Source organism: Sorex araneus, chromosome 3, assembly GCF_027595985.1.
Source record: "Sorex araneus isolate mSorAra2 chromosome 3, mSorAra2.pri, whole genome shotgun sequence".
Lineage (NCBI taxonomy): Eukaryota > Metazoa > Chordata > Mammalia > Eulipotyphla > Soricidae > Sorex > Sorex araneus.
In genome coordinates, this window is record NC_073304.1 from 39,115,583 (window position 1) to 39,259,761 (window position 144,179).

At 38.0% G+C, this 144,179-nt stretch overlaps 3 protein-coding genes and 1 non-coding gene across 4 annotated transcripts in view; 1 reads left to right on the forward strand and 3 right to left on the reverse strand.

The window, feature by feature from the left end:
- Window positions 1–202: 202 nt before the first annotated feature.
- SLC38A6 (solute carrier family 38 member 6) lies at window positions 203–72,076 on the reverse strand. Its single transcript, XM_004612378.2, has 16 exons — window positions 71,880–72,076; window positions 70,707–70,837; window positions 68,414–68,487; window positions 50,916–50,968; window positions 49,157–49,196; window positions 31,292–31,370; window positions 23,716–23,798; window positions 23,121–23,179; window positions 15,369–15,434; window positions 15,085–15,138; window positions 13,384–13,463; window positions 12,895–12,995; window positions 4,970–5,094; window positions 2,169–2,313; window positions 1,969–2,063; window positions 203–1,607 (listed from the first exon to the last, which is right to left on the reverse strand). The coding sequence occupies exons 1-16, from the start codon at window positions 71,982–71,984 to the stop codon at window positions 1,527–1,529; spliced, it is 1,371 nt and encodes a 456-aa protein (XP_004612435.2). The 5' UTR covers window positions 71,985–72,076; the 3' UTR covers window positions 203–1,526.
- Window positions 37,066–37,193, reverse strand: LOC129404019 (small Cajal body-specific RNA 24). The gene has a single exon (XR_008629630.1). It is a non-coding gene; the product is annotated as a small Cajal body-specific RNA 24 (non-coding RNA).
- An 85-nt stretch (window positions 72,077–72,161) lies between the features above and the next one.
- TRMT5 (tRNA methyltransferase 5) lies at window positions 72,162–83,386 on the forward strand. The gene is made up of 5 exons (XM_004612379.2): window positions 72,162–72,228; window positions 73,544–74,199; window positions 76,742–76,866; window positions 79,991–80,645; window positions 81,017–83,386. Exons 1-5 carry the CDS (start codon window positions 72,224–72,226, stop codon window positions 81,103–81,105), a joined length of 1,530 nt encoding a protein of 509 aa, XP_004612436.2. The 5' UTR covers window positions 72,162–72,223; the 3' UTR covers window positions 81,106–83,386.
- A 6,424-nt stretch (window positions 83,387–89,810) lies between these two features.
- Window positions 89,811–144,179, reverse strand: part of MNAT1 (MNAT1 component of CDK activating kinase) — a 199,286-nt gene continuing 144,917 nt past the window's right edge. The window contains exon 8 of the mRNA XM_004612381.3: window positions 89,811–90,261. Coding sequence (XP_004612438.1) covers window positions 90,141–90,261 — 121 coding nt within the window. The 3' untranslated portion in view covers window positions 89,811–90,140. The remainder of the gene's footprint in view (window positions 90,262–144,179) is intronic.

Sequence of the window (144,179 nt, forward strand, 5' to 3'; positions counted from 1 at the left end):
TTGTAAAAGAATAAGGCAGGCCACAGACCAGAGTGGAGAAAATAATTGCAAAATACATATGCAATTAAAAAGAACATCCAAAATATGAAAAGAATGCTTAAAACTCAATATCGAGAAATCAATCCAATCCAGAAATGTTTGCAGGATCTGAACTTCACAAAGAGAACAGAGGCAAATACTCACATGAAAGGCTTCTTTAAAAAAAAAAAAAAGCAACACCAGATATCATTAGGAAATTATAAATTAAACAATGAGCTATGGAAATCCAATGCTAACAAGAAATACACAATCAAGGACTGAGAAAGACAAGAAACCTGAGGACACACTGCTGTGGGGAGGGTATGGGGGTGGGAAGTCACCGTCTCTGGTGACTGCTACTCCTGGCCCCCTGCTCTGCACATGGCGCCCACCCATCCCTGGGGGAGGTGAGGGCACACAAGTCCGAGGGGGCTCCTGCAACACGCAAACAACGAAGCCTCGCCCTCTACTCGGGATTCCGATGTCCTGTCTCGAGCCTCACAGAAAAACACTGCAGGAGAAGGCCAACAGTGAAGCAAAATAGCTTTATTTTAAGAATAAAAGTGGAAGAACGCATATTCCTTGATGAACGTGGGTTTCTCCACACATGGAGAAGTTATACTCCCCTCGCTGAGATGCAGACGACTCCCAGGAAGAGAGTGCACCCCGTAAGATGAAAGGAAAGAACACTGTACACTGGAAGCTGTTAGGAGTGGATGAGTCCGAGGCGAGATTGCAGAGAGGGGCACACCAGCTTGTTTCTTCAAAGCTGCTCAGACGAATTTATCAAGTTGTCTTGCTTTAGGGTTGGTTGCTAGGGTGTGTCACGCGGGGATTCGTTGCTTTGTTCCTTGATGGGTCTCTGAGGAATACTTGATGAGCTTTGAGCTGGTTTGGGCTTTACTTATACACCTGAATTCACTCAAAGCCCTGCTGTCCCCTATTTCACTAAGTCACAGAACCTGTCTGAAAGGTCGGCATATTATGATTCAATTATACAGTATGTAGGACAAGGTTCACAGTTTTTAGAGACCCTAAAAAGTTCCAAAATTACCAATGCTTCTATCAAGGGAACCCTATTGTAAACTACAAATTTTAGTTAATAATAACAAATCACTATTACCCTATGAAATACAACAAATGTACTACACAAATGCAAGATGTTAATGATATGGGGACCTAGGGGTGTGTTGGGGTGAATACTATGGGAACTCTGACTCTTCTGTTCCATATTTCTGTAAACATTAAAACTACCCTAAAATAGTAGGGTACTAATTTTTTAAAAAAACCACACAGATGAAATATTTACCTAATATATTTAAAAACATGTGAGTTTATTTTGATTAAAACTGCTATGTCCACTTTCCCCCAGCCACTCTCATTTTCTAAATGTGTCCAAATATGTTCATCCACACAAAGGATTCATCTAACATGCCTTCCAGAATTGTTCCAGAATTAATTTGCACATGGAGGTATATTATTCTTCACAGGACATGATAAAATATATTTCATTTATTAATCCAATTAAAAATGATGAGTGCTAAGCTCAGACTCCCAACCAAAATTCCAAAGACGAGCAAAACAAAAGCCTGTAGAAATAAGGGAAAAGATAAAGAATAATTGAAGGTACCTTTAAACCTCTAGACTCTCATTTAAAAAGATATTAATTTAAAATAAATAAACCATTGGGCAGGAGTGATGTATAATGGGTAGGGTGCCTGCTTTGCACATGGCCTACCCAGGTTTTCCCGGGCATTCCATATTGTTGCCAGAAATAATTCCTGAGTGCAAAGCCAGGAATAACTCCTGAGCATTGCTGGGTGTGGCCCCCAAACAAACAAAAATAACATAAGTGAACTGTCTTGATGAAGATAAAATTATAAAATGACAAATTATTTCTTAAAAGAAACAAACAAAATACAGCCTGCCCCAAATTAAACACCAACCTACCCCAAGTTTCTTCCATGATAGAAAATCTTCTGTGCTAAGTTTAAGATAGAATAGTCCTGGGAATACAAAGATCAAGCAGGTTGATGTACTAGAACCTATAAGTGGGAAGGGGAAATAAAAGGAATTATTGTTAGATTTAGGTGTGAGACTAAATTTCATCTATTTTATTATTTGTATTTTATCGAAATAGAAAAACTTACCAACTACCCCAAATACATTCCTAATATCAGGAACATATATTGCAAGTAAAACAATGATGATATTGAGTGCTAGAGTAACCAAAGAATGATGAATCCATGAAAATGGAAAATTGGAGAAAAACATCATCATTAAGGCTTTCCTTGCCTAAAAGAAAAAGAAACAGATTTAATCAAAATGAATTTTTTTTAGGGTCAAAGTGATGGCTCAAAGAACTGCAGTGCATGTTTTGCATACTGAGGCCCAGAACTGCATGGTCCCCCAACTGTGGTGTGCCCCTCTCTAGCCAAATACCAAAACCAAATCAGAAGAGGGAGACTGTCAAAGCCAAAATACTGGCATAGAGACACATGCTCCAAAACCAGAGCATAACCTATTATAAAGTATTTATTACTCATAAACACACACACATATATACCTTTCTATATGGAATTTGTGGAAATTAATTTAATCTGGGCCAGAAAAATAAAGCCCATGCCCTGCACATGAAGGACTCTGGTTAAATTCCAGGCATCCCATATAGCCCTCAAATCGACACCAGGTGGGATCTCTTAACAGAGTCAGGAGTAAGCCTTGATAATGCTGGTTAAACCCTTTCCTCAAATATTTTATTCTAGAAAAACTCTGTAAATAGTTTTTAGGTTAAAAGGCTTTCAAAATTATCAATAACAACTTGTGATAACATTTTAGAAAACTGTTTTCATTAAATTCAACAGGTGAAAGAACAAAAGGCTTAAAATGGAAAAAGAAATTGTGCCATTTACTATTTTATTTGCTATTATCTTTTCATGCAATGAAAATGACAGTTCATGACCCAGTTCATGACACCTCCCACGCTAACGTGGGCAGCAAGCAGAGCCACAGATGTTTACTTGCCCCTACTGCACTCCTGCCACTGCACATAGGGAGGCAAAAACATCTTTTTTTTTATAAGAATTTTTTTAAATTTATTTTTTAATAAGTGAATCACCGTGAGGGTACAGTTACAGATTTATACATTTTTGTGCTCATGTTTCCCTCATACAAAGTTCGAGAACCCATCCCTTCACCAGTGCCCATTCTCCACCACAAATAAATCCAGCATCCCTCCAACCCTCCCCAATCCCATCTCCCCCCACCCCACCCTGCCACTGTGGCAGGATATTCCCTTTTGTTCTCTCTAATTAGGTGTTGTGGTTTGCAATAAAGATGTTGAGTGGCCATTGTGTTCAGTCTCTAGTCTACATTAAGCATGCTCACCCCCCCCCTCGCATGTCTTCCAACCACATTTTACTTGGTGTTCCCTTCTCTATCTGAGTTGCTTTCCCGCCAGAATGTGGGGCCAGCTTCCAAGCCATGGAGTCAACCTCCTGGTACTTATTTCTACTATTCTTGGGCTTTAGTCTCCTACTCTGTTATTCTATATTCCACAGATGAGTGCAATCTTTCTATGTCTGTCTCTCTCTTTCTGACTCATTTCACTTAGCATGAGACTTTCCATGCTGATCCACTTATATGCAAACTTCATGACCTCATTTTTTCTAACAGCTGCATAGTATTCCATTGTATAGATGTACCAAAGTTTCTTCAACCAGTCGTCTGTTCTAGGGCATTCAGTTTTTTTCCAGATTCTGGCTATTGTAAACAGTGCTGCAATGAACATATAAGTGCAGATGTCATTTCGACTATACTTTTTTGCTTCTCTGGGATATATTCCTAGCAGTGGTATTGCTGGGTCAAATGGGAACTCAATTTCTAATTTTTTGAGAATCGTCCATATTATGTTCCAAAAGGGCTGAACCAGTCAGCATTCCCACCAGCAGTGTAGAAGGGTCCCTTTCTCCCCACATCCTCTCCAACAGTGGTTGCTTTTGTTCTTTTGGATGTGTACTAGTCTCTGTGGTGTGAGCTGGTATTTCATGGTTGTTTTGATCTGCATCTCCCTGATGATTAGTGATGTAGAACACTTTTTCATGTGCCTTTTGGCCATTCGTATCTCTTCCTTGGGAAAGTTTCTGTTCAATTCTTCGCCCTATTTTCTAATGGGGTTGGCTGTTTTCTTCTTGTAGAGTTCAACCAGTGCTTTATATACTCTTGATATCAACCCCTTATCTGATGAGTATTGTGTAAATATCCTTTCCCATTCTGCAGATTGTCTTTGTATTCTGGTCATTGTATCTTTGGGAGGCAAAAAAATTTTAAAGGTTCAATTTTAAAGAAATGCACTGGTTAGAGATTCAAGGCACCCACACAGAAGCGTTAAACCCAAAGCTTTTGTTTCCATCTCAGAAATCCTTAAGATCTGTATATACAGCAATTAAACGCATAACAAAAATCGATTCTGTGCCTTAAATTAAAATTCTAGAGCAAATAAAATATTTTGACTACGATTAAACTAGGCCATTCCTGTGAAAATAAATTTACAATACACCCAAATAAGCTGTATTTACAATACAACTTGCTTTTGCTGACCTGACTTTTTTCCTCTTCATGCACATTCTTTTGAAAACAGAATACAGAATCGAAGGGGGGAAAAACATCCAAAACTTTAGAAGAACCATAGTCTCTAAATTGGAAACAATGCTCTGGAAGAGCGTAAATCTAAACGAAATCTCCAAAAGCACAAATTAGCTTAGTGGCTCACTGTTATTTTTGTGCTTTCATGGGGCCATATGCAAGTATGAGGGGCCTTTGATCAATTACTTGACAAATGAATACGATATACAAGATGAGATGTGATTCAAACATTCTAGTCTGCAAAGAATTAGCCTTGCCATATTAGGGAGCCACGATACCAACCAACAAAACCTTTAAGAGTACTTACAGGGAAGTGGATTAGAGGGACTGTCAAAAGCACAGCAAACAGTATGCATAACTTCACAGTCATAACAACAACATCATGTGGCAAGTATTTACTGTAGCCTTGTAGTAATTCTGATGCCACTCTGTCTATAAATTTTTAAAAAATAATAAAGATTACGTTAAATTACTAAGATGAATTGCAAATTTATTTTTCTTTGCACAAAGGATTTTAACAGATTTTGGAATCCCTGTACCAAATCTACCTCTGGTCTTTTGTTTCTATCTGACAGAAGTAGATTACTTCTGTAACTATCTTCTTGAAACCCAAGGTCCTTTTTTTGCAATGAAACCAGAAACCAGTAGAGGCAGCATCTCTACAATTATAAAGATATAAAGAACTTTCTCATAATCTGAAGGTTTTGAATAGTATTTATGCTGTTTTGTTAAAAAGTTCCACATGTACCACTGAATTTGGTCCTAAAAACACAAAACAGGTTGAAAAGTATTATCTGATTTGTCCCAGACCAAAGTACACTAGATGCAGAGCTGACAAAGCCACACTGTCAAATTTCGTTGGCCAAAGTCAGTCACTTCTCCTCAGTGGTATTTTTTGAGAAGCTTGGAGAGTTTTGGTCCATGTTAACTGCTTCTTCTATATTTCCTCTTGTGGATTCATCTTTCATACAAAAAGAATGATTTCTCAGGAAAATGGCTTCCTTGGCAACCTCATATGGTATTAGTGGCAGAGACTGTACATGCTCCAGAGTGTTCTTCCAATCTTACAATGTCTTTACCCCAAGTCAGACAACTGTATGAAGAGGATTCACAAGAATAATCCATTATAGCTGCTCTCCGTCCAGATGAGACCACGAGAGGCCCCACATGAACGGCTACCCCACTCCTGAACAACCTTATCCCAGAGGCCCGCTAACTAATTTCAGAATCCAGTGGCTTCTGGCAGAAATGTCTCTAGACTGTGAACTAAGCTATGGCTTTGTGCTGCCCCAGGAAGGGAAAGATTTTTGTCCCTTGGCCTTTCCTTTTGGTGGTGGCGGTGTGGCGACTGCCATCTTTTAGAGCCCACTAGACCGAGGTACGAGCTTGCAGTGACGTGACTTCTAGCAGAAATTTCTCTGGACTTTATAACTAAAATACCAGAAATCCAAAACCGCGTGGCCGCAATTGCGGCTGCGCAAACTCATATGCTCTTCATTCTCAGCAATGAAAAACAAATTATCAAATGATGCCTATTTGGCAGGTCTGATTGTTGGGGGACAATTCCAAATAATAATAGTGAGTTTTCTGTCGAAATATTTAATGTAATAAAAGTAAAGAGAGAGTAAAGTGAAAATCATCAGCCACACAGGCGGGGCGGGGGAGATGGGAGTATGGGAGGGATGGGTTCTTGGTCGTGAAACAAATGCACTAGTGAAGGGATGAGTGTTTGATCATTGTATGACTCAGACTTAAACCTGAAAGCTTTGTAACTTTTCTCATGGTGATTCAATTGAAAAAAAAAAACATTATAGAAAGGTCAGGTTGTACTTAAAAGAGAAAGTTTTTTTCTTTTCTGTGTGTGTGTGTGTGTGTGTGTGTGTGTGTGTGTGTTTTCCCCGTAAAGACTGCAAATGTGCTCTGGGGTGAATAAAAAACAAAGAAACAAAAAACACCAAATACATCTCTCTTTTTTTTCTTTTTGGGTCACACCCAGCGATACTCAGAGGTTACTCCTGGCTCTACACTCAGGAATTACTCCTGGTGGTACTCAAGGGACCATATAGGATGCTGGGAATCAACCCAGGTAGGCTGTGTGCAAGGCAAATGCCCTACCCTCTGTGCTATCGCTTTAGCCCCCCCATCTTTTCTTTTTAAGGATCTTAAACTTTAAAGGGGGGATAAGATAAATACTTGTACATAAAAGAGTATGTGTATATTGCCAGTTCTGACCAGGGAAAAACAATGATGGGTTTGGGTCTACAAGGAGGACATACAGGTAGTCTTAGGGAGAATCATCATGATATAGTGAGCAGCAGAATGGCAGAAGGGCTTAAATTCTAGGACCACACAGATCTATGTTCAAATTTCGGTACCTACTAGAAATTCTCTAAGACTTCTGTCTTACATCTATAAAGTGGAGAAAATAATATAAAGACCTATAGAGTTATTGAGAGCATTGACAGTTCATGTTTGTGAGCTGAAATTTGAAGATGTGGGAGAAGAGGTTCTTTTAGGAGCAAGAACTAGGAAAAGCAGATCCAATGAAGAAGCAAAGGGAATGCGCATTTGAGAAAATTATTCAGTAATACCACAGAGGTTCAAACAACATGTAGAGCAAAGACAGCACTAGGCAGTAAGAATGCAATTAAAACTTAGTAATAAAGTTCTTCATAGGATTAGACTCAATCTGGTAAGCCAAACAGATGCAATCAATGATTGAAGAAAAAAGAATATAATAATTTGAACTACTCAGGAAGACAGACTGGAAGAAAAAGAGATTCTATAGAAAAGTTAGTAGTTAGAAAGCTCTTCTAACTATGAAGGGATGATAAGAATCTGAACTAGGACATTTGTGCAGCCGCTTTGCTGCTGATCGACCAGGATCCAGAGGCCAGCTAGACTACTTTTGGTACCAGCAGCTGCTTGCAGCAATGTCTCTAGACTATGAACTGAGCCATAGCCCCACGCCAGCCAAGGAGGGGAAAGGTCTTCCTTTCTTGGTTTTTCTTCCCTTTTCGGGGAAAGATGGTGTGGCGTCTGCCATTCTATAAGGACCATTAAGGACATACGAACTTGGTGGTGTGGGAAGGAAAAAAAAAAATTTATGAACTTGCAACAGCGGGACGCGTGGGTGATCTCAGGCTGGGGGTGATACTGGTGTGCGCTCCGCTGAGATGTGACTTGGGTGGCCACTTTGTGCAGCCGCTCTGCTACTGATCAACCAGGATCCGGAGGCCAGCTAGACTACTTTTGGTACCAGCAGCTGCTTGCAGCAATGTCTCTAGACTGTGAACTAAGCCATAGCCCCATGCTGTCCCAGGAAGGGAAATGATGCAATTTCTAACATAAATTTCCCTCGACTTAGTTACTAAAATACTAAAATCCAGAACTCCCAAACCGCGTGGCTGCTATTGCTATTCGGTCACGTGACTTCATATCTCTTCATTCTCAGCAATGGAAAACTAATTATCAAATGCTTCCTTGTCAGCAGGGCTTTCTTTGGGAGGGAAACTCCAACAATAGTGAGTTTTGTTTTTAAATATGGAATGTAATCAAGGTAAAGAGAAAGTGAAATGAAATTTATCAGCTACGCAGGTGGGGGAGGGGGTGGGAGGTATATTGGGATTTTTGGTGGTGGAATATGTGCACTGGTGAAGGGACGGGTGTTCAAGCATTGTATAACTGAGACATAAGCCTTAAAGCTTTGTAACTCTCCACATGGTGATTCAATAAAATAAATAAATTATAAAAAAAAAATCTGAACTAGAGTAATATTAATGAATGATGATGATAATTAAAATAGGAAAGAAACCAGTGGAGAAGGTATCAAAGACAATTTTACACAATGTGGCACTAGTAGATTATGAAATTAAAGAAATCCAAGAAATCTGTATTCCATTTTTTTGATTGGTTTTTGGGTCACACTCAGGCAATGCTCAGGACTTATTCCTGGTTCTGTGCTTAGGGATCACTCCTGGTGGGGCCCGGGAGACTATATGTGATGCTGGGGAATCAAACCTGAATTGGCCGTGTGCAAGGCAAGTGCCTTACTCACTGTACTATTGTTCAGGCCCCAAAATCTGTATTCTATTTCCAAATCTGTGAGATACTTTTGAGTTTGGAGAAATATGGCAAAGCATTTTATTTTCATTTTATGAATCATAAAAATGAGCTATTAACACTTACTACTTAACAACTTTGTAGGCTTTTTAATATGTACCATTTAGTTAGGCTTTGCCTGGCTCACCCGAGGGACACTTTTCCTTACTACCTTGTAATACTTAAACTTCTGTAGCCAGAGCCAATATTACTAATCTAGGTATGTACTTATAGGTCCCTTCAATCTGACAAAGTTTAGATATTAACTAAATTTTGTAAAAATCCTGGATAAAAAGATGTGAAGTAGTTCTACAAGCCTGGACAACTAGACTTCTCACGAATTCCAAATACATTAAATGTCCACTTTATACTCTTCAATAATGAAACCTTTCTTCTAAACCAATTCTGTTTTTATTTGAGCTTTAATCTATGTAAGGAATAGAGAGAGTATGTTTCTCTGAATTTAGAGAGATCTCTATAAATCTTATGAACTTAAAAAAATCTTATGGTGAACTATATATACATATATTTATATCATATATATATATATATATATATATATATATATATATGAAGCCTGGAGGTTATCCTGTTAAGATCACATTGTCAAACAAGGTAGGAGGGTTATAAAGATTACACAGAGTAGCAGAAAGATCGCTGGGTTATTGAGGACACCTGTCATATTATGTGAGAGCATGCTTCATAATGCTGGATTTTAGTTGCTCGGTTTTAATCTGTAAATTAAAAGCTAGACTTAACTCACGCCCAGTGTTTCATCAATCATAATCTTGAGATCAATGACCAATTTCCTTCTATGATCAAGAACTACTAAAAGCTGACAGACATACACTGAAAGTCCTTAGTTATGATTCCGAACAACCCTAAAAAGAACCAGTGTAACAATGGAATACTATGCTGCAAGGAAGGATGAAATCATGCAATTTGCTTAAACCTGGTTGGAACTGGATGATAGCATGTTGAATGAAGTAAGCCAGAAGAAGAAAGACAAACACAGGATGATCTCATTCATCTGTGGAATACAGAATAGAGGATGAGGAAATGTATTGTAGTAAAATAGGGATGCTTAGATCATCCTTGACCCAGTGTTTAGAGAGGAAACAGACAGAGAAGGAAAGAAATTCTTCCTGATAACAAAGAACCAGGTCTTCAGTTATATTGGTGACATGAGTGAGGGGTATAGTCTTATACCCAAAACACAGGTTCAGCAGAACTGAAAACATGAGATTCAGCGGCAATCACTGAAACCTTATAATGTGTCTGCCAAATTGACAGGCAGAGGTGGCGTGGAGGTTGGGTGGAGAGGATATCTGGGGACACTGGTGGAGGGAAGTTGACACTGGTGGAACCAGGGATTGGTGTTGCATTATTGTACGCCTAAAACACAACTATCAATAACTTTGTAAATCATGTCTCTTTAATAATTTTTTTAAAAAAAGAAGCAGTGTGAACAAAAATTAATACCTAAATCTGGCTTTTGAGAAGGGTTACTTTTCTACTCATCATTCTATCACCTGCCTACCTATCCAGTATGCAATTTTTCTTAGTTATGTATTTCTCCAGATACGATGAAGAATTTGCTTTGGTGAAGGATTAAGTCAGAAACAATATAATAGCTATCATAAAAACCTAGGAAAATTTCTTCTAGGAAACATTTCATCTGCATAACAAAAATAATTAAACTCTGTGTTCAAGAAGAGACAGGTAGGGAAATAAATGAATGGATTTACAGACATGCTTGGAGCTTAAATGAGCCAAGTTTTTCCAAAGGCACACTTTGCCAACAACTTGGAATGAAGTAAATTATGCTTTTGGGAAACAGCATAATTGGAGAAAAGGCAGAAGAGCAACAGAAGCACTGATTTGGAGACAGATTTGGACTCAAACCCCAACTTTATTTACTAGTTGTGATTTTCTAGTCAAATGACTCAATCTACAGGAACTTACACCCACCCTGCAGGGCTATAATAAGTAGGTTAGGCAATGTGTGTAAAATACATGGCGCTTATAAATAAATGCTAGCTCCATAAATGTTATTATATCCATCCCTTGTGTTTTAAGCTCACCTATAATTTATTAAGTTCAGGTCTGCAGAAAAACAGTGCTAAAAATATTAGCACGAGAAATATAAAATAAATAATGGTAGTTATAACAACAATACACCACCAGAAGTAGCTCTCATTCATGAAAGACAAAACAGATATTATGACTAAGATTTTACCAGAACTAATATCCTCCTTAAATTTTTGTATTTAATCCCATGATACAGATTAGAAGATGAAATATTGCAAAGTGAAGTATTCTTTTCAAGGTTACAAATCTAATTTCAATAGAAAGCTATTTGAACCACATTTATGGGAATTCAAAAATCTTTCTACCAGGTTTTGGAAAGCTACACAAGTAAATCTGTCCCACTTGAAAGCACTCTGAGAGATAAGTAAAACACCATTAAAAGCTATCACCATTAAAAGTTTTAGGCAAAACCCAAAACATGTGCATAAAGATATTAACCATGAAATCAGAGTCAGAACAACATAACACCCAAGTTATAGCAGCCCTTCACTCGGAGAGTTGCTATAAAAGCACTAATAAAATGAAAAGTACATTCAATAATTTGACAAATTGAGAACAATATGTTATAACGTGTTTGCAAATTATATGATAGTTTATAATATTTTTCTTCTAATTTTTTTGGGGGGTGTGCTCCCAAGCAATGCTGAGGCTGGGAACCACTCCAACTAAGCCAGATGATTCAGTGATCCGGCCCAGCAGTGCTGTGGGCCAGAATGGCATCTCCATGGTGCTTAGGGGCCACTGGGGCCACAGAATGCCAAGAATCAAACTCATGCAGCAAGGCATGTGCTCTATCCTTTTGACCTCTCTCTGCAGTCCTTGTTTGAGACTTTGAATGGTTTTCTTTAAGGGGATTCGCATCAGGAGAAAGAACACCACATACCAAGCCCAAAATTTTTCAAGAACAAATCAAGAATACATGAAAGAACAAATTTATTTTAGGAATTTAAAAGAAAACTTTGAGCAGTTGAGAGGTCACAGTGCACCACAGAATACACATCTGTTGTATTATGTGAATTTCACCCCCCTTTTTATTGAGGTAGCACGATTTATAGTACTGCTAATGAGTTTTCATGCATACATCCTTCCAATACCATACCCACCACCAGAGTGTCTACTTCCCTCCACCAATGTCCCAAAGACCTCTCCCATCTCTACTCTCCCCCAGGTAAGTTCAGTTCTATAGACCAATGCCAGTTCTGTTGTCTTTTACCACTCACTGATCTCTTATTATCATGGGAATTAAGTTTGATGGCAGAGCTATCTGATGTCTAAATGTATGCCATAGTCCAGTTTTTGTTTTTGTTTTTTTTGCAGAAGGCCATACCTGGAGGTGCTCAGGGCTTACTCCTGGCCTTGCTCTCAGGGATCACTCTAGTGGGTTGGGAACCATACGGAGTTCTGAAGATCAAACCCAGTTCAGTCACATGCAAGGCAAAAGCCTTATCCTCTGTACTATTGCTTCAGCCCCTATAAAACTCCTTGTTTCTCAACTAGTTATTTTGCAAAAAAGATGACTGGTGTTCCCAACCATACAAACTTCTGACCTAGTATATCAAATTATCAATGAAAAAACAAAATCATAATCACACATAATTTTCTTATAGAAAGACATCAATACCCCAAATACTATATTTGGCAATACAGTACAATACTCTAAGTTTGAGGTTTTAAGAAAATGTTTATACTGTTTCTAATATTAAACTTTAAAGGAAAAAGAAATTTGGTTTGGGATTTACTCCTGGCTCTGTGCACAGGGATCATTCCTGGCTATGAGGATGGGGGGCCCTGTGTGGTACTGGGGACCAAACTTGGGGTAGCCACATATAAGGCAAGCATCTTACTCACTATACTGTCTCTCTGGTCCCATAAAATCAATTCTTTCTTTATCTGGAGAGTTGACACAGTATTACAATGAATTCTAGGTACCTACCTAAGCAAAGCAAATTTACTGAATTCAGAAACAAGAGTTGAATTTCAGGTGTGAGATCTATAACAGAATAATTTATTTTGACATATATATTTAGAAAAAATACTTACCATAAAAAGTGAGGTACCCAAAAAGTGCAGATATAAAATAAATGAGAAAACTTAAAGCAATTGCTGTATTGGCTACATTCTGCATTCTTTTCTTTGAAGGCCTAATAAAAGTAGAAAATGACAAAAATAAAGGATCATTTTTATCATCTAAATAACTCTATCTAAAGCAACAAAAACTCCTTAAGCTAAGAAAGAGGTAACTGAATAATTAATACCTAGAGCTTTAAAAAATAAATTAAAAAGACCTGATACTTTAATAACTATGTATTGGAATTTATGATTTGAAATTATTTCACAAAGATTACAACTGTAGAAAATGTTCTTAACTTGACAGAACTAATTCTTGGTTGTTTCATATTAAAATAACAACACTCAGGACCCAGTGATGGGAAAAAATTATTAATAAAAGAAAATGTCATTCATTCAGAAAGTTCCAGAAGTAGGAAGACATATTAAATACATTTAAATTACTCTGGGACTCTATAATACCTTTGGAGTTCACAGTATATGGGCAATATTGATGTATGGCAGAGAAATGAAAAAGCCATGGTTGGAATAGCATAAGCACTCTGAAAGAAATGTGAAAAGATAAAATTATTAAATGCTGCTTGAAAATACTACATTTGGCAATACAGTAATTCTTTATAAAAAATTTGGTAAAACTTATTTCATATTTCTTCAACATATCTTTAAAGATATTTGTATTATCTTTTTAAAAATCATAACATTCTAGAAATGATCTTGCTGTATGAAATTCTCAGTATTTCCTAGTGTATATATATATTATTAATGTAAGCAGCATAATAATACTTTGAACCTGCTTTCAACTCACTTAAGATGGAAAATAATTACCTTTCAGGAATTATCAACATTTTTGACTACTGAATCTCTTTCAGTGGGGCTGAACATAATTTATTATAGACTGACAAAATTTTAGAGAACCACAGAAATGTTAGCATACATTGTTTTCTTTTCTTTTTGTCCCTTTCTGTAAGAATACTTAAGAGAAAGAGGAAGTTACAAAGCAAAAAAAAGTTGCCATCTAAGTGAAAACTCTCTCTACAAAATGAATGGTGATGATTTAACTTTCTCTTTCCTACTCTTGGAAAAAAAGTTCCCCTTAATCATTAGACTCTTTAGCAAAAGAAGTTCCAGATGACCGGAGACCTATCTTGGGATATAATGCCTCCTGAAATATTTGTGAGGGGCAACAGTGTTTCCTGATGCTGGATTAGGGGAATGAGAGTTTAAATCACAAATTCTCCTTCATATATTGCTTAATTTCCTGACTTGTCAATTACCCTACTAAGATCTTAAGGCACACGGACGGCTCTGCCATGTAAAAGATACGGTACTTCCTGCAGGGCCAGAGAATGATTTCTCATCTAAAATATGAGAATGAAAACAGATAATTCTGCATAAAGAAGTTACCACACATAACATACTGCACTGACAGAGTTAACTGTACATGAGCAGAGGGGATTCTATTATCTGGGGCTTGCACTTGCACAGAATTTTAAAAGTATAGATGAAGAGATTTGCAGCAACAGGGAAGATTTTGAGCTCTTCTAGAATGGCAAAGTAGAAATTATTCAGGTCACAGCTCCTGTCTCCTCTGCGGCTGCTTAAAGTCTCCTGTAGGCATTTCTAGGATATTAGAGATGGATCCTAAGGTTCTAAGAGAAGGCAAGGAGACTTGGCCTTTGAGTTTCTGCCCCAGGCATCATAAACTTCACCTTTGGAATGTTGGCAAAGAGATGTATTGGCAGCACTCAATTGTTGGACCAATGATGAGGCTGTTGAGCTACAGACTACGGTTCTACTCACAGGGGAGGAGTTTTGATATAATTGGCTATTTAGCTTAACAAGTCCAGAGGGCAGCAGGAAGTCTGTATCCACAGAGGACCTTATTGGCCAGACCAGACATTCGGTAAATCTGTTCTTTTAGGCAGTGGCCCATTTAAAACAGGCTCCATTTAAAAGCATGCCAGAAAAAAAAAAGTGGCTGTTTCATAATGGGCCACCCTGTGTTAAATAATATTACTCTTCTGGTAGGCAACCCTATACTTAGCACTTTCATGAAAATTAATTAGGTACAGGTACAAAGACCTAAGAGACTCTATTACACAAATCTCTTAAAACTTGAAATGTGAAAAATCGACCAAAAGTATCTGTTAATAACTTACACACCTCTTTGGAAAAATGAAAGAGCTTTGGTTTACAATCATCTGTAGCATTTGAAATCTGTTTAAGAGGATTGAAGGGAAAGAGAGAAACCAACAGTCATTAAAAGTCAAACTACATCAACAAAAATAATGAACTTATTACTACTAGGCTTTCAAATAAAAATATTTCAAAACAAAGTTCCAAAATACAACACAGCGGTACTTTTATTCATTAGAAAAAAAATGTCACTCATCTTTTATTTTTCTTTTTAACTTAAAAAGGAAGAAATTGAGAATGTAAATAATTACCTGAAAGTATTGCTCTGTGAAATTTAATGCCAGAGGACAAGGGATGGACCACTTTTTAATTATTATCTGTAAAAATAAGTAAATAAGCATTCAAATTATTTTTACATATTTATAAACTGGAGCAATAGCACAGCTGGCAGGGCATTTACCTTGCACTTGGCCAACCTGGGTTTGATTCCTCCGTCCCTCTTGGAGAGCCCGGCAAGCTACTGAGAGTATCCTGCCTGCACGGCAGAGCCTGGCAAGCTACCCATGGCGTATTCGATATGCCAAAAATAGTAACAATAAATCTCACAGTGCAGACGTTACTTGGTGCCCGTTCGAGCAAATCAATGAACAATGGGATGACAGTGCTACAGTGCAGTGCTATGACAAAATCAATTTTAAATACTTCAATAAATCTACCACCACACCAAATAAGATGCTAGCAAACAGAAAGTTTTTTGAGCATATGCGTTTCCTAGTTAGAGTGGGGTCATCATTTAAAGGGATCACCACTGGGGCTGGAGCAATAGCACAGCAGGTAGGGCATTTGTCTTGCACACAGCGACCCGGGTTCGATCCCCGGCATCCCATATGGTCCCCCAAGTACTGCCAGGAGTAATTCCTGAGTGCAAAGCCAGGAGTAACCCCTGAGCATCGCTGGGTGTGACCAAAAAAAAGCAAAAATAAATAAACAAACAAACAAACAAATAAATAAAGGGATCATCATTTAACATGGTCAGTTATGGCCAGGGTTGTGGATAGGAAAGATATAGAAATGCTGCAATCCTGTTTCAGGGACTGCCTCATTAAAGTCTACGAATATGCTTGTATCAACTCTCAAAACTCTTTTGAGTATCAATGCATTAAAATAAAAAAGTGCAACTCAAAATGGGAACACAGTGGTTTTAGTGACAATGGAACACGAATACAGTTATTTGTGGACCTGGCACCAGTAACAAACAGTAAAATATTAATAGCGGTTTTGGAAACAGCTATTGGAGCCTTCATGCAAAGGGGAAGCTAAAGGATTTCTGTTGCAGAATGCTGGCCCTCTTAGCTTTTTTCAGACATGTATTGCTTTTGGTAAATGTGAATAAAGCTGGTTAGAAACAGGAGAAAAATTGAATTTTAAAAAACATTATAAGAAATCCAGAGCAATGCTAATTCACAGAACAATCAATGAAAACATTTCAGGATTTCACTCTTCCTTATTTTTTTGTGGTCTCCTGTTCCTAGACCTAGGGAGTTACTGTGTTAGCATTACCATGGGCACAGTTGTTTTAGGCACATAATCACTCTGTAAATGTTTGCTCTGGGCTGAAACCCAGCACACAGGGCAAGGGATAATAAAGGAAACATTTGTCCTTTGCAGGAGACCAATAAGTAAACAGTATTCCTATTCGGTACTTATCTAGTTTTGAATTTTAACTATGTCATTCAAAATTTTATGTACCGATCAAACAAATCTAAGGAAAATAAATACTTTTAGGACTAAATTAAGGTGTGAACTAAAGAATTACCATTAATTAAAACACTTACCTCCCCCACCCCTGAATTGCCGCCCTCCTCCCAATAATTCTAAATTAAAGAAGTTGCTTTGATATTTCTAGCTACTTTGACAATATAGAATAAAATGGCCAATTCATGAGAAAAAAAAAATCAATATTATCACTGCCCTTTTTCCTCTGCTAGTTTTTTAACTCAAGGTGGGTAGAAGCTAGAGAATCGAGGCTATTAGTTATATCTCTTTCTTTCCTGCCAAATGGAGTTTCTCTCACCTTCCCTCCTTCCAGTCCAAGTGGTCGCAGCCTTAACCACTTAGGAAGTCCTTGATTGGCACCATGTGCTTTGATCAACTCTATGGGCGTTACCTCATTTATTTAATCAACTATTCTTATTAGACTGCAAAAATATAAATAAAAAAAAAACTTTCAATCTGAACACTAAGCCTGCATGGTAGAATAGGATGAATAGAGACAATGTCCTAGGAAGCAAAAACCAGAGAACAGAAATGGATATATAAAATAACAAAGAATAACAGAGTCTCAGGTTGAAGGCAGACATAGTAAGAAGATAATTCCAGGTCAGAGAAAGAAACGGAGAAATGGAATATACATATTAAAAACATCTGCTCAACAACAACAACAACAACAAAATTAAAAGAAAAAAAAACCCTGCTGGTGGGTTAGAGATAGTACAGAGGTAAAGCTCCTATCTTGCATGTGGATTTGATCCCCAGCAATACGGTCTACTGAGCACTTCCAGGAATGACTTTAGGACTACCATGTGTGGTTTATCCCTAACCCTCCAACCCCTGCGTCTTAAATAACTGCTTAGGCTTAGGGAGATAACTCAAAGGGATGGGGAGCATTCAAAAAGTCCAGGTTCAATCCTGGGCATAGCATGATCTCCTAATTATCACTGGGTGAAGCCCCCAAACCAAATAATAATAGTGATGGACTGAAGCAATAGCACAATGGGTAGGGTATTCGTCTTGCATGTGGCTGACCCGGTTTCGATTCCTCCGTTCCTCTTGGAGAGCCTGGCAAGCTACCGAGCGTATCCTGCCCGCAAGGCAGAGCCTGGCAAGTTACCTGTGGCATATTTGATATGCCAAGAACAGTAACAACAAGTCTCACAATGGAGACGTTACTGGTGCCCGCTCGAGCAAATTGATGAGCAACAGGACGACAGTGCTACAGTGCTAATATTTAATTAAAAAGATTATGGGGCCAAGTGATAGTACAGTGGGTAGGGCATTTGCTTTGCAAGCAGCCAACCTGGGATCAATTCTCCAGCAACCTCTATGGTCCCCTGAGCCCTGCTGGAAATGATCCCTGAGCACTGCTGGTTATGAACCTCCGAAAAACAAACAAACACATAAACGAAACATTAAAATATCTCTTCACTTGCACAAAAAGCTCTTTCCTGTCTGTTCCATGTCTTACCAAGTTCCTAACACTCAGTTCAAGTTTCGCATTCTTTCTTTGACATCTTTCTTTTCTCTAGTTGCAGTGATACTTCTTTTCTCTCAAGTCTTACAATTCTTATTCTAAAGCAAACACTAATTTTTTTTTCCCAATTACATATTGCCTGTACTGTTATTTTCTGTAATACAGTTAGTTTGTTTCCCATAACAGACTGACAGATCCCTAAGCAGACCAAGGAGATGGCTCAAAGAGCTCACACTTGGCATCCAAAAGTCTGATTCCTTGCACAATACATGGTCCTCTGCGCACTGCGTAGGAGGAGGATTGCCAAGTACAGCACCCGAACTGAAACGGAGTAAGATACAGATGAAATTCCCCAAACCCTATAATGCCTAACAGTGCTCAGCAGAAGAAAAGCATCTGATTAAAAGCCACTGAAATAATTCTCTATTTTGATTACTGATTTATTTATATATTACTAATTTGTAATCATGACAGAATATATGGAAATGATGACAATAAATACATTTGTATTCCATAACAAACTCCCCCAAAGTTAAATTTACCAAATTAGGGAAAGCCATGTTATTGCTGTCATTCTGAGCCACTGTTAAGTAAAATTTAATGGGAAATTTTAGATATTTCAGAGAGGACATGTGCGCTAAATTTTTTTCTCAAAGAAAGTGTCTAGGTCAATAAATGACTGTAAATTTTTATTTGTATAATTTGAAGATTTTAGGTAAATAAAATTTTCATGGACCAATTTTTATTTATTTTTTAGTTTTGGGTCCACAACCAGCAGTGTTCAGGGCTTACTCTATGCTCAGGGATCACTTTAGCAGGGCTCAGGGGACGAAACAGGGTTCTGGGGATCAAACCTGGGTCAGCCTCCTCCAAGGCAATTTTTAAATATTTATGTATGTTATAGAAATATTAATTGACTTACAAAAACATACCAACAGAAACAGTCATGCACAAAGTCAGCAACCTTCAAAAATAATCTGTGTTAACAGGTATTATTTCCTTTCCTAAGCATTCACTACATTATGCATTTAAAAGTCTAATATTTAGATGGTATAAAATGTAAAGAAGCATTAAAAAATTTGTATAGTTTTCATTGTCCCATTAGAGTACATAGAGATGCTGTCCTCAGTTGAGCAAATTTAAACTGTGCTCACAGGAAAATCCCACAGGTGTTGTAAAGCATTGACAATCACTGTCACCGTAATCACTGTCATTCCGTTGCTCATCGATTCTGCTCTAGCGGGCACCAGTAACGTCTCCATTGTGAGACTTGTTGCTATTGTTTTTTTTTTTTTGTCTGTTTGTTTGTTTTTGGGTCACACCCAGCGATGCACAGGGGTTACTCCTGGCTCTGCACTCAGGAACTACCCCTGGCGGTGCTCAGGGGACCATATGGGATGCTGGGATTTGAATCTGGGTCGGCCGTGTGCAAGGCAAACGCCCTACCCGCTGTGCTATAGCTCCAGCCCCTTGTTACTGTTTTTGGCATATCAAATATGCCATGGGGAGCTTGCCAAGCTCTGCTGTGTGGCAAGATACTCTCGGTAGCTTGCCGGGCTCTCCGAGAGGATCAGAGGAGGAGGAATCGAACCCAGGTCAGCCTCGTGCAAGGCAAAAGCCCTGCCCGCTATGCTATCACTCCAATACATGCAGAATAGGAGTACTGTTTGCAAATGACTTTCACACTTAAAACCTGCAGTAAGGAGGCTGGGAGAGAGGACAGAGGAAAATCTGGCTGATTCTAGGCACCACATGGTCCCCCAGCAAAGCAGGCCCTGAGAACCACCAGGTGTGACCTTGGAGGTCTCATCACAGCAGGGTGGCCTGGGTGACCCTGGCACTGCAGGGTCAGAACAGAATTGCTGGTGAGACCCCTTGATCTCCTGAGCATCACTTGGAACCCCTCCCCCCATCAAAACAAACAAGAAACCTGCATTAGAGAGTAAAAAGTATCTGCTGTGATAGAAATGAGCACTATTACAACCACAATCAAGGGACATATCAATATATCAGCTTCAAGCTATCAGCAGTAAACATCTTTTTTTTTTCATTTTCTCTTGCTTTTTTTCAGTGAAACAGATAGTTTTTCATTGAACAAAACCTACTTTTGAAGGATGTGAAGGGATAAGAAAAGATGAGGATGTGTTCAAGAGGAAAAAACAGGCAGGCTTTTCCAGAGAGGAAAAGCAAAGAGACAGAGAGATAACCAAGTGAGACAGGTGCTCAAGGGAGAACACAGTCTTGAAGAGCAAACCAAACATCAAATTATTTCTACCTATGCAATGTCTGACCCCTGGGACATAGAAGTAACAAATGGAGATGTTGCTGGCGCCCACTCAAGCAAATCGATGAACAACGGGATGACAGTGATACAGTGATTCAATGTCTGGACTGCCATCATTTCTGAGAAAAAAAAATCAATGTTACCTGTACTGATTTTCTTTAATATACAAATGGCCAACTGCATATGGATGATACTCGACCACCATGCAGATGTTTCTCAACAGTACGATTATGATGAAAATATCTGCTATATTTCTCTCTTGAACACGGAGCCTAAAAAGTGGAGCCAGACTGATGATAGTACAGCTTGTAGGTTGCTTTCCTTGCATGTACCCACCTGAGTTTGGACCCTGGCATCCAATATGGTCCCCCAAACACTACCAGGAGTAATTTGTGAATGCAGAGCCAAGAGGAAACCCCTGAGTATTGCCAGGTGTGACCCAAAACCCAAAAAACAAAAACCAGGGACTAGAGACATGGCACTAGGGATTAAGATATATGCCCTGTTGGGGCTGGAGAGATAGCACAGCAGGTAAGGCGTTTGCCTTGCACGCGGCCGACCCGGGTTCAAATCCCAGCGTCCCATATGGTCCCCTGAGCATGACCAGGGGTAATTCCTGAGTGCAAAGCCAGGAGTAACCCCTGTGCATTGCCAGGTGTGACCCAAAAAGAAAAAAAAAAAGATATATGCCCTGTAAGCAGCCAACCCAGGTACCACATGCCCCCCACTAGGATCTCTGGGTGTGGCCCTGGAGGCTCCTGGGCATTGCTTGGGAGGTTCTGCCAAAAGAATGGAATTCAGAGCTGGAGAGATAGTGCAGGAGTTAAGGTGCTTGCCTAACATGTGGCTAACTCTGGTTCCATCCCTGGCACCACATATAGTCCCCAGCATGGTGGAATTCAGATTCTCTTTCTCTTTATATTGTGTTACTTTACAAATATCAAAACAATGATGGTGAAGGAGGAGAACTTTGTTCATCAAACCTATAAAAGACAAATAAAAAGACCCCTGAAAATAATCTAAGGTCCTATTAATTTATGGGTGGATAAAGATATGATACCATGTCCATAGTAGTCCAGTGTCCACTACAGAATATTATTCAGCTATTTTTTTAAAAGACAAAGCCCTGCAATTAATAAGAATAAACCTAGAGGACATAGTGTTTAATAAAGAGTCAACTTGAAAGACAAACACTGTATGATTTTCACACATTTATGCAATATAGAGAAAATGTACAGATAAAGTTATATAAAGCCCAAAATAACTTTTGTTGTATTTGGCCAATTAGGGTTATCAGAAAGAAAGGGGGAAGTAGATAAATTGGGATAAAGGGGACAAATATATAATCAAGGGAAGAATAAGACTTTAATTGGTGAATTTAATATAGTACATATACACATGGTACTTTTCAACAATGAACATCTGAAAATGTTATAATGCTATAGTCAATGCTTCTTTGGCCAAAAGGCGATGTAAAATAGAACTATGTTGCTTCAATAAATTGTATTTAATATTAAAAAATGTATCAATGTATCAAAATTAACTCCCGTAAGTTTTCTGAGAAATATTTTTCCTGTTACAAAAAAAGAGCTAATTTTGGGCCGGAGCGATAGCACAGCGGGTAGGGCGTTTGCCTTGCACGCGGCCGACCCGGGTTCAATCCCCGGCACCCCATATGGTCCCTCAAGCACCGCCAGGGGTAATTCCTGAGTGTAAAGCCAGGAGTAACCCCTGAGCATCGCTGGGTTGTGACCCAAAGAGCAAAAAAAAAAAAAAAAGAGCTAATTTTAAAAGTAAAAAATATCAGGGCTGGAGAGATAGCACAGTGGGTAGGGCATTTGCCTTGCATGCAGCTGTCTCGGGTTTGATTCCCAGCATCTCATATGGTCCCTTGAGCACCACCAGGAGTGATTCCTGAGTGCAAAGCCAGGAGTAACCCCTGAGCATCGCCGGGTGTGACCCTCCAAAAAAAAATCTCATATGTAAAAGAATTATTTCTTTTTAGTAACAATTTTGTAAGAACTTATTTATGCTAAATAAACTAAACCAGAGTGAATTCAGGCATCTAATTCTTACTAGAGCTCCTTCACAGTTAAAACCCAGAAACTCTGGATTCATTAATAAGACCAAGTTTCAAAATTGCAATTAGCATGAAATTGATTTTATAGATTAGAACCAGCCTGATTCTCATCCTTGAGTAACCACACACACATACAATATTGTAAACGTCAACAGCAACAACAAAACATGATACACACACCTACACAAATAATTATTTTCTAAGGTTTTACATGAGTTAGTCTACTCTACTCCCTAGTAAAGGACAAGAAATAATGCATTTGAAATGCTGCTGCAGCTGAGTATTCAAAGTAGATAAAAAGGAAATAGGTTTGTGGGACAAAAGTGCTTTGAATAACATGTTGAAATAAACTGGTATTCCCAATAACAACAAAAATGAATTAAAGAACATTATTATAATGAGTTCAATTTTAGTGAAGAGATAAGCAATATACTGTATTTTAAACTTACCACAAGAGCAAAGAACAGCATAAAGAAAAATGATAAGCTACTCGTGTAGCCAAGAAAGCCTGTAAAATAACAGTAAAATAAAAAGCAATTTATAAGGAAAGTGATCCTAATGTACAGCTAAAGCTATCCATCTTGGGCATGTTTTCTATTACAATGCTTTAGTATCTGGGGCTTAGGGCTGAGAATAACAACATTCCAACTATCTGTCACAGATCATTTATGTAGTTCTGCACAGCAGAATTGGAACTGGCTTACCACTAATGGTACACTGTAAGGAAAGGCTGCTCTTTAATGTTCTGCTGTAAAGATTTTATTTTAGTGGGGCAGACAAAATACTACTGCAAACCAAGTAATAGGTTAACTAGGCAGGGCTGAAGGCTGAACAACCTAAAATAAGACCAAATTAAAGTTATTCACAACCACCGCCCTTCAATACCATGAAGTTTAAAAGCCCCTAAATGCTATTTTCTTGTCATTCATTTGCAGCCCCCACCCCCTCCATACACACACACAAACAAACACACACACATACACACACAAACACACACACACTTTCTTCTAAACAAATAATGTTGTCTTCTGGAAAAACACTTACCTATTTTAGGAAGAAGTGCTAGAGGGAACACAATGCCAATACAAATGATAATCAGAAGTGTTTGTCCATCAAGATACCAAGACCTATGGGGGAAAATGATGTCCCGTTTTAGTCCTATTTTAGACACAAAACTCCAGAGTTTGCATACACACACACACACACACACACACACACACAGAGTCACTCATTACAACCATTCATTAGGGAAAATATATTTCTGTCTGTTAAAAAGTATTCTTTTAGGATTCTATTATTCTTATTTATGCATTTATATTAAAGAAATATATCCATACCATGAGCTATCATTTTTCAACCACTAGGTTTGCAAATATATTAATATTAAACAGAAAAGGTAATAGACAATGTTGATAAAGAATAAGGTGTCCAAAAACTGATGAATACATAAATGGTTTATATTATTTTTCTGGAAAAAAACTTGGCAATCGATATTATATGTTTTAACACTTAAAAATGACTTAAATATAGGAAACAGTGAGTAATAAGAACAAAAAAATCTTTAAAAAGATCTATTTATTTTTTTTTTAAGTGAGTATTTTTTTTATTTTTTTATTTTTTTATAATTTATTTATATTTAATTAGAGAATCACCGTGAGGGTACAGTTACAGATTTATACACTTTTGTGCTTATACTTCCCTTATACAAAGTTCGGGAACCCATCCCTTCACCAGTGCCCATTCTCCACCACCCGTAAACCCGGCGTCCCTCCCACCCTCCCCAATCCCATCTCCCCCCCACCCCACCCTGCCACTGTGGCAGGGCATTCCCTTCTGTTCTCTCTCTCTAATTAGCTGTTGTGGTTTGCAATAAAGGTGTTCAGTGGCCGCTGTGCTCAGTCTCTAGCCCTCATTCAGCCCGCAACTCCCTTCCCCCACATGGCCTTCAACTACAATGTAGTTGGTGATCGCTTCTCTGAGTTGCCCTTTCCCCGGAACGTGAGGCCAGCCGCGAAGCCATGGGGTCAACCTCCTGGTACTTATTTCTACAGTTCTTGGGTATTAGTCTCCCACTCTGATATTCTATACTGGCTCTGCACTCAGAGATTACTCCTGGCATTGCTTGGAGGGCTATATAGGGTGCTAAGATTGAACCCAGGTGGGCCGCACACAAGGCAAAAGACCTATGTGCTGTACTACTGCTCCAGCCTCTACGTGAAAAAAAATTTTTACCACAAAAAGATACTGATGTCACACTAACACCCAAAAGTAGTAGAGATAAGAATCAGGAGATCTGCCCTACAGCTTGGAAAATGGCCTCAAATGCTGGGGGAAAAGGCAGCAGAGACAGAGAAGGGTACATCTAGTAGAGAATGTTGGGAGGACCCACTCGGGTTGAAAGCTTCGTACCAAAAGTAGACTATAGACCGAACAGGATGACCACTCAATACCTCTATTGCAAACTACAACATCCAACAGGAGAGAGAACAAAAGGGAATGCCCTGCCACAGAGGTAGGATGGGGTGGTGGGGGCTGGGACGGGGGTGGTGGGAGGGATACTGGAATCATTGGTGAGGAGAATGGGCACTGGTGGAGGGATGTAAACTAAATACAAACATGAAAGTTCATAAGTTTCTAACTGTACCCCACGGTGATTCACTAATAAAAATTAAAAAAAAAAGATACTGATGTCACTTGATGGAGGTGTTTTCAAACATTATGGTGATAGTCATATTGCAACATTAAAGCATCTAACTCAACACTGTACACCTTCAACTTCTACAATGATATCTTTTGAATATATTTCAATTTTAAAAAAAAGGTACATCAATTTCAAGTCCTGGCTTCTAATATGAACTTCCTAGTTCATCGTACCTTTTTGTTTCCTTAGAGGGAAATGGATACCTGGCAAAGGCTCACTGCTTAGAGAGGTTGTTTCTGGGGCTACTCGAGGCTCTACTGGGTGCATGGGATTGAACCTGGGACTCTGCTACACACGAAGCATATACTCAGTGCAGTAAATGATCTCTCCAGAGAGGACTATGTCTTTTACACCTTGGGCTGTGAGGAAGTTCTATCGAAATTACCATTTTTGTTTGTCTTTGTTTTTGGCATAGTGCTTCGGGGTTGCTTGCGGGACCATGCGCTGCTTGGGGATGGAATCCAGACTCCAGCATGCTAAGCGCACACTCCAGCCCTTGAAGCTTTCTCCTAGCCCCTCTAATGCATTTTTAATGAGTACTGCTGGGTGCTGACAACTTCTTTAACAGAACAAGAGAAGGAGCAGCATCAGAAAAAGCAACACGATCACATTTCTCTCTCCTCCACCCTAATTCACGTCTTTACATAGCACCTGGGGCTGGAGCGATAGCACAACAGGTAGGGCGTTTGCCTTGCACATGGCCAACCTGGGTTTGATTCCTCTGTCCCTCTCGGAGAGCCCGGCAAGCTACCGAGAGTATCCCGCCTCCACGGCAGAGCCTGGCAAGCTACCCGTGGTGCATTCGTTATGCCAAAAACAGTAACAACAAGTCTCACGATGGAGACGCTACTGGTGCCCACTCGAGCAAATCGATGAACAACAGGACGACAGTGACAGTGCTACAGTGCTACATAGTACATGGACCAGACACTAAAACATTTTGCACCTATTGTATTTGATTTTTATCAAACCTATTTCTAGCTGTCATGAATCTGGATCTGTGTACTCTACATGTCTTTTAATTGTTAGCAAGCAGAAACTTCAAAGAAAATACATATGTTAAAAAAAGCAAAAAGATACTTAGCATATTCAACTAATAAGAAGCAAAATGAGAATTAAAAAAATATATATTCCCTCATCAAGGAGCACCTGGCAACTAAATTTCTTAAGTTGGCAAAGAGCCCAGGGCTCCATGCCTGAAATCTCCTTCCTTCTGGGATCCAATATCAGATCCAACAGTTGCAGTGCCAGGAGAAAAAATGCCCAAAGGAGCGCCAAAGCAGATTCCATCTGTTAGTTCTGCCGTCCCGGCTGTCCGGAAGGTGGAATTGTGCAAAGTGAGCAGATTAATCCTCAGGACCAGACACTCTTTCCTCTTGCATTAGAATAAAGGAAATTTCCCAGTTCTGATCTTAACTTATATTCTTATATCTTGTAACTTTATACTAGTTCAGATCACCATTCATGTCCCTGGAACACAGTGGCCAATACAATGAGCTGGGGAGTGTCTAAAGATAAATCCCACTGCCCCCTCCCCTCTGAGCACTAACTCAGATGCAGAGTAATGTAATGTTAGCCCTACAGGAACCATGCTGTAAAGATCATATGAGCCAACAATTTCTTTTTATTAGCCTATAAAATCAACAAAAGGAAGAAGATCTTAAGTGATAAAAACAATAGAAATTATTTCCTACTCCTGAAACTTCACTGGGTTATTTTTGGGTTTTTTTGTTTGTTTGTTTTAGAAATTAGAAAAGTTTTTGGAAAGCAGTAAAGAAAGGAAAAGGAACTCCCTTTTTGGGGAAGGAATTCAGTCTAAGTTAGTCAATGTGAGTTTATGATATTTTTCAAACATTGCCTTGTTTATTTCAAGATGGTGCTTTCTTTACACACTCCTTCAAGGATTGAACTTTAAATTCTTAATATAAAAAAAAAACCTTGCTGCAAATATAACTTCTCCATCCCTAGCAGTGGTGCTGGCTAATATCATTATTAAGCTATGCTAATAAAACCAATTGTAATTAAAATGCTTTCCTTTGCTAGTCATCAACATTAAAGGCAATGCAGTAATAATAATAAAGTTAAGAACTTTATGAAAATAAAGTTGGTTGAACTTCATGTACACATCACAGTCAACTGAACTGTGTTTGGAAATAGACATTTTACAAAGAACAGAAAGGATTAAACTTACAAAATAAAACCAGCAAGAGAAAAAAAAGAGGGGGGAGCAAGCACCACTAAATATAAATAATAACAAAAATCAAGATATTAGAATGTACTAACCTTAAATTTTTTCCTAAGCAGGGGGTAAAAAAGAATTATCTAATAGAATCCCTATTTTCCTACTGTGATCTAAGTATACAATTGTCTTTAAGCCAAATAATTAAAGTAAAAAGTTTTATACTTCCTAGAAAACTTGTTTGATCTGTGAATTTAATCCTATATGATAAAAATGTTCCCAGTATGAAATATGGAGCATAAATCCTTAGCTGTATTGCAAATGCTTTGGCATGCAGATGTTTTTTTCCATATTCTAATGAAAACCAGATTTATTTATAAGTTGCTTTAATTTCATTCTCGAATGGAATGGAACAAGAGTATCATATGTTCTGAATTAGGATCTTACTCACATCCCATATCAATTATGTAACTCAAATGCAAGACAACTTAATTGTGTCAATCATATTCCCCTGACAAGATCATTAAATGTTAACAGAGAGCTTCCAACTTTAACAGTCACAGATTTTTAAAATATAAATTATTCTATAAGAAATATCGATATCTCACAAAAGTCCTTTATAAGTACTATAGCTGACTTCCAATAATACGTTAAAAATTAGAATAGTTTCAACAAAAAACCTCTTTATAACAGTTTACAAAGGTTTATATTTTAAAAAGATATATCAAAGTTTTCAGGTAACACAGAAAATAAGCACACCTAAAAGATCTTAACTATAAAATACTGTAAATCAACTCCAAAATAAAAGCATTTCAATATCACTGACTCCACAGAAAAAATATTGCTATGTAACCCTAGAACCAAAATGCCTAGATAGTTAAGTCAATAATCATAACATTTATTTCCTAATTATTTTATAACATTCATCTTTAAAACCTAATGACTTACCTGTATTCTAAGCAACTAATATAGTGACTTATTGTTTTTCAAAACTTTGAAATCCAACTGAAGCAAATACACATAAAATTTATAACAACGTGAGTCTAATAAAATGTATAATTTAAACATATCTTAACAGAGAGATGCAAGCTGGCTAAAGTATTTTGAAATATTTCGTTTTGAAAATCCATTTCTGACATGTGAAAGTAAGATTTTTATCAATTTTTAACTAACTTGAATGAGATGGGAGTTCATTTTGTTTTCATTTTAAAAACATAGAAAAAATGATGTAAATGGCAACTATTTTTTAAAAAACTATGATAAAATACTTTTAGAGAATAAGACCTAAGTTTAATTGAACTTTACCACAGATTACCTTAATCATTTCTAAGAGCTCATGAATATTTTTATTCCTCTTTACACAAATTCATATGACAATCAAAAATTGTAAAATAAAGTCACCAAATTTAGGACCAGTTAAAAGAAAAACACGTATGACAATTATTAAAATAAATAAAATTTATTCAACGCACTCAAATTTGACTGACTTTCTTGATAGGGAGTCAAAGCAAAAAAGAAAAAAAGCAACTTTAACAGTCATTATAATTGGAATTTCACAATTTTGCAATCTTAATACTAAGCTCCATGTTTATAAAAGCTCATATATTTTATTTAATCATACTAACAACTGGTTAAGAAAGCATTAATGGTATCTCCATTATATCATTCAGGTGAAGAAACCTGAGCTGAAAACTAAGTTCCATAGGTCAGGGAGTTCATTTAAGGGACTGGAGCTCATGCTTTCATTTAGGGGGCCCAGGCTGGATCTCTAGCACCACGTGGAACCCTCTGAGCTACTGAGAGTGACCCCAAGTAGCTCCTGAGTACCATTGCTAGGTGTATACAATAAACAAAAACAAAATTATCAAGACTTTAAAGCCAAAAGATAGTTTCCTTAGCTGACTGAATGTAAACGTATAGACCATAAGTCTAATGTATACTTTCTTAGTTAACACTATATATGTGTGTAGATATACACATATATAAACATATAAACATACACACATATATACATACACATACATACATATATATAAAATGATGGGGTTTACTGAGCAGTTCTCAGGGGACCTGAGGGACTACCCATCCCATGATTCTTGGCCAATCAGGCCAATAGTTCAATGCTAGGGCTTAAGGGCATAGGTGCTGCTAGAGTGCTATGTTGCTGGTGACCTACCAAGGCCACCCAACATACTCGGGGACTTGAGGGCTATACTCAGTGGTGCTGAGGGGACCCTGTGGTACCAGGGATTGAACAGGGGTCAGAAGAATGCAAGACAAGTGCCTTAACCCCTCTACGGTCTCTCTAGCACTAGTCTAAAACTCTTTCATTGCCTTGAGTTCATAGTTGTAAATTACAAAAAAAAAACTATCACATAAGATTTTCTGAGTAACAGAACTTGTTCTCAAGGTGTTTGTACAAATACTAAAGTAAGTTTTACATAGCATTCATCAAATTAAAAGCATAAAATTTGCCTTGTAATCCCAAACAAGTTCAGATACTTGAGCACAAAAGGAAAAAAAAAGTCTACAAGTTTGACAGTTTTTTGGTGCTCTGGTTAGGAAATTATGTGAAATACTTGAAGAAAAAGATAAACTGATTTCTTCTGTCTATTCAAGTTTTTCCCAAAATTTTGGGCTGGAGCAATAGTATAGCCTTTATTGTACATGCCTGCCTTACATGCAACTGGCCAGGGTTCCATTCCAGCTCCCCATATGGTCCCACAAGCACCATGAGGAGTGATTTCTGAGTGCAGAGCCAGGAGTAACCTCTGAGCATCATTAGGTATAGGCAACTTAACCCCAACCCACCACCAATTTTTTTTAAATAAAAATTTCTTGTCATACATGCTGAAAGGAAAAGTATAATTTTCCCCTTAAAAACAAATATTAATAGCTTTTAGAAAGCAGTACTTTCGAGAAGTATTTCTTTACCTTTTTAAAAAATTGAGATAACATAATAATTTAGTATTTTTGAATAAGAGGAAAAATAAGGAATTTTGTAATTAAGTACTGTTATCTATATTGTCTAAAAACAGGAATAAAACTATTAGTCCCTACAAATTATTATTTTTTTTTGGAAGGAGGGGTTTGGGCCACACCCAGAAAGCAGTATTCAGGGTTTACTCCTAGCTCTGTGCTCAGGGATCATACCTGGCAGTGCTCAGGGGACCATATAGGATGCTGGGGAACAAACCCATGATGGCTGCATGCAAGGCAAGTGTCCTACTCCTGTACTATCTCTCTGGCCCCCAAATGACTTATTTTTAAAAATCATGCTTGGTAATAGGAACTGTCACACAAGTACAGTTGTAACTTTATCCCTCTGGCCTTATCTTTATCACTCCGGTTTACTGAGAAGGGACAGCAGAATCAACCATTCTCTTCTATTTCTTGTCAGTGGTATTCAGTTTTACCCAGTCTTCCTTTCAATCTTTCATATCCCAAAAATGTCACCTTCACTCTTTTCCAAGTGGTAGCTCATGTTCACCTGCCCTACCTTATCATCCTCCCACAAAAAGCAAAAATTACACTTGGTCCATAAGATGATTCACAACACAGTTCTTTGTACATAACGGACCACCAATAAGTACCTGAGGACTGTTTTCTTCCCCAAGACTACTATGCGCTATATCAAATTTCTAAGTCTCTTGAGGTCAAGGACTACATTTGTTTTAGTTCCCATTACAGCGTCATAAATATTGAGTTCAAAATTGACACAATAAAATATTTTTTCTTACCCACTATGGTCCCCAGACAAAAATTCTGAAATAGCAGCTGGAAGTTCCGTTTTAATAATGAAAAGATAAGATGACATAGCTGCAAAAGGGAAAGAAGAGCTTTTATCAGAATTCCCCAACTTTTAACATTTAAGGAATAATTTACTCAGAAACCCAGGTGTCCATTAGGGCTATGATAACACATGGAAAGTTAACTCACACTGCACTGTCCTTATAGATGTTTATACATCAGGACTGAAGACAAATAACTCTGTAAATTCATTAAGTTGTCTTTGTTTACATTCTAAGTCCAAAGCAAGCTGCTAGGTTAAGGAAAGTGATTGTGATTATAGGTCATTCAGAAAAAAACATTTTGTTTAAAGGTATGCAGAATCCCTTTTGTTATCAATCAACTTTGTTCAAGGCATCAGAGGTTAATTCAGCAACAACTGATACAAATAGTTTAATAAATACAGCTGATATCTTTTCTTTGTAACTAGAAAGAAAAGTCCCCATAGAAGTCTCTCTCTTCTCAATTCTTCCATGTGCTTCCCTTTCCCAACATTACAGCCATGTTATTAAAAAAAAAAAAAACCCTGAATGCAGAATAAATTGTATTTAAAACTGCTCTCTTAAATAGACTAGAAAAGATTTCATGGAAGCCATTCAATGTATTAAAGGGGCAAAATTGTAACCCTTATTCTATTAACAGTGTATTATGCAATCAAAGCCTAAAGCTAATTATTATAACATTTTATCTAATAAGACCCAAGAAATAACTATTTTATGGCATTTCCATAATGATTCTATTTCCAATAAGGCATTAAAAACATTATAAGCCTATCATCATATACTGAAAAGTGTTTTAATATGGCTACAAAAAAAGAGAAATTGCCTATACATACAGAAGTACTGAAGTTTAAAAAAACTCAGATGGTTTGGAATCAGAACTTCGGTTTAATGGAGTAATAATCTCTCTTTACGCTAGAGAGTAGGCATGTATATAAAAAAGAGTCAACAAGAATATGTCCCTAAAGAATACAGAGTGTGCTCTATGTGCATGTTAATTTTATTATTTATATTTCAGGAAACATTTCACTTTCTCATTGGACCTACAAAAACTAAGAACACAAATGAATGCCAAGTCTGAATAGCAAACATCGGGGAAATTTATTAAAAGGCTCAAATGACTTAAGAAGAAAAACATGTATTTCTCAGTTAACATATCTAAAAGTAGTCAAATTCTTCCAAATTACTGTATAGTGTAGTGTGACTACATAACCCTCGTGAAAGAGAGAAGGACACATACTAGTTTATGTATAAATGAACACATACAATTCACATGCAAATATTTTTAGTAAAATAACGTATCTATATCAAAGTAAAAATTTAAAGTTATTTTACTGTTTAATTGTACTGTTTAAGTTATTTTACTATGACATTTTAGTTACTTCTTGGTAACTAGAATATACATATGTACATTTCCCACTTCATGACTTCTTAGCAGAGTATAGTTGTTGAGTGAGCTCAGCTTTCCCCCAGCATAAGTCACAGTGCATTTCTGCAAACTCTCTTTTTGTAATATGACATTACAATTGATATTATATGAAAAGATGTTGTACATTGTTCACATTCTCATAAAGAAAAATGCTATCACTTTGGCACAGAGCAGAAAGAAGGTTTAGATTAACCTCCTCTATTCAAAGATCTGAGGCCTCTGTTTATACTGCTTTATCTTTTCCAAAGAATCATACACATATGGTATGATGATGAAAATCATTAACTGAATTTTCTGCAACTAGTCTCAAACTTCTTAAATATATCCTGCAGGGGAAAATAAGACAAAAGTACCTTGAAAACAAGGAATGCAGAATTCCTACACAATGAAACTTATTATCTGCCCATCAGTCTTTCTTGCTTGAATTAACCCAACACCACATGCATTTCTTAAGTTTCAGACATTCATCTCTTTCAGTAATTTTCTATTATTACTTTTAGATCTTTAGTTGTAAAAAGCTTCAATGAATGAGATCATATTTCTTTCTAATATACAATCTGTCATTCTTCCCAGAATTTCTATTAGCCTCTGGCTAATCATTTGATCACTTTTATCCTCTGTTGTAGCCTTAACTCTTTGGTTTTTAAATGGGAGTCCTATTTCATTAGACTCCAGTCTGAAGAATCATGTATATTTTAAGAAATAAGAACTCACCAAACATATGTTTCTGTCCCAAAAAAAGATTCCAGCACACAGATATAAATATAATAAAACATACACAATACTGTTTCTTTCCTGGGAGAATGCTGGTATTTGTTTTAAAGATCTACAAAACCACAGTGTTCATGATATGGAAAAACCCCACTGATTAAGCAAGTAAAACAAAGACATTATCCTTACTCACTGTCTACATTTTTCCTTAACCACAAACATATTATGATGCAAGGAACAGTACCTTAATATACTGTGTTATATATGATAGAGATGAAGCCAACAAAAGTGACCAAAAATACTTTAAATTAGGAAACATGTCTTAATTGGCTTCATATTAAAAACAAAAAAACAATCAACTCAATAAAATAAATGAAATATTTTAAAACTGTCATCAACAGGAAAGCTCATACAGCCATTGCTTCCAACCCTCCTATTCACTAGCTCAAAGAGCTGCCTGCACACCTTCCATCTCATGTCTTCTACTAATGCATATGGAAGTGTTTAAATACTTATCTTAGAGACAGATCATAGCAAGAATTTGTAAATGATTTTTGCTGACATCCATACATGGGATAGATTTCCCAATAAAAGACATACCATGCTGTACTCTGAATGTATAATCATAAGAGCCAAGTTTGTAGTTAGGTGGCTCTGGTCTCTACACCATTAAAGCCAGAACCAGTGCTAGAAGACCTACCTTGATGACAAGTATTTGGCCATTACAAATCATTTAGTTTCACCACATTAACTAAATACATATTCTTTTCTTCTTTATTTTAAACACAACTAATAGAACTCATTTAATAGAAACTGCCCTGAGAAAGAAATGTAAAAAATCTGTCAACCTAATCAAAACACAGAAGTTAAAGAGTATTCCTTAAAAACCACTGTTCTTCAGTGGAAAAGTCACTACTGTTGTATTAAGACATAACTAAACGAGGGTAATATCTCATTAGGCAATAGCAAGCAGTAAGGTCCGATACTGGTTGACTGAATCATATAAAGAAACACATGAGCTGAATGAAAAGTAAGAATCGGAGAAAAGGAGAAAGGGCTCAAGGAAGCACTGTGAGATGGGCTGGCACTGTCGGCTTCTGGATGCCCATCTATGTGCCAGAGATTCCCAAACTGGCCTGGCCTCTCAGTGCCTCGTCAGAAAAAAAAATTAACTTACCTGGAAATCTATCTTCTGTAAGAGAACAAAGAATAAGCAACCCCCCGCCCCCACAATTGCACCTGAGGCTACTAACCTCTCATTTTAACCTTCATTACAAACCAGGAAAGTAGATACTTATTTCACAAATGAAATGGGCACAAAGAAGTAACTTACCCAAGCTATAGACTCCAGAAACAACCAGACTGGCTTAAGTAAGTTGTACTACAGAGTATTAATGCTATGGGAAAGAGAAAGAGCAAAGTAAAGAAGAAATCCTCACAGCAAAGAAAAATAAGAAAAATCAAGCAAGGGTACCATTTTTCAGAATTCCCCCGCTTTTTATCAGCATTTTTAAAGGTGGAAGGAGAGCATATGTGGTGGTTTTCAGGGATGCTGGGGGTCAAACTGGGGAAGGCCACATGCATGGCAGCCCCTAATCCCCTGGACTGTCTCTCCAGCTCCTTGTTAGCATTTATGCAAACTAATTCTGAATGCTGAGTTTAACTGCTGAGTTCAAAGAAAACTAAGAATCTCTACAACACAGAATACTAGTTAAATGTCCTCAAAACCCTTTTAATATTCATTTTTACATTAAGATGTGTTTCCCCCTAGGATTATAGCTGGTGTAGACAAGCTAAAGCAATTAATGATCAAACTTGGGGCTGGAACGATAGCACAGTGAATAGGGTGTTTGCCTTGCATGCGGCCGACCCGGGTTCGATTCCCAACATCCCATATGGTCCCCCAGGCATCGCCAGGAGTAATTTCTTAGTGCATGAGCCAGGACTAACCCCTGTGCAATGCCAGTGTGACCTAAAAAGCAAAGTAACGATCAAACTATTTAACCTACTACCTATGACTCTACTAGACCTATGCCTTTGTATATCAGGAACAGAGAGATAGGACAGAGCTTATTAAGGAATTTGCCTTGCATGCACCCAATCTGGGGAATATGGTACTAAATATGGTCCTTTGAGCACCACCAGGGGTGATCCCAGAGCATAGAGCCAGGAGAAATACCTGAGCACTGCTGGTTGTGTCCCCATGGTCCTTCCCTTACCCTCCAAATAAATAACAAACAGCTATTACTGCATTTTAAAGGAGTTTCCTATTCTCAAATATTTGAGGTATTAACACTACACTAAAATTCATAAATAAAAAGAGGGGCAGAAAGATAGTATAGTGGGCAAGGCACTTCCCTTACATATTGCTGGCCTCGGTTTCAACGTTTCAGTGGTGATCTCTGAGCAGAGCCAGGAGTACTGCTGGGTGTGCCCCCCACCCCCGCCCCAACAAAAGCCAACCCAAACAAAACCCAATAGCTCTTCCTATTCCTCTAATATTTTTAATGGACTATTTAGTTAAAATACCTTTTAAAAAAGAAAAAACACCTCAGCTAGAGTTTGGGCCTAAAACATCATTAGTTCACAAAATACAATTACCCTTTTTATGAACATCAAAACTACCAAATTTAAGATAAGACTACATGCAGCTAGTGTAGTAACTAGCTGGATGTATAACAACTAGCTGGAGCGATAGCACAGCGGGTAGGACATTTTCCTTGTGCACGGTCGACCCGGGTTCAATTCTTCCATCCCTCTCGGAGAGCCCAGCAGGCTACCAAGAGTAACCCGCCCGCACGGCAGAGCCCGGCAAGCAAGCTGTGGTGTATTCTATATGCCAAAAACAGTAACAAGTCTCACAATGGAGACGTTACTGGTGCCCCCTCGAGCAAATGGAAGAACAATGGGACGACAGTGCTACAGATAACAACAGCTAAGTATTCAGCAGTTGGGGGATTTTCTGCAACTTACAAAGGGTTAATTAGATATCCCTAGAGCAGGAACAAGTAAGTTTGCCTCTCCATTAAGAAACAATCACCTTTTTTGTTTTGGGGCCACACCTGGCGGTGGTTGGGGCTCACTCCTCGCTTTGTGCTCAGAGATCACTATCTCTCTGGCCTAAAGATTTGCCTTCTATTTCAAACATGTTTTAGTCACGGATAGCAACTCATTTATTCTATTCAGTGGACTTACTAACTTGCTGTTCCTACTAAATGTCCAAATGCCACATAGTCTATTCCCTCTCAAGTACATAACATGATCTCTCTTTTCATAGGATTTTCCCTCCAACGTCCTGAAAAAATGTCATTTCCCTAGTATTTGCACAAATGGAAATAAAATATGCGGGGGAGATCCCCCACTAAGAAGTTATGTTTGTTTCAATCATTTACCAAGATATTACATTTGACTAAAGTGACCAGGATATTTGCTATTCTGAAATCTCATAATTCAACTTCAATTTTAAAAATGACTTTATTTTCAAACCGTTTAAAAATGACATTTTACCAGTAAATGTTCTCAAGTGAAGTGTTTGGGGGACACACTCTTGCTCTAAATTTCCTATACCTTTCCTATTCTTTTTTGCAAATGTCAGTAGTGGAACGATGTATCCATTTTTACTTGTAAAGGATACACAGAGATCTACTATATTTCTCTAGGACATTTTAAAAAAGTTGTCTTCACTGTAAGAAGAAACTTTAAAATAAATGTCCATTGGATGTGAGAAATGAACACTGGCGAGGGGATGGGTATTTCGAACACTGTATGACTGGAAACAAACCCAATCATAAACAAAATTTATGGCAAACACTGTTCAGGCTCAAAAAAGCTGCTGTTTTACTACAGATAGTATGACCAGCAGATGGCGCTGTAACAGCATGCCCAATCCCAGTTTCCAAGGAAAGCGGAAACAAAGATTTCAAAACTTCACCACACCCCATCCCACCCTGCACAATATATAAAGAAAAAAGTACAAACAAAAATTCTAACTTATCTAATATTAAATTAAGCGTGAAAAATACTAAGAATTAAAAATTGTTATAGTTCACAACTGAAAATGATCTAATTTATACCTTTCTGTTCATGAGATTCAGAAACTATTTTTTTTTTCTTTTTGGGTCACATCTGGCAATGCACAGGGGTCACTCCTGGCTCTGCACTCAGGAATTACCCCTGGCGGTGCTCGGGGGACCATATGGGATGCTGGGAATCGAACCCGGGTCGGCCACGTGCAAGGCAAACGCCCTATCTGCTTTACCTCTCCAGCCCCCAGAAACTATTTTTTTGATGGTTGTTGAGTCCTACTAAAACTTCTATTCTAAAGCTGACCTATTAATCAAAAATACAGTAATGCATGTGTTACCTGTGACATACTGGACTATCTGGGCTATTCTACAATTTCAGAGGGTGCAGTAAGACTATTAATATTTGGGTTTCATCTTTCCTAGAATGTGGTAGTGATTTGATCTCCAATCTCCTTAAAAGAATTGTGGCTTTATGTAGACCAATGGAACAGGGTTGAATATCCCTACACACAACCCCAAATGTATGATCATCTAATCTTTGATAAGGGAGCAAGAGATGTGAAGTGGAGCAAGGAAAGCCTCTTTAACAAATGGTGCTGGCACAACTGGACAACCACATGCAAAAAAATGGGTTTAGACCTTGACCTGACACCATGCACAAAAGTCAGATCAAAATGGATTAAAGACCTCAACATTCGACCACAAACCATAAGGTACATTGAAGACAAGGTCGGCAAAACCCTCCACGATATTAAAGATAAAGGTATCTTCAAAGGTGACACGGAACTAAGCAATCTAGTAAAAACAGAGATCAACAAATGGGACTACATTAAACTAAAAAGCTTCTGCACCGCAAAAGATACAGTGACCAGAATACAAAGACTATCCACAGAATGGGAAAGGATATTTACACAATACCCATCAGATAAGGGGTTGATATCAATGGTATATAAAGCACTGGTTGAACTCTACAAGAAGAAAACATCCAACCCCATCAAAAAATGGGGCGAAGAAATGAACAGAAACTTTACCAAGGAAGAAATACGAATGGCCAAAAGGCACATGAAAAAGTGCTGTACATCACTAATCATCAGAGAGATGCAGATCAAAACAACCATGAGATACCACCTCACACCACAGAGACTAGCACATATCCAAAAGAACAAAAGCAACCGCTGTTGGAGAGGATGTGGGGAGAAAGGGACCCTTCTTCACTGCTGGTGGGAATGCCCACTGGTTCAGCCCTTCTGGAAAACAATTTGGACGATTCTCAAAAAATTAGATATTGAATTCCCATTTGACCCAGCAATACCACTGCTGGGAATATATCCCAGAGAGGCAAAAAAGTACAATCGAAACAACATCTGCACATGTATGTTTATCGCAGCACTGTTTACAATAGCCAGAATCTGGAAAAAACCCGAATGCCCCAGAACGGATGACTGGTTGAGGAAACTTTGGTACATCTATACAATGGAATACTATGCAGCTGTTAGAAAAAAGGAGGTCAAGAATTTTGTAGTTAAGTGGATGGGCATGAAAAGTTTCATGCTGAGTGAAATGAGTCAGAAAGAGAGAGACAGACATAGAAAGATTGCACTCATCTATGGTATATAAATAACAGAGTGGGAGACTAACACCCAAGAACTGTAGAAATAAGTACCAGGAGGTTGACTCCATGGCTTCGAGGCTGGCCTCACGTTCCGGGGAAAGGGCAACTCAGAGAAGCGATGATCACCAACTACATTGTAGTCGAAGGCCATGTGGGGGAAGGGAGTTGCGGGCTGAATGAGGGCTAAAGACTGAGCACAGTGGCCACTCAACACCTTTATTGCAAACCACAACAGCTAATTAGAGAGAGAGAACAGAAGGGAATGCCCTGCCACAGTGGCAGGGTGGGGTGGGGGGGAGATGGGATTGGGGAGGGTGGGAGGGACGCTGGGTTTACGGGTGGTGGAGAATGGGCACTGGTGAAGGGATGGGTTCCCAAACTTTGTATGAGGGAAGTATAAGCACAAAAGTGTATAAATCTGTAACTGTACCCTCACGGTGATTCTCTAATTAAAAATAAATAAATTAAAAATAAATTAATTAATTAAAAAAAAACAAAAATAAGTATCAAATTGAAAATATAACATGTGAAATTTTAAATTCTCTAAATTTAAAAGCATGCCATACTAAGGGATAATATTAAAACTAAGGAATTCCCATTAGTATTCTCTCTCTCACACACATTTTCTGTGTGGTTTTATTTTTGGTATTTATAACTTTTCAATATCATTAACAAATAAAAATAAATTTGTTTGAAAATGTGAAAAAAAAAAAAGAATTGTGGCTTTAATAAACCAGGGAAGAGGAATGTTATCTTAGTGGTACTTCACGAGTTTTAAGAGCAAAGTAAGAATTCAGTACTCTGGGAAAGGACAACGTAGTGGGTAGGGTGTGTGCCTCGCACATGGCTGACCCAGGTTCTAGCCCCCGCCTCCCTATTGGTTCCCAGAACACTGCCAAGAACAATTCCTGAGTGCAGAGCCAGGAGCACCACCAAGTGTGATCCAAAAAACAAAAGAAAAAAGAATTTCACATACTCTAAGGAGTTTGCTCAGTTTGAGGTGAGTGGCCAAGAAATGACATGAATTTAATCTCTTACTCGTAAGAGATAATATTACCAGGACGTTCTCTGATGAGTAAAAATGATTTGGGGTTTGGTGTATAATTTCTTGGAGTATTTTTAGCCCACTTAATGATATATAACAGAAGCTGAAGTGAATGAGAAAGCAATTACCTACCTATCTTGGATTTTAGGAAAGGAATTTTAGAATGCAATACAGTGAAAGGAACCATGTGGAAGTCACTTATACTTACCTGCTATTATTGTTATTTTTGGGGCAGGTGTTGGGTCATACCTGAGAGTGCTTGGAGGACCATGCAGTGCCAGGAATCAAACCGGGGTGGACCACTTGTTAGGCAAGCACCTTAACTGCTATGTTATCTCTCTGCCTCTGTAAATTTAATCCTTTTACAAATTAGCCCACTAAAAATAAGCTCTCAAATCCAGGTTCTCTTGCCAGAAACAGCAGTAAATATTCAAACTTCCAGATGCCTCTTTTCTAACTGTCTCAGCAACAGGAACTACCTGTCAAATACCCTTCAGCACCCAGGGAAATGGGCAGCTAGAGATTATCCTGGTTCCAGACTATTAATTCACACCCCTAATTCATTAGTGTTGTCAGGTCTTACTCTGATAAAGTATCTGACTACATGCAAAATACATGGCTTTGCATTTTCCAGAGGCAATGGTTTTCATAAATTTAGAAAAAGAGTAAAAATTTATTGAGTTGACTTTTTTTGCAATTATAAAGCTTACAGATTATTCAGCACTGTAGCACTGTCCTCCCGTTGTTCATCAATTTGCTCGAGCAAGCACCAGTAATATTTTCATCGTGAGACTTGTTACTGTTTTTGGCATATCGAATACGCCACGAGTAGCTTTGCTCAGAAAGGAGACTTTCCAATCAGTTTTTTAATCAGTATGTTATGATTAATCCTTGGTGCTTGATTGACCTTGGGAGGAAAACTATTTTGGTATGACTGAAGATTCTTTCCTAAAGAGAGCCATTTTGCATGCATTTATAAACTTTCATAAGGCTGAAATTCCTAGGCTCTAATCTCAGAGGCTCAGAGGCTGTCCTGAAGGGTGATTCCAATAACTCAAATTCTCTATTTATTACAATGAATAGTATCTATTAATGTACTGACAAAGGAAATAAAGACAAAAATAAATAAATGTGATACAGGCTTGAGAGATAGTACAGTGGGGAGACAGTGGGGATACAACATACAGCACGTGTCTTGCATGCAGCCAACCCAGATTCAATCTCTGGCATCCTTTATAGCTCCCTGACCACCACCAGGAGTGATTTATGAGTGCAGAGCTAGAAGTAACCCCTCTGCTTCTCGGGATGTGGCCCCAAACAGAACAAAACCAAAATGGGACATCAAATTTAAAAGCTCCTGCACAATAAAAGAAAGTCAAGCTATAATAAAAAGATACATACTTAATGGGAGAAATATTTGAACATAATAATCATATAAAGAGGCTGATATTCAATAGCCATAGAGCTTCACCAAACTCAACACAGAAAGTCCAATGAACCCTGCTCACAAATGGCAAGAGAAACACTTTCCCAAAGAGGACATACAGATGGCCACTAGGCATATGAAGAAGTGCTCATCATGATTAAAGAAATGCAAATGCAAACACTGAGACATCATTTTACATCAGTGAGAATAGCATATAACAAGAAGTCTGTAAATAGCCAGTGTTGGCAAAATTATGTTCAGAAAGGAACTCTGATCCACTGTTTGTGGAATGTTGTCCGGTTTGGCCTTTATGAAAACTGATATGCCGTTCTCTCCAGAAAAAGAAGAAAGAAAAGAACAGAACTACCATATGCATGACCCAGTAATACTACTTCTTGATCTATCTCCAAACACAAAAACAATAATTTGAAAGGATATATGCACACCATATTCTCTGCCTCACTTAGTACAATAGCCAAGATATATGCACACCATATTCTCTGCCTTACTTAGTACAACAGCCAAGATATAAATGCCCAACTATGGATGAATGGATCAGGAAGTTGTGGTACACACACACACACACACACACACACACACACACAATGGAAGACAAAGAGCAAAGTCATGCAATTTTTCACAACATGGATGAAACCAGAGAATATCAAGCGGAGTGAAGTCATTCAGGAGAAAAGGGATAGACACAGAATGATCTTTCTCATATGTCAGACTTAAAGATCCACAGGAAGGGAGCAAAAAAGGGTAAAAGGCAACAGAATGGGAGACCCGATCCACACAAATGATTTGGGCTCAGGGTTCAGGGCTCATGCTTGGCAGTATGCAAGCACCATATAAGGGATGGTCTGGGGAGGTGGGGAGATGATGGCTTGAAAGGGAGAAGTGCTGGGGTCCTTGGAAGGAGGAGGTGGGTATAATGGAGCTGCATGTGATGCTGGAGTTATGTGTACAGGGAACCATCATTAACAGTATTGTAAGTCAAAGGCCCTCAATCATGAACATTTTTTAAAAAATTTTAAAAAAGAAAGCAGAACAGCATACATTGCAGTTTTTAGGGCAATAGTCTCTAATTTGTTAAAGATACCTGCGATAAGACTTAAATCATCTTTTGAACAAAGTAAATCATACTATTAAATTTCCTTTGAACTTTCTTAAAATAATATTCTTAATTAACATGCTTCCTAATATGCTATGTTAAAATTTCATTTTGGTAGTAAGAAGGAGCCTTAAGGTTCCCTGCTTCCCTTCCTTCAGTAACTTCAGAGGAAACTGAAGGCCAGAGAGTGAGGGAGGAATTCCCAAGACACACTGCTACTCAAGAGCAAGAACTGAAGGGCAGTTCAACCCAGTGCTCTGCTCCTAAGATCAAACCACCAATATTTACTGTAATAGAGCGATGATTTATTATTACTGGATTCTATATAAACTGTTGGCATTTAAAAACATCATGAGATTAAACTAGACACTTAACATGCATTACTCTTCAGAGTTTGAGGAACATTACAAATTGCCATGACAGCTCCAAAGTTACCTGTATTGTCTTGCTTTTGGCTCTCCCAAGTGCTCAGGAGCAACAGACACCTGGCAGTTCTGTGTAAGGGCATGAAGGTGTGGTGATGTTGGGGCCCTGTGGTGCCAGAGATTACCCAGATAACCTTGGCAGTGTTTGGGGGTTTCCAGGGCAACACCCAGCAATACTCAGGGGACCATGTGATGTCAGAGGTCAAAGTGGATTGGCTGCACACAACGCATGCACCATAATTGCTGGGTTATATCTCTGGTCCCTAAATTACCTTTTAATTTTATTTCTGGCTCAGGTGTTACTCCTGGCCTAGAGTTTGGGAGACCATGTGGAACCCAGGATCAAACTCAGGCCTCCCACATGTAAAGCATGTGCTCAGGCCACTGAGCTATCTCTCTGGTCCTAACTTACTTTTTAAATGATCCTAAAACAAACAAGCAAATAAATCAACAAGCTTGAAAGTCAGGATAACTCATAACACTGCCACATGTAGCAATTATTTCTACAATATTCTGGCAACTGCCCAATCCCTCTCTGAATGTTTTCAGAGAAATACATTTTGAATTACATTAAAAAGAATGTACCACTGTCATAATCACATAACTTAGTTACAAAGGTATTCCACATGAATTCAAAACAGCTTCACGACAGACTTTAACCAGTTTTGCTCTCTGGAACAATACGGAATTAATCCACTATCTTATTTGTATTTCATATTGAACAATTCAAATATTTGAAGATAGTGAACAATGTAGCAGTTCCCTTACTCTTCTTTTTTTCTGGAAAGAAGGGAGCACACAGCTGGCTGTATTAAGGTTTACTCCTGGTTCTGGGCTCAGGGATCACTCCTGGCAGTGCTTCAGGACCATATGTAGTGCTAGGGTTAGCTGCAAGCAAGGAAAGAACTTTTACCCCTATACTATCTCTTTTGCCACAGACATCTCTATTTCTGATAAACATATAAATGAACATGAAATAGTACTTGGAAATAGCACTGCAGCACTGTTGTCCTGTTGTTCATCGATTTGCTCGAGCGGGCACCAGAAACATCTCCATTGTGAGACTTGTTGTCACTGTTTTGGTATATCGAATACGCCATGGATAGCTTGCCAGGCTCTGCCCTGCGGGCGGGATACTCTCGGTAGCTTGCTCTCCAAGAGAGACAGAGGAATCGAACCTGGGTTGGCCGAGTGCAAGGCAAACGCCCGACCAGCTGTGCTATCGCTCCAGTCCAGTACTTGGAAATAACTCAGTAAATTCATCATCATTCAATTTCCAGGTATTTATGATGGGTTTTGAGAGTAGAAAGATAAATGCAGACACAATCCTTGCTCTGGAGAGGCTTACAACACAGGAGAGAAAGACGTATTAAAAAATATCTTCAGATGAGATCGGGTGCGTTCGGGGTGGTATGGCCGTAGACTGTAGGTAAGATAGAGAAGAGACCAGTATGACAATAATAGGTGGGAATGACCATAATGGACAAGATATGAGGGTTAAAAATAGGTAATGGGATATTCTTGATAACCTTTCAGTATCAATATTGTAAACCACAATGCCCAAAAGGGGGGAAGGGAGGGAGGCAGAGGGAGGGAGGGGGAGGAAAAGGGGGGGAGAGAGAGAGAGGAAGGGAGAGAGAGAGAAACACCTGCCATATTGAGGTAGGCAGGGGGTAAGGCGTGATGGGAGGGAACCTGGGGACCCTGCTGCTGGTAAATGCACACTGGTGGAGAGATGGATGTTGGAACACTGTATGACTGAAATCCAATCATGAACAGCTTTGCAAGGATATATCTCACAGTGATTCAATATAAAAATTTTTAAAAATAAATAAAGACAATGCTGTACTAAAAAAAATCTTCAGCTTAATAACAACAAATGCTGAAATAGGTACATATAAGATTGAATAAGGAATTAGGGTGAAGGATATAGAAAATACAATAACTGGCATTTATGCCAGGTTCACACATTTGGCTCCAAATGCCTAGATAGAAAATACTACACAAAATACTAAGCAAAAATATTAAAGACTTAATCTGATCTAGACAAAATGCAACAACCCTTAGTACTTATATAGAAAGAATGATGAAGGTTTGAAAATATCAGAACATATACTGATATTGGAGACATTACTAATACAGACATTACTAGTACTAGCTAAAATTATAAATAAATTATTTTAAAGTACATCATAAAATCAATGGTATTATATAGAGTCAAAAGGAAGAGGGGCCAGAGTGATAGTACAGTGGGTACACTATTGCTTGCCTTACATGTGACCGACCAGGGTTCTATCCCTGGCATCCCAGTTGGTTCCCTGAGCATTGCCAGGAGTGATTCCTGAGTGCAGAGCCAGAAGTAACCCCTGAACATCATCAGGTGTGGTCCAAAAACAAAAACAAAAGAAAGGAAGAAACTTTTTCCTGACATCTTTTAAGAGTAAGGTATGTAAGAAGGAAATTATTGGGTATGCATCCAAGGAAGAATTTTGCTCATTCACCAATATTTTAATGAAAATTAAAATAATTAAAACATTAATGTTTAGAATTTTTAAAACAATGAGAAGTACAATTTATTGTTGGAATGTTAATTCTTTTCTTGACCAATAAAGCAATTACAGATGGAATTTGGTTGACGAATACTTAAAAGAGAAGTTACCCAAACCGCCTGAACGTCAGAGTTGAGTTTTACTAAAGCTGTCATTTTTAAATTATTCTGAATTGATGTAAAAAATAATTGATGTAAGAAATATGACCAAATTTTCCTCTAACAATATAATCTTATGTCAAATCCAAAGTTTATGTCAATCACCTCTATTTTTTCCTTTAAGCTACTGAAGCCATGTGGGTATGTCCCCACACCCTCCCCTCCCCAACACAGCACTTAGTCTTCAAGACAAGTTAATCAGGAGTACTGTTTTGTTCTGTGGATGCGCCAGGCCATACCTGGGGCTTACTCCTGTGCTCAGGGATCACTCCTGGTGGTGCTTGGGGAACCATATGTGGTGCCAGTGAAATGGAGGCAGCTGCAATGCAAGGCAAGCGACTTATCCCTGTGCTATCACTGCTTCCCAATCAGGATGTTTAACTATAAAATCTCTCCTCCCAGCAAGGCAGGGGGAAAATTCCTAGCCCTGACCCTGCAGTATCATAGTAAGCAACCTGCCCTTCCTGGGGTGACAGTAATGAGCAGGCCCACCACTTGTAAGGCAATGTGACATTCACTGATCCCCACTGGGCAAGTGCTGCCTGAAGCCCAGGTGCCAATCTTTGCTTGCCTGTGCAGTAAATCCTAATCGGGCACACGCAGACCGGCAGGCCATGAGCAGTTCCTGTCGTCAAATATAATGTCTCCTGGCAACAGACAAGGGGAGATACAAACAAGGGAGTTGCAGGATTGGAAAGATGCTTTCAAACGTTGCCAGGGAGGGCTTTAAACTCCTGATCAGGCTCTCTGCAGCGCCAACTATGACACTGCCCTGTACCGCCTCCCTTGTGCTCAGACACAAGCCCCCTTCTTCCATTCTTTCAGAAGCCTCTTACCCTATTCAACTCTGGGAAAATTACTTCTGGCCTCTGAAGAGCTTCTATGTTTTGGGGAGTCAAAGAACCTAGGTTTCCGTTGCAGCTCTACCCCCAGCTAAAGGGGCTGCATCCCAGGAGCGAGTGGAGCTCTCATAAAGGAACTGCATTAGTCCAGAGGCTGTGTTCCAATATGGCGCCTGTCAAGGCTGTTTACAGCAAACCAAGATGGTTCCCCAGGAGTCTCTGACATTTAAATTGCCTGGCTCCCCAGCAAATGCTGTAGGTGTGGTATCTGTGGTGAGACAGCATTACTGTTTTTTGTTCCCAGGGCAGGGGAATCTATCTGCTCGTGATTTCATCAGGAATCTTACTCAGTCCTTGGCTTTCTGCATCCTTTTCTTTGGACTCTCTCAGTGTATAAAGTTCCAAGGACTAGTTTCTGCTATGATGGACTGTAAAATTGGGGTGTGTGGTATAAAACACAACCACCCCCCTGAGAAAAATTCTGCTCCTTAGTGACAAGGAGGTAAGGGTGACATAGCATTGCTTCTTCCTGCTGAGAGTAAATGGTATCTCTTCTATTCACCCTGCTAAAGAACTTCTATTCATCAAGATTTGGGGTTTGCTTCAATATAGATTAACCCTTATTTTGATGCAGATTTACTGTGACTGTGGAAGGAGGTAAATTGAGAGTCTTAACTTAGACCAGGGCTGAAGCGATAGCACAGTGGGAAGGGCGTTTGCCTTGCATGCATCTGACTCGGGTTCGAATACTCCATCCCTCTCTGAGAGCTCAGCAAGCTACCGAGAATATCCCGCCTGCAAGGCAGAGCCTGGCAAGCTACCCATGGTATATTCAATATGCCAAAAACAGTAACAAGTCTCACAGTGGAGACGTTACTGATGCCTACTCAAGCAAATCGATGAACAACAGGACGACAGTGCTACAGTGCTACTTAGGCCAGCTTAAAGTCAAGGATTTGAGAAAGTTCTTACTGGCCGCTGCCTTATCTTCTTAAAATTACTTGATTATTTTAAATTTGCTACAAGGGTATACTGCCTGTTCCCAACTAAACTGTTCAAAGTTGAAGGAACACTACTTACTCCTATTAAAGGAGTATAATCCACCAATGGGGGTGATTAGAGCAAAAGGAGAGGGGAAGGAATTTAGAATCAAACGAAAAAAATCTCACTCTGAACACTGGAAAACTGTACCTACCAAAAATTTGGTGAACACTAACATTATTGTAACCATGTTACCTTAACGATTAAAAAAAAAAAAACTGTTAAAGACTAAAAATGAATGAAGTCAATCAGAAAAAAAGGAACAGATCATAATAATCTCTCTCACATATGGAACTTAAAGATACATAGCAAGGTAGCAAAAGGTCCAAAGGCAACAAAATGGGAGAACTGATCCATATAGTTGAGTTGAGGTGGGTGAATGAGAGGGTGGGAGCTGAAGTCCTTGGGGGAAGAAGGTGGGTACACTGGTGATGGGTGTGATGCTGTAATTATATCTATGAGAATCCATTTTAATAGTACTGTAAACTAAAACAATTAAATTTTAAAAAATCATAAATATTTTAGGAATCTAAGATAATTATAATTATTATAAAATATCTAACTATATAATAAATATCATGAAAATAATTAAATCATTTGCTCTGTTCTAAGAAAAATGAAGATGAGTTGATAAAAAAAATATGTGGTCTATGGCTAGAATGACAGTACAGCGGTGTGGTAGGGCACTTGCCTTGCATGTGGCTGACCCAAGTTCAATCCCCAGCAATTCATATGGTCCCCTGAACCCCACCAGGAGTGATCCCTGAGCACCGAATCAGGAGTAAGCCCTGAGCACAGCCAGGTGTGGTCCAGAAAAAAAAGCAACCAAAGACACACATGGAAACATAGATGGAATTGGAGGGAGATTTGTTAAACAAAGTAAGTCAAAAGCAGGAAGACAAATATCAGGTAACCTCATTCATTTGTAGGACACAGAAACAGAGAAAGGAAATAAAAAAAAATTAAACAAAAACAAATCGTGCTCAGACTCTGTAGAACTGGTTACCAAAGAGAGAGTGGAGGAGATAGAAGGAGCAAGCGGAACAAAAGGACTGTGCTGGAATATGAAACATGGTATTTGGTGGTAGCTCTCGTATGGTAACATACGTTTTGAAGAGGCATGAAGTTTTACCCCTACAACCTATACAGACATAAATACTTTAAGTTGAAAATTAGAAAGAAAAGGGACTGGGGACCAGAGCTGTAACTCAGCATGCAGTACATGCTTCACGTTTATGAGGCTCTGTATTCAAAATCTAGCATCCAAAATTAAATTTTTTTCTAATTAAAGTAAATGAGAGCGCACACAACTTTTGAAGTTACTTAAGTCTATATCCACAAATGTTCATTCTTTCCTAGCTAGACCTGTAGTATGGCAAGAAACTAAAGAAACTGCTTTTTATCATATCTAGGTATAAATTGCATTTTTTAAATGCTTACCTCCAATGTTCTGAATTATTATGGTGCCTGCAACCATCATCTATAAAAAAACAAAGGTAACCAGAAGATGAAAAGGGAATAGTCAAGGATCGTCATTTTATTATAATACAGTAACTACTACTTAAAAGCAGATGCTAAAAAGAAACTGACATGTGTCAGACCTTTATGATACACAAAACTTAACAATCACCACATAAAAAAGTGATTCTTTCATAGTTTCATTGTTACGATAAAAACATACTTCTGAGATTTTTCTTGGTTGTCATTCTATGCAGTGAGTTTTAAGAAGTTAGTAATCAGTGATTATCAAAGTCTCAAAAATTAAAATAAAGTCAATATATCTGATTTCGTTCTCTACTTTTTCTTTTTTAAAATTTCAACTACATTTAATGCATTTGATTGTAACAAAGACGAGAGAAATCTTACAGTAAGTGCCTTTGCTCTGCATTTAATCCTTCACCTGCTGTGTGAAGTCGTGCCTCACTCCGCTGTCTGGCTGTCTGAAGTTGCCTGTGTGAATCTGACATTGGTAGCTGACCTGCCTGAAAGGGCATGTGTGTTGTGGCCCTACTGTCTTGGTACCCAATACCCAACAGATGATCCCTCACAACACCCTAGAGGCAGAGCATCAGCGTGAGAGTTCATTTTCTTTCTCTTTCTTTCTTCTCTCTCTTGCCCCCCTCCCCTCTTTCTTTTAATCTCCCCTCACTCTCTCTCTTTTTGGCTAGTTTTACCATCTTGCTACATACACTAGAGTATTGTAGTCCTAAAGAGAGCTTGAAGCATGACATGCAATAAGGCATTGCATGAGAGAAAAATCATATAGTCATCTGAATTAGTTTGTCATATACAATCCTTGTCGCAGGGACTGAAAATGTCTAGAGCAGCGCTCCTTCGACAGCACATATTCTAGAATGGGAATAACACAGAGAAGATTAAATAGCTGAAGTGGAAAAATGACATGCAAATTTGTAAAGTGTTCCATACTTTATAGCCCAAACATTGGCAGAAACAAAATATCAGAGAACTCCTCCCCTTTCAATAGTAACTGCTATTGAACCATGACCAACTGGTGGAATGTGGATCCACTGAGAGTAGGTATTCTGATCTTTTTTTTAATTAAAGTGAATGCCCAATAAACACTGCTATTGTTTCTCTTATTCTGAGAAGAAAAAGTGCAAATTTATAGTCTGGAGTCCTAAGCTGGCTTTATTTTACCTGTGGATAACTAGGCCCCTTTATATGGACTTCCATTTTCTCACAAATACAAGGATTGACAAATAACCTGGTAGCATTATTCATTTATTAAATTATGGTCTTTTAATTAACAGTTTTATAAATAGTCATACTCCAATTTTAATTCTATGCTTTTTTCTTTTCCTGTTTCCATGAAAATTTATTCAGAGTATAAACAAAATTAACAAGGAAAACTTATGACCCTCCTCACCCTAGCCCCAGCCAAAACAAAAACTCAGACAACTGTTGCTGTTTTTAAAATTATCCAAGGCATTGCTCTTTTTAATAGGGTGAAATATACTAAATATTTAAGTGTTCAAATAAATTTATTGCTGCTCTTTTAGGAAGGGCACACAGAGAGATTTCTTTCTCTCTGCTTCCAACATTATGTCTTTCTTCACTTTCAGTTTTCTTATATCCCCCTAATTTATTTCTCTTATATATACTGCTCTTTTAACTGAAAACAGAAGGAAAAAAAATTTTTTTTAAGTGTTAAATACAGCAGAAAAGGAAAAAAAAATACCTTTCCAGGAAATCCAAATGCAAATAGCCCAAGATCTTCATAAGTTGTTACAGCTGTTAAGAAAAATTACAATGTTCATTTTTACACAAAACTATTTGTGGCCAAGTAGTAAAGGGAAAGTATTCTACTACTGCCAAGCACAGGGTAAATCTTACCAGTCAGACCAGTCAAAACTAGGCATAAGTATGTAACATTTTTTTCTCTTGGGTCAGAGAGATAGTTACAGCAGGTGGGGTGCTTGTCTTGTACACCACCAACCCAGGTTTGATCCCTGGCACCACATATGGTCCCCTGAGCCTGCCAGGAGTAATCCCTGAGCACTGCTGGATGTGCACCCCCCGCCCACTGACACACAATTTTTTTCCTTTAAGGTCTTTAATAAAAACCATGGCAAAAAATTATTTATATGAAGATCTGATTTTCTTCACCAAATTTTCTAATTTTAACCCCTAAGGATTATCTTTGTAGAATTTGAGTACTTTTTTACTCAGTAGTGATAATTTTCAACTATTTTTCTGCACCAGCAACACCTAGTCTCAAATTTCCCTAATACATATATTCTGTAGTATTTTCTCCCTCAAACTGTATATATTCATAATTGTTTTTAATTTTTATGAAGTAAAATTTTCTTTCAGTACAAGGTGATGACTGTCACCCATCCACATGCCTGATGCTTCTCAGATGACATCATTATCCACTTTTAAGTTAATTTGGGCATGTTAATCATGCATAAATTTGTGATTTTTCTTAGGTATTCTAATATACTGAAAATAGTTCAAATGTTCCCAATTTAGTTTTGCAAACTCTTACATTTAAGAGCAATAGCTATTGACTACTCAGTAAATTTAAAGTAGAAATGTCCATTTTGGGAAGGAAATTTTTGAAGACTTAAAGTCTGTAAGGACAAAGTTCTCTTTCTCAGACTAAGCAGAGCTTAGCAGGACCCTAAGTTGTCTCACAACACCCAGAATACATCAATTCAAAGTGAATACATACGCAAGAATAACTCCACTTCTAATTAAATTGAATAGTATACTGTGTCCAAATGTAACCTTTTAAAAATTATCAATCGTTTCTGAAAAGTGCATAAAGGTAGAGAAAATATGAAAGTTACATCACTTTTCTACTCTTAGATAATGATGCATTCATGAGAAAAAACATTTATTCCACAATTAATGGGACTTATAGTATAACTTTTTTTTTTTGGCTTTTTGGGTCACATCCAGCGACGCCCAGGGGTTACTCCTGGCTCTGCACTCAGGAATTAATCCTGGCGGTACTTGGGGGACTATCTAGGATGCCAGGGATTGAACCCGAGTTGGCTGCATGCAAGGCAAATGCCCTACCTGCTGTACTATCACTCCGGCCCCTAAAATAAGATTTCTTAAAGCCAATGTTGTTTGTATATCATTACAAAGTTAGGAAAAACTATGAGATGTTAAAAAAAAATTTTATTAATTAAGAACAAGTATTTCAAGTTTATTTTTGTCAAGTATGTATTTAAAATGCTAATGCCTGGAGGCTGAAGCAATAGCACCGCAGGAAAGGCGCTTGCCTTGCACACAGCCAACCCGGGTTTGATCCCCCAGCATCCCTTATGGTCTCCAGACTCCACCAGGAGTGATCCTCAAGCACAGCGCCAGGAATAAGGCACAGCCTGGTATAGCATCTGGTATATAGTAAATTAAACTAAACTAAACTAAACTAAAAAGCTAATGCTAATGCACTGGTGGGGACAGACTGGCTAAGAGAACCTGTGTTCACCTTCTCCTGTGATAATAGCAAATCTAAACCAAATCTTGAATTACACTAGAAAATAACTAATCTGAAGCCCTGATAAGTGAAGCTTCTAGAGCAGGAGATAAAAAGATAGCACCTGGCTGGACTGAAATCAGAGAGAAAGAGAGACCCCCTCACCAAGAAACCTACTGTAGGGCCACGGGTCACAACTGGGAAGACAGTTGTAAAGAACTTTATCATAGGGAGCAGCAGAGGCTGGACCAAACACCCAGCACCCCAATTCTAAGATGCCATACTTATAGCACAGAAATGGGCCAGGAGACTATAGGGTATAAACAGGGGTCAGAGTCACTGGCAGGTACCATCTCGATAACCACTAGCAAACTTGCTGATAATAGTACAAGTGGGTGCTGTACTAGATCTCAACTTCCACAGTAACAGCCCTTGTGGGTATATCCCTTGGGAGACTTCTACCCACTCTTGCTTGACAAATAGGTGTGGGAGCTTAAGGGCTAAGAGCTAATTTTTAGGAGCACTTTCAATGGCAGACAAACAGACCTGGCTACTCCATGCAGTAGGACCATGTTCAAACCTCAGCACCACATGGGGGTACCAAGCACTGTTGGAAAGTACCCTACCCCACCTCCACACCCCCCATGCACAGAGTCAGGAATGAGTTCCCTTGCACAGCTGAATATGGCTCCAAAACCAATAAATAAATCTATTTCGAAGAACATAAAAACATTAGCTCAAAAAGGTATATGTATACCTAAGTTCGTTGCAAAGTCATGTATCAACAGTCAAGATATGGAAACATTCCATGTGATAACAACACATAAAAGTGAATAAAGAAATTGTGGAACATTTACACAATGGAATACTGCCCAGTTATAAAGGGGGCGGGGCAAGAAATGATGGCATTTGCTAGAGTGTGGATGGAGCAGAAGCAGATCATGTCAAATTAAGTAAGTCAGATGAAGAAGGACAAATACTGGGTAATCTCACTCATAATGGTATACAAAGAAATAAAGCAAGGAAATGGACAGGATGGAGTGATGACCCTTGAATCTGACAACAGAACTGATGTCACCAAGCAGTAAGGTAGGGAGAAAGAGGCACTTTTAAGAAGATTAAAAGTGACACATTGAGAATGGATGGTCTTTGGTACTTTGGTGATGGTGAAGGGGCAGTAACTGTATACCAAAAGCATAAATGTTACTACTACTATACCCAGGTTAGCTCAACTACAATTTTATTTAATTTTTTTTACAGACTTACAACTTTTCGTGCTTGTGTTTCAGTCATACAATGCTTGAGAACCTGTCCCTCCACCAGTGCCTGTTCTCTACCACTGATGATCCCAGTATCCCTCCCACCCTCCCACACCACCCCTCCCGACCCTATCCCCCCAACCCCACACCACCTCTGTGGCAGGACATTCCCTTTTGTTCTCTCTCTCTCCTTTTCGGTGTTGTGGTTTGCAATAAAGGCATTGAGTGGCCATCCTGTTTGGTCTATAGTCTATTTTCAGCGTGCATCTCCCATCCCCTGCAGGTCTCCACTACAATTTTAAAAAGGTGTAGTTACATTTGTTTTCTAGTCAATGAGCAAGTCACTAAGATAATACAAAAAATTTTAACCAGACTTTATTCCTAAATAACAAAAAAAGAAATAAAAATTATATATTTAAGAATCATAAAAATTGGGGCCACAGTGATATTACAGTGAGTCTGCCTTGCACACTGCTACTGACCTGGGTTAAATCCCCAGGAGTGATTCCTGAGTGCAGAGCTTGGAGTAACCCTGTGCAATGCACAGTGTGGCCTGTCCACCAATTCCACCCCCAAGATCATGAAAATCAAATTACTTTATAGAGGCAGTAGTATCTGAAATATGCAAAGTCTCTGTCACAGTCATCCCATTTTTCATCGATTTGTTTGAGCGGGGACCAGTAACATCTCCATTGTGAGACTTGTTGTTACTGTTTTTGGCATATCAAATACACCACAGGTAGCTTGCCAGGCTCTGCTGTGCGGGCAGGATACTCTTGGTAGCTTGCCGGGCTCTTCAAGAGGGACAGAGGAATCGAACCTGGGTCACTCACATAAAAGGCAAACACTCTACCCGCTGCTATAGCTCCAGTCCAAAGTACTAATTTTGAAATATTTTTAAATGGCATTTCAGTGATCTAAGTTTAAATAAAATTTTTATTCGTAATGTAGTATTAATTCAACAATTTAATTAAAAATCAAAATACCTTTATTCTTTCATCAAATTATAGAAAGCGTAATCATATTAATGTCTTAATGAAGACTTCATCTTCTGACAATGACATACATTTCAGCAACCTAAATAACTGATCCCTATTATTTTCTAATTTTATAAAAATATCTCTTCATTTTTATCACTTGTTATCCCGCTGCTCATCAATTTGCTCGAGTGGGCGCCAGTACGTTCTCCATTCATCCCTGTGGCATGCTAGTGTAACCCAATGGCGTCTACTCACTCCAGGAACAAGAGCCTCAAAACGTTGGTTCAGGGTCTTGATGAAGAAGTCTGACCATTTCATGGGTGGGCAGCCACGCATTCTTTTGACGTCCCATGGAATCCAGTCGGTAATGGCTCTAGTCCAGCAGTCATCTCCAAATTGCATTATGTGTCCGGCCCATCTGATTTTTGACGCCTTGGCAAACAAAACAGCATCCCTGATCCTCAATCATCAATAGACCGGATTCCTTCTCTCACTTGAGTGAAACGTGATACTCCAAGCATAGCTCTTTGATTCCTCTTTGGGAGACCTAAATAGTGTTCTCATCCTGTTTTCATAGGGCCCAGGTATCTGAGGCGTATGTTAGTGCAAAAAGAATTGTGGAGTGGAAAAGATGTGCCCGGAGCCGGAGGATCTTTGTCCTCTTAACAACTTCTTCGACGCTCTTGAAGGCATTTCACGCCGTTCTCTTCCTCCTGAGCAGTTCTGGTGCCAAATTGTTTGTCATGTTGAGTTCTCGACCTAGGTACACATAACTGCTGCATTCAGAGATGTTTGTTCTGTTGAGAGCAAAAGGAATGTCAAAAGGAAGTAGTTCATTTCTCATGAACATTATCTTTGTGAGATTCAGCTGCAGTCCAACCTTTCCACACTCAGGGTCAAAGTCAGCCAGTATTCGTGCTGCTTGGCTAATGTTTGGTGTTATTAGAATGATGTCATGGCATGGCAGAGCCTGGCAAGCTACCCGTGGCGTATTCGATATGCCAAAAACAGTAACAACAAGTCTCACAATAGAGACATTACTGGTGCCCGCTCGAGCAAATCAATGAGCAATGGGATGGCAGTGATGACAGAATGATATCATCAGTGAAGCGGAGGTGGTGTAGTTGCCGACCGTCTATCTTCACTCCCATTCCCTCCCATTACAGTCATCGCATGATGTTCTCGAGGATGGCACTGAAGTTTTGGTGAAATGGTATCACCCTGCCAAACCCCTCTCTTTACATCAATGATCACTTCCTTGTAGAATGGTGAGATCCTGGTGGTGAATCCATAATGCAACTCGAGGAGGATCCTGATGTACTGAGTTTGAACACCCTCTTTGGCTAGGGCTCTGATGACCAATTCAGTCTCAACAGAATCAAAGGCCTTCTTTAAATCAATAAATGTTAGACAGAGCGGCATCTTGAACTCTTGCAAAACCTCAATTAGTTTGGTCACCATGTGGACATGGTCGATTGTGCTGAATCCTTTTCAGGACCTGGCTTGCTTGCATGGTTGTCCTTCATCGAGTGTTTTGCCAATCCTATTCAGGATGACTCAAGTAAACAACTTGTAGGTGACAGATAAGTGGCTGAATGAGCAATAGTTGCTGATGTCATGGATGACTCCCTTCTTATGCAACAGAATGGTCCTGCTGACTTTCCATTGGGACAGAACCTTGCACTCAGACAGGTAGCGTGTGAAAAGCCAGGGTATTGATGAGTACTGGTGGCAGATTCTTCAGGTGTTCAGGTCTGACCTTGTCTGGACCAGGTGCTGTACGCATCTTTACCAACAAAATGGCATGTCAGATTTTGGAAGGGAGAACACTAGGAACAACATATCAGTCCTGCGGAATTTGGTATGTGGGCAGGTGGACGTGGCTATTGAAGAGATCTAAGCAGAAGTCATGGATAACCTTCTCCATTGCCCTTCTGGAAGATGTGATAGATCCATCAGGACATCAGAAGGCAGTCATCTTGGTCTTGTAGTTGGCAAAGGACAGGCGGGTGTTGCTAATACTTTTCCCGGCTTCTGCCACATCAGTCAACACTGCTGCTCTTCTCTCTTTGAGGTCTTCCTTTATTGCTTCTCTGCACAGCTTTGCGAGCTCAGGCGTTAACTTGTGATTGCCTGAGACTTGCGCCAAACCATGTTAGCGAATGAGCTTGAGAGTTCCTGAAGACAGGTGTCTTTTTGTGGCTTTCTTACTCTCAGAGTTTCTTGCAGTCACGGAGGTACTGCACCAGTCAATTGTATTCCTTGTCGTTGTTGTCAATGATGGCATCTTCCCATATTGCCGCAATAGTGCCAAAGAGCTCCCAGTTGGTGGTCTTTCTGGGTGTTCTTTTCTCAAACTTTGCAACCCTTTCTCCCTGCTCCATGAAGTAGAATTTCACACAAAGGAGACACTGGTCTGATACCGTTTGGACTTTTGTGACAACAGTGACATCGGTCAGGCAAAACCGTCAATTGAATATCTCTTACTATTTCAAACTTCCAAATTCAAAATGAACAAATCTTATTAACTGGACACCACATACAATGTTCAAATACAAACTTCATCTTTCAAGTCTTGCCTGTTTGTCACTCTTCATAAAAAAAGTATATTTTTACATTGGAAAAATTAGAAGCATTTTTCAGTCACTCAATTCTGTCACTCTTCTCATAAAAAATTTCTTTATAGTGGGAAAATTAGAAGCATTTTTCCATGTCTAAGACCTCCCTCTCAGAGAGCGCTGCAAGCTATCGAGAGTATCCCGCCCGCACGGCAGAGCCTGGCAAGCTACCCGTGTTGTACTCGGTATGCTAAAAACAGTAACAAGTCTTACAATGGAGATGTTACTGGTGCCTGCTCAAGCAAATCGATGAACAACGGGATGAGAGTACTACAATGCTAAGACACCATGAATATAAACAATGGCTCCTGCTTACTATTTAGATTTTACTAAAATAAAATATATATGCAGTCAGCCAAACGTTTTAACTCCACATATCCATTTTTAATGGTTTTCTGGATTATCTTGATGCTAGTGAAATACTACAATAAAGCAAGCCACATGAATATTCTGGCTTTCCTGTGCATCTAAAAGTTATGTATGCACTATACTATATTCTATTAAGTATACAGCTGTATGTTTAAAAAGGCATTATATGTACATAAATTTTAAAATACTTAACTGCTAAAAAATGTTAACAACCACACACTGCTAAGAAATACTAGCTCAACATAGCTAGTCTGTGGCCACTTCCATAATCTTCAATTTGTAAAAAGTATAATACTCCAAAAAATAAGAAAATGAAGTAGTTTCATTTTGTGATATTACTCATACATTATTTAAATTGAAAGAAGAAACACTACCTAAATAATTAACAATGAGAAAGTGGTTATGTAAATTATAATACTTATACGTGACCTGACAGGATACTATGTTTATGGCAGATAATGTGAAAATGTTATCAGTGGGAAAAAAAATAGGGCTCAAAGATGAGCTATAAAGTTAAACATAATAGAACAAAATGAATTATAAACAAATAGCAGTAACTATAGTTTTTCTTTTTCTTCTTTTTATTTTTGGGTGTTCAAATATTCTTTAAGAATCATAAGGAGGGGGAATGGAACAATAGCACAGCGGGTAGGGCGTTTGCCTTGTACTCGGCCCACCCAGGTTCGATTCCCAGCATCCCATAGGGTCCCCTGAGCACCACCAGGGGTAATTCCTGAGTGCATGAGCCAGGAGTAACCCCTGTGTGCATCGCCGGGTGTGACCCAAAAAGAAAAAAAAATCATAAGGAGGGTTAGAACTTTACATTTAAAAACAGAAATCACTTTAATATTTCTCATTTTTCAAACTAAACTTCTGACAGTTTTTATTGAAGCTGTGCTTTCAAATTTCTCTGTTGTTTAGTAATTTAAGCATTATTTGGTTTACTAATAATGAATACAACTTTTCAATTCTTTCATATAATCAACATTTTAAAATCTTTTTTATGAAATAAAATAATCTGAAGGATATCAAAATATGATGACTAATCATGTTATAAACATATTCTTAAAGAATACTAATAGCATTAATTGCAAAAACTATTAAATCAGTGTAGTCTTTTACAGGAATTCATGCAAGCTGTATTCAGCATAAACCTCCTTAAAATAAATAACTGGATGCAGTCATTAGTAATCTATTTTAGGAAATTATGTTTTGATATTAAAGAAATCAATGGTACGCTTTGAGAGGGTTGAGAGACTGTAAATCTTAATCAAGCAAATCAGGGATAATTTACTCTTTAATGTACCTTCAAGGCACACTCTAGTGCTATTCTGGCCTAGACCAGAAGTTTAGCCTCCACAGAAATCATTTGGAAAGCTGCTTCCCTTGAAGCGGTGGAATATTTCCAGTTAGTTACTGTAGTGTTCTGTCTGCTTTGCATTTTTCTCTGAATGAAATAGGATAATTAATAAACTCTAGTTACAGTACAAAGACCAAGTTTCAGCAGCAGCAATATTATGTTTGGATCTGGAATGAGGGACATGTGTTATTCAAATCCAGTTCAACTCTCAGAAAGTTAGCCATTTGGAATTTACCATTATTATTTTTAAATTCCTTTCTTTCTTATGTTTACCATCATTTTCCTCTTGCCATTTTTTGTTTTGTTTAGTTTTGCCCCAACAGGCTATACTGGTCACTCATATATTGAATGTCTACTATGCAACTATATCATACTTCTAATTTTTCTTAATATGTTTCTAAATGAAATTCTATTAACTAAATGTCACAAAAGTTCAAAAGAAAATAGAATGCTATAATACAAGAAATATAGTATTATATCCTCTTATAAGCTGTAACACTAGAAACATAGGATTATATATAGAATGCTATAATACTATAACAGTATTTTTTGCCCTTTCAAATGGCATAGAAAGGTTATACTTAGGGTTTTTTTTCTTTCATTCATCAGCATTTCCACAGCTCCAATTGTACAGAGACTATAAAAGTGCTTACACTGAAAAAGTTCTGGAATCCAAATATACAGATCAACTCTACAGTGAATACTGACAGTTATATCATATAAATATGTCACTAATTTTTAACTTTTAGATTCAGCTTATCAATAAAACACAAACAGTTTAAATATGATTATAAAACAGATACCAAATATTATCAACTGTGACAATGTAAAGGTACAGCAGAAAGGGAATACAAAGAAAAGTAAAAGAAACTATAAGGTCACTAATATATTATTACACAGAAGAGTCCAGAGATGGACTGTCTAAAGTTCATAGAAGAAAAAAAAAAGTCAAAAAATAAATAAAAAAATAAAATCCATAGAAGAAAAACAAATATCAATAAGTTTATTTAAAACTACAAAATATTCCATGAAGGAACTATTGGATACAAAGCAATGAAAATTTAGAAGGTGTAAGAAAGGATTAGTACATGCAAGCCAAATCCCCATCTTTCACGATAAAGTATAAATAAATAATAAAGACTCAGGAAGGGTATCGCCCAAGGAATTTTTTAAATCTCAAGGCCCAGCAGATTGCACACTTTCATGAATAACATTGTGAGTTTGACCCATGGTACTGCCTCACATGATTCCCAAGTGTGACCCCCCTCTCTGCAGCTGTGATGCTTAATGCCTTAACTGTATGATTCCCAGTGCACCATAACCAAGTGCCAAGTGTCACAACCAACTGTGACCCTGACACACCACAGCAGTAATAGTAATAATAAGAGCAAGGGGTGGGGAAAAACAATAAAATATAAAGCTCTGAATGTTGCTCACTGTGCTGTGAAACGAAACTAGAAATAAGGAATAACAAGGAGTGAGAAACTACTTACCCCGAGGCCTCCTGCAAAAGAATGTGTGAGCATTCACATGCACACACAAAACTATATATACACAGGCATTTGCATGTGATGAAATATTACTTTTTAAAAAACACGACCACTACTTGACTTTTTAAAAATATTACTTTTATTATAAAGAAATCTGTAGGGCTAGGGACAAGTAGGCTGAGTTCAAAGGGTTAGTGCATATAGGCTTTACGAACTGGACACCAGATTTGATCCCCTGAGCACTTCCAGGAATAACCCATAACAATTTACAGACTTGTTCCTGAGCATAGAGTTGGGGGGGAGGGAGGTGGTGACCCCAAAATAAATAAATAAATCGTAAGAAGTATTTTTAAAATGTTTCATCCTGTAGGAACATCATCTTTTGCCTTAGCAAATAAGAAAGCACTTCTGCTATTGAAAACACTTAACTATAAAGACAAATGATATGATCTGAAGGAATACAAACAGAGGAAATAAAAACCAAGCCCAAGGTTTCCCAACCTTGTCAGTACTTCCAGCACTACATTTCTGGCCCAGCTAATTCATCATAGTGAGGGGCTGTCTTACACACTGCAGGATGTTTAGCAGCAGTAGCCCTGGCCTCTTACCCTTTCTATGCCAGGAGTATCTCCCCTCTCTCCGGCTGTGATCATCAGAAATGTCTCTAGACAGTGCTAAACGCCCCCATGGGAGAAGCAAGTGCTATGAGAATCATTTAGTAGAAAAAAGGATGAGACAAGTATACCAATCCACTGAATATGGAGCCACATAACCAAGTCTAATTAATTGTTGTGGATCTACTGAACTATGTTCACAACCAGAAGGAAAAGATCAAACTATAAATAGCTTGGGCTACTAGTATTTCTAACTATAAGCAAATGTTCACAGTGAGTTTTGAGATAGAACATAGGAATCTATTGTCTCTCAATCATGCTCAGTTCTGGTGTGTCCTAAGTGAGACAAAATCTAAAGATGAATGGGAGATATATTATTTCTAAAGCAGTTCCATAACCTTATATGGTAGCCTCCCATGCCAGTGCTGGGCAAAAAAAAAACTCACTTTGGCTACATGGTAAGTTAGTGATAAGCATGTCATGTAATTATTGAAAGTTATACTTTATAAACTAAGACATTTTAAATAGTAAGTTTGACTAATATAACTTTTACCCAAAGACTGATTTTGGAACTTTTAAATTATTCCTCTGAACTGTTAATACATCCATCCATCACCCATGTGTTCAATTTTTATTTAATACCCTGTGTTTGACAAGGCATAGTTTGAGAGATGCAGGAAAACAATGATTAATAGTTTAAATACACACAACATTTTTTAGGTCTATCTGCCATGTAGATACATGTTTTGTTTTCATTTTGCTTGGAATGTGTTTGTTTGGATCTTTGCTAACCCTGTTGATCTAGATAACACACCAATAACATTCACTGTTTTTTCTTTTTCCTTTATTGTACTGTACGGCGTTTTATTATACATAGTGTTTTTATCCCCAGTGGCTACTGTAAAAAATTATCACAAACTTGGTGGTTTAATATAACAGGAATTAATTCTCTCTCAGCAGTTCTGGGGAAGAGTCTACAATCCTTCCACCGAGTCCACTTCAAAGTGTCCGCACGGCCACACTTCCCCGAGGCTCTAGAACTCATTCCCTGTCCTGCTGGCTGCCAGCATGCTCTGACTTGATTTCATATCCCTCCTACCTCTGCCTCTATGGTCACACTGTCATCTCTCATGATTCCAATCTCCCTCTGTGACATGTGATTGAAATTGACACATGAGTTCACCCTACTTCAATATCCTTAATCACACCTGCAATGTTAATTTTTTTTTAAAGCAAGGTACTTTGTACTGAATGAAACTTACTTTGAAAGATGTGACAGAGGGAAAAGAAAAGGAAGATGGTGTTCAAGAGAGAAGATGAGCTAGAAAGAGCAAGCAAGCAAAGATACAAGCAAGCGAGATATATGCTCTTCAAGAACACAGGCTTGAAGAGCAATCTGCAATGTTGTTGTTGTTGTTGTTATTGCATTTTAAAGCCACACCCAGCTGTGCTCAGGGCTTATTCCTGACTCTGTGCTCAGGGATCACTCCTGGTGGGGATTGGGGTCCATACAGGGTACTGGGGATCAAACCCAGTTTAGCAGCATGAAGGCAAGTTCTTTACCTGCTGTACTATCAGAAACGGATTTCTATCTTGAATATAGTGTTGAGGAAAGCTGAGCCTGCACAGCCAACAGTACCTTTGTGGTAAGAACTTCTCCAAAGTGAAGGTGACTCACAGATCTGCAGTTCAGTTTTCCTAAGAATTCTGTTTACTTTCCACTGGTGCCAGATTCCCTATTTCTTTGTTACTACCTGCTTTGGTAAACACATTTTCCATTACTAACTATTTATGGGTACATGGAAGATAATCTTTAAGTCTTTGTAAGCATAAAGATGCCATTATTCTTCTACCATTGCACTTCAACAATAATTTGACTAGGCACAGAATTCAATATCGAAATAATTCCCTCCGAGACTTTAAAAAATATTATTTTTAGACTTGTTTACAATACTGCTTATAGGAATTCTTTTGACGCATTCTTGAGTCTTCATATGATATTTTTGTTTTTCTTTTCTGAAAAATTTTAAGATATCCTCTTTATAATTCTTTTCTGATTCTTCACAATAAAGTGTGTTGGCCACAGAGACTAGCACACATCCAAAAGAACAAAAGCAACCGCTGTTGGAGAGGATGTGGGGAGAAAGGGACCCTTCTTCACTGCTGGTGGGAATGCCGACTGGTTCAGCCCTTCTGGAAAACAATTTGGACGACTCTCAAAAAATTAGATATTGAATTCCCATTTGACCCAGCAATACCACTGCTGGGAATATATCCCAGAGAGGCAAAAAAGTACAATCGAAACAACATCTGCACATGTATGTTCATCGCAGCACTGTTTACAATAGCCAGAATCTGGAAAAAACCCGAATGCCCCAGAACGGATGACTGGTTGAGGAAACTTTGGTACATCTATACAATGGAATACTATGCAGCTGTTAGAAAAAAGGAGGTCAAGAATTTTGTAGTCAAGTGGATGGGCATGAAAAGTTTCATGCTGAGTGAAATGAGTCAGAAAGAGAGAGACAGACATAGAAAGATTGCACTCATCTATGGTATATAGAATAACAGAGTGGGAGACTAACACCCAAGAACTGTAGAAATAAGTACCAGGAGGTTGACTCCATGGCTTCGAGGCTGGCCTCACGTTCCGGGGAAAGGTCAACTCAGAGAAGCGATCACCAACTACATTGTAGTCGAAGGCCATGTGGGGGAAGGGAGTTGCGGGCTGAATGAGGGCTAGAGACTGAGCACAGCGGCCACTCAACACCTTTATTGCAAACCACAACAGCTAATTAGAGAGAGAAAACAGAAGGGAATGCCTTGCCACAGTGGCAGGGTGGGGTGGGGGGGAGATGGGATTGGGGAGGGTGGGAGGGACACTGGGTTTACGGGTGGTGGAAAATGGGCACTGGTGAAGGGATGGGTTCCCAAACTTTGTATGAGGGAAGTATAAGCACAAAAGTGTATAAATCTGTAACTGTACCCTCACGGTGATTCTCTAATTAAAAATAAATAAATTAAAAAAAAAAATAAAGTGTGTTGGAATAAATTCTTTTATTACCGGAGACTAGAAAAACCACTTTGCAACTCACAACTAAGTTCCTTAAATCACAAACTTGTATTGTCCTATTGATATTTTTTTACCACCAGTTTGTCTTCTAGTTAAAATTTCTAAGAACTGCACACAAGACAATGTGCATTGAGTCCCTACTGTTCTTTTCTCGCCCAAATCACAAGTATCTAGTTAGAAAGCAACTATTTTGGTGGAAATTTTCCTTTAGTCTTTAAAACCTACTAAAATTTGATTTAATTTTAATACTTTATTCATTAATTTTTTTAATTTTCTCCTTCCCACACCTTTGCTGTCCTTGTGATGTGCCAGAGGTTGCATACTTGGTTTTGGTGCTTGCACCAGGGGCCACACTTTATTGTGGTGTGCTGGGTGGGGGAGGTCACATTCAAGTTATGAGGGGGAGTGCTGGGAATTGAGCTTATGGTTTCTTACAGCATGTAAGGCAGGTGCTATAACACTGGGCCATATCCCCGGTACTATTTTCTTTTTAGCTTCTAAGAGTTTTGTGTTCTCTAAATCTACCTTTTATAATTTCTTGTTCTTATGTTAAGGATCAATATCCTCTTTAGTTCTTTGTAGTTATTCAATAAAGAACTCTTTCTGAAGTTTTCATCTGGAGTTTACAATAACCTTTGATTCTTCTTTTCCTGAGTTTTAGTTTGGTCTCTTTCTTCCATTATTTTTAAAATAGACTTTACATTTAGAACAGTTGTAGGCTCGCAATGAAATGGAGCAGAAGATACAGTTTTCCTATATTTCACCTGACCTCACACTTGGAAAACTATCTCTACTAACACCCCCATTCACCAGAAAGGTTCATTGTTACAATTAAGTGAGTCTGCAATAACACATCATTACCTTCCAAAGTTAAATAATGTTATTTGTTAATTAAATAATTAATATATTTATGACATTATCTATACCATTTTTAGATGAAAAACTAAGATTACAGAGATGATCATATCTTACAGGTTAAATCAGCTGCTAAGAAAGTTTTTTTTTGGGGTGGTTACACCCCGTAATGCACAGGGGTTACTCCTGGCTCATGCACTCAGGAATTATTCCTGGCAGTGCTCGGGGGACCATATGGAATGCTGGGACTCAAACCCGGTCGGCAAGGCAAACGCCCTACACAATATGCTATTGCTCCAGCTCCTAAGAAAGTTTTGATACACCCCAAACCTTAAGTAAAATCTAAAATAGCAGAATTTCATGTAAAATTTACTTAACTTTCATAAAAGCTGAAATTTCTCTTTACCTTTAAATTTCTCTCTACCTCTAAGAAAATAAACAAGTAAATTACCCTGTAAAGACTTGATAGCCCTATCTCCAACCAAATGAATCAAATCAAGCACAACTTTTTATGACAGATCAATACACTGAGAGCATGTAAAATTACATATTATTCTCTATACATACATATACTTATATGTGTATGTACATATATGTAAATGAAAAAGCCTACCTCCACAGAGAACTGTATAGATTGAAGAAATGCAATCAGTGGAAGACAGGTGCAGCAGTGTATATGGAGAATCATGAAGAAGTTAGCTCATGAACCAAGTATGCTACAAAAATTGAAGGCAAAGGAAAAAGAAACAGAAGTTTTCACTTTTTACGTCCCAAGCTTGTAGAATGCAGTAATAGTACCAGAATTTTAAAATCAAACATGCATTATAGAGGAAAAATACTAGCATCACTTATAAATCTTCACAAAAGTATCACTCCCAAATTGAAATTAATAAAGCAAAATGTTTTAGTTAAAGAAATAATTCTAGTTAGTAAAGACCCATAAAAAATAACCTACTAAGGTATTAAATAAACTATCACAACAAAATAACAATAATTAGGGGGGACACCACTGCCAGCCTGCTTCATCCTGGTAGCATTCAGGAGTTGCCCCACTAGGACAACAGCTGGTGGTTCTCAGATGGCCGTGTTGTGCCACAAACTGACTGAAGGGCTCATACAGGCAAGTGTGTGTGTGTGTGTGTGTGTGTGCGCGTGTGTAAATGTATGTATGTGTGCAAGGCATGTACTTCATCACTAAGTCACATCCTGATCCCTAGGTAACTGAGACGATAGTTTTAAGTGGTGGTCTGAAGCGTGAAGCTTATGTCTAGACCCTGAGCATATATACACAAGGCCCTGAGTTCTATCCCAGCCTGTATGGCCTCCCAAGCACTTGGCCCTCTGGGTATGATCCCTATAAAACTAAGGAACTATAAAGAGAAGAGCTAGACTTTAAAACTGCACAGTTTTAACATGCTCAAGAAACAGCTTTGAGCTGTTTCAGCCAAACTAAATCTGTTTTTACCATGATATATTAATTCTGCTTTAAAGTATGAAATTATAAGATTAGAGAGAATACTATGAATTTACCCATATAAAGATTAGACTCATACAGGGCTGGGGTGATAGTATAACTGGTAGGTCATGCCTTGCATATGGCAGACCCAGATTCAATCCCCAGCACTCCATATGGTACCCCAAGCCCTGCCAGGAGTGATTTTGCAAGCAGAGGCAGAAATAAGCCCTGAGTACTGCCAAGTGTGGGCTCCCAAAACAAAAAGGAATGAATTAAATAGGTAGGACCAGAGGTAGTACGAGATGGGAAGGAGGGGTAAGTAAAATACATGCCTTGCATGCAGTAGACACCAATTTTATCCCAGGCACTTCATGGTGCCTTGGGCATTTAAGGGTATAGTCCTGGGGGCTCCCCAGTACTGCCACGTGAGGTCTTGGAGGCCTGCAGGGCTGGAGTGGCTCAACAGCATCTTGAGGCCCCCACTCGGAACCACCAGTCACTTGGCTGAGAAGAGCCAGGAGGACCCCATGGCTTCCTAAGCACTACTTGGAGGCACCCCTTCACCTTCCCCACAAATAAAAGAATTAGACTCATGATTCTGATATCACAACTGCCTAAATTCAAAACTAGAAGATACTAAACAGTTTTAAAAAGGGGTAAGGGGGGTACTGAGAATCAAAGATTATTTGTTAACACCAAAAAAGAAAACCTTAAAGGCAGTTTTGCAATTCACATGCTGTTATTTACTATGACATAAAAAGGATTTATTCACTACAGTTAAATTATATAATAAAGTTCCAGATAGAAAAACATATATATGTATACGTTCACCACTATACATATACATACATATGTTTTTCTATCTGGAACATTATTATATTGGGCAGAGCCTAGCAAGCTACCTATGGCATATTCGATATGCCAAAAACAGTAACGATAGGTTTTATTCCCCTGACACTGAAAGAGCCTCCAATTGTTGGGAAAGATGAGTAAGGAGAGGCTACTAAAAATCTCAGGACTGGGAGGAATAGAGACATTACTGGTGCCCGCTCGAGTAAATCGACGAACAACAGAATGACAGTGATACAGTGATATATGTATGGAAATATATATATATTCAAATTTATAATTGAAATTATTTTTGTCACTTATTTCTAGACTTGAGAGTAAAAGCACAAAATTACTACCCAACTAACTCTGAAATTTAGTAACTTAACCGTTTACATTCCTGATTCTAACACCTTGTCTCTGTCTGACAAACAGGGAAACTGGGAAGAGAATGTAGGAACAGGCTTGGGAAAGTATTTTCTTTAAGGTGTTTCCTTAAGGAAATGCCAGAGAAGAAATACAATCAGAATGTATACTCCATAATACAAAGTTTGGATCCTTTGAACACTTTTCAGGTGCTTCCCCTTATCTACTTGGACTCAGAAAATGATGCTGTACATTGTGGAGAAACGCATCAGTAAGAAAGCTAGTTTCCTCCCTGTCTTGGGATATTACCTTAGAGGACTGGGTCTACATATCCCAGCCTTTTAAAATTTTCCATATTAATAATCCTATGAGTAATAATGTATAGTCACTGGAAATTAAATTTACCACATCCAGATCTACAAGTGGATATAATTTTAGGGACCCTTCATCAGATGAATCAAAGTAAAATTTTACTCACCTGTTTGAATACACAGACTGAGAAGGAGATGAACTGAGTAAGAAGCCAGAAGAGCGACTATCAGCAGCAAGAAACTAAAATATAACAAAGTACATGGTCAACATAGCAAAAGTTTACTTTAATGGTATCTCATCACAAAGAAATTTTTCCTCACATCAATTGTTCATGTGAATGTCTGAGTAGCGGGATTATGGCCATTTAATAAAGAGGATACTCTTTAATATTTATCAATTATATTTCAATAAAAATACACTGCTTTTAAAATCAATACAGGGGGTTAAAGGCACTTGTCTTGCACACAGCCAGTCCAACTTCTATCCCCAGCACCATATATGGTTCCCTCACGTACACCAGGAGTGATCTCTGAGTGTAGTCAGGAATAAGCCTGAGCACCACTGAATATGACCCCAAAATAAGCACATAAAACACAAAAAGGAAACAAGAAAGCTTAAAACAAAACCAAAATTTCCTTTTTCTCTAACACCCACATTGGTTGAGTAGTGATTCAGTCATTCAGTAATCTAACAGTATTTCCTATTCCACATGTCTCAACAGATTTTGGCTGTGAAATGTATTGTCTTCTTTTCCCTTTTCTCCATACCTCCTCTTCTAGTTATCTGTACCTTCCACTGAATACACATTTGGTATTCAGTCCAATACTCAATTAGACTACATTTCCTAGCAACATTAAACACACACCAATGTCCACCCACACTCCAAATGAAGCGAATACATTTCTAATGACACAATTTGAAGGACGTGCAAACAATCTAACTAGAACCTCTCACCAGAAGTACAAAAGGAAATATGTATAATCTCCTACTTATTTTCAAGATGCTGATGCACCAAGCTTCAAGAAAGCTGTTCCCAGTCCAGTGCCTCACTACTTGAAGAGCTTCTCTCTTTCCAGTCTATTTAAGTAATAGTAAAACTGAGAGATAAAAGTCCATTCATCAATAAACTAACATTAGAAACTCCCCAAAATGACAGTTTGATGTCACCAAATGGCAAATGTGATATTATTCACTGAGAACATATTGTACATGTTAGGTGATAGCCATGAGTAGAAATCTAATTTTTCAAAGAAAAGCAATTAGAGGGGCCACTCAGGATGGGAGATGTATTCTGAAAATAGACTATAGACCAAACACGATGGGCACTCAATACCTCTGTTGCAAACCACAACACCCAAAATGAGAGAGAGAGAGCAAAAGGGTATACCCTGCCACAGAAGTGGGGCGGGGGCGGGGTGAGTGAGGTGGGGTGGGGAGACACACTGGGATCATTGGTGGTGGAGAATGGGCATTGGTGGAGGGATGGGTACTGGAGCATGGTATGACTGAAATGTAACCACAGAAGTTTGTAGTCTGTAACTGCACCTCACGGGGATCCATTACAAAAAATATTTTTTTTTTAAATCAGAGAAGCAAAACACAAATCCCATATTTATATACTGTCCAAAGTGTCACATACAGCTTTGAAAATTTCAAATTGTGAAAGCTTATAAATATACTTCATATTAAAGGAAGTTGGGTTACTTAAAAAGTAGTTAGTCTATCAAGAAATTGAAAATAGGAGCAGTAATAAATTAAGGAGAATAAATGTGCTTTAAATTTCCTAATAAAATAGGCCTGCTTCTACTGACATAACAAACTTGTTCATTTGTTCTATTAACCATGGTCATTTATTCTATTAACATAGCCACGAAGGGTAAGGTCTAATTCTGAAGGATTTCAAAGTGTAGCAGGGTCAGGGAGATGGCTCCAGAAGCTAGAGCATAAGGAAGCCCTAGGTTAGACCCCCAGCACCAAGTGCTCTCCAAGCACAGTCCAGGAGTAGCTCGAAAAATTCAAAAACAGAACACAATTTAGTGGGAAAAATAACTTGCATACAAACTATCATGTAACAGCTTGTTTCTACAAAGTCCTACAGAAACACGGAAAAGCTAGGAAGTCTGGCCTTAGAAAGAGAAAAATAAAACCAACCTAATAATAGGAGATGAAGGTAATGAAAACATGATGTGTGCTTCATTTACACTCACAAATTGCTATTTATAAATAATCTACATGATTTATAAGCTCTGATGCACTTTGGTCAACCTGAAAAAACAAACTTTTTCCATTTTTAAAAAATTCATCACACCCTTTGGACTGAAAAAAAATGCAATTACATAGTCTCCAAGATACAGACTAGTAACAAAGAACAACAGGAAAATGCTAAGTTCTTTCTTCTCAGTATACTATCAAAATGCAAAATAAAACAAAGAGTAATAGCAAAACAAAGAGAAACTCACCCAAAACCAAGGACACCAGTATTAGCCATAACATAAGCTAAGGCAAGGATGCCACTTCCCATGATGGCATTCATCAAATTAAACACTGAGAAGCCAAATGAAACTCCTGGGGATCCCTGTCTGTGGGGTTCCTGTAAGCAAACAAAGGTAACAGTCCTGTAAACACACATTTATATGTCGGGACAGTGAAGTTGACTTCAAGAATGACAGGTTATGGAGAGGTCCCGCACACCACCAAGCACTGTGGCACACTTATTGCTCAGCGAGCAATGACCTTCTTTTTCCTCTTCCACCTCCTGCAAACGCAGCTCTAAAAATTGAACTTCCGAGGAAAACCATATGCAGAGAGGTCAGACTCGCTGACTCAGTAAAAGCCAGGACTACCCAGTGACTACAAAGAGGAAGATAGTCAGGAACCACCACGTGATAGGGAAAAGAGAGATGGGAGATGGCCTGGGGCATGTGACTGCCGAAGTCCTGAGTCAGCCAAGAGGGCTGCTGGAGGCACTGGCTCCCCAACTAATTAGGCCAGCAAAAACCGAATTTCTATTTAAAAACTTAAGAGGATGGTCAGGAATACTTCGCAATGATGATGTAATTAAAAGAATCGACCCACTTTGTTTTGGCCAGGATTATTGCATGAAAATCCCTGTCCTTAAATGCCAAGAGGCAAGAAGTCCTGGAAGCTGACAGTTCAGGGACTTGGGTTAAGACAGAAGCCAAGCATCAGGGCAGTGCTAAGTGCCTTACTCCGGGGCCACCTTCACTCCCTTCGCCGCTAAGGATGCTTATGGGCTTTCAATGGCTAAATGGGTGAAAGGAAAATCTGTGACTTGCAAAAATCTCACAAGCCTGGTCGAGGGGAAATGAAAGGACCACCCTAGTGCGGTTTAGGCAATAGGGCCCCCCAGCCGTCACACACTTCTACCTGAGCCTGCATCTTCAGTATTTCTGTCTAGGCATGTTAGATTGCCATCACCTCTATAAACACCGCCTGATCTCATCTGGATCTCGGCGGCTGTCTTTGGGTCTCACACCCCCCCCCCCAAGGTCAGGCTCCAGCCTCTCCCCTTAATGGGAGCCATCCCCCCACTTTTCCGGGCCTTCACTTGGCCAGCGCTTCAGGGAAGCCGGGAAGCCTGCAGCTCCGGGAAACGAACTGAGCCCACTTACGTTGCTTAGCAACGGGCTCGACTCTTCCGCCTCCGCCTCTCCGGGTTGTGGATCGGAGACAAACCAGCCTGGCTCGGCGTTGATGGTCCCCCAGGGTGCTTCCATGCTGCCTGCTGGCCGACTACCAGGTCCATCTGCGCGCTCCGATCCCTGCCCTCCCGACCGCTGTCGCGCCAGGGGCGGAGCTAGCACCCGGCCCCTCCGGGTTCCCGTAGCTCACCAGGGAGGGAAGAGAGGAAGGAACCGACGCCGACTGATGACGCTGGGTATCGGCGGCGCCTCGGGATGACGTCGTCGAGGCGCCAGCCTATTCCCCCAGCTCTCCTGCGGCGCTGCACCAAAGCATGAGGTGAGGGTCTAGTTTCGGAACCTGCCGCGGAGCGACGCGGAAATTGAGATTGGCACCCCGGTGAGGTGGCGACCGCGGTGTCCTCCCAAGGGACCCGAGGCCCGGGTGGCGGTGGCGGTCCGCCGACGCCGCGCGCTGGTGGGCGCGGAAGCTCGCGGAGGTACCCTCCCGCCCGGGTGCTGGCCCCGGGTCTCCAGTCCTCGCGAGGGAGGAATCGGGTTACTGCTTCCAAAAGCGTTTAGCACTGGAGTACACGTTTTACAGGTGCGGACACTCTGATTTAATTTATCCAAGAGCCCGCAGCTGACTTAACTGCTACATGGATTTGGAATTCTGTGAACGCCAGTAGTTGATTTACGGGGTGCAGCGACAGCCGAGCCTTTTTTTTTTTTAACCCCCTTGACAAATCATTAGGTTGCAGACTGCATAACTGATGGCTGTTAATGATACGTGCAAGTAACACTCAAGCTGGGTTTTGGTTTTAAAAAAAACAAAACACCGATATCTATACCTGGGGGATGGGGGGGGTGGTTAGCAGTAAGCAAACCATCGAAAGCAAAACCACTTAGTTGCATGCGAAGAACACGGGACCTTCTGGGTTTTATTCTTCGTTCCCGCTAACTCGCGGTGAGCCTCCGGAAGAATTAATCTCCCTCGAAGCTGTAGTCCGCTTCTTTCAAAACGAGGGCGCACATCTCCCAATACTAGTAATGTGTTTGAGGGATTTAATACATACTCTACTAGTTATGTGTTTAAGTGATTGAACACGTCCGACACAAGAAACATCAGAATATCCTAGTAAATACGACCACCGATAAAGTAAATATAATGACCATTTAGAGATAATTCTTTCACTGAGCTCGCAGCCTTTATTTTCTTTTTCTGTTTTGGTGAAAAAAAGATAAAGCTTTTATTGAAACTTAGAAAGGGGACAGAAAGAAGTGTTGGAGAGAACACAGGCTTCTCCAGAGTGGAAATAAGCAAGCAAAAAACCAGACTCGCAAGCGAGAAACGTGTTCAAGGGAGACCGTGAGCTTGAAGAGCGAGCCTCTCAGCCTTTCTAGCCCAAGCTTAGTTTGGAAAACCGAGGGTGGAGACGTTCGTGTATTATGGAAAGGCTGGTGGGTTGCTAAACCCTCCCAGCAGCTGGTAGGTACAGGTGCAGATTTGCCACTAATAAAAGTTGCCCTAACCTAGAAAAAATATACTTCTTATCCACCATTTAATCATTTAGCAGTTTAAAACAATTTAGATCCCTATTCTCAATCTATTATGAACACGTAGTTAAACACTGTTTTATGAATGATTTTTTTAGGATTTTCTGGAAGCCATTTGGATTCTCGAGAAGACTTCTTAAAGTGCAAGGCTGTAGAATAACTGAATCAGAACTGTTGATCCCATTAGGTTGGACATCACTGATACAGAAGCTTAGCAAAGCACCTGGTATTTTCTTGTTGGATCAAAGGAAAAAACTCTCAACCATGCCTGAGATAGAAACAAGTCAGAAAGACACTGAATTATTTTCACCACCTCCCAATGTCCGAGGGATGACAAAACTTGATAGAACAGCTTTTAAAAAGACCGTCACCATCCCAGTGCTTAAAGTGAGAAAAGAAGTAGTCAATAAATTGATGAGATCCCTTAAAAGGGCAGCACTGCAGCGACCAGGCATAAAACGTGTGATTGAAGACCCTGAAGATGAAGAAATTAGGCTAATTATGTTGGATCCTTTTAAGATGCTAAATGATAATTGCTTTGAGAAAGCTGAACTCAGTATCTTAAAGGAGCTTAATGTCAACCCACAAATATCGAACTATAATTTAGAATTATCTTATGAAAACTTTAAGTCGGAAGAAATCTTAAAAGCTGTGCTTCCTGAAGGCCAAGATGTGACTTCAGGATTTAGCAGAGTTGGACATATTGCCCATCTGAATCTCCGAGATCATCAGCTACCTTTCAAGCATTTAATTGGTAGGTTTGTCATAGTAATAACACACTAGAAAGCAATCAGCAATTTCTAATTTGTAGGATTTTTTTAATGCCAAATTACAAAAGTGGGGTGTTCTGTTTTAATTTTATGCTAAATTTTGAGCAGTATACTCCCCTTTAAGGGCTATTTTTGAATACCCTTTCAAGTCATAACATGCTCTAAATAGCAATTCAAGCTTCTGTGTACACAATCCATGAGCATAGATAAAACTTGAATCGCTCATTTTGGCAGAAATCTGATCACTTGTCACTAGAGCACATAGCGTTTATTAAACTTTCAGGATTTTGTTGAATCCAGGTTTCCTAAGCTTGAATGTTTTCAGTCAAAGTACAAGGTACTTTACATGCTTTAGTTGATGCAACTAAGGGAACCTCTTCTGTGTATTAGGCACCTTAGTGTTTTAGTGCTCCTTAGCCTTTTAGAAGCAGTGCTCAAACAAACATAGCCCCATGTTTGAGTCTGGGCCCTTTCATCTTTGGCATAAAGAAAGAATATAGACTAATCAAAATGTTCTTATGTGAATATTTGATGACCACACACTCTTCAGATTAATTTCAACTGTAGGTCTCAGGACTCCTGGTAATTTAAAATATAGTTCTCGGTATTTTGCGTGGTTAGGATTTCAGAAATACACTATTCTGCATTTCCTTTGTTTTTATTGATGAACAGTTGATAATTATATGATAGATAATACCTAAGCAGATCATTACAATTATGACTGGGTACAGATGTCAAGTCTAGACTGCCCTATGAGTTCTGTTGCTTGTCCTAACTCAAATTTCTTTTGGCTTTGCATTTTAAACCTTTCATATTAGAGTACAAATAGAATTAAAATGAAACATTTGACAGAGTGGTAATGTAATTTTTTTGTTTTGTTTTGAGTTTTGGGTCACACTCAGCTGTACTCAGGGGTTACTCCTGGCTCTGTACTCAAGAATTACTCCAGGCAGTCCTTAGGGGACCATGATATGGGATGCTGGGGATTGAATTCAGGTCGATGGTGCACAAGACAGGCATCCTACACGCTGTAGTACCACTCTGGCCTCTAAAGTGATAATTTTTCAGCCTCTACTAGAGCACTTTCAAAATAGGTGTGGGATTTTTCTCCATTTTATTATTTCAAACTTTTTGGGTGGGAGGTGTTTTAAAACAATACCCAGAGGAACTAGAAGGCAGTTTCCAGATCATGTGGTTCCAGGTATTAAACAGGACAGCTGCAGGTAAGGCAAGTGCCTTAACCCCTGTATTATCTCTTTGGTCCCAAACTAACTCGTATACCTAATGAACTAATACCTGAACTAATGAACTAATACCAGAAGCAGAACAACTGGATCAAAGCAACAACTGATTAGAGTTCATTGGTATTACCATATTCAAATCAGTACCTAATCAACAAAAGAACTAAGACAAATTTTAGTTCTATTTTAGTGTATTTGTAGTATAAGTGCTTTTTATTAATTTATACACCAAATTATCTTCCCTTATGCAATGACATAGCATATAGATTCTTATAAATCTTTCAAGTGCTGACCAAAAAAGTAGACTGTGATTAAAGAGCATCAATATACCACGTCTGGCATATTTTATTTGTAGCTTTTTCTGCTCTGGCAAATATTTGACAGCAGTTCAAGTAAATGAATATTTTATTTAGGGAAGAATCTAAAAATTTAGTTTCTTTTATTTGAAAATATTATTTTACTGACATTTTTCCAAAAGGTGAGGTGTATGTTCATATATACAGTAAAGCAAACACTGAAACAAATGGAGACTGACAGATCCTGTTAGTTGCCATTTAAGACCATTTGTTGGGGGCTGGAGTGATAGCATACTGGGTAGGGCATTTGCCTTGCATTCAGCTGACCTGGGTTCGATTCCCAGCATCCCATATGGTTCCCTGAGCACCGCCAAGCGTGATTCCTGATTGTAGAGCCAGAAGTAACCCCTGTGCATCGCCAGGTGTGACCCCAAAAAAGCAAAAAAAATTTTAAAAAAAAAGATCATTTGTTGCCTCTGTCATTTTCTTTCTTTCCACTTTTCACTATTTTGCTTATTGTATTGGCACATTTGAGAAATTTTTTAAACACATGCAAAAAATTTAGCTTAGCCCCTAATCCTTTCTTAGAAATTTTTCTTTAAAATTGTACCAATTTTGGGTCAGAGCAGTATTGTGGATAGGGCGCTTGCCTGTGTGTGGCCAACCTGGGTTTGATCCCTGTCACTCTTTATGCTCCTCCAAGTCCACAAGGAGTGATACCTAGTGTAGAGCCAGAAGTTAAGCCCTGAGCAGCATGGGTGTGGCCCCAAACCAAAATTAAATGAAATTGTGCCTATTTTGTGCTTGTATTGGACACTGTGGTTGGACATTAGCTTTACTAATACGTTGAAGTTTTAGAACTGCATTCTGCTTCACACATGATAGATGAAGTTTTCTGTAGATAGAGAGAATAGTTTATTTCTGCTTCACGTTTTAGCTTTTATTTTACCATCAACAGACAATGCTTATTATATGTTCTCATCTTTTAGGCCAAGTTGTGATTGACAAAAATCCAGGAATCACTTCAGCAGTAAATAAAATCAATAATATTGACAATACGTACCGAAATTTCCAAATGGAAGTCCTATCTGGAGAGGAGAACATGATGACCAAGGTATGGAGTATTTTATTATCTTTTAGTACTTGTGTATTAAGATTAGTTAACATTATGGTAAGTATTAAATTTATAAGATGATAAAAATTATTGTTAATGTTTTTGGCATATTGAATACGCCACAGGTAGCTTGCTAGGCTCTGCTGTGGGGGCGAGATATTCAGTAGCTTGCCAGGCTCTCCGAGAGGGGCAGAGGAATTGAATCTGGGTCAGCTGCGTGCAAGGCAAACACCCTACCTGCTGTGCTATCGCTCCAGCCCAACAAGTCTCACAATGGAGATGTTACTGGTGCCTGCTCGAGCAAATCCAGATGAGCAACGGGGTGACAATGATACAGTGATAAAAATTAAAACTATTCATTAGTATGTGGGCTGTGAGAACTTACATGTATTAATAGGTGTGCAGATTTGATACCAACATTAAGAAGTGTGTGGTAATATTTTGCAGCTTTAATTACATATACGCTTTGACCCAGAATTCCATTTACAGGGGGTTATTCCAAGGATATAGTTGGAAAAGATTGGTTCTTCTGACCTTGTTTTAACAATAAAAGAATGGAAATTAACCAAGTATTCATTGATAGAGATTTCATTAAACTGTGTTATGATAGAATGGGTATTTGAGATAGTTTTTTTTTAAATAAATATGGTCTTCACTGCACAGCCAGATGAGTGGACCGTAGTTAAAAAGTGTGCAACTCCTGCAAGCATTACATCCAGAGTGTGTGAGCACCATAGCCAAATGAGCCTGCATAAGAATCATAATATAATGGTGATGGTAGTTATTGATATACTTCTTAGTAAGGTGAGTAGTAAGGAATGATGAGGTGTTTGGAGCGAAACTTTTGACTCTAGAGCTGATACTTGGTTGTCCCTGTAATACCAAGCCTTCACTGCCTACTGCTTGTATAGAATGTATGAGGTCTTTTAAGGCAGAGTAAGATTTGAAGATAAATTCTTTGGTAATGAAATTCAGTTTACTTCAGCTGACTCTTTAGGCATACTCCAACTGAACATTGTTGATGTTCTTCACTTGATCACTTGATACTGATCTTGTAATGGATTTCCTAAGTCACTCACAGTCTGTTCTTAAAACAGTATTTATACTCTGTAGCACTGTAGCACTGTCCTCCGATTGTTCATTGATTTGCTCGAGAGGGCACCAGTAACGTCTCCATTGTGAGACTTGTTACTGTTTTTGGCATATGGAATACACCACAGGTAGCTTGCCAGGGTCTGCCATGCGGGCGAGATTTTCTCGGTAGCTTGCTGAGCTCTCTGAGAGGGGCGGAGGAATCAAACCCAGGTTGGCCTCGTGCAAGACAAACGCCCTACTACCCGCTGTGCTATCATTCCAGCCCATTACTAAATTTATACTCTACATGTAAAAATTCAACTGTGTCTGTGTTCTTGTTTTTGTTTGGCTTTTGGGCCACACTGGCTGTGTTCAGGGCTTGATCCTGGTTGAGTACTCAGGGATCACTCCTGTGTGTGGCTGTGTGTGTAGGTGATGCTCGGGACTGAGTCCTGATTGGCTGCATGTCTTGCCTGCTGTACTATTTCTCTGGCCTCTCTAATTTCTCCGCTCCAGATAAAATCACATTTAACTTTAGGAGCTCAAACAACTTTTAAGTACACCGCATATTCTTTTTTTTCCCTGAGTCAAAAGGTTCTTGATAGTGAAGCTGATTAAAGCACTGCTGAGTAAGGGAGTAAGGTTCAAAGAGAGCTTTAAAATCAGAGCATTAAGAATCTTAACTTTTTTTTTTTAAATAACTTGATCTAGTTGGATCAAGTTTAACTTGATCTTAGTATTTCACATTAAGAAGCTTTTAAAAAGGAGTAAAGGAGATTTCAAGAAAAGCATCCAAAACATTTGATTATAAAACATAAAGAGATTTTAGTTGGCAGAATTTTGAAGACACATTTTCAACTCTGAGTATCTAATATATGCTTGATAGAAAAGCAGCATGTACAAATTTTGAGTTGAAGTTCATGAAGGAAGCATATGGATGTATCTTCTCAGATTTCTAGAACTTGGAAACTTTTATTCTATGAAATAATGGACTTAAGATGGTAGCTGAAGTCATAGTTCATGACTATTTTTAGTTTGTTTTTTGTTTTTTATTTGTGGTAGTGCCAAAAGAAGTGCTACAAGTTTTAATTTTGTTCAGGATTGTCTCTATATTTTTTGGCTTATCTGTGAAAACTTAGATTTGGAAAAGAAAAAAAGAGGGAATGACTTTTTTTTTTTAGTGAATAACAGCTATATTTAAACTCACTTAGAAAGATATGAGGGGAGAGAGAGAGAAGTACGTGTTCAAGAGAGAACATGGACTTCTACACAGTAGAAAAAGCAAGCAAAGAGATAAGAGAAGCAGGTGAGATACAGGTCAACAAAAAACAGCTTGAAGAGCAAAGGCAAAGGAATACTTTGTTCTGTACACTGGTTACAACTTACAGGTATGAAATTTGCAAAGTCTACCTATCTAAAAACAGCAAAATTGGTCCAGAGAGATAATACAGAGGTAAAGGTGCTTGTCTCACGTGGCTGACTAACCCTGGTTTGATCCCTCACACATGTAGTCTCCTGTGCCTCACAGGGAGTGATCCCTGAGCAGAGCCAGGAGTGATGCCTTTGGACAGCCAGGCACAGCCCAAACAAACCTTGTCCCCAAACAGCAGTTATCCAGAACTTTACACACAACACACATATCATGCTTCCTTCCTCTTATAAACTGAAAACTATTAAGGTGGGAAGATTGTTATATTAAGTGCTATTGACAACTTAGTTCTCTACTGTCAAGATAATATGTACTATCTTGTTTCAAATTACACCTCCCACCCAATCAGGTTATATAAGTGTAATTAAGATTTCTCATTGACCTATCTGAAAAATTCCTCCTGTGATTTGTGAATCATTGCACAGCCTTTTAGGATGAGATAGAGAGCCGCTGGCTTTGATGAGGTATGACAGTGCCAGTCCTCAGGCATCAGAAATCTAATTTAAATGCCTTTGAATGCAGTTACTTCTTTTAATAGTAGTAAGTATATGTGTGTTTGTAGATTGGTACACCCATCCAATAGACCAAGCAGATTAACTAAAATTTAATACCCTTTTTCAGGTTCGAGAAAACAACTACACCTATGAATTTGATTTTTCAAAGGTCTATTGGAATCCTCGTCTCTCTACAGAACACAGCCGTATCACAGAACTTCTCAAACCTGGGGATATCCTGTTTGATGTGTTTGCTGGAGTTGGACCCTTTGCCATTCCAGTAGCAAAGAAAAATTGTACTGTATTTGCCAATGATCTCAATCCTGAATCCCATAAATGGCTATTGCATAACTGTAAATTAAATAAAGTTGACCAGAAAGTAAAGGTGTTTAACTTGGATGGACAAAACTTCCTTCAAGGACCAGTCAGAGAAGAGCTAATGCAGCTGCTGGGACCACTGTCAAAAGAAAGCAGACGCTCTGTGCACATTGTCATGAACTTGCCGGCAAAGGCTATAGAGTTTCTCAGTGCTTTCAAGTCCCTTTTGGATGGGCAGCCATGCAGCAATGAACTCCTTCCCACAGTGCACTGTTACAGCTTTTCTAAAGATGCTGATCCTGCTAAGGATGTCCGACAACGAGCTGAAACTGTATTGGGTATTTCCTTGGAGGCATGCAGTTCAGTTCATATAGTAAGAAATGTGGCACCTAACAAAGAAATGCTATGCATTACCTTTCAGATTCCTGCTGCTATACTGTACAAGAACCAGACCTTAAATCAAGGTGAGTAATATCTGGGAAATTAAATCTAAACTATACTACCTTTCATGTGGTACAAATACACATATGTATATCATGGCTACATATATATTTTACTACATTTGAATTAGGTTAAATTAATTCTACTTAGATACTTCAGTTTAAGATCCTCTTGCCATTCACTTTTGACAAGCTTCTCCCAATTTTACAAATTTTCATGCAATAAGCTTCATTCTTGCAGACTGTTTTATTAAAGAAATAATGGTAGAGAAATGTTACTATTTTATGTCTAAGTTGAATAATTAAGATCTTTAAATTACCTTTATTTTTTAAAAATACTTAATATTTTAAAAAGTTACATATTTTAACTAATAGGTTTTCTGGATTTGTTACAGAGAATCATGAAGACCCACCTCTTAAGCGCCAGAAGACAGAGAAATCATTTTCAGAAGAAAAAACACAAGCTACTTCAGTCACTAATTGAAAATGTACCCTCTATCCCCACTATAATTATAGTATAAAAATATAATTTAAATATTTCATAAAATTTTAGTAGTTATTTATTATCAAATCTTTATATTTAGTCCCTACTCTCTTATACACAATGTTAAATTAAAATATAAGCAAAATGAATGCTAAATATATTTTACTCCAAATTTTAAAATTATAATTTTATAAGCATTTTAATCAATATTTATTGTCTATCTTTGGGGAAAATTTTTTTTGAGGGTAGATAAGTGCATGCTACCTAGGAAAGCACTAATATCATTCTGCAGTTTTCCTTAATTGAAGATTGTAGCTATGATTTATATAGCCACTCCTATACAACATTTTTATATAAGTAAATTCCTTTTTTGTTTATTTGTTTATGGGCCATACTGGGAGCGACTGTGCTTTGCTAGGGATTGAACTCAGGCTTTCCCTAATGTAAAGCACATACTGTAGTCCATCTCCCGGGCTCACTGAAAATAATTTCTAAACGACATTATTTAAGTCACTGATAGGCAAAGTATGCTCAACAGGCCAAATCTAGTCCATTATCTGTTTTTGTATTATAGGAAATAATCTGAGAAGTTTCTTACACTTTTTAAAAAATTGGAAAAGAGCAATCTTTTGTGACATGAAAATTATATAATATTTCAATCTTAGTGTCCATAAATAAAACCTTATTGGATAGAATACACCAGGCCTGTTTTATTCAGTGGCAGTTTTCATGGTGTAAGAGCAGGGTTGGCAGGTTGCAACACAGCCTGGATATGATTCTCATCCTTTTATACTGTAACTCATCATAGCAGTGAGTTACAATCTACAGCATTTTAAGTAGCGTGTATAAAACATTTATATGTCAGCAAATTATAATACCTTTTTAGTACCATATGAAGCTATTCTCTCAAAACAAGAAAAGCAGATTTCTGAAGTTGTGGCTTAAAGGCACAATGAAGTGTGAGCTATTTAGATACCGAATTAGATAATAGCATGAAAACAATATATGTTGACATTACCAAGAGGAGCATTCCTAAGGTTAATAATACTGTAACCATGTTAAACAATAATAAAAACTTTAAAGAAACACTCAACACAATATTCCCAACTGTCAAAACAATTTAAATGAGGGGCTGGGGAGATAGTACAGTGGCTAAGGCACTTGCCTTGCACATGGCTGGCCGAATGCCTGGTCTTCAATTGCCAGCATCCTATTGGGCCCGTCGCACTACCAGGAGTGATTCCTGAATGCAGAGCCAGGTATAAGCCCTGAGTATTATTAAGTACAGCCCCAAAACCCAAATCACAAAAAATCCAATTTAAATGAAAATATTTTAGTATTTGAGACATCAGTACTGGGTTTTAAATTACTAGAGAATTACTTTCAACTGCATAGAATAATTGGGTTATAAATTTTCAAAAAAATCTAGAAAACACTAATTCTGTATTAGAAAACACTAACTCTAGGTTTAAAGTAGAATCTATGTGTTGCAACAGTTGGGAGAAAAATGTGAATTACAGAAACATTTAATTGGGGATGGAGCTATAGCACAGCAGGTAGGGCATTTGCCTTGCATGTAGCCAACCTGGGTTCAATCCCTGGGATCCCATATGGTACCCCAAGCACTGCTAGGAGTATTTTTGAGTGCAGAGCCAGGAATAACCCCTGAGCATTGCTGGGTGTGACCCAAAAAACAACAATAAAAAGATTTAATTGAGTCCATTTTTCAAAAGCTGTGGGAGGAAAAATGGGCTGAAGAGGTAGTATAGGGGTTGAGGTGCTTGTTGCCTGTGGGTAGAATCCCTGACACCATATATGGTCTCCCAAGTACCTACAAAGGTCACTCCTTAACAACAAAGAATAGCCCCTGAGCACCATGAGGAGTAGCCCAAAAACAACTTGTAAAAATGAGATGTATCATTAAAATCTGTTTATTTTCTATCTCCTGCTAAATCAGTAGTGTCAATTATGAATTCTGTGTCATGAACTTTACCTCAACTCCTTAAGTTTTGTCAGGAAGTAAAGCTGAATTTCCTGCATGTTTAACCTAAATTTAATCTGATTAGCAATTAGGAAGTTTTAACTGCAATTTCTTCAGTGTTAAGAATAAATTTTTCCGGGGCCGGAGCGATAGCACAGCGGGTAGGGCGTTTGCCTTGCACGCGGCCGACCCGGGTTCGATCCCCGGCATCCCATATGGTCCCCCAAGCACTGCCAGGAGTAATTCCTGAGTGCAAAGCCAGGAGTAACCCCTGAGCATCGCTGGGTGTGACCCAAAAAGCCAAAAAAAAAAAAAAAAAAGAATAAATTTTTCCTACCAAGAAGAATCACCCTAAAATGCTATTCTAATACACTAACATATTTCTAAGCTTTGGAAATTAGCTTTTGGTAAAGATCTGATAATATTCCTTTAGGATTTCAAATCAAAATTAACTAATGTCAAACAGTGGTAATGTCAAAAACTGACATTTGTATCACAATCTTCTATTATATGTATCCTATACTATAAAAAAAGTTATAATAAGTGCTCCAGGGAGTTGGCCCAGCAGGCTGAAGCAGGGCTAGAGAGGAAGTATAGCAGATGAGCTTACCATTCATGCAGCTGGACCCAGTACTGTCCCTGGCATTGTTGATTGTACCTGGAGCACTGCCAGGAGTAAGCTCAGTGTGTCACCAAAAGAAAACAAAAACTGGCTCAAGCACATGCTTTGCACAGAGATCCTGGACCTGGCCTGGTCTGGTTACCCAAGCAATGCTAAGTGTAAGCCTTCCCTCTCCTACCCAAAACTTGAATTTTCCAGGGTTAGGGAGATAGCTTGACTGGCTGGAGCACATTTGAGAGCCCTAGATTTGATTCCTGACACTCTATGGTTCCCTGCGCATTGCCAGACATAGCCCCTAGCACCACGAGTCCAGAAAAAGAAAAAAGCCCAGTTCTCAGAAATTTTCCCAGTAACCACTCTATTCTCTTACAGATCTCAATATTACTATTCACTTGACTCTTCCCCCTTAAAAAAAAAAAACCTACAAAATTATGTAAATCAAGAGGTTCCAATTTTCATGTTCACTTTAAAGACACTTATGAAACTACTCAGGCCACCCAGGGCACGTATAGTCAAAATGCACCAAGTATATGAAGGACGCTCCTCTGCAGAAATAGCATGAGCATTCTTTCATTCAAGTGGTGGAGTTGGTAGTGCAGTGGCGGGGCTGAACACACTTTTAAGTGCACAGAATTTTTACTACTCTGCTTTAATATGCAGAGAGTAATACTGAACTGGAGTGTTTAGATGTAGATTCTCTGGTCCTCAAGCATGTCCATGTGAACAAAGTCCCTAAGACACACTGCAGAAGTTTTAGGGCTCACATTCTCCTGCTGCATGAGGATGGTCCTTACTGAAAAAGAGCAGACTGATCCAAACCTGAAGAGGAGATTGCACAGAAGAAAAATGTATCACAGAAAAAAAAAAAAAATACAACCAAAAAAATCCGAAGAAGCAAAAACTTAAGACCCGGGATTTAACTAGATAAAAATACATACAAATGAAAGCTTTTAACAAGTACCATTATATTACAAATTAGCTGTGAATATATTTTCTGAGGTCAGCAGTTCGGGAGCCTTGGTGCTAATGCCAAAATAATTCCCAGAGTTCAAAATCTACTTACAATTGAGGAGTTTCCACATAAGTGAAAGTGATGAATATCCATGTAGTAACATGCAATTAGGCAGATATAGAGGGAAGTGTCTAACAGTTTTTCAAATGCCTTACAACAGGTGAATATGTACAGCTAAAAATCATGTTTCTTCTGGACTGATACCAATATTTGAAAGTATCTATGGGGAAAGACATTTTTTAATGTTATGCATAAAATCTCATTACAGACAACTATGAACATTTAAATTGACTCTAGTAGATACCTAGAACCCCACTTAAAGGAAATGTATTCACCCCCCCTAAGTCATTACCAAAGTATACTCAATTTTATTTTGAATTTTGATCATTAAAAATATGTTCTGGGAGCCGGAGTGATAGCAAAGTGGGTAGGGTGTTTGCCTTGCATGTGGCCAACCCGGGTTCGATCCCTCGCACCACATATGGTACCCCAGGCACCGCCAGGAGTAATTCCTGAGTGCAGAGCCAGGAGTAACCCCTGAGCATCTCTGGGTGTGACCTAAAAAGCAAAAATAAAAGGTTCTAATTTATTTTCTCTCATTAAGTATCCACAAAGTGTTCTTGACTTTTACCTTAATCCACACAACTAAATGTTAAGGTCTATAGTAAAATTCTAAAGAGTTCTGACCTAAACCATTTATAATATCATCAATTAAAAACTTAAATGAATAGGGCCCAAGAGGTAGCTTAAAACAGTGAAGCATATGCTCTGCATGTAGAAGCCCCAGATTCAATCCCTGGCATCACTGGTCATGGGAAAATTAAATAAACAATGACTTCAGAAGCCAGACATGTACTACAAATTGACAAAGACAATAAATGGTAAAGACTGTAGGGAAGTAAAAACTTGAGCCCTATTCTTTTTTGTTTTGTTTTGTTTTGTTTTGTTTTGCTTTATAGGTCACACCTGGCAATGCACAGGGGTTACTCCTGGCTCTGAACTCAGGAATTACCCCTGGCGCTGCTCAGGGGACCATATGGGATGCTGGGAATTGAACCCAGGTCAGCCGCATGCAAGGCAAACGCCCTACCCACTGTGCTATCACTCTAGCCCCTTGAGCCCTATTCTTAATCTAAATTTAGATACAAATTCAAATTCTTTTTAAAAACTCAACCAGCTATTCTCTGCCAGATCTGGTGTGCTAAATAATTTAACCCCAACCCTTTACCCTCAGAATAGGTAAGCGAACCTTTATTATTAAAATCCAGGCCCACTGTACACTTTCCATGTGACATCTAGTAATTGAAATCCTAATGGTCCCATTTTTCTAATCCATTCGATACATTTTTGAAATATTAACTTTTAATTTGTTTGTTTGGGGCCACCCATGGAGTGTGGGAAGAGCTATTTCCAGAATGGTGCTCAGAGAACCACCTGGTGGACTCTTGCATGCAAAGCATGCACTCCAGTCCTTTGAGCCATCTCCCCAGACCTAACTTGGTTAACTTTTTGACAAGTAATCTGCCACTTTAATTAGAATGTGAAATGATTAATTGACTACCTATTGATAACCTAAAGATAGCATTTAAGAAAAGGTTAGCCAAAATCACTGTATCACTGTATCACTGTCATACCGTTGATCATCGATTTGCTCGAGCGGGCCCAGTAATGTCTCCATTCATCCTAGCTCTGAGATTTTTAGCAGCCTCTCTTTACCCATCCTTCCCAATGGTGCCACATTAGAGGCTCTATCAGGGTCAGGGGAATGAGACCCATCATTGTTACTGTACTTGGCATATGAATACACCAGGGGAGCTTGCCAGGCTCTCCCCCGTGTAGGCAGTACACTCTTGGTAGCTTGCTAGGTTCTCCAAGAGGGAGAACTAGGGAATCAGATGTTGCACGGCCACGTGCTTCTGGGAGCTTGGTTTTATAGTCTCTGGATGTTGGCCATTGATGGGATTACACGGCGCCAGGGGCAGTTTCTTGATGTGACTACCTAGCTATTGGAAAATGGGGTGTCTGGGTGGAAGAGGCCCAGTCCCGATCTGAGCAGCCTTGGAGATCTCGGCCCCAGGTCCCACACACCTGCGTTCCTCTGCCAGTTCCTTCACTCGTGAGGCTCGTCCGAACATGTGGAAGTGGCCTTGAGCATGGCTGTGGCTGGGTTTAGCCAAATATGTTACTGAAATTAAGGAATACTAAGTAATAATACATTCTAACTAAACACAAACATAGTCAATACCTGATACCTGCTTATAACAGTATAAAATCATGTTCCAAACAACACATTTCTCAGAACTTCTCTCAAAGGTAGCATCAAGATAACTTAGTTACTATCATCTATATCATCATCATCATCATCATCATCCCGTTGGTCGTCGAATTTCTCGAGCGGTCTCAAAACCTCTTCATTCGTCCTATCCCTGAGATTTTAGAAGCCTCTCTCTACTCGGCCTTCCCAACGATGCCGCATTGGAGGCTCTTTCAGGGTCAGGGGAATGAGACCCAGTGTGTTACTCCCTTTGGCATATAAATACACATGGGACACTTGTGAGGCTCTCCCATGTGGGCAGGAAACTCTCAGTAGCTTGCCAATTTCTCCCAGAGGGAGAAGTAGGTTATAAGATATCTTCTGGGAGCTTGCTTTTAAGTCTCTGGATGTTGGCCATTGATGGAATTACACACACCTGAATTCCTCTGCAGGTACCTTCATGCGTGAGGCTTGTCCGAACGTGTGGAGAGGGGCCTTGAGCATGGCTGTGGCTATGTTCCGGATGTCTTCGGCCGCCGGGAGCTCTACTCAGGGTGGGGAGGGAAGCTGGAGCCCATCCCCTCCGAGGGGCCCCAGGGAAGACAGCCAGGCGCGCGGGCAAGAGACTCTCTGCCATCATCTATATACCATAGGCAAATCAAATACTTGAACTATAAAATTTTCTGGAACTCTTAGGACCGCTGACTGACTACTTGGTTTTAACTACTTTTGTTTAAAAGTAGTTGATAATCTGTGTGCATGACTCCAGAATTCTAACACTTTGGTTCAAATCCCAACTCCATTACTTTGAATTGGCAAATTACTTAACCACTATATGCCTCATCGGTTTTTTCATCTAAATGGGATAAATAATAAGATTGTTTTAAGGATTAGATAATAAACAAAGCCAAAAGCAAAGTGAGTGCACACAGATAAAGCTCAGAGTCCTTAGCTAGTCTGCATTAGAGTTGTAAAATGTTAAAACATCTGAATTCATGTAAGACTTGTTGGTCCTGAGAGATAGTACAGTGGGCAAGGCGCTTGCCTTACACAAAGCTGACCCAGGTTTGATCCTGAGCATACCTCACAGTCCACTAAGCACCACCAGGAGTGATTACTGAATGCAAAGAAATAACCCCTGAGCATCACTGGGTATGGCCCCCCAACAAACAGAAACAAAGAGCATGAAGATTTGTTATAGCCTTTTCTCTCTGAAAGAATAAATTACTGGAAAAATATGGGGAACAATCAATTTATATTTCTATTACTTACTGAACTTATGGACTGAATCAATAGCACAGCGGGTAGGGCGTTTGCCTTGCACGAGGCCGAACCAGGTTTGATTCCTTTGTCCCTCTTGGAGAGCCTGGCAAGCTGCCAAGAGTATCCCACGAGCACAGCAGAGCCTGGCAAGCTACCCGTGACAAATTCGATATGCCAAAAACAGTAACAACAAGTCTCACAATGGAGACGTTACTGGTGCCCACTCGAGCAAACTGATGAACAACAGAACGACAGTGCTACAGTGCTACAGTACTACTGAACTTATAACTTATATTATTCCATTCCCTTTAACAATAACTTTTAAATCTGGCCTATTGAACAAAAAAATGGCAATAATGGTGAAATATTTATAAAAAATACAAAAGTTTCAGAACATATTTGCCAAATCATGTGTAACAATAAAACACAAGCATTTCCATGATAATAAGGGTGGCCTCAAAATAAGTTCTGAAATCCTTTGAAATTTTAATTGGCTCATTCCATTAAAATATACCATTCTATCCTGGAATAGGTTATAATTTATTCACTGTGAACAAGTAGTAGTATTTCTGTTTCAAAGACTGAATAACTTAACTTTAGCAGCTGAACACACAAAATCTTAACCATAAGTCCAGTGTTTTCACTATTCTCGGAAAAGTTACACAGATTTACTTAAAATGCTAACTATGAGAAATAGGATGCAGACTGGTAGAATACAGAAAGATCAGACTTAGATTATTTTTTTAAAGGATGTGTTCTAAATCCTGAATTTTCACAAACTTACATGTCTGATCTTTGCCTACTTAGTTATTTAGTGCTTTAGCTTTCTCAAAGATGACTAGGAATACGTCTTTAATCAAGGTGGAGCTGTTACATATAACCAACCACACATACTGTTATACAACGATTCGCCATGGAGATCTGATAGGAAAATCCTTAGTTTCCTTGTGAAACAATATGCTATGTCCATTGGTCTATAGTTCATACAAGGTTGAAATGCTACAAATATCCATTCTATTCACATTTAAATTCCTTATACAAAATATTGGCCATACTTAAAGCCTTGGAAGCTTTACAAAAACTACCTCAGAGTCTATAATTTACACATAGGGAAATCTTATTTAAAATGAATCCATTCCCGTTTCCAAGGTTTCTACATAAAATGAGCTCATATTTGCTATTAAAGGTGCCATTTAAATTTTAAATTTTATTAACTCGCCTCTTTGAATCTGTCACTAAAACACTAAAGCAGGTAATACCCTGCTCTGGTTTAGGTAAGTGGCACACAGCTGGGAACTGTAGCACCTTGATGAAGGTGTGTCTCCACCACTCAAAACAGGCACCAAGTCCACTTTAATACCGAGAGTGACATTACCATAGGTTTTTACTTGCTACAATCTGCAGATAGAGGTTGTACTAGTATTAAGACATTTGGAGGGGGAAAAATGGAGCATTTTATGAGAAGCAATAACAGACTTGGCTATTAGCACTAAATGTCGTATTCAAAATGGCATTTTAAAATGTATTCAAGTAAAACACTATGCTAAGAAAAAACACCAAACTACCCCACAAATCTTAATATAATGTCTAGCTTTATTCTTTTTTTTAAGATTTTACAAATCTGTCAGCCTAAATACTAAGTGACTTAATGTGATTTATTCATATCTTCCACATGAGGCTTAGAGCTTTAGTCCTTTTCAGAGAAAGTAAAAAATAAGTTTTTCCACAAATAGTTGTCCACTATAATATTCAGCTTACTTCTGAATTTTTCCTTATAAATATTTTAACACAGCTGCTTGTAGTAGCATTGTTGTACAGCTGCATATGGCTATAATTTTACAAGTCGGCTTTACTTTTGCTGGTTCGGCTCCAAGGTCCAAATCTCATAAAGGAGACATAAAGGTTAACTGGGCTGCCAGAAAAGCCCACTGAACGCATCCTGCAGAGCTCTGCGACAAGCAAGAGAGGACGTATAGCCTCCAGCAAGGTCCTGGGGAGAGGCGGCTCTCACGTGGTTTAAATACCTAAAACAAAACAGAAAGTGTAGTAGCATTGACATAGAAAGTACATATAATTTAGTTTTATTTTTAAAAACACTGTTTTAATTCAAAATTTAAAGGGGGATTCTGAAATTGAAATGTCCATACTTTACAAAAGAAAATATGCCAGGGGGGCTGGAGTGATAGCACAGCGGGTAGGGCGTTTGCCTTGCACGCGGCCGACCCGGGTTCGATTCCCAGCATCCCATATGGTCCCCTGAGCACCGCCAGGGGTAATTCCTGAGTGCAGAGCCAGGAGTGACCCTTGTGCATCGCCAGGTGTGACCCAAAAAGCAAAAAAAAAAAAAAAAAAAAAAAAAAAAAAAAAAAAAAAAAATATGCCAAATGTACACAGATTGCTAAATTATTGCCAAAGTATAAAACAAATTATATCAAGAGCCAAATACAGTTTTCTGAAAAAGGTTTCAAAAATAGTACTATTAACATGTTCACCATTCCAAATTCCAGAAGTCAGTCTGTGTTCTGCTGACTGTTGTTTGGGTGCCTAACTGCTCTTTTTCCTGGCATAAAAATCTTTTAATAAATGGATATACAATACTGTAACACTACTTATAACTCATTGACACACATGTTGAATATTTTACAAAAATGTTTTGAATGTACTAACTTCAAATTACTTCAAGACTGCAAAAATAAATTGTCTTCTTCCCTGGAGGAAAGGAAACTTAGAAAATTACAAGTCCAAGAAATCTCTGAAATGAAGTCTTAATTCAAAAGAATATGCAATGGGAACCATTTTCCTTTGGCCATACATATGATTTAGTAATTAAAATTTTCTACCTTGACAAAGGTAGACACACAGGTCTAAAAATCAAGCAATCCTAGTTAAAGAGAGTAGCAACATGTTAACATGACCAACACTGCAGGAAAACAAATATTTCCAGTCTTGCTTTAATGTCCAGTTGAAGAAAACACTTTGTTTCTTTGAAACTCAGGAAGTCAAGGAGTTTTACCCACTTTAGAATTACGGTACAGCAAATGAATAAATCAGGTAGCAGAACATTTTAATAACTTGGAAACTTTCTACTTATTCATTCAAACTTCCTGTGTGTCAAAGTCATGATGCATGAGCAACTTATTATTTCTAACATAATAACAAGTCTGTTTTTCATTAGTTTCCATGTTTAATAAGCTTATGTGATTTAAAATAATATATATATATATACATGGCTATATGAGAAACCAAATAGAAAGTGGTCAAAGTAAGATACACATAAGCTCCTGGAATAAACTATAATTTATTCACCTTGCCACAAATCTAGGTGTTAAAGCAATCCTTTGCTTCTATGCCAAATATGCAAGGGGACTGTGGAAGGAAATATCTATTTATTTAGCAATTATCTCCAAGCACTTGTGATATTATATAAGTGAAAAATATTTGAATATGCATTCCCCAAATGCATATTATGTACATTTTAATTAAAAATTTAGTATTTTCTCCATACATCCCATCTTGTCTATCCTGATGGGATGCATACCATTTTGAAGGCTACCCACATTGAAGATACTAAGGGGTTAAGAACAGGGTTTCACTAAAACTCTCACACAGCCGTAAGTGTATCTGCTTTTTAATCTCCAAAGACACTTTAACAAATCAACTTTAAGACTCTGATGCATGAGAATGCAGGGTTAAGCTACCTCAGAATATATAAAAATCAAACAAAAACGGCATAAAATCAATTTCACTGGGAACTGAGAAACTCACACAACTCATTAGTAAGATTCTGACAAGCAACTTGGAAATGAACTGTTTCGTTCCTAATACAAGCATCTAGCAAGTTTTCATCCCTACACTGGATAATTTATTACTTTTTTCCTTTTCTCAGACCCTAGTAAAACAGCCTTAGATCTAGTGGCAGTACTCTCATGGCAACATTTAAGCAGCAAAACCATGTCTGTAAAGTTTAAGGAGCCAACTGTTGTAAATGAGAATTGTTTCTCAGAGTTGTAATACAAGCCACTGTGCAACTAGTTGTTTTGATTCATCATATTTTAGTACAACTTACTTCTGGGAAAGTTGAGTCATACCAACTCTGGCTTGGCAAAAAAACGCATAAACTTGCAGTATACATTCAGATTTTTATATGTTATACTGAGAAACGTGAAACAGCTGCATTGCTGTTAGGAAAACATAGGACCACCAGTAAAATATCCAAAACAGTTGCATCTTCTAATTTATGACTACGCACTGTTTCCATAAAGAGTACATAAAACAGTTCACTTTTTTTAAAACAGGTAAATGTAATAAACAGTCATACTTATTGATGTCATAAGTGTGTGAAAAAGTTTATTTTAAATGATTAATTAGTGTTTGAAATAGCATTTCTTGAACAGTCCTAACTCAGAGCAATGAGAAAATATTTCAAATTTGAGTTGTTAATGCTAAGCTGTAGATTCTCACTACCGAAATCAGGTCAATTGCATTTCTCTACATAGTATTGAAGAAAATGCATTAACCTTCTAACAATTATTTTCATTAATTTTTAAGACTCTTTAAAGAGATCTTATTTACAACTGCTTTTTTGACCTCTGGTTGTACAAAAAAGTTACTGATAAAATGTTCAACCTATATTCAACATGGCAACCTACAATAAGTCCAATTTTTAAAAAAGCCATTAAGATGAAATTTACATACAAAGGTGTGCAACTGCAATCTCAATTTTATAAACCTATAGCATTGTATATCATTGATAAAACAGTAAAATTATACTAAAACAATTTTTAAACAGCACAAGCTCTTGTTATCTAGAGGAACTTCTAATTTCTACATAGTTTAACTTAATGTTCTTAAACCCTTAAACTACTGTGGCACACCAAAGTATTTTACAGAACAGGCCAGGCTGAAACCACACAGTAAGAACTTAGTGATCTGTCTAATTTTTCACATCAATCCACATCTGTGTTGTTTGAATTTTTTATGACCAGGACAACTGTATCACTGGATAGGATTCCTCAAATTTTGGCCAGAGATCAATATAACTTCATGTGTACCTTTACACAATAGAGTAAGAAGTTTTGGCCAGATATTTCCAAATGTCAAGCTCAACTATATTTTGGAAACTGAAGATAATTGCTCACTTTAGTCAATCTCAGGACAGTATTTCTGGTTTTCAAGGGTTTATTCAAATACCTATTAATCTTATAAGAAGAAATCAGAAAAGAAATAAGAGGGTTTGCTTATTTTGATACCTATACCTTATTTCTGCTGAAAGCAGACAAAATTAAGATATTAAAATCCTACCTTTGATTATTTTCTTAATAAAGCTCTTACAAAAGTATATTTTCAAAAGCATGTCTAAATAATTCTTGTACAAAAACATCACATGCCCTAATTTATACTTTGTCTAAAAGCTCCTTCCTTGCCATAATCCATCAAAATTTTCTATGAAGGAAGGAGAAAAGAAATCTGAGAATAAGGAAGAATTAAATATTTTAAAACTTTGATTAAATTTTGTCTCTGAACTCTGATTTTCTACACAGTCATTTTCTTTTTTTACATTTAGAAGCTTTTTCTTTTATGTTTAGAAAGTGGTCTAATTTACACTAGATTCTCCCCCCCCTCCTAGCCCCTCCCGCCCCCCCCCACCCCCATTTAACACAAGCAAGTTCCTCTTTATACTATTTCCCTTCCTTTAAAAGTCCTATTTGACATCTGGCTGAAGTCTCCTACTCAGCCCATTTCTGTACTATGAAACAATGCTTTTTCAGTTCTTTGCTTGGGGCAGAGGGCAAGGGGATGTCACTCAAGACCAAGAGGCAGAACTCTTTCCCCTCCAGTTATAACCTGCTTGTGATAAACCTTGAATCATTTTGGCTCCAGATAATCAAAGCCACTGAAAAGTTAAATTGAAATGAAATTATGAAGTTCGTATTAGTTTCCTTCACTTCGAATTACCATACTATATACAGGGAGTTTAAAAAATGTTTTAAAAATTAAAAAAAAATTTTTTTAAACTCTGACCCTGAATAACTCCAAAGAGCCATAAATATGGACTCTTTCAAACTACAAAACTTAGTCTAGAGACTAAGACTTCCTTTTTACAGCATGGTCACCTGCTATTTTCTTCCCATAGTGGGATTAAAGCCTCAGCCTCATACATGGAAGGGCATGTGCTCCACAATTGAGCAGCACATTATTTAAGATTTGTGTTTAAATCATCACACATTAAACTGACCAGCTCTATACAGTTCTGCTCCCAGCCAACAAAAATCAAATTTAAATGTCATTAAGAGAGATCAGCCAGCCGATCTCTATTGTCAAGATCAAGAGTTTTTATAATAAATTTATTCTATCAACACTATAAAATATTTATGTTAACAATCTCTATCTCAATGAGATTTAAAACAATTAGAGTAGTGGTATTCTTAATTATTACTGAAAAGCGGAAACATTCTAAAACCTGAAGTCAATCCTCATGGGTACTAATCACAATGTCAGAATGAACAGTGTCTCTTTTTCTTTTCTATGTAAAAAATCTGCCTACAGAGGAGAATGAGTGATAATATAACGTAAGGTAAATGGGGAAAGCACTGTAATTTAGACTACTACCCAAATTTCTGAGGGTAATTTTGATGTAAAAACACATGGTCTCATAAACACAACCAAAAACACAGCAAACTTCCACATCCAAAATAATCTATCCCAAAATAATAGTAAAAGCACTCTTCACTTTCCCATCTAGCCAGCAAATGATAACACAGCTTGAATGAGCAAATAATTAACATGTTTACAATAGCATTGCAAGTCTGAATTAAATCACATTTCAGTATAAGGCACAGGTCAATGTGTTAAAGGTAATTTCTCTTTTTATTGTTTAGTTTTGGGGCCACACCCAGCAATGCTCTGGGCTTACTCCTAGTTCTGTGTTCAGGAATCACTCCTGGCAGTGCTTGAGTTACCTTATGCAGTGCCAAAATCAAACCCAGAATCTTAAGCCCAGTGCTAACTCTCTGATTCCTTATTTCATATTTATACTAAAACCCTTGGGATATGAATAAATAAACTGTTCGAGATCTAAAGACCCTCATAATACAAAAACTATGCTTTGGAAATTTAAAGCCATGCAATGACCTAATGTTAAGCAATTTGAATACAGACTGCTCAGATAATCTTTCTGCATTATGACTAAATGAATTGTAGCCAATTATTGCTATCAAAAGAACACACAAAGTATTTTAGGTCTTTGAGGCTTATATCTCAACTGATGGACTTTTAAGGATAGAATCCATTTACATAATATAGACAAAAAGAGGAATATTCATGAATCAGGGCTACTAGAGAAATTTGGCTATTTATAAAAGGAGATAAGAAACTGTAGCCAATAGATAAATGATTTTGATAAATCTGAACTCTACTTCTGGAATCGGAAAAGTTTTCTCTGAAAATTAATTGATTAAATATTTGGTTCATTTTTAGTGCTATTCTTTTATTTTTACATAAGATTAAGTAGGAAAGTGATATGAATGTTTTTATTGATTCTTAAAACATTATTGTACACATTCCTATAACTTTTTCAGAATAAAAATAGGATACTATGGCTCATACAAAATCTAAGAATAACAAATTGTACATAAATTTTATTTGCTTTGTTTGATTTGTGGTACCAATGATTGAACCTAGGGTCTCACATATGCAATTTAAATGGTCTACAACTGAGTCACATCCCAGATACAGATTTTATATATCACAGAGAAGAACAAGGGCCACTTGTACAGACATACAATTAAGTAACTTAGATTCTGAATTTCTTTTTTTTTTTTTTTTTTTTTGCTTTTTGGGTCACACCTGGCGATGCACAGGGGTTACTCCTGGCTCTGCACTCAGGAACCACCCCTGGCTGTGCTCAGGGGACCATATGGGATGCTGGGACCCGAACCCGGGTCGGCCGCGTGCAAGGCAAACGCCCTACCAGCTGTGCTATCTCTCCAGCCCAAGATTCTGAATTTCTTAAGGGAAGATCCTAAAAATAGTCTAGGGTCCAGGGAACAAAGAGATTGTACAAGGATTAAGATGCATGCCTTGACACTGGTACTATATGGTCCCCAGAATACTGTCAGGTGTAGCTCAAGGTACCCCCAAATACAACCAAGGTGACCTGAATAATCCAAGGCACCACAGGGCCCTTACAATGAACTGCACTTGCCCCAAAACTAATCACCAATTCTGTTTTGCTTGATGTGATTTTTTAACAACTGTGAATTCCATGCTGACAATTAGCCTTTTTAAAAATACAAGTTTTATTACATTTTTATACAGTCAGAATGAGTAACTTTTCCCAAGAGAAGGTAAATGTGTATGCAGCTTTCCTGAAAAACAAAACAAAATAAAAAGCTGAGTGTGTACCACATGCCAGATATTAAAGCAATAAAGAATGAAATGAAGATTCCACGTTCTTATGGACCTTACAGTAACGATAACTATAAATGAAAAACTTGAGGCTTTGTGGTTGCATGTGGATAAAAAGAAAAATTAACATGAATAAGTTCAGAAAAAATAAAAACCAATACAGAAGTAAAGTACAAAATGCAGGGATGGGAAAAAAAAATAGCAACTTAGATCCATGTGAGAAAAAGTTACAGAATTAAGGAGCTTAAAAGAAAAAGACTGAGAAATAAGCACTGAAGATGTTTCAGAAAGAGGACATTTAATGGGTTAGAAATATAATACATCCATTAAGGCACATTCCTTGCATGAGCTGACCCCGAGTTCAATCCTCAGCACTGGTTTTGGTCACCCAGATCTGTCAGGAGTGATCCCTGACCACTGAGTCAGGAGAAAGCTCTGAGCACTGTGGGGTTTTGCCTCAAAACAAGGAAACACACACACACACACACACACACACACACACACACACACACACACACACACACGAAAAAAAAAAGAAGAAAATTAGACCACAAAATGCAGAGTAAAAGCAGCAAAGATGGCATGGCCCATAACAGAGAAACTGTTCACAAACATCAACTAGTAACAAAAATACCAATAATACCAAGGCAAATAAAAACTGAAGTCTGAGTTCAACAATCTAAAATGAGGGGAGTGGGAGAAGAAAAAAAAAATAAATGTATGTATGTTTTTTCTAAGGATTTTATCGTTGGTGTTGTTTTCAGAAGGAAGTGGTATATCGACTTTGGACTTTCAAAAATAAAGTTTGTTAGTTCTGTGTAACAGAATAATAGTTTTATTATATTACTCTTACAATTTCTGTAAGAATGAAGAACTTAAAAATCTCTAGATGCTACCTCCTCTGACGTCAAGTAAAATCACTTCTTCATCTGGATTCTCATTGAATTTTATCTGTACCTTTCCTCTATTTGGAAGTGTACATATTTCCCAGTATTTTAACTTTCTAATAGAAGATAATGATCTACTTGCTAAACAATCATCTTTTTTATCACATCGATATCCGAAGCAAGTACCGAACTAAAAAGGATATTTCATTACAATATCAATCTAAAAAAAAAAAGTCATGACAACATGATTAAATAAAAGTACAGGAAATACGAAGAATCAACACCACAAGTTAAAAAGCTGTGGATGAAGATGACAGTGGAGTGAATAGCAGATCAGCTGTCAGCTGTACATCAGTAACTGAGAAGAATGAAAAGTCTTTCTGGAAATCAGAAAACGGCTTACCAGTGACAGAGAAGGCCAAGAAGAGATGTTTTAAAGGGCTGGAGCATGGGGGTGACATGCCACCAGCAGGTCACTTTTACAGGGCAAATGCATCAGCAGCCTGATGGTGCTTTCAGGCTTTCTGATACCCCCAATTGCCACTGTGCCTCTGGATGAACCCCAACAACTCAGGACCAAGTTTCCCAAGAAATGAAGACAGCCAAAAGTTACACATGTGAGAGTCACAACCACAAACCACTTCTGGCTCAGCTATCCAAGCTCATTTATCAGCTTCCAGAGACCCATAAATAAATCTCAAAAGAGATCAAAAGTAGCAGTTAATCTTGAACCCAGGAAAGGCTGAACAAGGGTAATTCGAAGTGGGAAGGTGGGCAGGTCTGCCTGGTGTCTGCCCCAGCAGCCACTTGCTTCCACAATCCAAAATCGCCACTATGCCCCTGGCTGAACTCCACTGTCTCAGGATGAATCTCACTGAGATGTAATCCACTGAAAATTCAGGTATACAGGTTTTGTGACTGAAATCTGCAGGTATTCTCAGAGTCGGGATGGGCTACATCCCCCTACTTCCCTACTCCTGGAAGTACCAGCAGTCACCCCTCATGCACCAACTCCAGCACCACTATGTAAGTTCTTCTATCAGCACTGCTCCAGAGACCCATAAAGCTCAAAAGAGATCCAAAGTCATAGTTAATCTCGGACCCATGCAGGCTGAACAGATCATGGTAAACAGGAGGAGGGTGAGTCAGTCTGGTGTCCACCAAGCAGAGTCTCTGGCAGTCGCTGGCTTCCACAATCCAAAATCGCCACCATGCCTCCAGCCAGACTGCACCTTTTTAGGAAGGACTTCACAGAGATATAATCTGCTACAAATTCGGTTATGCAGGTTTTGTGATTGAAATTTCCAGGTTTTATCAGAGCCAGGATGGGCTACCTTCCCCCCACTTCCGTGTAATTCTGGAAACCTCAGCAGTCACATCCAAACCCCAAAACTGCCACCCAGTTCAAAAAGCTACTTTAGCCTTACCTTCCTGATAAAGATACTGAACGCCCTGAGAAAACACAATGACCTCTTAGTACTTATATTGCAAACGATAATGCATAAAAGGAGAGGGAGAAAGAAGAAACAGTCTGCCATACAGGCAGGCTGCAGGAAGAACAGGAGGGATGGTGGGAGGAAAACAGGACAGTGGTGGTGTGAAATACATACTGATAAACGGATGGTTGTTGGATCACTGTAGGACTAAAACCCAATCATGAACAGCTTTGTAATGGTCTAGCTCACAGATACTCAATTAAAAAAATAATTTTTTTTTTTAAAAAGTGGGGCTGGAGTACATGCTTTGCATGCTGGAACACCAAGTTTGATCCTAACATCACAGGGTCCCAGAGTACCCGAGCTGAGAAAGACCGGAAGACAAAACAGAAGGAACAGCAACAAAGCAAAACTACAGCTGGTAGGAGATAGTACAGAAGGTAGGGTGCTTGCCTTGTATGTGACAAACCTGAGTTTAATTCCCAGCCTATTGTCCTCCAACACCACCAGGAGCAATGCATGAGCACAAAGCCAGGAATAAACTCTGAGCACAGCCAGGTGTGCCCCAAAAACAAATTAAGAAAGACTATATAATCTATGTCCAACATACATTACATAGTCTTTAGCACAGCGGATAGGGCGTTTGCCTTGCACACGGCCACCCAGGTTCGATTCCGCTGTCCCTCTTGGAGAGCCTGGCAAGCTACTGAGAGTATCCCGCCCACACGGCAGAGCCTGGCAAACTACCTGTGGAGTATTCGATATGTCAAAAACAGTAACAAGTCTCACGATGGAGCCGTTACTGGTGCCCACTTGAGCAAATTGATGAACAACAGGACGACAATGCTACACTATGTAATGTATGATTATATTAACATACTATAAGTAATACACATATACTATGTCATTATAAGAGGGATAATACATGTATTAAATGACTATTAAAATGTTTGTATTTTCTTTCTTTTTTGGAGTGTATGTGGGGGGAGAGCGGAGCGGGGGGGGGGGGGGGGGACGGGGCACACCCACACACATACACTGAAATGTGACAAATCTCCAGGTTTTCTCATGGTCTAGGTAAGCCACAGTGCTCAGGGCTTACTCCTGGTTCTGTGCTCAGGTCTCACTCCTGGCAGGGCTCAGGGGACCACATGGGATACTGGCGACTAAACCCTGGTTGGTTGTGTTCAAGGCAAATACTTTACCCACTGTACTATCACTCTGGCCCTCAATTATTTGTATTATCTTAAGTGGATATGCTTGAAAACTATTTTTGAGATTTTAATTCATGGTCTCATAAGCTGTATTCATGAAATTAATCAGTTTTACCCTCAAAGATACATACTTCAATGGAATATAGCAATGAATGCAAAGAAAAACAAGAAATTCAAACAGAGCTGGATACACCCAGAGGTAGATATTTTGTAAGATATTTATTTTTCCATTCAAAGCACCCTCTCAAAGATCTATTTCATACACTGAAAGCTGACTTATGTCAATAACAGATAAATCTCTAAAGCAAACAATAACAGGCAAAGACAAAGTCAAGTGGGTAAAATTACTTATGCTTTTTCCTAATTATTGAAAATTTTATTTTCCAGCAAGTAAAAACAGATTTGTAAAGTATCTACTCAAGGGACCAGTGACAATAAGCAGTAAAATCTGAAAAAGCTCCAAGAATTTTATTTTAATGCAGAACGATTTTCAGTTTTTTAGGAGAATTTTGAATCCTTACAATCACAAGAAGAAGGGGAAAAAAAGAAGCACTCTCTTCCAAAAGTAAAACCACAGCATCACTTTAGGGGGGAAAAAACGTCTATGCCCATTATCATAAGTAATGTGCTAATGCAATCAATTTTACCAAAAATGAATCTTTCTGGAATACTTTAACAGACTAGTCGGTTGGTTAAATAATATCATTTGAACCAAAAAATTTATATATGAAGAAAATATTTTCCTTCTATTTAAAAAAAATGTAGCATTATTTTTAGTATTCTGTTATGCGTCCAAACTACATTTTTTGGCAATGTGTTATGATTCTTCACATGCTGATATAATACTTTAAATAAAAACACATTCTAATCAATTACATATGACTTGTTTTTAAAATTGTAACGTTCTTACAAAATTTTACAGAACCTGCATTATAAGTTTAAAGAGTACGACTTTATTTTGTAAAAAACTAAATTTCTTATTCATTATTTTAAAAGGTAAAAAAAAAGTCCTAGTATTTTTTTGACTTTCTACCTTTCTGGGGAAAAATTATTTCCACCTGTCATTCCAAAATTAACATAAACGAGTCAGTTTTCTTCTCTCCAAGTCACACTTTGGTGAACTAGCCAATCTATGAACTAAAAGAAAAAAGAAGCAAAATCCAAACTAGGATTATTCTTGATACACTGTTCCTAATTGATCTACTATATATGCAAAATTAATATTTTACAAAATGAAATAATTTAACTTAAATAGTAGAAATTAAATATTAAATTCATAAGATGGAGAGAGACACAAACAAATCTCGGAACTGAGATTCGTTTCCCTGCAGAGAAGCCTCAGACTTTGCAATAGGTCACTTTCACCAGGTCACTCCAGATGTGGAGAGAGAGAGAGAGAGAGAGAGAGAGAGAGAGAGAGAGAGAGAGAGAGAGAGAGAGCCTGCCTTAGAGGGAGGTTGGAGGGTGGATGATGGCAGGAGGGATACGAGAGATACTGGTGGTGGGAAATGCACACTGGTGGGAAAAAAATGGGTGGTAGGGGAGAGATAAACAAATAACTTACATGTAAAAGAATGGAAAACATTATCAAGACTGCAGAAATCTTAATGTAGTTGTTTATATACGAAGTAAGAAAAACTATGAGTCCAACAGATAAAGCGACAAACCACATGCAATGGCAGAAAATCTGAGAGAATATATTTCTGAGAGTCCAATTAAAGAGGTCTAATATGCCCTGAATATTTTTAAAAATATAATGAGGATCTCAGAACACGTCAGTGATTGAATGCAGTCTGCTGGGAGGTTTATATATTCTACATAAAAAATTTGCTGAAACCAGAGACATAGTGCAGGGTTTAAGGCATTTGCTTTCTCTGTTGGGAGGTTTATATATTCTACATAAAAAAATTGCTGAAACCAGAGAGATAATGCAGGGTTTAAGGCACTTGCTTTCTCTCTATCTTGGTTCAATTCCCAAATCACATATGGTCCCCATAGCACTGCCAGCAGTGACCCCTAAACACAGAGCCACCAGCAGTGATTGGACTCTGAGCACCACATGTTATGGCCCTTAAAATATATAAATAAATAATAGATTGGAGAAAGAGAGTGAAAAGGAAGCAAAACGAATGATTATGAACACTGCTAAGGGCTAAGACTCTTAAGGATCTTTACTGTTTTAATTACATGCAAGTTTAAGGCATAGAAGATTAGCTGTTAGGAAGTTTCGCTACAACAGAATGAACAGTAGAAAATAGATATAGGATTGGGACTTAATATATAAACTTTGTAACGTTTTAACTGTTTTTTCCAGAGTCCCTGGGTTGCAAGCAAATACCGTTAAGGAAATCATGAAGGCAGTTTGGGGATGAGGGCCAAGCTAAACCCGTCACTCTCACAGAGTAATTTTGCTTTCATTTGTTTTATATTTGGAGGTGTTAGTATTTTTTTTAGTTTTATATTATAGCTTATATATTTTATATTATATTATAAGCTATGTTAATATAGCTTTAGGGGCTGGAGTGACAGCATAGCGTAGGGCGTTTGCCTTGCAGGTTCGATTCCCAGCATCCCATTTCGTCCCCCAAGTACCGCCAGGAGTAATTCCTGAGTGCATGAGCCAGGATTAACCCCTGAACATTGCCGGGTATGATCCAGAAAAGCAACAAATAAATAAATAAAAAATAAAATAAAAACTATTATAGGTTTAGAACCAAGCAGAATTGGTGTTAACGTATCACCATTTCCTTCCCTTCCTGGAACAGGAAAGTTCCAGGGCTGCTCAAAGTTCTTTCTTACAAATGATCAGGAACAATATACAAGAAGTGCTTAAGACACGATACTAGCACATAACAGCTACTTAATAAATGGAAATAAGATTTTTTAAAAAATCAAGAAAAGAGCTTGCACACTAAAAACTTTAGCAGAGAAAGAAGAATTAATCAAAAAGATTTAGAAAGGAAAATCAAAGAAAGAAAGAAAAGTAAAAGCAACATCACAAAACACAGGAAAAAGACACAGTTTGAGCAATATGACAGATTCAGCAGAGGGATAAAATAAGTTCTACAAGCTACCCAACAAATTTGTCACTGAGAAGTCAAAGATGATTTAACATAACTAGTCTCTCAGATTACAGGAGAGCTGAAGAATGAATGAGACTAAAGGAAGTGGAGATAGCAAGTGTAAAGCTTCTTTCAATAATCTATTGCTAAATCTGGGAGAAAGGATAATAGTTAGAACATTCGGGACTGACTAAGTGAGTATGTTCTTTCAGGATGGAAATGTAAATACGTTCAAGAATGAAACTGTGCCAGAGAGACAGTACAGCAGGTAGAGAGCTTGTCTTGCTCTGCCCGAACTGGATTTGCTTTGTTTTGTTCTGTTTTTGTCTTTTTTTTGATCACACCAGACTATGCTCAGGAGTTTACTCCTGGCTCCAAACTCAGGAATTACTCCTGGTGGTGCTTGGGAACCTATAGGGGATGCCAGGGATCGAACTGGGTTTGGCCTTGTGCAAAGCAAACACCCAACCCACTGTACTATTGCTCCGGCCTCCCGAACTGGGTTTGATCCCTGCTAGTGCATAGGGTTCGCTGAGGTCCATCAGGACTAATATCTGAGTGCTGAGACAGGAGTAATGCCTGAGCACTGACTAGTATGACCCAAACCTTCCCCACCACCTCCCTGAACACCTGCCAAAAAAAAAAAAAAGGATAAAGTTACAGTTCCAATGGCAAAGAACAGATCTAAGAGTGGTATGAAGACCTACTTGAAGAAGTATTGAACATAGTGGCAGGATTAATCTTGTACACAGGATAGACCCATTTCTCTGCCTTTATAAATTAATAGTAGTTAACAATAGGTACAAATATAGACAAGTTAAAGTCAGGGTGAGCTTTTTGAGGGAAGAAATTTGTACCAAAACTTTCCATTTTTTGAAAGGTTAGCTGCTGAATATGAAAAAGAGAAACTGAGAGTGGTGATCTATAAAACCCACTTCAGGAAATAAGAAGTTAACTATGGATACATGCTGAGTGGCACCAACCTGTTCAATTGTGTGACTTTCTCTAGCTGTAAACAATAGGATTAATTTGCAATAGTTTGTCCAGTTTTTAAAAAAATTCCAATTACTCTTTACATAAAAATGGTATACTCTGTTCACAATATGATTAAAAGCACTACTATTAGTTTAGTGATCCTGTTCATGAAGAATACGGCATTGCTTGAAAAGAAACTTCAGGATACGTCCAAATTCTTGCTTTGAGGTTGGTTATAGAGAATAACCAAAGATGTATTTGGTCTCCTGTATAGGTCAAATTATTATAAGGTGTTCCTTAAAAGAAATCCACTTGTATTCTGATTTATTACAAATAGAAACAAGGAATATACACATTGCTAGAATTCTCTTGTGAAAAAATTGTCTTGATGTTTTTACTGGCAAAGGACACTGGGCAGAGGCCAAATTACCTGACTCCTGTCTTATATTCATGACACATTATAGATTCAAGAGAAAGGTGGGGAGAAAGAGAGAGGGGAGAGGAGAGCTAGACCAACAGACAGAGACAAAGACAGAGAGATCAGCACAAGCACAGTTGCCCAAATCTCAAGAAAAGATTTCTGAACACAATAGATGAAAATATCCTCATTTCTAAAGTTTACCTTAAACAAGAAAGCACCCTGTTGAGACTGGAGGGAAAAAAGCACTTGAGTTGACATGATGATTTTAAGTGGTACTTAGCTCTGAAATTCTGATTCATGTTTTCACATTAGCTGCTTAATTGCAAGAACTGAATTTTTCATTAGCTGACCAAATATTTTATTGGCTTTGGGAAATTGCTATAATCATGTTTACAGTAAAAATTTTCTGAACACTTATTTCCTCAGAGTGAACAGACTTAACTAACATGACATAGTAGCCATAGTAGCTATATTTGCAGAAAATATTTTTGAGTTCTTATTATTTATATTTCTTATTAGGACAATAAGATAGTTCTAAGTTCTATCCAGAAAACCAGAGATAATTTCTTACAGAGAAGCATTAGTTCTAGAAAACGAAACTGAAATGCTGCTTTACTGAAACTTGGACAATTTATCATTTTGTGATCCTTATGGTTTCAACAATCCTCAAGGATTGTATATATATCACAGCTTCTTGATCCATTCATTTGTAGCTGGGCATTTTGCTTGCTTCCGTATTTGGCTAATATGATTTTAAATATGACTTCTAAACCAGTGATTCTGAATCTTTTTAAACTTACTTTAAGACTGAGACTGGAACATAAACCTGAAGTTGAAAAACACTGTCAAGTAAATGCCAATACTTTTTCAGCAGGAAGTTTCTGTAGACTACCACCAGTAATCATGGACAGTTGAAACCACTCACTTAAACCACAACTAAATAATAGTAAACGGAATACATCAAAGTAAAAAGCTCCTGCCCAACAAAGAAACATAACATGAACAAAGTGTAAGACAATCTACAGAACTAAAAAACAATTTGTAAACTAAGTATTTGGTAAGACAATACCCAAAATATATAAATAATTCATATAATTCAGTAACAATAAAAATAACACCAAATATCCCAATTAAATAATGGGCAAATGATTTTTATATTAATTTCTCTAATATACAAGGCATATATGTACATGAGAAGATGAGCAATACTTATCATTATGGAAATGAAAATTGAGACAGTAGATATCCCCTCAAAAGTGTCACAATGGTTATGACCAAAAAGATTATAAAAACTGGCAATGGAATATGAAGAAAAGAGGACTCTTATTGCTTAGTGAGATTAGAAATGGACAAGTAATAATGTGGAGAGTCTTCAAATATTTTTAATTAAAAAATACCACATGACTCTATTTCTACTTCTGGAAATTAGCAAAAGGAAATAAAAACAACTTCAAATGTTATCTACAACCCCATGCTTACAGTAGTATTAAGTACAACATCAAATATAACAAAATAATATGTGTACATCAATGGACAAATGAGTTTTTTAAAGTTACTATATAAATAAACCATGGAAACATATTATTTAGCTATAAAACAGAAGTATTGCCACCTGATTTATGATCAACATGAATGGAACTATACCATGGTAAATGTCAAAGACAAAACTGTATATTGTATGATCTCACTTACATGTAGATTCTAATAGTAAAATCAAACTCAGAGAAAAAGAGATCACGCTTATGGCTGTATGAGGAAGTTGAAGGAAAGAGATCAAAAACTTCAAATGCAGTTACAAGATTATCCACTGCTTGCCCCAAGTTTACCCCTAAATTTTTTTAGTATTCCAAAATATAAAAAATGAGGGGTGGGGAAATTGGACAGCAGGCAGGACACTTTCTTGTACGCAGCCAACCCTGGGTTTAATTCCCTGCCCCCATACATGTTCCCCAAGCACTGTCAGGAGCAAATTCTAAGTGCAAAACTAGGGGTAAATCTAAGCACCACTGGGTTTAGCCCAAATAAACAAAATAAGGAAAAGAAAAGAAAAATGGGGGAGAAAAGGGGTGGAGGGTGTCGGAGAGACAGTACAGTAGATAATGCACTTGCCTTGCAAATGCAGTCAGATTGGGTTTGATCCCCTGCACTGCCTATGGTACCCCGAAGTACCATCAGTAGTGACCAAAAACAACAATCAAGAACAAACATTTTTTTATTCTTTTTTAAAATTAATAAATACATATGTATGAAGATACAGAAAAATCTGTGTCACCAAAATTCCAGTCAAGGAAAGCACTATCTGTCTGTATTTAAGCTCTATTTGTTTGGAAGGAACCCCATGAGAGACTGGAGAAAAAAGTAAAACACTTAAATCGAAGAACTTGCCTTCCACCAGGTGGGGGTAAAAGGAGAATTATTTCTTTACCTTTATAAGAGAGAAAATAAAAATAGAGAAGGAATGAAACCAAAAAAGTGATACATATAATTATAGGTAAGTACAGGCAAGTGGTATGAACCTTCCCTTTTGTGACTGTTAAATCTTCAGAGACATTTCAGATTTTGGGGGAACTCCATCAAAATACCAAAGTTTTATATTCAACGTAACGTGATAAAGAACAGAACTCATTTTAAAGGAATACCACAAAAAAGTTGAGGAAGAAAAATAAACAAAATTGTGGGCCAGGGCTTTCATACTGTCAAGAGTTATTGAATTGTTAAGATCTAGGCTTTAGATGTGATTATGCACTTAAATAAGAACAACAAAAAAAAGGCGTGACATTTCCTTCTTGGGAACCAGTCAATCATACACCCTCCCTTTTCTACTTCACATTGTCACTTAAATTCTTACCTATGACTTTCCCATGGTTTTGTTAAGAGCTAAATGTAATTACTAGGACAAAATAACTCATCTGCTTATTTGTCTACTTCCAAACACTAGTAATCTAACTCCAAAGAAATTAAATGCTAATTTCAATAATTAAAAAACAAAAGCCTAACATTACATGCCAAAATGGAAAAGAAAATACAACCATTAGAGTTGATACGCATGGTTGATAAAATTAAGAAGAGAAAAAGAGAAGGTAGAAACTGTCAACAGACAAAAAGCAATATAACACAAATAGATTCAAATATTCGAAACAGGGGAAGGGGCCACACCCAGCAGTGCTTGGGGCTTACTCCTGGCACTGTACTCAGGGATCATTCCTAGAGGGGATAGGGGACCATAGTGGGTGCTGGGGATCAAACCTGGGTCAGCTGCATGCAAGGCAAGCACCCTGTCTGCTGTACTCTCTGGCCCCTCAAGTTAGAACCACAAAACCAACCTCCCTCCCTCCCACCCTCTCTTATTACCCTTCACCCTTAAGGTGTTTGGAAACTCAGTGCTCAGGGGTGATTCCTGAGGTGCCTAAAAGACCATGAGGAGCCAGAGGTGGAGGCAGGAGCCCTGCAGCCCTTCGAGTCCTCTCTTCACCCTTCTCCTCTCAATTTCTAGTCCACATTAAGTCTTCTTATTATATATACAACAATTTCTAAATCCTCAAAGACTGTTAAAGATATACTTTTCAAATAAAAGTTTCTGAAAATATGTGCTCTCATAGTTCCTGATATTATGAGGCAAAAGCTTGAAGAAGTAGCTCATTAGAAATGAATGTGACCTTGGACACATGGTTTTGAGAATGATAAAAATTGTGCAGGATAAGAAATAGTTAAGCAACTGCATGGTGTGCTTAATATTGTCTAAGCAGTTAATGTGAATAGTGCAAACTAAGATTATTTTTAATTCCCCTTTCCTGTTGTTGCAATGACCAGACTCACATATACCTTGTTGTGGGGCACTAGAGATGGTGAACTTTGTGGAAGCACTGGGGATCCCAAACAGCACCGCCACTGGGATCACACCTGCGCATGGGGGCAGTGCCAAAGATCGAATTTCCAGCTTTACCAGTCATGGGCTTGCAAGTGAGATGCTTTGGCCACTGAGATATCCCTGAATCTTCTCAAATTCTTAAGTTAACAATAAACACATATTTATATGCAACTCAAAGTAATGTTCTACAGGGGAAAATGAAAATGTATCTAATGTTTACAAAAGAATGCAAGTAAGAAAAAAGAAAAAACGAAATAGCTGAAACATTTGTCCACTGTCCTTGTGGACCAAAAAAAAAAAAGTTCCTTGAATCATACTAATCACTACTCAACTATTATCTCAGAAAAGAAAATAGTATTTCAAATTTTCTAAAAATGGTAACTTCTTAAAAATGAAGTGAAATGCTATCCTAAGTGGAATTACAGTTCTGGGATGCAAGCCAATTTATGATGAACTGATACCGAACACCTAGGGCACAATTTTAGGTTGTGATGGCTTTGCAGGGAAAAGGAAAAACTAAAGTATTAGTCTCTAAAATGTGTTTTCTTAACAAAAATATGAAACACATTTTTAAAAATAGGAATGAATAAAAAAACTAATTTGTCAGTCTAATTTTAGACTGCACTTAATGTAAGAAAAAGGGTAATAGAACTTTAATGAAACTTGTTTGAGAGAAATCATTTCTAAAACCTAAGTATTAATAAATTCCTGATGTTGTTGGGTGTAATAATATTAGTACTAAAGGAAAGTGCCTGCATACTTTTGCTAAGAAAACCTAATTTATTTCCATCTACAACTGGAAACAATATCAAGCCATTCTGTCTTTTTATAAGGCTACCAGAGCAGAAATTTAAAAATGCAAGTGAGTCCATAAAATGAAGCCGGATTTTCTATTACATTTTCTATCTGAAATTCTCTATCCAGTAAGTTATATGAAATAAAATTAAAATTATGGGGCAGGAGAGATAGTACAGTGGGTAGGTCTTTGCATTGCACGTGATTGCCCAAGGTTTAATCCGACCTACACTACATATAGTCTCGGAGCAGTGTCAAGAGTAAGCCTTGAGCAGAGTTAGGGGTTGCCCACAAAACTAAAAATAAATAGATAATAAAATGAAAATTAATGGCAATTCAGTCATCACCAGGAAAGTAATATTAAAATAACTACTTCTGAAATTAAACAAAATTATGATGTTTAAAAACTAAAGCAAGGGGCCGGAGCAATAGCACAGCAGGTAGGGCGTTTGCCTTGCACGCTGCCGACCCGGGTTCGATCCCCAGCATCCCATATGGTCCCCCAAGCACCACCAGGAGTAATTCCTGAGTGCAAAGCCAGGAGTAACCCCTGAGCATTGCTTGGTGTGACCCAAAAAAAGCAAAAAAAGCAAAAAAAAAAAAAACAAAACAAAACTAAAGCAAGCTTATATAGATAGAAATTAAGCAAATGATTAAAAGAGATTATTCGATATATAAACATGTTGGGAACTGGTTCAGGTCACCCAACAAAGTTGGTACAGTTTTCCACAAACTAAGAAAACAGAAGAAAGGGGCCAGAGCAATAGTACAGCAGGTAAGGCATTTGCCTAGCAAACGGCCGACGTGGATTCTATCCTGGAAACGCCACATGGACCCCCGAGCCCACAAAGAGTGATTCCTGAGCAAAGAGTCAGGAACAATGCTGGATACATATAGACACACACAGAGCACACCCCACACACACATATACCCCAACCTATGAGTCTAGAAACAACAAATATTTAAGTACAAAGTATCCTATGGAAAACTATCATACCTAATTCCTAAAATAAAAGAGTGAAAATTAGTCATGTGTCTAGAGGAGTATACAAATAATTCAACATTTTTGGGGGGGTTTGTTTTGTTTTGTTTTTGGGGTCACACTCGCAGTGCACAGGGGTTACTCCTGGCTTTGCACTCAGGAATTAACTCCTGGCTCAGGGGACCATATGGGATGCTGGGACTCAACCCTGGGTTGGCCACATGCAAGGCAAACGCCCTACCTCTATACTATCACTCTAGCCCCTCAACTTTTTTTTATCTTTTTTTGCTTTTTGGGTCACACCCAGCGATGCACAGGGATTACTCCTGGCTCTGCACTCAGGAATTACCCCTGGAGGTGCTCAAGGGACCATATGGGATGCTGGGAATTGAACCTGGGTCGGCCGCGTGCAAGGCAAACTTCCTACCTGCTGTGCTATTGCTCCAGACCCTCAACATTATTTTTAAAATGAACTTTAGCATTGTTTTAAAATCTATTGCCTTGGAATAAAGCAATTCTTCTAAGTTGAAGAATTGAAATCCCACAGCTATGATACTTTTAGCTACATATAATATAAATAAAATATACTATATTATGTGTATGAATTTTAAAATAATCATTGTACTGATTCAATCATGAAAATTAAGGTGTTAAGCAAATTAAATATACAATTCAGGCCTACCTATAATATGTATCTACCGACAGAGTTTCAAAATAAAGAGCACTGACACAAAATTTAGAGAAGTATCATGAATAAAAATTTTAAGCCACAGCCAGTGCTGTAATAAACCTTCTGATAAAAGAACTGTTTACAATTTACCTACTCTGGTACAGCCCAGCAGCTGTGGCAAGTGGTGAATCAAAAGAAAGTAGCAGCTGCACATATTCTGGCAGCAGAATAAATGCAGTTCCTGTCTCTCACTGACTTCTCTCCCGGAGCATCCCTTGACACAGTAGGCAACAAGAGTCAGCAGTGAGCAAGAAAGCCTGCAGCAGCTGCCTTAATCATTCACATGCCCAACGTAGCTCTCACTCCCCAAAGACCCAAGCACAAATGTCATATCCTATAGGCTGGGAAAATTCTAAAGGTGGCCTCCTCTCTTGAGTCACCACAGAGCTGCCCAAACGCAGGAGCCAAAATCTTTGTCATTCTTTTAGTTGTCAAGCCCCATGAATTCTATCCCTCAAAGTCTCTCTGAATTCATTCACTTCACATCATCTGCACTGTTGAAATTCAACTTTCTCTCACATTTCAGCCTATCTAAATAAATATTCCACATATTCTACACTGTTGCCTTCAGAAGTATTTTTCAAATATAATTCTGTTAGAAGTTCAACAACTTGGCCCAATAGTAGAGCGGGTAGGGCGTTTGCCTGGCATGTAGTTGACCCAGGTTCAATCTCTGGCATTCCATATGGTCCTCTGAGCACCACCAAGAGTAACTCCTGAGTGCAGAGCCAGGCCGTAACCTCTGAGCACTGCCAGGTGTGATCCAAAAAGTTAAAATAGTGTGACTTCTAAAATAGTGTTCAACAACTCCCTATTAGTAACAATATATGATTCAAAATTTAGCCAGTGATAACAGCGAATTTCCTGTGTGTGTGTGTGTGTGTGTGTGTGTCTCTGTGTGTGTCCATGTTTCAGTTCAGCACAAAATCAAACCCAGGGCCTCCAAACACAAGGTCTCTACCACTAACCTCATCTGAACAGCCAACCCGCCCCCAAATCTATTACCTATTTTTCATGATTTTTGTTTGTGTCTTTTGGGTGACACCTGGCTGTGCTCAGGCTTGATCCTTTGCTCAGGATCTAGCAGTACTCAGGAGATTATCTGAGGTTCTGGAGATCAAACCCAGGTAAGCCACATGCTAGGTAAGCACCTTACCTGCTGTACTTTGGATTAAAGCTATGGTCATTGTACTTACCTATGCTCAACCGCCAAATACTAAGTCATTTAGACTCAAATGGGCCTTAGAAGCATAACTATCTTTAGTGCCTTACTACTGTACCATCTCTCTGGCTACATAAAATGAGTAACTTTAAATGGATAAATATGGAAAAAGCATAAAAATACTCTTGTGCTGTATTATTTGAGAAAAATGATAATAAAACGTGCACATGTTTAAAGCGGAAATTTTTGACAATATCAAATATTGCCCATAACCTCATTTACCAGCAATAGTGGTATTAGTATTGCTCTTCTCTTTTGAAAATTGTTTTTATTTGCAATATGAACAGTTACCAAAAATGAGGAAATGTGAAAAAAGTAATAATATAGCAGAAGCATACTTTAATAATATACATCGAATTAGGAAAAGGTCTATAGTCTATTTGCCAAGGCTAAACGAGTGGTTCACAAACACAGTCCCCAATGATAAGCATCAATATCACTAAGAAACTGTTTGGAAATAAAATATTTGGGTGTCCCACTTCAGTGCACTGACTCAGAAACCCAGTAATTTGTTTTAATAATTCCTCCATGTGAATCTGAAACATGCAAGTATTTGATAACGGCTACTTTAAATCCTTTATTGGTACCAAGATGCCTTCAAGAATCTGACAAAATGCTGAAGCAGAGAGAGAGAGCACAGTGGCTACTACTGTCTGGCACACAAACCATCCGAGGCTATTGTGTGCCTGAGCACCACAGAATGGTCCCAAGTCCCACCAGGATTCTGTGATCTCTGAGCACAGAACCAGGAGGATGTCCTGAGATAGCTTGCTGTGATCCATAAGCAAACAAAAAGATCTCACAAAAATTATAACTATCTCCTACAAAAAATGCTCATGTGGGGTTTGGAGAGAGAATGACAGGCAAAGTGCCTTGCACTTAGCCGACCTGGATGTGATGCCAGCTCCCTATCTGGTCCTCCAAGCCAGACAGGGGTGAACCCCAAGCATAGAGCCAGCAGTAAACCCTGAGTGCTGCCACATGTGAAACAAAACAAAACAAAAAAGCATAGGTAGACAAATGCTCAACTTAGAAAACAATTTATTCCCATTTGAAATACCATGATTTACAATACTATTTGTTACTGACAGTTTCATGCATACACTGTTTCAATATGACACTTTCCACTATAGTACCTTCTTCCCTCCACCAGGGTATCTTCCTAGCCACTAACATCCTAACCACTCCTTGCCCCCGTCCTTGGTCAAAGATAGTATTTTATTTTATTTTATTTTTTTGTGTGTCACACCCAGCGATGCACAGGGGTTACTCCTGGCTCTGCACTCAGGAATCACCCCTGGCAGTGCTCAGGGAACCGAACCCGGGTTGGCTGTGTGAAAGGCAAACGCCCTACCCACTGTGCTATTGCTCCAGCCCCAAAGACAGTATTTTAAAGATATATTTAGGGCAGAGTATTTGCAGTAGAATAGTACTATTTCTTTCTATTTTTTTTTTAGAATAGTACTATTTCTAAAGGGAATGGATCTATTCAGTCCTAGCAATTTTTCCTATCACAAGTATCACATAAATGTTGCATATAAATCATCATAATAAAACTGAGAAAAATGAAAGGACCAGAAAATTATGAAACAACCCAAGTCTGGCATGTAAGTTCTTTCTTCTGTTTTGTTTTGTTTTTTTTTCATTCCAACGCTGATGCAAAATCTCTAGGATTTAGGGGCTGGAAAGACAGAAGGGCGGATTGGCCACTGGCCTTGCATTTTGTCAACTGTTTTAATCCTTAGCACCAAATATGATCCCCAAAGTCAGGAGTGAGTCCTGAGCACCGCCAATGTGGCTCTTAGACTTAAATTTCCAAAGTTCTAAACTTTATTGAGTTTATAGGTTGAATGTGTGACCTTTGCAGTGCAGAATTCTCCTATGACCACTATTCAATATGACTGTCAAACTGTACTATTGGGTCTTAAGAGGGAAAATATTTTGGACAATATATATACATACATATATATCCACAGTTTTGTAATCCACCAGTTTAGAAACAATGGGGCATAGAACTCATAAATCCTATGATTTTGTACAACCTAATTTGGTTTTAGCTTATGGTAATAACTAAGATCAAATGACATAGACCTTAAATAATAAGAGCTTTATAAGAAAATAATAGCCAAAAATTAAAGATTTAATTTAGCAATCAGAAATCATCTCCCAATTTTATTTTTCAGACCAATTACAGAATTCTGTGGTAATAATACATATCCTATGATAAATTCTTTTAACCATATAAAAACATTAATGTTATTCTAAGAAAAACATTCTCTTTTTTTTAAAAAACATTATATGCACACCTGCTGTCCTATCAATCTGAGCAGGAAACCATTTCTCCTCTACATCATGAGCAATAGAAAAGTACTTATTAAAACATTAATCACAGTCCATTATATCCTGACTCACTGCCAAAAGTTCCCATTACGTCATTGAAAATATCTATTAACCAAAACCTGCTTTTGACAAGTTACAGGAGTGCAGTGTTTCAAATTTAGTAATGTAAAAATCAGTTTAAAAAGAACAGTTACACAATTGACTTTGCAGTGGCAGCAAAAATAATTAATTTTTTCCCCGACATTTTTTACCAAAGGGCTGATTTAACTGGTGTTTCCACTGTAAAATGTTTTTTAAATTCTTTCAAATTTCACCTAGCATAATTAAACACACTTACTATGAAAGTATTAAACAGACAACTAGTTAAAGAATTCTAAATGTGCCAAATATTATCACTATAAGTAAAACTATATTGTCTTGTCTAAATATGGGACTTGTTTGGAGTCGAGTCTCACAGGAAATTGTACCAAATGAAAACCATCTCCATTCTTCTACTCCCACTCTTTAGAATTCATGTTTTCACATCTAAAGTCATTTATACTGAGAAACAAACATGACAACATTATTTTCAAGTCAGACTATTTCATATTATCCAGTAAAAATAATTAAACATTGTTAGAAATTAGCTTAAATATATTTTGATTCTGCATGAGTAAAATCAAAATATATTTGAAATGATTTTTATTTGTTGGTTTGCTGATTATCAAGACATCTTTTTTGTTGGTTGGTTGAAAAATATTAACATTGACTTTTAAATCATGAGATTTATTACCTTTTAAAGGTGCATTACCTTTAGGTTACAAAGAACTTTGAGAAAACCTTAGGGGGCACAAGTAATTATTTCTTAAAAATAGAGATCATTTACAGACAAGTATGATCTTACATGTAAATTTAAAAAATTATCAATTGTTACAAAAATGGCAATTTTCCTGTTTACTTATATTCTCCAACTCTTTTATAATCAACATATATCATTATCCAGCATGGAAAAATCAATGAACTTATTTATTTTACATAAACTATTATGTATAGAAAATTATAAGTGACTCCAAAATGATTATGAGAGGACTGTTAGAAAAAAAAAAAAACCATGAATACTTGTCTTTTGGTTTGGTCTTATGGAACATCCAGAGATGCTCAGGGGTTACTCCTGGCTCTGCACTTGGGAATTTCTCCTGGCAGTGCTTGGGGGACCATATGGGACGCAGGGAATCAAACCCAGATGGGCGGCATGCAGGGCAGGCATCCTACCCACTGTACTATTGCCCCTGAATATTTGTCTTAACTCACTATATTGTATGCATTCTCTTACACTTTAAATTTTCAGTCTTGTTCTTTTTGGAAAGAGGAGTGAATGACAATTTCTAATAATCTGTATAAAATCTTAAATTTTTAATGATGCTGCCTATAATTCTGTTGGAACATTTATGAGAGAAGAAATTAGAGAAATAAAAATCTTGGATAGGCTCTTAGTTAATAATGAGACAGGGGGCTGGAAAGATAGCACAGCGGGTAGGGCATTTGCCTTGCACGCGGCCGACCCAGGTTCAAATCCCAGCATCCCATATGGTCCCCTGAGCATGGCCAGGAGTGATTCCTGGGTGCAGAGCCAGGAATGACCCCTGTGCATCACCAGGTGTGACCCAAAAAGCAAAAAAAAAAAAAAAAAAAAAAAAAAGAGAGAGACAGGAAAGGCAAACACACCTCTGTGACAGTCCCAGAACATCTAAAAGTAAATCAGCTTGACTCTGTAACCCCATACCCAATATGTTGGACACTGGAAAGACTGAAAGAGTCACCGAGCTACAATGTCTAACAATTTCCTAACAACTCAAACTCCAAATTATTTTTCCCTTTTGACCATTAGTTTCTACTGAAAAAAATAGTTCTCTACTTTTCTGAAAACTGTTTTTAAGAGAATATGGACTGTCAGGACATGCCTCAAAATAATTATTCAAGTTCTAGCTATATACCTGAATGCTTGCCAAGGAAATGAATAATTAAGGACTGTTCCACCTATAGTATCTTCAATTAATGGACTAGCCATTAATTTTATTTTATTGCTGATATGTTGAAAAATCCTCATTTCAAGGGCCGGAGAGGTAGTACAATAAATGCGGGTCTTTTTCTAACTGCCTGAAACAGTGATGTAGATTATTTATGTTGGCCTTTTTGTGCTTCCTAATAAATGCTTTGCATTGCTATGAACTTTCTTCTTAACACCACTTTTGCTGTGTTCCATATGTCCTGGTAGCTTGTATCTTCAGACTCATTTGTTTAAAAAAATCTTTTGATTTCCTCTTTGACCTAGTGGTTGTTCAGTAGTTAGTTATTTAATTTCTAAGTGTCTGAGTATTATTCTCATTTCAGTTCATGATTTAATTTTTAAAGCCTCATGACCAGAGTAAATAGTTAATATGATTTCTTTCTTACAGATTTTATGGAGATATGTTTTGTGACCCTATATATGGTCTATCAGGAGAATGTTCCAGGCACAATGGAGAACACTATGTGCTCGACTTTTGAGGGGCGTCCCTTACTTCTTCCTGCAGGGCCATTGTTTTCCCACTGATTTTTTGCCTTGATGATATATCCAGCAATGAAAGAGGCATTTTTGTTTAAAGAATGTCAAATGGACCCTTGGAAAGAATGCATATTATAATTTGGGTGGGGGCAGGCTGCTCTTTAAATACTGAAGCTCATCCTGTCTAAGTTGTCATTTAAAAAGCCCTGGCTTTCACCGTGATTTCTCTGTCTGCATTATCTGTCCTTTGCTGTCAGTGGGGTGTTATAAGTCCATCACTACTGTTGTTTACTGTCAACACCTCACTTTAGAACTGCTAATTTGCTTTATATCTTAATACAATATGTTGAGGGCATTTATATTAACAATGGTATATTACTGTTGTATTAATCCTAGTGTCACTATGTTATGCCCATCTTTGCCTCAAGTAATTTTTTGTTTGCAATTTATTTTTTGGATATATGTACAGCAGTCCATAACTTCCTATTTAAGTACCAGTTTTCTATCCCTTTGCTTTAAGTATATTCATTGTCACTTAATTGAATCTCTTCTAAATGGCATATAGTTAGGTTTTACATTTTATTTTATTTTAATTTTTTTTTGAGGTAACATGAGTTTAATAGACTGGAAATGTTTGTATTCATACACTTCAGGACTACAATGCTACCACTTCATGTCCATAACCAAAGTGCTAATTACCTTTGAATTACAGTCTTTTAGACACTTTAGACCCAGATATCTCTACCTCACAGTAACATCAATTCTACAGTTAGTGTGAGGGTTTTTTTTCCATTGAATATTATATATTTCCCTACTTTACTTCCTTATATGCCATATTAGAAAAAGATCTTATACTTGTCTTTATGCTTCTAATATAATTCTAGTATATTCTAGGGGCTGGATAATTCCAGGGGCCAATATAATTAATTATCCTAATAAATTATATTATAATAATTAATTATAAATAATCTAGTATAATTCTAGTATAATTCCAGGAGCTGGAGCAATAGCACAAGGGTAGGGCTTTTGCCTTGCACGAAGCCGACATGAGTTCGATTCCTCCGTCCCTCTCGGAGAGTCAGGCAAGCTACCAAGAGTATCTCGCCCCACATGGAAGAGCTTGGCAAGCTACCCGTGGCATATTCGATATGCCAAAAACAGTAACAAATCTCCCATGGAGACTTTACTGGTGCCCGCTCAAGCAAATCAATGAGCAACAGGAAGCCAGTGACAGTGTAATTCCATTCTGTTTCATCTATATTGAGCAAAATATTTCACTTTTAATAATAACTTAGTAGTATTCCATGCTTTATATATACCACATCTTCTCTACCAACACATCTGTCATAGGATTATCTTAGTTGTTTCAAGATCTTCTTGGCTCTTATATATAGTACTACACTGAATATACATATATGTATACATGTGTGTACATTTATTTAAATATTCTTATTTTTAAAGCTTTGTTTAAATATTCTTATGTTTTTCTTATGTTTTTAATATTCTTATTATTTAAATAAGAATATTTAAGTATTCTTATTTTTAGGGTAATATACCTTAGAGATAAACTGCTCAATTGTGAGTATATTATTTTTCAATTTTTTAAGTCTCCATGCGTTTATATGTAGAGGCCATTTTACATTCCTACCAACAGTGAACACAGTTAACTTTTGTCCACATATCCACCAGCACTTTTTCTTTTGGACATTTTGAATAGAGAACATTCTCAGCAGTGTTAAGTGATATCTCATCTGTCATTTTAATTTGCAGTCTAGTTAATTTGCAGATTTAGTATTTAGAATTTGTTTGGAATTTATTTAGAATTTATTTCTAATTTATTTAGAATTTGCAGATTATGTACTGATGATGAGCATTTTGTCATGAGTCTATTGGCCTGTCTGTATGTCTGCTTTGTTCAGCTTTCCCCCTTTTTAATGACATTGTTAGATATATATATTTTTTAATTTTAAGTACTTTTTTTTGAAAGGGCGAGGGCCTCCCAATTGGTGCTCAGAGGATTCAGGCCACTCCCAGTGATATTCTGCCAACCAGGCTAACACTTTAATGCTAGAGCCAACAGATGCAATATTGGCTCTGCGGTGCTGGGAACACCAGGACCATCTCTGCAATGTTTGGAGTGAGTGGGGGTTGTATGAATTCTTAATATAAACTGGTTATTATCCCACCTGTCATGTAAAATGCATTTTTCTCCCTTTCAAGTGATATCTTTTTGTTATAGTGATTTCCTCAGGAAGAGAATCTTTTTAGCTTAATGTAATCCAAATTGTTTATCTTTGCTTTTCTCACCTGTTGTCAAAGTCAAGTCCCTGAAGACATCTCATAAGCCACTATTACAGTGCATTTTAACCACTTAGTGCTTGGGATCAAACCCAGACTCTCACATGCAAAGGATATGCTCTAGTTCTTGGCGCCATCTCCCTGGCCACATAAGTTGATTCCTAAATACAGGATTCTAATGTGCAACTGTAAATCAGATTAATTTTTTGGGCAATTGTAAATCTTTCTTTAGTCCTTTCTCTTCTAGTACACTGTTTGCATATAGGAGTGTCACTCTTTTTGTATGCTATTTTTGAAGCTGTCACTTCACCATATTGGTTTATTAGTTTACTGGTTTATTATTCCTACTTATTGCTTTTTTCTGGAAGTGAAAAAAGTGCCTGGCTGTCCTTACCGGGGCCCCTAGGAGGGGGTGGGTTGAGTTTCTCTCCCCACCCCAAGCAGAGCCCCCACAGCCGAAGACCTCTGGAACCCAGCCACAGTCATGCTCAAGGCCCCTCTCCATATGTTCGGATGAGCCTCACGCATGAAGGAACAGGCAGAGGAACCCAGGTGAGCAGGACACGGGGCTGAGATCGAGTCTGCTCACATCGGGACTGGGCCTCTTCCACCCAGATCCCCCCCCATTTTCCAGTGGCTAGGCAGTCACACCCAGAAACTGCCCCCGGCACCGTGTAATCCCATCAATGGCCAACATCCAAAGACTATAAAACCAAGCTCCCGGAAGACATCTTATAGCCTAGTTCTCCCTCTTGGAGAACCTGGCAAGCTACCGAGTTTCCTGCCTGCATGGGAGAGCCTGACAAACTCCCCATGACATATTCATACGCCAAAACCAGTAACAATGATGGGTTTCATTCTCCTGACCCTGAAAGAGCCTCCAATGTGGCACTGTTGGGAAGGATGAGTAACGAGAGGCTTCTAAAATCTCAGGGCTAGGACGAATGGAGACATGACTGAGACAGATTGAGAAAACTGATGATCAACGGGATGATGATGATGATGATGATTGCTTTTGTAAAAACATGGACTCTTGGCAGATTTCTAAGTCTGTCATCTACAAAATCATCTGCAAACACTGATAGTTTTGCTTTTCTAATAAAAGAATATTTTTATTTTCTCATATTGCTGTGGTTAAGACTTCCAGTACTGAGCTGAATAATATTGGTAAGAGTACCAATTGTCTTTTGTCTAATGTTAGAGAAAACTTTTAGCTTTTCACTACTAAATATAATGCATATATATGTGCACATATATGTGTTTGACATATATGGCCTTAACTATGCTTTGGTATGATCCTTTAGACCCACTTTGTTGAGTTTTTTCATAACAAGTTGCATCTTCCCAAGAGCTTCTTTCTCTGTATCTGCTGACAGGATCATATGATTTCCAAGTTCCCTTTGCTAATGTTGTGGCATATTGAATTGATTTGTAATATCTTGATTTCCAAAATCAATTTGAGTCATTCCTATACCCTTAGAAGAAATCCCACTTGGTCATGATGTACTATCCTTATGGGGATATGGGGGGAAAAAAAATAAAAACCTCATCCACTACTGGAGGGAATACTGTCCAGTTCAAATCCTACAGAAGAGTTCTCAGAAAAGTATGACCCAGCAATTGTACTTGTGAATGTTTACCCCCAGAACATACAAAAATTCATCGCAAAGGACATATGCACACCATCATTCATTGCAGCACTTAACACAATAATCTGTATATGGAAATAAACTAAAGGTGCCCAATGACAGATAAGTGGAAAATGAAAGTGTGCTTTACACACAAACACACACACACACACACACACACACATACACACAATAGAACACTATGCAGCTGCAAATAAGGATGGAATTATGCAACCCACTGCAATGTAATGGAACTGGAAATATATAATGTTAAGAAAATTAATCAGAAGAAAAATAGTGAATGATATCACTTATCTGTGGTATACAGAATAACAAGATAATGAAAAGCATCTAAGGGGGGTAACTAGATTACCCTCATCTGTAGATTAAAGAACTGAGAAGGATAAGGAAGGAAAGATATTGAGGGGAAAAGTAAGAAGAGGCAGGTGAGGGGAAACAGGGGCAAGGACCCCACACATATTAGTGGCATAAAGCCCTGGTCTGTGTAGATATCTAAAGCACAGAATCAACAAAACTGAAAACATGAGATTCAAACTACAAAACCAAACGCAAAAATGTGCCTGTCAACTTAGACAAGGACTTAACAACCCCATGATCAGATATAAAATTTTCACATAAAATTGATTTTTTAATACTTATTGATTTTAATATTGAACCTTGTTATCTAATCAATTTCAACTCTAGAATTGTACCAACAGTTGTGGTTTCTGTACATTAATTTTTTTTTTAATTTTTAATGTGGCTGTCAAGGAAGCAGGCTGGAGGAAAAGTGAGGACACTGGTGAAAGGAAGTTGACACAGGTGATGAAACATTAGATGCCTGAATCTCAACTATAAATAACTTTGCAAATCACAGTGCTGTAATAAAGAAAATTTAATTAAAAATTAATTGATTTAAAAATGGAAACCTATGACGAAGGATTCTGTTCACAGGGCCAATTATATCAGGCAGCTCTGCATACTTAGCATATTGGACAATAAGAATAGATCGTATTTTACTATATCTGCTCCTCAATATATGAAAAATCTCTTCTGTAATTACCCCATGAAATGAAAACTAAGCACAATATAGAAAAGGCAAAGTTTCCCTTTATTGGATTTTTTATATATGCATTCCAGTAAAAACAATTAAATATATAATAAAATAATTGTGAAGCTGTACTCCCAGACCTTACATAATATTGTAAGCTAACATTAAATCAACAAAATTTTACTTAAAATAGTTTATATCATAAAAGAAAATATAACAAAATACCAATCATCCTGGTTTAATTTCTGAAAACAGTTAGGCTATTCATAAGTACCTATTCCTGTTACATTATGTAGTTTCCATTTTAAGTTCTGACTTATGGAAATTTGTCTATCAATTCATTAAAATTCATATTCCTTGTATATTAATTTCCAATAAACTATACAAATTTATCTATCTACCTCTGCTTATAATCAATGGAAGAATTTGGGGGGAGTGCTCCCAAGCAGAGCAAAGAGGACATGGAGGCCACACCCAATGATACTCATCCTAACTAAATAAGCTGGATGGTTCAATGCTCCAGCCTGGCGATGTGATATTGCTCAGACCCAGTGGTGTTGGGTAACATTAGGTTGTCTTTGCTACTCTCACAGGAAGCTGAGGTTTACTGAGTTACTCCCACAACAGTGGCCCTGAGGCACACCTAATTCCATCAGGCACTAATAATCCTATATTGCTTTTCTCTTTCCTTTATGCCACTTGCATGGTTTAGCAATATCCTTTATGTATAGACACAGGAGGACAGTTCATACTATGCTTTGTAAAGCTTAATATATCTCTTACTGTGTTCATACAAAATGACTAGAAATATTCACTGTATCACCGTACACTGTCATTGTTTATCAATCGATTGGGCACCAGTAACATCTCCATTCGTCCTAGACCTGAGATTTTAGCAGCCTCTCTTTACTCATTCTTCCCAACAGTGCCACATTGGAGGCTCTTTCAGAGTCAGGGAATGAGACCCATCATTGTTACTGTTTTTGGCATATAGATTACACCACGAGGAGCTTGCCAGGATCTGCCGTACAGAAATAATAGCACTGTCATCCTGCTGTTCATCGATTTGCTCAAGCAGGTACCAGTAACGTCTCTATTGTGAGACTTGTTACTGTTTTTGGCATATTGAATACGCCATGGGTAGCTTGCCCGGCTCTGCTGTGTGAGTGAGATACTCTTGGAAGCTTTCCGGGCTCTCCAAGAGGGGTGGAGGATCAAACCCGAGTTGGCCATGTGCAAGGCAAACGCCTTACTCGCTGTGCTATTGCTCCTCAGAAATAATATAAGAAGTAAATTTACTATGACTGTTTAAATGGATTACTAGCTGAGAAAAGAAGAAAGCAATACACCCTAGATGGAATCCAGCCCTTGAATAGATCTAGTAATCTGGAGTGCTGAACCCTCAGATGAGATTTTGTCCTTGAGTTAATCCCCTAGAACTTCCCTTGAAGGAGTGGCTTTACCTCTTTGTTGTTATGACAATGTTGGGAAAGTTACAAAGCTTTCAGGCTTAAGTCTCAGTTATACAATGCTCGAACACCCATCCCTTCACCAGTGCACATATTCCACCACCAAGAATCATAGTATACCTCCCCCCCACCCCCCACCCCCTCAGCCCCCTATCCCGCCTGTGTAACTCCTAAGTTTCACTTTACTTTCTCTTTACTTTGATTACATTCAATATTTCAAAAAAACTCACTATTATTGTTTGGAGTTCCCCCCCACCCAAAGTCAGACCTGCTGAAAACGAAGCATTTGATAATTTGTTTTCCACTGCTAAGAATGAAGAGATATGAGGTTTGTATTGATATATTGATATTGTACCCACTTATGTGTACACCATGATTTCTATATAACTATGCTGTAAGGGGAAAGAGGGAAGTAGATGATGAGGACTATGAGGAGACTAGATAAGGACTAGAAGAGAACAAGTTGAGGACTTTGAGGTCAACAAGTAGACTAGGATGATGAAACTATGATGACTGGGACTACGACCAAAACTACAACTACAATTCTGCTCTAAGGGAGAGATCAGACTACGCTGGTGAGGAAAGAGAAATAAACTAACTACGAACAAGCCTGGGCTGGAGCGATAGCACAGCAGGTAGGGCTAGCACAGCAGGTAGGGTGTTTGCCTTGCACGTAGCCGACCCGGGTTCAATTCCTCCACCCATTTTGGAGAGCCCGGCAAGTTACCGAGAGTATCCTACCGCAAGGCAGAGCCTGGCAAAACTACCTGTGTTGTATTCAATATGCCAAAAATAGTAACAAGTCTCACAAGGAAGACGCTACTGGTGCCCGCTCGAGGAAATCTATGAGCAATGGGATGACAGTGATATAGTGATACTAACCAGCCTGAGGCCCAGTTCCTGTTTCTCCATTCCCCAGGTTCTTTGTCTGCCCATTGCCATGAGCCCGCCAGAGGTACAGTTCTCAGCCACCAAACGCTCGCATGCCCACGCACCTGCGCATGCCCATGCACCTTCCCTTGAAACTCACACAATGGTGCTGGGTATCACTGGGGGCGTCAGAGGACTATTTGATACTAGGGATCAAACTGGGCCTCACCGTGCCAGGCATGTACTCCAGCCCTTTGAATATTTCTGAGTTCCTTGATTAAACCTTTTGTTGTTGTTGTTACTTTCATTTCGAGTCTTTCTTGAAGCATTAGATATCATTCATATACCTAGGAACTCTCTTTAAAATAAGAATGTTTAATAAAATTTCTACTTCACAATAAACCCGAGCAATTACAATGTCATTCTTGCCTTTGTTTCTTAATGATCAGTCCCAGCAACTTTAGTTGCCAAAGTCACAAACACAAATAAGTGCCCTAAGAACTGAAGTCTATTTTTTCATCTTTATAATCACTGAATCATCACCGTTTACTTCAAATCTACTATTTACACTCACTGAGAGGAAGGTGTAAAATAAATTTTTTGCCAGAAAAGAGCCAAAAGTGTTCTAAAATTCTTATAATCTTACTCTTAAGTGAAGTTAAATGCAGTTGAGTTCATGGGTGTTGGTATGAGGTAGAGTGAAAGCCTGGGCTGACTAAAACCGAGGGCTCTCCAAGTTAACTTCTGTGTACAATATTATAAACAAACAACACAATGTTATAAACAAGCAAAAAAATTAAAATGTGTTAACTGGTTGTTTATATCTATACTATTAAATTATAAAGCAACCACAGGAATTGTTTAGAACTTGGGCCAAGAAAATAGTATTTTTTCAGTAAGGGGTATTTAGAACCTGACATTTTTCAGGCTGCAAGTTTTGGGTTTTTTATTTTTAAGACTAGCTTTTGGTTCTTTCTTGGCTTTTGCTTTCTAATTGTTCACAAGGTTGAAGAGATAGTACAGAGGGTAGGGCACTTGCCTTGAACACAGCTGATCTGGGTTCAATGCTCTGTACCACATATGGTCTCCCGGCGTACCACCAGAACTAATCCCTAACCATAAAGCCAGAAGTAAACCCTGAGCACCCTGAGTGTGGCCCAAACATTAAAAAAAATTAAAAATTAAAAATATCTGCATATAATACAACCCTTTCTTCATGCATCTGGAAAGCATGTGGATAACTCTAAAACTGGGATCACAATTACCTATGCACCAATTCAAATGTTTATGAGACATTATGTCCAACTCAATCATTATCTTTTTTCTATTCCTTTTATCACTAAAATAGCACAATGGAGACAGAGAATTTGGGTCATGCTTAGAGTAGAATGATTTTGTTTTAAGAGAAGAATAATTGTATTGCCTTTAATATATATGGGTGTGTATAAATATATAAGGAAAGTCACCAAATAATGTAAATTTACTGCCCTAAATATATGTCCAGAAAACATAACAACCCAAAAGCATGAGTTTTAAAAAGTTCCTTTAGATATGAAGACTTGTGGAGGGCAAGGATATATGGTACAACAGTCAAAAAATGGACTCATAATTAGCATTACACTAAGCAGAAATCTAACTAAGAGCACAAGCTATTTTTTTGTCTTGGTGCTCTCCTGTAGTGAACTCAAAACAGTTTACTCTCCTTTAAAAAATGAAAACTATACATCAAGAAGATGCAAATCAAAACAATGAGATATCATCTCATGCCTTAGAGATTGGCACACTTCAAAGAGACCAACCAGTACTGTTATGAATGAAGAAAGAAAGGGACTACTCTCATTCACTGCTGGTATGGGAATGCCGATTGGTCCAGCCTTTCTGGAAAACAATATGGACATTCCTCAAAAAAAAAAAAAAATCAAAAACTAGAAATTGAGCTTCCATATGATTCAGTAATACTGCTCCTGGAAATAGACCCTGTAGCACTGTAGCACTGTTGTCCAGTTGTTCATCGATTTGCTCGAATAGGCACCAGTAACATCTCCACTGTGAGACTTGTTACTGTTTTTGGCATATCGAATATGTCACGGGTAGCTTTCCAGGCTCTGCCGTGCAAGTGGGATGCTCTCGATAGCTTGCCAGTCTCTCCGAGAGGGACGGAGGAATCAAATCCGGGTTGGCCGCATGCAAGGCAAATGCCCTACCTGCTGTGCTATTGCTCCAGTCCCAAAAAACACAAAGCAGGAAAGCAATCTGCACTCCTATGTTCACTATAGCACTATTCACAATAGCCAGAATCTAGAAACAACCAAGTGTCTGAGAACAGATGAGTGAACAAAGAAACTATGGTACATCTACACGATGGAATACTACACAGCTGTTAGGTACATGGATAAATATGGGGAATATATACTAAGTGAAATGAGTCCGAAGGAGAAGAACAAACAGAATGACTGCACTCATTTGAGGGATATTTAAAAAAAATATGAATAATACCCCAAAACAATAGAAACAAGAGCTGACTTTCTCCATGTATGATGGCACATGATTAGTTTTTTTACTTCATATCTGCTCAAATATCAGAGTCCATCTGTGTAAAAATCACAATCAATTATCCTGTACTCTGTCTTAAAAGTACTAATTACAATCTAAAAGACCCATTCATGTCTTTTGCGTATTTTTTTTCCTTAGTCTTGGGGCTACACCCAGTGGTTCTCAGGGATTACTCCTGGCTCTGTACTCAGAAACAACTCCTGGCAAGCTATGGGGTGCCTGGGATCAAACCCAGGTCAGTCGAATGCACGGCAAATGCCCTACCTGCTGTACTCTTGTTCCGGACCACATTAGAGCAATTCTTTCACAGGGAGGCTGGGGAACCACTAGCTGTGGTCAGCTTATTTCTGACTCTGCACTCAGAAATGACTCTCACTGAGCTCAAGGGACCATTTGCAAAGCAGGAGATCAAATTGGGATTGGGTTGTAATGCAAGGCAAGCACCTTAACCTGTTCTCACTCTCAGAAGCCATCATGCATGTTTTGGTTTGGTTTTTTTTTTTAATTGCTAACTTAACTCCAATATAATATAAACTTTGTATCAGTAGGTGTTTTCTGTTTTGCTCACTGTTCTTTCCTCAGCAACTAAGAATGAATAACTGGCACATAAAGGTGCTTCATAAACATGCTGGATGAAACTTAAATGAATAATAAAATTAAAGGAGTTGCCTTATAATCCAGTTTTCTCTGTAACATAACCTAATAACTATGAGATTTCATATCCCAATGGACATAGAAACACTGGGTCTGCTAAACTTTATAATGATCTAGGAGAAATTAAGCATATATTAAAATAATAAATTGAAGTTAATTATTTGGGGGCCTGTAAAATATGAATTAAAACTATCTTCATTATAATAATAGTTCCTTCAAGGGCTGCTTTCTGAGATTCATTCTGGTATATATTCCACATACTTAAATTAATATTGCGGTGTAATATTCTTAAAGTCCTTACTACAAAAGACTACTCTGGAATCAACTGCATAATTACATTTCCTCAGTGACCTTGTAATCTCGTGAGCATTTACTCTAGACTAAACAGCCTCATTCAGCTGCCCTGTGTCTGACTGCCGATGAAAGAAACTTGTTTGACAATTGCTTCAAGCAGAAACATATTTTTTTCCCATGATTGCATTAGAAAAGATTTAAAACTTGCCAGACTAGAGCCAGACTAGAAGCTTAAGCACAAAGGTTCATGTTAGATGTGTGAGTTGATTTCTAATTAAAATGCCAATGAAAACAGATACTAAAGACAGTTTGCTGCCACAGCCACCAAAAAAATCTAATTCAGTAAAACTTTAATAATTACAATAAACTATATATATGCATATATAACTATATATATGTGCATATATATCACGGTCTTCTGTTGGGTTTGTTTTTTTACCATATTCTTTGATTTTCTGACGCTCTTGAGATTATTTCTAAAAGAAACATGTGAAGCAGAAAACATCAAAAACAAAATAAAAACATGCAGCTTTTTCTCTATTCTTAGGCCTGAATATAATATATCAACAGTTAAAGACTTTGAAAAGAATTTCTTTACTATAATTTTCTAAATCACTTCTTCAACATAAGAAAAATCAGTCAACTTATTCTTAATGATGGAGTATTTAAGGCTGGAGAGATAGTAGAGCAGGTAGGGCATTTGCCTTGCATGCGGTCAACCTGGGTTCAATCCCAGGCATCCCATATGGTACCCAGAACCCCGCCAGGTGTGACCCCTGAGCACAGAGCCAGTAAAGCCCTGAGCACCACCATGTGTGGTCCCAATACCCAAAAATAAAAAAAAATAAGGAACACTTGAAACATTCACCCAAAACGTAAGACATAAGAAACTGCATTAACATAATAGTACAATCTTCGGTCTAGCCAAATGCAATAAAATGTTAAACCAAAGTCAATGACAGAGTAGTTAAAAGAAATTTTATCTTCTTTTTTTCCTTCTCAGATGACTGCCTCCCAGATAAAAGACCTAGTTCTATCAGGTGAAATGAATTCACCTAAGAGGATGCCCCCAAGAAATTAGAGTTAAATAAATCAACTAGATACACTAGACCTTCTTCCTGCTCCATCATTCCGGGTGACGAATTTCAGGTGAGAACCTCCAGCTGATGTCAATGGGACTAAACCAGAACAGGACAACAGGACGCAGAGCCCCTCCCTTTGGCTAGCTCCCAGCAGCCTCCATGCCTAACCTGTACCATATAAACAGGACCACTTTACAGCTTACACAGCCACACAATACATATATTCAACAAATCACATGCTGCTCACAGTTATTCTTCCAATTATTTGGTGAAGACAGTCAGAAAAGGAAGAGAGCAAACTCAAATCAATCCCTCAATCTTTTTTTTTTTAATTTTTTTTTAATTGAATCACCGTGAACAAAGTTACAAAGCTTTCAGGTCCAAGTCTCAGTCACTCAATGATCAGATCCCCATCTTTTCACCAGTGCACATGTTCCACCACCAAGAACCCCAGTATACCCCCATCCTACTCCCTCACCTGTGTGGCTAATGATCTTCACTATATTCTCTCTATACTTTCAATACATTCAATATTTCAACAGAAAACTATTATTATTTAGAATTTTCCCCCAACAATCAAACCTGCTGAAAAGCTATCATTTGATAATTTGTTTTCCATTGCTGAGAATGAAGAACATTTGGACTTCTGATATTTTACCTCAGTTCACAGTTTCGTGTGTGGTAGTCTCGTCTAGGTGGAGAGCATGCCGGTAACACCCCCATCCCCAGGTCTCCTGCGCGCCACATCACTGCAAGCTCGTACCTCTGGGTACTGGGTTCTAGAAGATGGTGGTCGCCACGTGGGTGCCACTGCTGCCGCTGCCACCATCCCCTCCGAAAAGAAAGGTCCAGAGAGAAAAACCTTTCCCCTCCCAGGGCGGCATGGGACTGTAGCTCAGTTCATAGTCTAGATGCATTTCTATAAGAAGCTGCTGGAATATAATATAACTGAGAAGTACAAGTTTGCAGTGATGCAATTTCTGACAGATATTTCTCTGTACTTAGTTACTTAAATACTAAAATACAGAAACCCAAAATCGTGAGGCCGCTAGTGCAGTCACTGGACCTCTTATCTCTTCGTTCTCAGCAATGGAAAACAAATTATCAAATGCTTCCTTTTCAGCAGGTCCGACTTTAGGTAGGAGAAACTCCAAACAATAATAGTGAGTTTTGTTGAAATATTGAATGTAATCAAAGTGAAAGTAAAGTGAAATTTATCAGTTACACAGGCGGGGGGGGGGCTAGAGGCGTGGGGGGCGGGGTGGAGCTATACTGTGATTCTTAGTGGTGGAATATGTGCACTGGTGAAGGGATGGGTGTTCGAGCATTGTATAACTGAGACTTAAACCTGAAAACTTTGTAACTTTCCACATGGTGACTCGATAAAAAAAATTTAAAAAAATTTTTTTTAAATATATATATATATATAAAAAAAGAAGCTGCTGGGTGCCAAAAGTGGTTAGTAGCCCTCTAGGATCATAGTCTTTAGGGAGCAAAGGAGCCGTTTCATGTGCGCCTGCTCTGGATCTCGTCTGGGCAGAGAGCGTGCTGGTAACACCCCAATCACAAGATCTCCTGCGCTACATCACTGTAAGCTCATACCTCTGGGTAGTGGGTTCTAGAAGATGGCAGTCACCACATGGGTGCCACCACTGCCCCCTCAGCATCTTCTAAGGGGTCTAACTACAAACACTCATGAGCAGTACAGCAAAAACGTTAGAAAACAAACTGGGAAGACAATAGAAACACACCAAGCTCAATCAGTGAAAGCAATGTCACCAAAGACATCAACACATCAACATCAATGCCAGTAAGTAAATCCTCGGTGTCTTTAGTGAAACTATGATGGGATATTTAACAAGTTCAAAGAAACAATTGTGCAGGTAGTCAGCAAAGCACAAGAAAGCATGAGTTGAAATGAAAAAACTACTACCATTAGAAATGACAGAAATAAAGAACATGTGATATTTAAAAAATGAATAGAAGCTCTAAAGCGCAGATGGAAAATAAGTCTGAAGAGAAATGAACAGCATACCAGAGAACTATGGGATGAGTTCCAAAGGAATAATACGAGCATCATTGGAGTCTCTGAAGAACAGGAAGGCAAATGTGACAAGGAAGCAATAGTTAAGGAAATTATTAATAAGAATTTCCCAGAGTTGAGGTTTATAGGCACCAACATCCAAGAGACCCAAAGATTCCCAGTGAAAATAGACTCAATGAGGAAAAGTCCCAAGACACGCTGTATTCAAAATAATAAAATCCAAAGACAATAATGGAAGCAGCAAGCTCAAAAAAAGAACTTACATACAAAGGAAAGTCCATAAGATGCACTTTGGAGCTATCAAAAACTGTGAATCAGAAGAATATTGGGAATATAGCACAAAAATCCAACAAAATAAACACTTCATCAAGAATACTCTATCCAGCTGGATTATCACCCAGATTTGAAGGAACAATACAGAGCTTCCTAAATGGCAACAGCAACAGTGTAGGGAATTCATAGTCTTAAAACTAGTTTTGCAAGAAATGTTAAAATAGCTTCTCTAATAAACAAGATAAACTTAATAATATATAGTAGAATATAATGCTCACTAAAGGTGCATATGGTTGGTCTCTACTAGATTACGAAAGGTATGTTTATTCCTAGCTTGCAAAGGGATTTTATACATTTTCAGTAATAAATTAACATCTTACTTAATGCTGTATCATTGTATCACTGTCATCCTGTTGTTCATCGATTTGCTCAAGCAGGCATCAGTAACGTCTCCATTGTGAGACTTGTTGTTACTGTTTTTGGCATAATCGAATACACCACGGGTAGCTTGCCAGGCTCTGCCGTGTGGGCAAGTTACTCTTAGGAGCTGAGAGGGACAAAGGAATCGAATCCGGGTCAGCCATGTGCAAGGCAAACGCCCTACCCACTGCACTATCGCTCTGTAGGATACTCTTAAAAAATGATTTACTTTAAACAGAGAGCAGTAAGTGATAAAATAAGCCCATTAAAAAAATACTCATTGACTCATTCAGTAATAATCTTTATTGAGCATTCTACATGCCAGACCAGTATACACCAGTCATGTGTATTTCTTTATTTAATCCTAAAGACCTTGAAACACCAGTTGAAGAGTCTTCCAACCAGAGAGTAAAACCTCAAAAGATGCTGGAGATATAGGCATCAGAATTAACTTCCATTTCATGTCTCATAGTTCAATCCTCAAAGATGAAAAATAAAGGAACTTAGTAAGATAAGCACCCCTTAGAACTTAGAGAGGCAAGGATCACAACCCAGGGAACTGAGAGCACAAGCTGAAGCAGCTGCTACAAATCACTATTTTCATCTAAAAATCACATACTTGAATTTTGTACCAGAATGCACAGACATGTCTTCATACAGTAAAATCAGCTTCTCTCCCTAATATTCAAGTTAAATTCATGCTGAGAGAATAGACCCCCAAGATGATGAGATATCACCAAACTACACTCTTCCCAGCTCTCAATTTTGAGAACTAGGAAAAAGAACTAAAAGAACCTGGAGAGTTTAGTGGCCACAAGTACTCTACTCTGGTTATTATGGCTTTGATCAAATCTTATTTATACTGGTTAAAATTACTTAGCAATCGATCATCACAAATTGAGTTTTACTGAGTTATTTTCTGATAATTCCATCTGTCATTCTTTTAAGTTTTACTGGAGCAAGTAATATGAAATAAATTCGTTATATGCCCAGGGCATAATAGGGAACCTGGGAACATAGATGGAAGGAGGGAAACACTGGTAGTGGTGTTAATGTTGGAACACTGTATGCCTGAAACAACTTTATTATAAACAGCTCTGTGAGTCATAACATCCTAATAAAAGCTGAAAAATTAATCTTTTAAAACCTAGGTACATTAGTTATAAGTATCACTGTATCACTGTAATCCCACTGTTCATCAATTTGCTCGAGCGGGTGCCAGTAATGTCTCCATTCGTCCCTGTCGCGTGCTAGTGTAGCCCGATGGTGTATTGGGGGCTCTTTCAGGATCAGGAGAATGAGGGCCATCATTGTTACTGTTTTTGGCATATAGAATACGCCTAGTTTGCTAGGCTCTGCCCATGGGATATCCCAACCACATGGCAGTTATAAGTATGAAATAAAATTTAATTCTAAAAGTGCAAAACATAAAAATTCAATACTTTGCAAATGCCAATTACTATCTAGTCAGTTAATAAATTTAAGACAATACCAAGTAAAATTTCAAATTATGCAGCAGCTGGCTATTATGCAGGAATATGCATGGTTGTATCTTAGTTAAACTATTGGTAGGTGTTGACTTGCTTTGCTTGTTTCAAACACTTCATTATGTTGTACGAATATTCATGAAGTTGTACGAATACACAAAAACTTGAAAGAGTTATAAACGAACAAGTTTATTTAGAACCAAAAGTTTACTTAGAAACATAAATACTGAAACAAAAATGCTGAAACTACTTTAAAAGGGAAAAGTAGGTCAAAGAAAAACCATCTCATCTACTATAGATAAAATTCTGAGATGGCCCCTGTCCGAGTTCTCTTCTTTCTTGCATAATTCCCTCCCCATTGATATATAATATCTAACATGATGCATTTCATTCCTGAAATTTTATTACACAGCAAGAGGAATCCTGCAGATGTTAATTAAGTTCCCAAATCAGATCATTGTAAGTTAATAAAATGGAAAATTACGTATATGGGTCAAACAATCAGACAAAAATTCTTTGAAAAGTTGAAATGTAAACATATTTTTTTTGGGGGGGGATTAGGAGATAGTAGAACCCTAGCATGCACTGACCCAGGTTTTGGCTCCTGGTATGACAAGGTCCCCATAACATCACAGGGGACCCTGGAGGCCTCCAGCACCAGGTGACCTGAGCAGCACTGCATCCTCGTGCCCTTGAATAGAAACACTGGCCTGGTAAGCTGAGAAACCCTGGTGGGCCCCCTGGGCCTGAGAACCTCTTGGGAGACACTCCCTCTCCACTCTAACAGAAAGACTTCCTCCTACTAGCTCGGTAGATGGAAGTCCGTGACTAGACACATGCAAGGAACCTAGTTCTGCTAACAGATTAAAGGACATGGAAAGAACCACCAAATTACACTCACATGTAACAGAGAACCTGCTTATACTTTGAAGTCATGTAGAAACTAAGGATGCAGGGAATCCACGCCAGGATTCATCACTTGAAGATAACTCACCCATAGAGCAAAGACTTCATAGGAGATACAGGAGTATAGGAACAAGTGTAACAAGATCTCCCTGTGCACCACCGGTCTCTGTAACTTGCAAATGGGAGGGAGGCTGTGACTTCCAGCCTTATTTTCAAGTCTGCAGGGATGAAGCCCATCTTGTTAACTCTGATACTTGGGAATAGTGGTAGCAGCATGCACAATCTGGTGCTGATGGGAGAGCCTTTTCTCCGGAGAATGGTGGATCATGAGGGAGTAGAGCTCTGTGGCAGAAGGCCAAAGGAGTAGACTGACACCAGCAACTGCAAATATCAAACAGCTAAGAAACAGCCAAGAGCTGGGAGAGATATCCCTGCTGCTGCTGCCTGACGCACAGATAGATTCTATGGCTCCCAGTAAGCACTCTGGAGCCTGACGACTTAAATCTGTGACCTTAAGGTATAGGTGCTAGAGTTCAAGTCTGGGCACTATGGAGTTTGTTGAAAACTAAATGTGGTCTATAATGAGCACTCCTCATATCTCATATCTCTCTGCAATTCACCTTATACTCTGCAAGGCACCTGTTCAACCCACGCCCAGGCAACTGCTGAAATTATGCTCACTCTTGGTGCTTCCTGCCTCTAGTCAGAGCCTAGAGCACCTGAATGGAATGCACCCTGTAAGGGTGGTGTTTCATTTTTGTTTTAAAATTTATTTTACTGCAAACATCTCTAGACTCTGAGAATCAATTCATTGTATCCACCCCTTACTGCTGAAACTGTGGAGTGACCAAAACCCATAGCTCAAACTCCTGGGTCACTCTTCTCTTTATTTGTACTTTCCTGAATGAGCTGAGAAACATATCAAGATTATGCAACAGCAGAGGGATAACTGCTAACCTAAAGCAGCAGGTAAAGCCTGGACAGCAGAATGGGTCTACAAAAGATGGTGCAGATGGGAATATATCCCAGAGAGGCAAAAAAGTACAATCGAAACAACATCTGCACATGTATGTTCATCGCAGCACTGTTTACAATAGCCAGAATCTGGAAAAAACCCGAATGCCCCAAAACGGATGACTGGTTGAGGAAACTTTGGTACATCTATACAATGGAATACTATGCAGCTGTTAGAAAAAAGGAAGTCAAGAATTTTGTAGTTAAGTGGATGGGCATGAAAAGTTTCATGCTGAGTGAAATGAGTCAGAAAGAGAGAGACAGACATAGAAAGACTGCACTCATCTATGGTATATAGAATATCAGAGTGGGAGACTAATACCCAAGAACTGTAGAAATAAGTACCAGGAGGTTGACCCCATGGCTTCGCGGCTGGCCTCACGTTCCGGGGAAAGGTCAACTCAGAGAAGCGATCACCAACTACATTGTAGTTGAAGGCCATGTGGGGGAAGGGAGTTGCGGGCTGAATGAGGGCTAGAGACTGAGCACAGCGGCCACTCAACACCTTTATTGCAAACCACAACAGCTAATTAGAGAGAGAGAACAGAAGGGAATGCCCTGCCACAGTGGCAGGGTGGGGTGGGGGGGAGATGGGATTGGGGAGGGTGGGAGGGACGCCGGGTTTACGGGTGGTGGAGAATGGGCACTGGTGAAGGGATGGGTTCCCGAACTTTGTATGAGGGAAGTATAAGCACAAAAGTGTATAAATCTGTAACTGTACCCTCACGGTGATTCTCTAATTAAAAATAAATAAATTATATAAAAAAAAAAAGATGGTGCAGATCCTGCCACTCTCTGCTCAAACTTTAGCATCCTCTTAAGAAAACTTAACTTACAAGAAATGAGCAAATACATAAATACAGTCTGCCAAGTCTGAAACAAGAAGAAATAAAAAACCCCAATCACCTTATCACATTCATGTAGTTGAATCTAAAACTCTTATACCAGATGGATTTGCCACTGATTTTTATCAACATTTCAGAAGTCTATTCTAAGACTGGACTTCAGAAACTCAGAGAAAGATGAATATTTCACAATTCCAACACTATTCTGATAGCCAAAAAGGACATCACAAAGAAAGAAGACCAGAGATAATAGATCAACATTTAGTCGATAATTCTCAATAAAATATTAGCAAACTGAATTTGAAGATTTATCAAAAGGATCAAATGAGGTTTACTCCAGTTATGCAAGGATGATTCAACACATGCGAATCAACCACTGTAACATATCCTGTCAATAAAAGACCAAAATCACATATCATTAGATTCTGACAAAGTATTTGGCATGACTCACTTATAACAAAACCTCTCAATGAGAACAGAAATAACATACAGCAGAATGATGAAAGCCATATATTTTAAACCACAGCTAGTACTATACTCAATAATGAAAAACCTGAGAGCTTTTGGACAAGGTTAACTAATAGAGATCTTAGAGCAATGAGGAAAGATGAAACCAAAGAATATCAGACAGAGAAAGAAGTTAAACTATTATTACTTGAAAATAATACACACATATACGTATAATTTTCTTTTTGTTTGGTCATACGACCCTATACAAGTGGCCAGGGATTGAATCTGGGTCAGCTGTGTGCAAGGCACCTAATCCACTGTACCATCTCTCTGGCGTGACACATGTACTAAGGACTGGAAAGATACCTGTATGGGCTGAATGCATGATTACATGATGGAGGCCTGGATTTAACCCCTGACACCATGGATGTAGATCACACACACACACACACACACACACACACACACACACACACACACACACACACACACACACACACACAGAGTCATTAAAGGATTACAGAGATAGTCCAGGTTCAGGATAACACACCTTGCATGAGTAAGGTCCCAAATTCAATTTCCAGCTCTCCATGGCCTCCGTAGACTACCAGGTACCACCCTGATAGCCTCCAGCACCAGTGGGCTGGAAAAGCACCAATCACCCAGCCCTTGTTTTGAACCATTCTGCCTAGTTACCTGAGTTCCCTCCCACAAGGTCCCTTGAACACTACTTGGGAGGTCCCCTAAAAAAAGGGGGCTATTATGAAACAATAATTACAGCACAGTGATTGTTATAAAATCTATATATAAAATTTTGATGCATTCGTATATTCAAATAATGAAGAGGGATTAAGAAAATAGTATCTTTGATAACTATATTCAAATTAATATTTAGAAAGCAATTTAACAAAGAAAGTGAAAGACTTTAAGAAAATGCTGAAGTTACAGAACTAGAAATAACTGAGTGGTAGAGCACATGCCTTGCTTAAGTGATCCCCTGAAATGGCTGTCCAACACTACCCACCCCAGTCCTGGGAAAAAAAAAAGGGAGGACCAGAGAGAAGATGCTCCCATTAAGGGGATAAGATGCTTCCCTTTGACTATGGCTCAATCTTTGGCACCATAACTGACCCCAGTTGGATCCATGACACTGCATATGATCCCCTGAACACCACCAAGAATGATCCCTGAGCACAGAGCCAGGAATAAGTCCTGAGTATTGCAGGGTATGCTACAACCCCTCTCCTATAAAACATTAAGAGATAGAAGACATTAAAAGACAGAAGGACAGACTACATAAATACGTCAAGAATTACTGTCAGAATGTCCATTGTACCAAAAGCAATGTACAGATTTAATGCAATCTCAATCAAAATTCAAGTAATTTTTTCCAAGTAATTTTTTTAAGTGGGAGAACATATAATACCATAGTTTATGTGGAATTATTTAGAAAAAAAACTCAATTGTTTGAGAAATCCTGAGGAAGAAAAAGAAAACGAAATCATTATGTTACCTGGTTTCAAGTAATACTATAAAGCAACAGTAATTAAAACTATACGGTATTGGGGCTGGAGTGATAGCACAGCGGGTAGGGCGTTTGCCTTGCACGCAGCCGACCCGGGTTCAAATCCCAGCATCCCATATGGTCCCCTGAGCACTGCCAGGGGTGATTCCTGAGTGCATGAGCCAGGAATGACCCCTGTGCATTGCTGGGTGTGACCCAAAAAGAAAAAAAAAAAACCTATACTGTATTGGGATAAAACACAGACACAGGAATCAATGGAATAGAATTGAAAGCACAGTAATATATCCACACATTTAATGACATTTAATTTATGATAAAAGATCCAAGACAATAAAATGAAGAAAAGGAGAGTCTTCGCAACAAATGGTAGTGAGAAAAATGGAGGTCCACATACAAAAGAAAAAAACTGGACACCTCTCTTTCTCCATATATAAAAATAGATTATGAATGGATTAAATCTCAATGTGAGATATGAAACCATAAGGTATATAAAAATTATCAAGTAAAATGTTCATCATATTAACATTACAGATAACTGTGGGGGATCAAACTGGCCATGGGAATGGTTCAAAAATCCCAATCACTAGAGAAATGAAACTAAAGACAAACAATTGGGATTATATTAAACTGAACGGCTTTTCTATAGAAAAAGAAAATATACACAAATTTCAAAAAGAAAGCCAAGTGAACAGGAGATATTTCCATAGTTATCCATGTAATAAAGGATTAATATCTAAGATATGTATATACAACTTAAGAATAACAATGAAAATGGACCTAAGCATAAACCAGGCAGAAGTTTTAAGTAGACAAATCTCCAACCTGGACAAACAGATTGACATGTAACAATAATCATCATCACTGATTATTAGGAAAATGCAAACTGAACTATGAGCTATCACCTGGCACCTTAGAAAATGGCTTATGACAAAAGAAAACAAGTGTTGGAGAGGCTTTGGAGGAAACGGAATAGTAATAGCAATAGACTTGTAACAAGTCTATTACTTTTGGACCAAAAATAAATAAAATAAATAAATAAATGCAGTCTAAAAACACCAAGAAAGCCTAAGAATTCTCTTCTAATGAATATCAGGTTCTAATTAAATGAGTAAATTCAATATTATCTTTACCATGTGGAATTTTTTTCACCACTCATTTTATAATAATAGCTAAGTAATCTTATCAGCTTGTTATGAAGGACTCAAGAAATTAAATCACCATCACAATTTAAGTTTTTAAAACTGTAACTGGTAGAATAAACAAATTATTAAGGGTATAGGGCCAAAAACACTCTACAACAAAGAATCATAGAGTGTTCTATTGGAAACAAATATTTAAATTTTACACTACAATGGAATGACTTAACTTTTCTATTTAACATAAGATTCAGATGGGTCAAGTGCAAGGTAAGCACCCTACCGGCTGTAATACCTCTCCAGTCCCTTATTTTACTATCATAATGAGTGAGTTAAAATCTTATGTTTACTGATTGTTTTCCTTTTTTAAGCTAACTATCTGTTTGGGACACTGGCAGTATTTTCTACTTGAATGCACACCTAGACATAACTTTCAGCATCCCTGTGGGATTGGAATATTAGTCCTTTTCTGTCATTTGATTTTCTTGATTCTAGATTTTGTTGCTGTTATTTGCCTTTCCACACTGTTAATGGAATGTTTTTTCTGCCTGAGAGTTTTAAATATTTATGCTATCCTATTATTTATGCAGTATTTTCCTTTATGAATCCTGGGTTTTGAATTACACTCCAAATATTTGTTCACTTATTTACAGTTTTGTTTTTTACATTTAAAACTTTGTAATTCATCTGGAAAGATTTTGAAATTAGTGAATCTTGTTCATTTTAACTTGGGTCAGTGACAGAGACTCTTTACAGAGGTGGGAACCAAAAGGTTTAACACTGGTGTCTTACCAGGCTATAGTGTGTCATAAAACTAAAAGTTATTATTTAATAATGGAATCATAGCTAAAACTTTTGGAGAGGGTTATTTTTAAAAAGGAGGAAAAAAACTCAATGCACCTGGCTTTCATGAACCATGATTTCCCAGAACATTTTTTTTAAATGACATATGGATGAAGAACTAATGTTCATAGAAAAAAACTTCAAAATGTTAAAATGCATCTTTTGCTCTTCAGTGTAAACACTGAAACTATATCACTTGGATAAAAAGGAAAATGTAAACAAAATATTCAAATTTGGAAGGAAAAGAAACATTTATTCTATAGAATTCTGGTATCAAACACTTCATTAAATTTATGAATAAGGATAACTGAATAAAATTATATATTAAAGATAATTTATCTTTTAAATCAAGCATTTTCTTGTTTCTAGAGTAGGCTCACAAATGAACAGCTCTTTAAACAAATCACATGCATATTTAAAACAGTATTTATACCTAATAAAACCATTTGGAGTCCATGAATAAAAATGACAAATGCTCGATTTCTATAAGAAAATGACTCTTCTCTGGGTTGATGGTAGTGAAAATATAAACCAGAAAGCCAGTTTATTATTAGAAAGACAGACTCATAATGCTAATCAATGACACTTTACTAAACTTATCACTAAAGTCATAGTCTAGGGAATTTCATTTAGCAGTTAAATTTTGCCAATGGTTGCTCCTACAAGCAGAGAATTAATTTAAAAAAAAAAAAGTTTACATAGTGTCTTGAGCAAATTCAAAAGTACTGCCAATGCACCTTGAACTATAACTATGTATCATATAATACCTTATCAAATGAGAATTTCTCACTTATTCTTCATTTACTTCCCAAGCTCAAGTAACTTTAAAAGATGCCTGTCAAAATCTTAAAAATCATATAGCATAACAATGTGCTTTTGATTTCATCAACTACCAAAGTGGAACAAAGGTCAAAATGTGGTTCTTTGGAAACAGAGTATCTCCTGAGACCTTAAGCTACCCACTCCAAAATCTACTACATAAAAATTGTTTTGATGTGTCTGCATCTACATTTGGCAGCAACTAAACAATAGTTAAAAATGTACCTCATCCTGTCATACAGATTACAAAGCAGATAAAATTAAAATAAGGTAATCTAATCTCTACTTGCCTCTAGAGAAACTGTAGCTACAAAATAATGTAATATCTATTTTTAAAAACCCATTCCGAAATGAAAAGAAGAGTAGTGGAGGACTGAGGTTAAGAGGAAGAGTGCACTGGAAAGGAATACCTAGGGTTGATTAGATACAATTTTCTAGCAAAGATGTAGATAACTCTTAGAACTGATGGACATTCTACCTATGGGCAATTGAGGTGTATATACTTTGTGCCTTAAAAAGGAGCACCTTTAAGGATAATAAATCATTCTCTGAAGAGCTAATGAACAGTAGTAACTTCAGGTTCTCTCTAAACATTTCTGTAAATGATTCAATAAAAATGCATTCTTAGATAAAAAAAGTAACAAAGGGTTAGGAGGAACAATCATGCATCAAATAATAATTCCCCGGGGTCAAAGAATACTACAGTGGGTACATTCCCAGGCATCCCATATGGTCCCCTGAGCACGATCAGTAATTTCTGAGTGCAGAGCCAGCAGTCAGAGCTGAGTATCAACAGGTAAGACCCCAAAACAAAAACAGACAAAACAATACCAGAAAGGAAAATGAAATCGTGGCCCAAGAAATCAATTCAGGTTATTTTGACAGTAAATACAGGGCTACAACGTATTACTAAAGAAACCACTTAAGAGAATCTTGGCTCAAAAAAATTCAAGACTGGGCCAAGGAGGTGGTACAAAGACAGAGTAAATGTATTGCCTGCAGGAAGCATAGGTTTGATCCCTGGCACCTGGTTCCAAGAGGAACTACCAAGTATGGCTAGGTATTGCCCCAAAACAGAAAGAAACCTGCAAAACCAATTACCATGGAAGACATCCCTTTTCTCAAGACTAAATAGGGCAAGTTGTGAGATATATCCTATTTTTGCAAATGAACCATCTACATTACATAGATGTTTCTCTAGAAATTTTGATATAACTACTGATCTATAAATTCCACTATTTATATACAGATGGCTGAACTTATTCAAATATCATTGTTTAATGTCTATGTATTTATTTATAATTGGAATAATTTGCTTTCATAACTGTTGTAGATATAGAATATATATTAAATCTTTGTTGAAAGGAACAAAAGTCTAACTAGCAGTATTCGAAATAGTCAATGGTTAGTTAAAGCCAATTACTATCAGCAAAAAAAATAGAGTAAACTAGTTTCCTTTATTTAAGTTCAAATAATGTCTAAAACTCTGAGACATAAATTTAAGAAAAGATTGAAAAACACAAAACAGGATGTCCAAGAACTGTAAACCAAATCAAAAAGTCTGGCATGTATAAAACTAAAATCTCAAAGTCAAATAGAAAAAAAAATGAAGGGGGGGAAAAATGCTATGGTGAGATAATGGTTAAAATACTTACAAGTAAAATCAACAAATTATCAATTCAAGAAATTTGAAAAATTTCAGAGCTCAGAGAAAATATATCTTATATATAATGCCTCATTCTTCAAGAAAACATTTAATGTTCTCGCTTTTTAAATTCAATCTGGCAATCTCTTCCTACTATTCAAAATATTTGACTTGTGCTATCCAAAATGGTAGTCCTGAGCCATAAGCTATTGAAATTAAACTAAATTGGACTGTATAAAACTCTAAATTCAATCCTTCAACTGCCCTTGGCATATTTAAATATTCATTACAAATATGCAACAGGTGGTTACTATATTAACACAGACACGGAGTATTTCCATTATTTCCATAGTTCTGCTTTAGAACACTGAAATTTAATGTAGCTACCAATATATTTAAGATTAAATCCATCAATATGCTATTTGTTTCCTAATTGTCCCATTTCTCTTTTTCTTTTTGCCTTCCTCTTTTCTTGCTTCTTATCATTCAAAAAATATCTTTGGAATATAATTATTTTCTTTGCTATTGCCTTTTTATATTGCCTTACTTTTTATTTTATATTTTTAGCAACTGTTCTAGGGTTTAAATATATGAATTATATTTAACCCATCATAGTCTATCTCAAAATACTATTCACCACTTCACATTTATTTAGTCTAAGAGCTTTTCCTTCTTCACACCCTCTGTACTAAATGTGTCATATATTTCAAATGTGCACTGTCATTATGTATAGTCTTTTCTATAATCATTGTTTTTTGTTCTATACAACCAGCGATGCTTAGGGGTTAGTCCTGGCTCTGCCCTCAAGGTTCACTCTTAGCCTAGCACGAGAAACTGTATAGGATGCTGGGGATCAAACCCACGTGAGCCACGTGCAAGGTAAGCACCCCCCACCCCCGCTGCCCCTCAAGATGGGAGAATGTTCAAGCCCTGTTCAAATGTAATTTTTATAATATTAGAGATTTTAGAGAATAATAGAATGTAGGTTCTTGTTAACCCAGTAAAAGATAAGAAATAAATGGTTCTATTCTTGTTTGTTGAAAGGGTTGTGGGGGAGGGTCAGTTTCTGACCCCAGAGGTGTTCAGGGTTTACTCCTGGCTCTATGCTCAGGGATCACTTCTGGTAATACTCAGGAGACCATATATGGTCCTGGGGATTAAACTGCAGTGAGCCACACATACAAAGCAAGCACCATAATCCCTATACAATCTCTATGGCTCCCTTCCAACTTTTGGGAGTTTCTATTTGTTTTGGTTTCTGGGTCACACCTCGTGGTTCTCAAGGCCTACTCCTGGCTCTGCACTCAATACTCCTGGTGGGGCTCTGAGAACCATATAGGCTGCCACAGATTGAACCCAGTGGATCACATGCAAGCCAAGTGCCTTTCGCAATGCATTATTGTTCTGGCCCCTCAACTCTTTAACTTTTTATATCACACAACCCTGCATTATCTTCTCAAGATTTGGTTTTAGCACTCAAGTCAATTTCTTGATTAATTTATTATTTCAGACTTTAAAAAGGCTTTAGGTTTTTCAATATTTTATAGTAATTTAACCATGTTCAAATTTAATACAAAAAAATTAATACAGTAAGCATCCTATCCAAGATTTTGTTTTATAAACCACTTGTGGATTTTGTTATACCTACATAACCTTGTTTTGCTCTTGGGTCTTTTTGTTAAAATTACTTGTAACTACTCAGTCTCACTGTATTCATTTTTTTTTACATTATTTTTTGTTTTGTTTAGAAAAGTTTTGGGGTCACTTTTTTATT

Excerpts from the sequence above, each read along its gene's own strand:
- SLC38A6 (XM_004612378.2), bottom strand. The coding sequence starts at position 71,984 with ATGGAAGCACCCTGGGGGACCATCAACGCCGAGCCAGGCTGGTTTGTC. Across the intron at positions 23,180-23,715 it reads AGCACTTCTTCCTAAAATAG|GCTTTCTTGGCTACACGAGT; the intron begins GTAAGTGTTTTT and ends GTTATTTTACAG. Across the intron at positions 12,996-13,383 it reads ATATACTGTGAACTCCAAAG|GCCTTCAAAGAAAAGAATGC; the intron begins GTATTATAGAGT and ends TACTTTTATTAG.
- TRMT5 (XM_004612379.2), top strand. Across the intron at positions 76,867-79,990 it reads AGGAGAACATGATGACCAAG|GTTCGAGAAAACAACTACAC; the intron begins GTATGGAGTATT and ends ACCCTTTTTCAG. Across the intron at positions 80,646-81,016 it reads GAACCAGACCTTAAATCAAG|AGAATCATGAAGACCCACCT; the intron begins GTGAGTAATATC and ends GATTTGTTACAG.